Source organism: Xiphias gladius, chromosome 18 (genome assembly GCF_016859285.1).
Source record: "Xiphias gladius isolate SHS-SW01 ecotype Sanya breed wild chromosome 18, ASM1685928v1, whole genome shotgun sequence".
Taxonomy (NCBI): Eukaryota; Metazoa; Chordata; class Actinopteri; order Istiophoriformes; family Xiphiidae; genus Xiphias; species Xiphias gladius.
Window position 1 is genome coordinate 18,600,375 of NC_053417.1, and position 143,106 is coordinate 18,743,480.

The 143,106-nt window shown below is 40.6% G+C and overlaps 7 protein-coding genes across 12 annotated transcripts in view; 4 read left to right on the forward strand and 3 right to left on the reverse strand.

Annotated features, from left to right (window-relative positions):
- Positions 1–2,946: 2,946 nt before the first annotated feature.
- On the reverse strand, positions 2,947–13,606 carry slc17a9b (solute carrier family 17 member 9b). The gene is made up of 13 exons (XM_040153342.1): positions 12,897–13,606; positions 12,023–12,220; positions 11,469–11,608; positions 10,939–11,038; positions 10,443–10,573; positions 10,212–10,308; positions 9,245–9,341; positions 8,204–8,291; positions 8,063–8,097; positions 7,795–7,910; positions 6,282–6,337; positions 6,096–6,125; positions 2,947–5,655 (listed from the first exon to the last, which is right to left on the reverse strand). The coding sequence occupies exons 1-13, from the start codon at positions 13,028–13,030 to the stop codon at positions 5,477–5,479; spliced, it is 1,401 nt and encodes a 466-aa protein (XP_040009276.1). The 5' UTR covers positions 13,031–13,606; the 3' UTR covers positions 2,947–5,476.
- A 1,328-nt stretch (positions 13,607–14,934) lies between these two features.
- LOC120803353 (glucose-induced degradation protein 8-B homolog) lies at positions 14,935–18,328 on the reverse strand. Of its 3 annotated transcripts, none has more exons than XM_040151728.1 (5): positions 18,197–18,328; positions 17,739–17,868; positions 17,426–17,622; positions 17,100–17,294; positions 14,935–16,258 (listed from the first exon to the last, which is right to left on the reverse strand). In XM_040151728.1, the coding sequence occupies exons 2-5, from the start codon at positions 17,854–17,856 to the stop codon at positions 16,085–16,087; spliced, it is 684 nt and encodes a 227-aa protein (XP_040007662.1). In that variant the 5' UTR covers positions 17,857–17,868; positions 18,197–18,328; the 3' UTR covers positions 14,935–16,084. The 3 variants fall into 3 exon arrangements, with proteins under 3 accessions (XP_040007662.1, XP_040007663.1, XP_040007661.1); XM_040151727.1 differs by having other exon boundaries at positions 14,939–16,258; positions 17,100–17,297; XM_040151729.1 differs by lacking the exon at positions 18,197–18,328 and having other exon boundaries at positions 14,937–16,258; positions 17,100–17,297; positions 17,739–17,867.
- Positions 18,329–20,597: 2,269 nt separating this feature from the next.
- On the forward strand, positions 20,598–44,486 carry dnah12 (dynein, axonemal, heavy chain 12). Its single transcript, XM_040152800.1, has 73 exons — positions 20,598–20,809; positions 20,912–20,999; positions 21,098–21,124; positions 21,226–21,415; positions 21,514–21,583; positions 21,669–21,827; positions 21,951–22,146; positions 22,537–22,725; positions 22,836–22,989; positions 23,077–23,168; positions 23,283–23,461; positions 23,564–23,699; positions 23,828–23,953; positions 24,041–24,175; positions 24,747–24,940; positions 25,024–25,267; positions 25,393–25,578; positions 25,683–25,883; positions 26,030–26,224; positions 26,329–26,450; positions 26,539–26,674; positions 26,757–26,903; positions 27,077–27,196; positions 27,538–27,694; positions 27,826–27,998; positions 28,116–28,268; positions 28,375–28,614; positions 28,886–29,131; positions 29,265–29,384; positions 29,492–29,601; positions 29,759–29,939; positions 30,082–30,222; positions 30,337–30,420; positions 30,902–31,090; positions 31,214–31,333; positions 31,518–31,706; positions 31,784–31,935; positions 32,133–32,271; positions 32,449–32,615; positions 32,753–33,008; positions 33,159–33,455; positions 33,755–33,933; positions 34,223–34,415; positions 34,578–34,739; positions 34,840–35,034; positions 35,274–35,407; positions 35,485–35,647; positions 35,759–35,839; positions 35,962–36,138; positions 36,253–36,384; positions 36,501–36,590; positions 36,673–36,813; positions 36,923–37,164; positions 37,257–37,404; positions 37,510–37,655; positions 37,802–38,016; positions 38,113–38,305; positions 38,398–38,590; positions 38,685–38,857; positions 39,559–39,699; positions 39,842–40,000; positions 40,129–40,424; positions 40,514–40,767; positions 40,883–41,023; positions 41,136–41,273; positions 41,352–41,585; positions 41,756–41,944; positions 43,025–43,128; positions 43,222–43,426; positions 43,583–43,720; positions 43,814–43,905; positions 44,034–44,101; positions 44,293–44,486. Exons 1-73 carry the CDS (start codon positions 20,598–20,600, stop codon positions 44,484–44,486), a joined length of 11,922 nt encoding a protein of 3,973 aa, XP_040008734.1.
- Positions 44,487–45,887: 1,401 nt separating this feature from the next.
- On the forward strand, positions 45,888–49,497 carry asb14b (ankyrin repeat and SOCS box containing 14b). 2 transcript variants are annotated; one of them, XM_040153142.1, is made up of 10 exons: positions 45,888–45,956; positions 46,491–46,635; positions 46,735–46,787; positions 46,880–47,011; positions 47,111–47,269; positions 47,383–47,628; positions 47,911–48,079; positions 48,176–48,710; positions 48,836–48,989; positions 49,097–49,497. In XM_040153142.1, the coding sequence occupies exons 2-10, from the start codon at positions 46,511–46,513 to the stop codon at positions 49,273–49,275; spliced, it is 1,752 nt and encodes a 583-aa protein (XP_040009076.1). In that variant the 5' UTR covers positions 45,888–45,956; positions 46,491–46,510; the 3' UTR covers positions 49,276–49,497. The 2 variants fall into 2 exon arrangements, with proteins under 2 accessions (XP_040009076.1, XP_040009075.1); XM_040153141.1 differs by having other exon boundaries at positions 45,893–45,956; positions 46,511–46,635.
- Positions 49,498–50,204: 707 nt separating this feature from the next.
- tasorb (transcription activation suppressor b) lies at positions 50,205–64,243 on the forward strand. 3 transcript variants are annotated; one of them, XM_040152924.1, is made up of 23 exons: positions 50,205–50,269; positions 52,235–52,380; positions 52,700–52,792; positions 52,908–52,980; positions 53,405–53,496; positions 53,580–53,714; positions 53,829–53,953; positions 54,087–54,118; positions 54,577–54,682; positions 54,992–55,095; positions 55,372–55,481; positions 55,993–56,065; positions 56,183–56,257; positions 56,563–57,396; positions 57,933–58,243; positions 58,350–58,452; positions 58,560–59,419; positions 60,769–60,891; positions 61,214–61,373; positions 61,469–61,577; positions 61,703–61,881; positions 62,080–62,214; positions 62,469–64,243. In XM_040152924.1, the coding sequence occupies exons 3-23, from the start codon at positions 52,721–52,723 to the stop codon at positions 63,719–63,721; spliced, it is 5,064 nt and encodes a 1,687-aa protein (XP_040008858.1). In that variant the 5' UTR covers positions 50,205–50,269; positions 52,235–52,380; positions 52,700–52,720; the 3' UTR covers positions 63,722–64,243. The 3 variants fall into 3 exon arrangements, with proteins under 3 accessions (XP_040008858.1, XP_040008856.1, XP_040008857.1); XM_040152922.1 differs by having other exon boundaries at positions 50,233–50,654; XM_040152923.1 differs by having other exon boundaries at positions 50,233–50,654; positions 62,472–64,243.
- A 7,487-nt stretch (positions 64,244–71,730) lies between these two features.
- On the reverse strand, positions 71,731–74,186 carry LOC120803302 (amphoterin-induced protein 3-like). Its single transcript, XM_040151643.1, has 2 exons — positions 74,087–74,186; positions 71,731–73,161 (listed from the first exon to the last, which is right to left on the reverse strand). Exon 2 carries the CDS (start codon positions 73,111–73,113, stop codon positions 71,731–71,733), a length of 1,383 nt encoding a protein of 460 aa, XP_040007577.1. The 5' UTR covers positions 73,114–73,161; positions 74,087–74,186.
- Positions 74,187–100,725: 26,539 nt separating this feature from the next.
- The window catches only part of LOC120803931 (metabotropic glutamate receptor 7-like), a 59,178-nt gene continuing 16,797 nt past the window's right edge, over positions 100,726–143,106 (forward strand). Inside the window, exons 1-7 of the mRNA XM_040152972.1 lie at positions 100,726–101,241; positions 124,850–125,066; positions 130,825–130,960; positions 131,610–131,764; positions 134,027–134,164; positions 136,290–136,490; positions 142,947–143,086. Of these exons, the coding sequence (XP_040008906.1) occupies positions 100,726–101,241; positions 124,850–125,066; positions 130,825–130,960; positions 131,610–131,764; positions 134,027–134,164; positions 136,290–136,490; positions 142,947–143,086 (1,503 nt within the window). The remainder of the gene's footprint in view (positions 101,242–124,849; positions 125,067–130,824; positions 130,961–131,609; positions 131,765–134,026; positions 134,165–136,289; positions 136,491–142,946; positions 143,087–143,106) is intronic.

Here is a 143,106-nt window from a genome sequence, read left to right on the forward strand (position 1 = left end):
CTATTGATTCCTGAAATGATTTTCACCTGATTTATCCTCAATGCAAATATACTTTTAAATGCTCACCCAATCATAATCGATTCAAAACATAACAAGGGATGGACTGTATGTGTTTAATTCAGTTTTGCATGTGTTTGCACGTCGCATGATCCAATAGAAATCTGAGCTGAAACTATTAGTCAATTAATATATTAGTCGATCAACAGCAAATTAATCAGCAACTGTTTTAATAGTCGATAAATTGTTTTGTTATGGATAAATTGGAAAGATATGCCATGTGCCATTTTTACACAGTTAGGAGAGTATTTCATTTGTCCTCTTAAAACAAAGCATCTGATGCTCTCTGCCAAAGGCATAGCACCATGTTTTCTGAAATTATATTTCTACACATTTGTTCAGTTATTTGTCTCAGTTTCTGACTAAGCACCTGTGAACTCTATAACCATTCATTTGGCAAAATAAGGAAGAAAAAAAAAATCTGTATTCTCACTGACTGCAGGGGAGAGTTGATCTGCATTGATGGAGTGTATTTTGGTCTTTGATTTTCTGACTTATATAATCACAAATATTAAAAGCTGAAAACAGCCTGAGCTGCCCCTTTCCTGGCGTGTCACTGGAAACAGAAAACATACAATATAAAGAAGAATTCAAACCAAACATACCTATAGGTTCAGCTAACTGCAATGTTAGCTTGACTAAAAAATTGTCAGTGCTGGATATTACTTTGTTCTGCAAAGACTTCCTATTGCTGGTGGGGCTGATTTAAGATTAAGAAGAACAAATGGCATGTGTATGTACCCACACACACAGCACACACAAATCAACAACATCCTCATCTGGCCAGTGGGTTGAGCATGGTTTAATGTTAGTATTGCGCAGGTGTGGGTCCTGTCCCTCAGGGTTCCATTAAAATGATGCCCCTCTCAATGGCGGCTCCATTTGCTCTTTAGATTTAACAGAGGCCATATGTCTAGCAGGAGGCAAACAGCTGATGGGGTTTAATTGACAGAAATCAACATATTTGGTTGTGTGTGTGTGTGTGTGTGTGTGTGTGTGTGTGTTGGTGGGCTAATGGTGGATGTGCTTTGGCATCACGGGATCCCTTTAAAGGGTCAATTATGTATCAGAATAGATTTAAGAAAGAAAGGAAAAGAAAAAAGAAAGGAGGCAGCAGTGAAGAGACACAGACACAGAGAGGGATGTTCATAGCAAGGAAAGAAGAGGAAATTATAATGGAGAAAAATAAAACTGTTCCAGACTTCAAAGCACCGTTTAGCATTGCAGGACATAACCTCGCACATCAATGTGTGAATATATTTCCTTCATTTCTGGGCTAAAATTCTTGTCCATTCCAGGAACACTGCTGTGTACAGAGAGATAACTTCATGTTTCATCTAGCTTCACAGAGATGCTGCGCGTGACTGCAGTCAAATCATGTAAAATTACCTCTGTCACAGAGCTGATTTAGACTCAGGAGGGGACCCAAAACATATGAGATTGTGTCCACCGCCAGGCCCTCAAACTCAATCAAACCATGCAAGACACTGAAATAATCAGATTTGACATACCAAACCATTTTATGCTCATTTAACAAAAATATTTCTTGGATACATTTGGAAAACTAGAAGAATGGTTAAAAGTAGTTCTAAGTCATAAGGGATAACCCAACATTAGGCTAACGGGCGCAACGCAATTAGCACATAAAACCTGTCAATGGCCCTCAATATCACAGCCCTCTAAGGAATGACAGACTTATAATGCCTCCTGATCTATTACTACAAAGTGATTAATCCTCCCCACACAATGACCAGTCTTAAACTGGGCTTCTATATTATTAGGTAGCCCTATATGACACTTTAGCTTTGCACTAATTAGCATTCAGATCAGGGACCAGAGAGACAGCCCCGCCACCACAGAGGAAGGACACAGGATGAGATGGCGACACAGTGAAATGTCATTAACTTGATGTTAATTACTAATTAATGGGGCTATTTCATTTACATGTATCTCTGGCTCTCTGATGGGGCCTGCCTTTTCTGGGTTACTCCTACCAGCCGACAAGTTGGGGGAGGGTTTATCTCCCCTCTCCTCTACACTCCCCTTACAGTGTTTCATCTCTGCTAATTAAATAGTGGGCCACTCATCATGATTATGTCTGCTTTTACAGCACCATTTTGTGTCACTGAGAGCACTCCAATAAGCGGCTGACCACTTCTTTCACACCATGGCTGTTTTTGTATGAACTGTGCATTAAAAGGCCAAACTCGCTGCCAACTCACTCCACTCCGCTGACTTCTAACTGACTTGTTACTTTCACTCACTCGTGACCCCTCCCTTTCTTTTCATTGCCACGCGGCAGCCACAAGCCACCGGTCTCCATGGCAACCTGAGCCATTCGGTCCCATGAGAAGGAGTGGGTTGGGTTGACTAGCGTCTGGCCATTCACACATGGGCAGTGCCAGCTAGCCAACATGGCACACAGCATCCTGCCATATGGTGCCACCGCGTACATCCTGCTGGCCTGAACCTGGGATCTGGGTCTGTAGTCAGGAGATAGTGTGAACAGGACAGACCTGCGCTAGAACCTGTTCAGCGGCTTATCCACACGGAGAATTGGCTACTGATGTACAGATAAATGGTTCTCAGTTTCATGGTGGAAAACCCCTTTTCCTTCTTGACCTGTACGTAGTGCATATAGGCGTAGGAAAATGCTCGTGTAATTATGGGTAATAGTTGATGTAAGCTGGAAGTCATCTCAATGAAAACTTTAAAAGAGATCATAAGAGAAGGCCTCCAAACTACAGACAGAATATTTTTAAAGTGTGTGGAGGCTAGATGGTACCATGTGCTCTCCTCATTAATGACACTGTGCTGCCTCTCTGTGGCACTGCAGAGAAAATACATGCACATATTGCTGGAGGCTCATCAATGCTGACAAAATATATTTTTATTCAAAGTTAATATATGCTTTTAAATACAACAGATCTCAAAAGCATTAGAATACTGCATTTTCTTGCATTAATGTTTTTTTCTTATCATACATATCTTACACATTATCAAAAACTATTTGTCAGAAGGCTTTCAGGAACCTACAGTGAGATATGTTAGTGAACAAACCTCCAGCTATTAATCGTGAAGATGTTTACATTCTGTAGGACATCAACACAGTAACAGAAAAAAAAAGACAAGCAATGACGGTAGCTGTAAATAATCCACAAATGCTAAGGCTGGCTAAACATCTCAGGAATGTGTTGCATTGGTTTCAAAAAAAAAAAAAAAAAAAAACTGCTGAAAAAAATGTTGAAGGCTGCTTATTTTGTACAGTGGTCTTATGTAAGTAGACTTCATTATGTGTCTGAAAGGTCTAGGCATACACTTTGTGTACAATCACTATAAATCATAGTGTATATGCAGATTAAAAATGACATCAATATCGGATTTCAGATATCGTTTATGCTATATAGTATAGTCAATTTCTTATTCCCATATTGTTGTAACCACTGACCATGACAATGTAAGAAACATAGCGGGCATTTCAGAATTTAGACCTGTGAAACCAAAATGTTCAACCAAAAGATACACATCCAAGTGCCCATAGAAAACATCCAAGAAAACATAAGCTTATGTGCCTTTGTATGTAAATAACAATGACAAGTGACACAAAAGCAATAAAAAAAAAGGAAAGTATTAGCAATGATCAATGACACTGTGTGACCACAATAAGCATATATTGTAGTTCTCTCATTGCTTAAATTAGGCACAAAATAATAAATGCATAGATTTAAGGTACACATGTCAAGTAAGCATCTAGATTGGACATGAAATCTTCTAATTTTGTAAAAATTGAAATTGCAAAACCACCAAAGCTAAATGCTACAATCATTTCAACATTCAGCCAGAACTATGCAGCTAGCTTTATATGGCTACATACTTTGCAGTAATAACATTACACCAAATGTTCTCCAGTTCCTCAACTGAAATGAACCCAAGACATCATTTTTAATCCACCACACTGTCCCACAACATTCGTCATGTCAGTGTGTAACATGGAGACTATGGTATTTAAAACTGCCTTAATGAGACAGAGTGTAAAGACACTTCGTTTGAAACCGCCATGACAAGTGAATGGTAACAATCTCCTTCCCAAATACCGACATCCTTTCCTGTCTAGAGGCTAGTTAACAATGATGTTTAGTGCGATAATAAGGGTGGATCTTTTAATGCAAAAAAGCTGGATATGATTATATGCACAAGTTTCTTTCCACCAATTCTGTCTCCTTAGACAGGAAAGTGCAGGTCAGAAAAGCAACAAAAGTGAGGATACTAGACTTGCAGGTCTATTGGGGTTCTCCATACTGCATCACATTTTTGATAACTTACTAGGATTTTCCATGACCATCATCATGATCAAAGTTATTATTATTATCTAACCTAATATATTTTATTTTTCTGTTATCAAACTAAGTTTTTTTTTCACCAAAAAAAAAAAAAATTGAAGCCATATAAATATATAAGTACACAAAATAATTAAGTGAGGTATTTATATTACATGCAATCACATAAAGAAAAAAAAGTAATTATTATCCTTTGGTCTTCTGAGTCAAGACTTATTCTTCAAGTCAACAATCAGGGAGAATGTACTCAGTCAAAGCCTTGTTGCCCTCTGCTCTGTAACAATAAGATGAGCTTGTAACCATGGAGATGGGGACCGTAGAAGGTAAATCGTACAGATCGTACATTAGAGTGCCTGGCAAGTAATTAGTGGCTGGGTAATGAGGTGTCACTCAGACAGTTCTCTTAGAGATGGGTGAGTGGGGCATACTAATAAAAGACTTGAGCTATGAGAGGCTGGACTCACCCTGCGTCAAACACACTGCCTCCCCCATCCCTGCGGGGTGAGAACACACCACCTTGGTCTGTCACAGCTGTCAGGGAGCTCCTGAGACTAACACGTCCATCACTCTCACAGCTCCTTTGACACGCACACATACACACCAAAAAAGTGAGCTACTGCTTTCGGATTAAAACAGTCTCTGTGACTTTTCTAGTCCTAAGTAACACATTCTGTCACAAGCGTTAACGGTAGCCCAGTAACTGTGTGACCACCACCCGCTGCACAAGCTGGGACCTGGAGGTAGTGTGGACTTTTTCTCTCCTGTTTCCTTTCCCATTCCACCTCATCCAGAGCATCCACTAACACAGCCATGTTCTTTTAGGATTCAACACTTTAGCTCTGTAAGATTTTTCAGTATCATTGTGCGGACTCTGCTGTGTGCTCTTCAGTAACTGATGCAGTATTTCCTCAACCAGACACAGAGCCAATGAAAGTTTCCCAGATGTTATATGCAGGCTTTATCCATGTGTCACTTGTTATCCATTGGCTAGTTCTCCAATGTGGATAATGTCTTAGCTGCTGGTCGCCCAAGGTCACCTATCCTTTGGGAATAGCATTCTTGTCCCTCTGATGACTGATGAATTAGACGTGGATGTTGTGGTGGCGCACCTTACTACAGTCGATGTCGACCCGGCGGGCCTCAGCGAATGCCAGGAAGGTGCAGAGGCCCAGCAGGTTGACTGTGGTGATGAGGGCGAACACTGACGCCCACGAGCCTGTGGCCTCGATGAGATACCCCGAGAAATACACCATTAGGACCCCTGCACAGGAACACAAACACAAACACAAACACACACACACACACACACACACACACACACACACACACACACACACACACACACACACACAGTTACCATTAATAGCATATTATCACAAAGACAGCACACACTAGCTTCCATGTGGTCGTTCAGTTCAGTTTTCCACAGAGAAGGTGTCACAGTCCACTCCGTGCCCTTCACAGGACCACTAACTGTCATCCTCTGTTCCCTGTATAATTCATCTGACAAAAACTCAGTCATGCTTCCTTAATGAAATATATATTGCACACAGGAGCCAGCATGACTGACAGGATCAACTCAAAGTTTGAATTTAGGGATTTCAATGAAATATTCACTTAATATATTATTAGAGGCAAAAACAATAATTTAGCAGTGGCTGGTAAAAGATACATCACAGATATTTGTTCTCAGTGTCTCACCTGAGAAAGCACCGCATGTATTCATAACCCCTGTAAAAGAAATGCAGATACACACGTCAAATTTAAAACTTTATTAAAATTTCACCTGTGGTTAAAAAATATATATAATTTAGGTAAATGCTAAATGGATTTATATTCATGAAAAAAGAGTTTTCAGAAATTTTGGGAACAATTTTTTTAACTTACCAAATAATGCTCCAGCACAGGAAGGAGCAAGGTCTTGAACATTTACAGACACCCCGCTGTAAAAGACATATCATTAACTGTTTTATCTTATAAGGTGCTAAACTGACTCTATGCGCGTCCTGAATTGCCTCAAAGTAAAACCAATAATTAGCCTGACAAATCACAGCCACAAAAAGATAAGAAACACATCCGTAGAGAAAATATATGTGGCAAGGGAAATGTACCATGGACAGTTTACATTCTGTTCCCAGCCTGCTATCATCGAATGTATCTACATTGTTCCTCGTATAAATTGTTAAGTCTGGAACCTGAATGAAAAAAGAAAAACATTTTCTTTTTGAGGAAGTAAGCTCATTAAAAAATAGTGTTACTTTGGCCCAGGAGAGACCCAACAAATGTGAGACAGAATCTATTTTTTATCCTGCCTAGCAGTTGCAGACATATTAGAAATATTGGAGTAATAGTAGTATATCTTTGGGATTTTTTAACATAAGAAAAGTGTTGTTTTTTTTTTGTTTTTGTTTTTACATCATTTTACCACAATAGTATTAATCATGTGTTTAATAAATATTCACTATATAAAACTTAAATAATATCATAACACTACTATTAAAGTATATTGTTAAATGACATTTTAAAGCATTAACTAAGAGACCAACTACTGTGTTTCACAAATATCAAGCATGAGACTTGTATTTCAATACAAAATTAAAAATCGAAATTGGAAAAAAAGAAACTAATGTCCAAACGAAGTATAGAATCAAATACAAAATCATAGGTGAGATTCACAGGAAAAGAGATAAGAAAAACATCACAAACTGTAAGGTCATGCAGTGTTAGAAGGTCTTATAACACCAAACACCTAATATGTCCTTGTTCCCCTGTAGCTTTTCACTCACACGTGTTTACAGACCCTTTCTAAGTATGCAATCATGCAATTATTCTGGCATAAAGTGAAGGAAATACACACACAGTTTAAAGCATATGTCTGGTGATATTATAAATGTTTGCTAAAAACTACAGTGTTTTGTGGAATTATTTAGCTGTATTTAGAGTTAAAGTACATATTAATGACCCATTTTTAGCAGGCATGACCTCTTCCATGACAAATATGTTCTTGGCAATATTCCATAAGTGGTTGAAGCAAGACTGCACAACACAAAGAAATTCAGTGACTAAGAGGCACTGAGTGGGTCAAACAGCAGACCAAACTTTCAAACTGCACGTCTCTATATATATAAACTGAGACTCTGCCAAGTCTTCCCTGGTTAAGCTCACTGGAGCCTGGTGTGCCTTACAGCATAATTGGGACATAAGAGAAGCTGCCATGTGGTGCTGTCTGCATAGCGATGGAAATTAATGTAATGGTTTCAACTGGTACCACATAAAGCTAGCATACAAAACAGAACAGCAATACAAAACATAAAACTGACAAACTGACCCTTGTGGAACACCACATTTAGATCTGAACAAGACCAGAGATAGAGTGTGAGGACACTGTGGGTGCCAGTACCTGTGGCTGAAGGTGGTGAGGCCCATGGTGGCAGACACAAATGCTACAGCCCAGGGGAAGGTGGTGTTACCACACAGAAGAAGGGTAAACACACTGGACACACCCATGGAGAAAAACTAACGGAAGGATGAATGCACACAAAAATACATAAATCAAAATCTTACAGAATTCTTCATGTACAAGTGTAACGAGGAAAAAGGACATTCATACACTCTGTGTGAGTGGAATAATATCCACACAATGAGACTAAACAGGGAACATACCGTACCTGCATCAACTTCCTCACTGAGGCTGTATCAAAGCCTGAGGAGATCGAGAGAGAAGTTAGGAAAGGCAATTATACAGCTGCTTAATCAATATTAAACTACATTTAAAAATAATTCTGATATCATTTCCTCAGTTGCTCAACCTTGACTGATGAGGTGGTCAGACAGGCAGCCACTGAAGAGGGATGAGGGTATGGCCACCAACCAGGGAATGACATTGAACACCCAACCCTGGAGGGACAACACATTTTCTGAGCGTGAATGAACTTGACCAGAAACAGCAGGGAACATCAAATTTTAGGTCATAGTGCTTTAGGTACTTGTCTGGTTGTTGTTTTATAGCCACACTGTCGGCGTGGCCCTATGGATGGCATTGTCGGTCAGGACATCAGTTGGTCAGTCAGTCTACCACTTTGGTCCAGGCTGAAATATCTTGTTATCTCATGGATGGATTGTAATGAAATATTCATAGTGCCCACAGGATGAAACCTACGGGCTTTTTCTGGGATGCGCAACCATCCGGTTGACTTTTTTTTTTTTTTTCAGTGAAATGTCTCGACAACTACTTGGATCAGATATCCATGGTCCCCAGAGGATGAATCCTTACAACTTTGATGATCCCCTGACTTTTCATCTTGTGCCACCAACAGGTCAAAGTTTTCATTTATCCAGTGAAAACTCTACATCTTCCAGGTGGATTGGCACAGACATTCATGTTTTACAGAAGATGTGTCATAATGACTTTGGTGATCACCTGACTTTTCTTCTAGTGCCACCATCAGATCAAAATATAAATTTGTCAAGTACTTTGGTTTATGACCAGATACCTGCAAAATTAATAACATTCCCATAAGCCTCGGCTGTACTTTGTGTTTAGCGCTAATTAGCAAATGTTAGCATGCTAACATGCTAAACTTGGATGGTCAAACTGGTAAATGTTATGGCTGCTTAACATCAGCATGTTAGCTATTAGCTTTTGTGAACATGTTAGCATTCTGGTGTTAGCAGATAGCTCAGAGCACTGCTGTGCCTGTGTATAGCCCTACAGAGCCACAGGAATTACTGTAGACTCATAGTCTTGTTAAATAAAGGTCTAGTCTTTCTTTATTTTAAGCCTCATGGCCCCTTGTAATCTTGAGGTCAAATATATGATCAAGAGGATGATGAAAAGGTACAGTGTTTACCTTGGCATCGGGGAAAGTGTCTTTAAAGAATGTTGGCAGCCACGACAAAAGAGTGAAGAAGGTGCTCGCTGTGCAAAGGTGTGTAACAATCACAGCACTGGCCAGAAATGACGAGAAACAAACAGTCAAAACACATGCATTGCAACTACATTTACACATACCAAAGGTTGTTTGTTCACAAAGACAACGTCCTATTTGTTTGACCATTGTCTCACTGATCTGACAGAAGCTTGTGTCTGTACTACTTGTTTGACATCTGTTGTTTTCATTTTTAAATCATGTCTGTGTTAAGGCAAGTAGCATTTGGTTGAAAGCATCAAGAGTTTGTGAATATTTTAATCCCAGAGCCACCAAACTATCTTCTAATCTGTTACTCTCGAGGTGGATCCGATATATCAAAATAAAACTTCTTCCTGTCATTGAAAATGAAGCATATCAGTTGCATTACAGTATAAAAATATCTAGGCCACAGGGAGAGACTGGAAGGACATGAAATAACTCAATACCAGAGACATGAACACACATCTGAGACAACCAGAGATTTGCTGTCCTCAAATCTGGTACATATAAAAGCTGGATCTGAATCCGCAGAAACAGCTGCATAACAGAAACTTCCTCACTAACTAATGATCTGTCAAGACTGCGATATGTTATTATACATTTCTACATTCTTCCTCTTAAATTATTTTTTTTAATTTCTGATTTTCTAGATCAGAACCTAACTCATATTTCCATGGTTGCAAAACACTTGTAATAAAGTGGAATTTCATAATATTTGATGTTGGATGTAATATAGCCACAGGATTAAGTAGAACTTCCTGACTGAAGCTCTGTAAGATAGGCAAAATTAGATTGCTCATTCATCTGACGATGAGGACAAACAAACAGATGAGAACAAGATACAATCAGGGGCTGGCACATGCAGTCACACCCACACACACGCAGACTTCCTTTATCGTTATCTCACCAGACTGCAGGTTGTTTGAAGAGCCGTAACCAGTGTCTCTTGGAAAGTTTGGACTGGGGCCCACCACTTCCCAAGGACTCGAGGGTGATGATAGGCCCTGCAAAAACAGAGGAAGGCAGGCACATGAGCATACAAGAGGACAATGACTCCAATTATACAAATAAGCAGCTACAAGATCGGAGCACGTAGTGACACTGCAGATACTGTAGACACAGTTAAAGCCTCCCTTGCCTTCTCCTTTTAGTAGATATTTCCACATACAATACGCCCACAGGACTGAGAGGAGACCAGAGACATAAAAAACACTCTCCCAGCCATACAGGTCCAACATGAGGGAGCCAGCCCCTCCAATCACCAGAGTGCTGAAAAAAAAAAAAAAAAAAAAAAAAAAAAAAGGTCACAACAAGACATGACAAGTCACGCAATCACAACTTTGTAGAAAGATATTATTTCATCATAGAAAACTGCTTGATTAGGCACATTCATGGCAGGAGATGAGCTTAAAAAAGTCTCAGTATAAAAAATCTGTCTATACATCTGGATACTGATACAAAATTATTATTTCTAAACACTAACAGGTATAAGAGGAAATTATTGTGGGATCACAATAGACGCAGCTTTTTAAATGAACTCCTCCTATTTGCACTTCAAAACAGTGATTTTTCTCGCAAGAAACACCCGTCCCGTTCCCCCCATTCCCTATTTATTATTAAAACACTTGACTCACCCCAGGTAGGAGCCACTACCCACGGTGCTCATGAGGAAGCCTCTCTCACTTTCCACCACCTTCTGAGAGCACAGACTCGCGAGAGAAGGGTAATGAACTCCTAAGATCATGGCAGAAGACACAAATCGGCCAACGTTTAGGAAGAAGTTCCAAAAAAGAATTAAAGGGGGCCAAAGTAGGATTTTTACCAGCTTGTCACACAAAATAAAACAAATCTGAGGGAAAATGGTAGATATTTTTGAGCAATACAAATAGCATGACAAATGCTTAAGGTGGTGCTGAATGATTTGTAATCCAGAAAAAAGCAGCACCTGCTCTTTGATAACAAGAGCTTGCTCCCAAAAGTAATTTTAAGACACTCCTAAAGCACCCCACCTATGAAGAAGATTAACAGTAGATTCTTGAATAAGTTGATAATTATGTCCTTCCCAACCGTGAAAAAAGGGTAGACCAATCATTTCGAGGTCTTGAAAGCGCAATTATGTTTCATCACTCAAATTGTGATTCATCTAGTACACCACCCATCTCACCTTGCAACAGGCCCATGAGGAAGCGGGCCAGTGTCATGGAGAGGATTGGCTGGGAGCAGAACTGGGCCAGGATGGGGGTGAAGGCTGTCATCGACCCCCAGGCTGCTGCAGACAGCAGGAGGATCTTCTCACCTCCCACCCTACAGACACAGATTACAGACAGTCTGTATTAGCGTTATCTCCTGTCTGCTCAGAGAGCAGCTTGCATCACCTAAAGGTTTTGAGAGGTGGCTGAACGCTGATATCTTGGAGGACTTGTAACACTAGTAATACTAGATAAGCAGCCTATCTTTTTATGACACTGTGAGACTACAAGAGTTAACAACATGATAATACAAAGAAAATATTTATCCACTACATTAGCTATCTAGAGTGAGCAAACACAACTTGTGTCACTGCCGGTCATGTTCTCCTGCAAACTGACACCTAAAACAGGTGCCAACTGAAAACCAGTGTCGATGTCAAGGTTCATACCACAGCAGACATCTGTGTAGACAAGATAATTCAGTATCCTCAGACCACTGTTATCTCACAACACAACAAATGTTTCCCACCGGTCGCTGACGTAGCCTCCGAACACCTGGGTGAAGCAGTAGCCCCAAAAAAAGCTGCCCAGCACCATGCCGGACTCCCTCTTGGTCCAGCCAAACTGCTCCGCCATGCTGACGGCACAGATGGGCATCGCCACACGGGCACAGTAGAGGAGGCATGTCCCGAGCAGCAGCACCACTGTCCATATCCTCGCCACTGGCCTGCACAGGAGGAGAATGGCCTGAATTATTTGAGTTTGGTCGAACAAATGCAACATCTGGGGACAAACTTTGGACTTAAAAAGTCGATAGGGGATCGCTTATATAACAGAGGAAGGGAATGACTTTGCCCAGTTTGGTTGCCCACAATCCAGCATTGGCTAAAATGGCTTCTGATACATACACTATGTGGCAGTTTTAAATCTTGAGGGAATAAGTGCAATGTCCCCAAAACTAAGAAAATGACTTTAGGTGTCATAACAGTAACAATATAAATAATTTAATAATATTTTAAGACAATTCGTTTTTCATAAGGGAGGCGTGACTTACTTCCTTCTTTACAAACCGTTTGGCCTATGTGGCACTGCAACTACATCTTAAGAGCACTGAAACCCTGAGGCGCCATATGTGATACGTGTCATATCACAGCCAGATACAGAGGCACTTCAGTTCGAAAAAGCGCGGACGTCTCTGTATTCCTGGTGCGGGACCTTGAGGGGGTTTTTTATAGGGCAAGCCGTTACCAAAAAAAAAAGTATCCGTGCCGATTCCGGTTCTTATTTGGAGCCTCTGGCGGAATTGTTGGGCTGTCGAGTCGCTAAGACGTGGGGAAACACTCAAACTGTCAACACTGTTGAATTAAGGTTTTTTAAAAAAAGAAAAAAAAAAGATATATTACCTTGACCAGTTGGTGTTGTGTTCAGGCCACTTCCTGTGACATCCAGGGACTCCGATCTTGTCAGACGGATGGTTTTCCTTGTGACAGACCAAATCTGGACTATAGTTCTTGCCATATTTTTGAATAACTGCCATTCAACGCGAGATAACGGCAGCCTCCTTTCAACCGCTTCGGCTAGTTACTTTCGATCTTTTCCGGTCGATCGGTCAGTGAAAAACGCGAAGGTTTAGGAAATAGCAAACATTCTCGCAAAGTACACTGGCAATCATATCTCGGTTATTCCGCATTTGAACCAAAACCTGAACGACCGGACTAACAGGAACCCGGGCGACGGTCGCGTAGCTGAGCTCAGAGGAGGCAGACTGTTTTTCCTGATGCCCTAGGAGGAGTAATCCACGTGTCAGTTTTTCTCCCCAGCCTCCTCCAGCCAGCCAGCCACGCAGTTCTTCTCCTGATCGGTAGGGTTCATCGGGAAGTGATCAAGTCTCTTCTAAACCCGTTTTTTTTTCTCCCCCCCCCCAGCTGCCTAGTCAGCCGTTTCAGCCATCACAGCGTCGCCCGAAACGCCAGAGACACGCCGCTGGCCGCGGTCCCTCTCCGACCATGACGGTGCAGCACAGAAAAAGGTAACAGCGTTGTCGACGGGAGCCCCAGGATGTGCTCTCCCACTGACCTGCCCTTGCCGGATGAAGACGTGACGGTGGCCGTGCCGAGAAGCTGCTGCCGGGCAGGGATCTGCGCAGTGTCTCCAAGGCTGTTTTTAATGCTCCGTCTGTTCGAGTTAGCAGGCAGTCGTTATATAATACTCCGCATTCAACACAACTTTTAGCAGCCCTCTTCCAGTGTGTTTGGTGGCGGCGGCGAAAGAAGCACCGGCACACTTCAGTCAAGTCAAAGGAGCGCCACAATGTCAAATACTGAATTATTTAAGTAATTAATGCAGTAATAAGGGCATAGTCCTGTAAAAGTTCTTAAAGAGACAAGAAATATTAACGATCACTTGAAACTGAGGCTCTGGCCCTGGGGACCCCTGTCCTCTCTGGCCCTTGGGCCTATTCCATCTATTACCAGCAAAATGTACTTTCTAATGTTAAAGTAAAAGTACTAATAAACAATGGTGGAATCCAAGTACATTTACTCAAGTACTAGGTGGAGCTACTTAGTACATATTTGGGATACATGTGCTGAAGTATTTCCATTTCATGCTACTTTACACTTGTACATTTTTTTGAAAGCTTCCGTTACTACTTTACAGATTTTATATACAAAACGTGATAAACTTATAAAATATAATACCCTAAAAAAGGAGAGTATATAAAATAGTTACTATTAGCTCCACCTCCACCAACTGAAACGGTAAACTACTACTTACACTTGAATGCACCTATATAATACTAATATTATATTCAATAGTGTAACAGTAGTTTTCTATATTTAGTATTGCTGCTTTTACTTAAGTACTCTGAGTACTTCTTGCACAACTGCTTTACACTACTACTCCAATATTATTCAGAGAAAATGTAGCTTTTACTTGATACATTTAACTGACAGCTGTAGTCACTAGCTCATTTACAAAAGATTTTACATGAAAAACATATAAGCTCACAAAATATAATGCAATGTTACAGTTGAACTACCCAACAGTATTTAAAGTAATTAAAGCTAGGTTCACCTCCACCAGCTACTACACTAACATACTACATACAAATTAATGCATCAGTATTAATAGTTCAATACTATCATATAAGATAGTGTAAAACACACAGGGGACATTTCTTCGCATTATGAGTACTTTTAGTTTTGATATTTAAATCCATTTTGTTGATAATATACAGAATACGTGTTCAAGTGACTCCACGTGTTTCAGAGGCCATTCTGCATCCAGTAATATACCTATTATTGGATTATTGTTATTGATGCATTAACATATAAACAGCATTTTAGTCTTGTAGGCGGTCAAAGTGGAGCTTATTTTAACTACTTGGGTAATTGCATAGTTTATTCATTAATAATGCATCATATATCATGAACCGATCAAAGTGTCTAGTAACTGTATCTGTTAGATAATTTAATGGAGTTAAAAGAACAATATTATCTCTCAGTAGTGAAGCAGAAGTATAGAGTACCATAAAATGGAAAGTAAGTAACTCAAGTGAAGTAAAAGTACTTCAAAATTGTACATAGGTGCAGCACTTGAGTAAATGTAAGTTACTTTCCACATCTGCACCACCACACCAAGCTTTCAAGTCCTTGATGACTTACCCAGTTTAAAAATTCACTTTTATTGCAAAATAATATACCAGCAAAAAAAGCACATCAAATTTTGCAAAAGAGCTACTTATTCCATACATGTAAATAATCCATCTGTAAAAGTGTCTCCATGTCTGTGGACATAGATTTATTTATTCACATCTTTTAATATCATCTGTGATATTTTAAAACAATATGAAAATGAGGCTGCCTTTAAGCTTGCACACTCACAATACGCTGCAAATTTTATAGCATTCCAGGAATCTCGCCTTGTTCTACCTGTTAATTGCTACCGTGATGTATAGTTGAAGGTTTATCTCTTTGTTCATGTTGTTGTCAGGATCTTTTTGTAATATAATTAAGCAATAATGCAATAAGAATCTAAAGATGAATTTAACTTTCAAAGTCACAGTAGTTTGACACATCCCAAGTATTCTATGCTTTGGCTATTGCCATCACATAGAGTTCTAGCTAAGAGACTACTAGCTGAAATGTGTAAGGTTTTTGTAAGGAATAAGTATGTTTATTTGAGGCAGTGCACACTGAGTCAACCATTTTCCCTGAACATCAAACCCCTTCAAAGTGGTCACACACAGAACGTGACAGCCTAATTTAGGCTTTATTCACACCCTCCTATGCCAACAACTTTCCCTGCCAACAGACAGAAAAACTAGTGTAACTGAAATATACTGATTTTACGTGAACAAATATGTAAATTATAATACCAAGTAAAATAATGGTATGCATGTAATTTTAGTGAGAAGTCATTTTAAAATGCCATCAATCCAGCTTGCACATTCTACATCACTAAAGTATCAAAAAGCAACCTTTACAATAAGAAAAGGTTGTACTCTATATGAGTCAGTTTGTTGGGGTATAAATAGATAAAGGAAATGTGTCCATTTTATAATGCTGTGGTATGTTTTCACTGTGGGTCCTTATTTTGGGTCTTCAATGGTTCCCTTGCTGAGGTCTGTCATTTTGGGATACTTCACTTTCTTTTGGTCAAGTTCATTTTGAGCCCACAGGAGTAGTTTCAGGAGCTTGGCCAGCTTGGGTGTTGACTCTCTGTTTTCATAGTCTAGCACACATTGATTCACTTCACTCCACACCTGGAAGACAAAGGCACATACCTGTTATTGCTTTGTGTACTTTCACTACTGAAGATTGGATCATAGTTAATATGTTGCACCTTCATTACGTTAGGGTACTCACAAGAGAGAGTTTTCTAAAAAAGGAGACCAGGCTGTGACATTCTGACGTTTAGTCCCCTATACTGGTCATGAACAGTGGATCCTACAATTCCCATAATCAAACACAATAACGTATTTCATTTTATCCTTCTGATCTTGTAAATGCCTACATATTTCAAACCCCAAGTCCCAAGTTCATAACACAAGCATTCTGTTAAAAATTGAAAGCCTCGAGCCCAATCCAAGATAACCTTGATGATATCGTCAGGGTTATTTTCTCCAACTATAGAAAGCTCCCTTCAGAACCATAGAAGACTATATACAACTGTTTTCATAAGCTGAGTAGTAGTCCTTGTGAAAAGTAAACTGATCAAAATTGGTCCCTTTAAGTAGGTAAAGGGGCAAAATAAATAAATAAATAAATAATAAAAAAATCAGGGAATTCATATGTTATAGATTAAATTATTAAAAAAAGGAAAATCGGATGAGAAAAAAATGTTAAAACATGGCTGAAAAACCATATTAAAAACTGCAGCACTAACAGTGAGTAGTGTCCTCATTCTACAGAAAACATAACACAGCCAGTAACACAAAAACACATACAAACAGCATCAGTTTAAACTAATCTATTCCATGTGAGATGTGAATATATACAGCACTTGGCCCTTCTTTTGCACTAATATGCTATATATTAGTGCAAAAGAAGGGCCAAGTGCAAGACAAAAGTAGTAAGAACTTTAATAATAGGCTTTGACTCTACCTTTTGTCTCTGCATCATATTGAGCAGATCTCCAAAAGGTGACTCCTCAGGGTTGTCGAATGCCAGCAGGGCCAATGTCCTCTCCATCTCGGTCAGACATTCCCGGCTCTCCTCCCCCTGCTCTGCTAACTGAGACTGGGCAAATTCAAGGGCAGCTTCGGTCTCCCTCAAACGAATTAGCTCGATCAGATGCTGCTGCTGCCAACACACACACAAAAAATATGGCTTCAATAGTGAGTGAAAATAACAGAAGTAGTAAGACATGCAATAGAAATGATATATCCAAAAGCATAAAGCCGAGATGTCTTCACTGTGCTATATTTTACCTGTAGGTGAAAGTAGAGGTAACGGTTGGTATCCAGCAGTTCTGGGTGCAGACTGTTAATCAGAGCAATAGCATCCTGGATCTGTCCCTTCAGGATCATCTCTCTGATTTTAATTCTTTCATCTAAGGAATCCAAATCCACACTGGGCTCTATTCCAGACTCCATCCTGAACTTCTCCGCTGCCTCCTTGAAGCCCTCTGTTGAAAAGAAACCATGGTGAAATCCTGCACGTTCGACATTGAAGCACAACATACAATTGATCTTTATAGACAACTAAGAGCAAACTTTGATTAACAAAAAATTGGTCCTTTACCGGTCACCAAGTAGTTCATAATGAGCCTGTTCATATCAGCTCTCTGAATGTGGACATTGTTGAGTTTATCCATCCACTCTTCCCTTGTGATATCCTCCGGCTTCTCTGCATAACTCATTATGATAATAACCTAAAGGAGAAGAGAATGGTTATCTTGTCAATTAAGAGAATGACATTTTAATGTAATGGCAGGAACAATTACATAACGTTATAACTGTTCAGTTTGACAGCAACACAGCACCGGAAATCCTAAATCACAACATTTGGGGCCTTCGAGGTAAAACACAACATTGAAGCCTGACTTTCGTCAACACGAATGAAAACAAAGACAAGTTCGCACTTTCTGTGCATTTATATCGAACACACACATCAAGAAAGAGTACTCTTCTATTTTATTGTCTTCTATTGATATGCATCTATAACCCACTGCAAATATAATGGTTACTTTATCGCAATACCTGAAAATTTGTCGCTACTTCCCAGCAGTAGCTAGCTAGCTAGCGGAGGGGACCCTCTTTTGCTTCTTCTTCTTCTTCTTCTTCTTCTTCTTCTTCCTCTGCCTATTTCCGGTACGGTAAACTACACGCTACGTGCACACTGCTGCCCCCTACATTAAATTAAAAGAATTGTGTGACTATTGGAGATTGGCTCGACTGTCTACGTGTGTATTAATTTTATGTTATTTTATTATTTCAACATTTCAATCCTGTTTGTGTTTTTTTTCTTTTCAACAATAACCATTTAGACGTTATTATTTCGTCGTTATATTTCGTTGTTATTTCCAATAAGTAATTGCTGTTTAATTGTACCCTATGGATACATTGAAAACATTCTTCGTAGGAGGTGTGATTCTGTTTTGGACAGGAAACCTTACTTGAATTATAAAGCACTGATTTTGTCACTGTACTTGTCTTCTATGTGTTGTAAATAAAGCTGGTATAAATTAAAACAAAAAAACATTGCACTGCATCACTGTACACAAAACACTTCTACTTAAATAAGACACTTAACACTTAAATAAGAGAGACTAGAGGGAACTCTAATGACAAAGTCATGCAATAGACCAAACTGTAGATTGCCTGAAGTAGCAGAGGGACTCGAGGGACACAACTAGAACCATTGCTTCCCAAAATTAAGATAGAGAGAGGACCAAAAAAATTATATCATTAGTGTGTTTCACATCAATATAACAATTTTATGCACAGAAGGAATGCTTCAAAATGTTAATTATCTGCTTGACAAAAAAGAGGAATGCAAAACCACCCATAACCACCTAAGGATAGAGATTAAATGTATGCGTTTTCATTGTTTGGATTTTTACAGTGAACCTAGCACAACCACATGTTGTAAGCAAAAATGGCATTAAGTTCTACATATGTTTGTTTAAACTTTACAGAATATGATTTGTGGAAAAGAAGTTTGGCAAGTATAGTTATACATTTTAAAATATCTTGTATGTAATCTTTTTTTTTTTTTGAATTAGGGTAAAATTTCTCGAAGGTAACTCTCCCAGATTGTGTGCAATGTATGTGACTACTGTCTAAACATAATTTATGCCCCTACACTTATGTTTTGACTTTTTTCATGCAGTTTGTTTCTATTGTAAGAAGAAATAAACAATGTATTATTTATACAATTAATCAGTAAAATTATGTGTGATGACTCTATGTTATATTTCTGGTGAGTGTGTCCCATGGCTACATTTCATGCATATTTTGCCCAGTTTTATTTTAAATTTGATAAAAGTTATGCATACTAAAATGGGATTGTAATGATTAAAAAAGATTCTTTAAGGTACTGCAAGGAGTCATATTATATAAAACAGATAATAAAAATTTTATTAATAAATTTGTTTGTCTCTGGCGGTGGAAAGTAACTAAGTACTTTTACTCTAGTGCTGTACTTAAGTACAAATATGAACATTTCAGAGAAATGCTTTTATTTTTCAGCTATACTACTAGTTGCTTTACAAATACAGATTTTTCATACAAAACATACGAAGAGTTTATAAAATATGATGCCTTCTTATGAATTAAACAACCTGAACTGCCAGAAAATTCATCGGAAACTATTATGGTAATCATTTAAGTGATTTTCATGTAAGAATGCCAAACAGTTCATGTTCCCAGATTTGCTGCTTTTCCTTTTAATTATTTGAATAATTTTAATTTATTTTTAATAATCTTGAGGTGTGGACTGTTGGTTGGACGAAACAAACACTGTGAAGGTTTCGCTTTGGGCTCTGGGTAATTTGTACAAAATAATCAACTGATTTAATCTATAATAATAATCTAAAATAAAGACATAAGACATAATAGTATGACGGTCAGTCACAACTATAATATTTTCATTTCTATATTACATTATGTTATCATTTTATGTGTGTTTACTATTGTATGTATTTCTTTATTTCTTGTTTATTTAATTTCTTTTTCAAGTTTTTGTATTTCAGACAATAAGCCTGCAGGTTTCCGCAGCAGGCATGAACATGACAAGCCCCGCCTCCCTCCCATGGCCACCCTGTTTACGGTTTCTATGGTAACGATGTGGTTGACTTCAGTCTTAGCAGTCCTTTCAGAGGCTAAACTCAGTAAATTGACATTCACTATTAACTTTTTAACCAAGACGAGAAGATACTGAATGAACGTACAGGTAAAACGATAGCTACCCTGTTGTTATTCACTGCAATTAACTTTTGAGATGACTACTGCGACATAGCTTGTACAGGGTCAAATGTAAATGGAAGCAACTGGAAAAGAGGCTAGCGTTAACTTACAACCACTGTGACTTAGCCTCAAACTTTTTTCTCCCCCCCCCCCTTTTTTTTTTTTGCTTCTTTTCAGTGGCTTTTTCTCAGAGATGGCTACCTCTCCCGGAGTTTTCAAAACCATGGCAGTGAAGGGCATGTCACAGTTTCCAGTGCTGCCACCGATTGAAGGCACGCAGCAGCGGGAAGAGGTCCGGCAGACCATAGCATCAAAGGAGGCGATAGCGGAGAGGATAACGGTTCACAAGAAGCTGCTCAGGCACAGAAGGAGTAAAGCGAAGCAAGAGCAACTACATATGATATTGTATGTTTTTTGTCAGTACCTCACTGATAGCCGGCTATTTACTCATGATGTTGGCTACTGGGTTTTATGCAGTGTAACGCTTTGCTGACTGAATTATTACAGGGTGTCCAGAGCAATGGAAACTTACAGACAGAGCAAAGAGAGGAGAGCAGTGCGCAGCCAGTCACCAGAGCCACAGTTTCCGCCCTCTGTATGAAAGTTATCCAACTACCTATGCAAACATTTTAAAAATCGATTTTTATCCAAATATTGCAGAAATATAATGTGGTATATCTCAATACTTTACAGATGCTTAGTGAGGAGCGGAAGCGTAGGGTGAGTTTTCTTTTTAGTTTTAGATGTCACCTGTCAAGAGACTAAAAAACTATTTATATATATGTCACGTGTCTCCTATTTCATTTTGGGCCCATCTGCAGCTGAACTATGTGTTCCTGAAGCAGTGTGTGGAGAGCCGCCCCTTCTCTCCAATCCAGCAGCAGTGGTTGGACTCTATTGTTTCCCGAGTCCCGCCAAAACTTAAAAAGAGCCCGGAGACAAGTAAATGGCTACAGGAACTCTGCATGGAAGTCAGCAACGACTTCCGCGATGTTATTGTCAAGCACACAGGTATTGCCACATTTTGTATTTATGTATGTCTATGCTTGCGGAAGACATGTAGACTTCAGGTGAACAATGTCTCATTATGCCATATTCATTCCCATCAGTGGACACAGTTCTAAAGAATCCACAGATAGAGGGAGATATCTCAGAAAAACAAACAGCAACCCAAACAAAGTGAGTGTCTAATGTACGCAGTAACCAAATTGTAGTTGATCTATTTTTAATACCCTTTTGTAAAATCATTTCCATTCTTTTGCAGAATTCTTGACTTCTCCCAGCCTTGGCATGATAACTTTATCAGACGCCGCAAGATGATAAAAACAAATTTGTACATTCTTCATCCAGTAATGCAAACTATCTTGGATATTGGTTACATGACATTTTCTCCACTGGTCCTGATTGATCTTTCAGAATGCAGGTAAGAAAAGACAACATGAATGCAACATGGTACTGCTAAAAGAAGCACATAACTAAGACATTTCACGTGAAGATTTACTTTAGTGTTTCCTTTTTGATTTAATTTTGGCTTCTGTTGGTTCAGGGCTTCAGGGCCTGTGGACTATAAGAGCCTACAGAACAAAATGGCTGTGGAGTGTAAGAGGACAGAAGATCGTATCATGAATACCTGGTTTCCTAAAGTCATCCACTTACTAACTAATAAAGAAACTCTGAAAGGGGTTAAAGAGGAGAAATTGGACTCCTTCTACAACTGTGCATCCATGCTCATCTCCAATCAGGTGAGTTAATGCTGATTTTAGACTTGATTTTCACTTGAGAAGAGTCAGATTTAAAATGATTTAAGGTATGGTTATTTCAGTCATTATTGACATCAAAAACAGTACTCACTGTAGATATAGCAATTATTTGATACTGATCTACGTTGTATTTTTTGCAAGCCAACTGTCAGACATTAAAACACAGTTAAAGACACCTTGAACTGAAACTTGTGAAGGTTTGTGTCTTTACTGCTGCCTATTGCAAATACATAGCCTCCTGTATTGAGGTCTGTTATTATGATTATCTGTTTGTTTTTTTATTGAATGTATGTGTACTGTAGGGCTCTTTGTATGTATGTTTGTTGATTACACATTTAGACTCATAGACATTTTTATTTTGTAAATTCCTAGTTGAAATCCCTGCTTCAGACAAGTGTGGAGGAGTTTGTCAATCTGTTTGATCCAAGAAATCACCACTACTTGCCCCTCTTCCGTATGGCCTTGACATTTGATGATGGAAAGATGGAAATTTACCCCACCTTACAAGATCTGGAAGCTGCTGTTTTTGAGATTCTTAATGCCATCACAAATACACTGCAGGTGGAGTTGTGTGTAATAGCCACTCAAAGGCAAATGATCACTTTCTGGCAAATTTTTCATGTAAAATTGTAATTTGAGCTGGTATTGATATCTATGAAATTGTTCCACAGAAAGTACAGACGATCCAGTCATGGTTGACACAAGCCACATCTTCATTTGTGGATGCTAAGGTGGCTGATCACATCCTTGCTTGGGCTCAGGGCGCTTTAAAGACCGCTGTGTGCAGGAATCTAAAGGGACCTGACAAACATTTCCAGAGTTATGGTGATGTTCCGTAATGCAGTCATTTCCTATCATCATGCCATTGATCTTAATTCACTTCACTGCTAACTTTTTTGCTTTATTTTGTAGTTGACAACTACGACTGGCTAGTCAATGGAACTGCAAAGGCTCGAGTGGAGATGTTCATGGAAGAGGAGCACTCTTTTGATGAGTACACTAAGGTTACAAATAATGAAGTTTAATTCATTTTGAATATGTTATATAGCCTACCTATACTTGCTTTGTTACCAGTTTTCATGATGACAATCGTTGTATAATTTCACTGCTTTTCAAAGCAAGTGGAGGAGTTTCGTACACTGTCAAAGGAGATTATCAGCCTCCCATCTAAAGCCTACTTCACAATGGTCCATCTGGACTGTGAAGAGCTGAAACAAGGGCTGGCCGACAAAGCCAAAACCTATGCTGAAATACTTCTGAAGAAACTGATTACCAGCCACCGCGAGCATAATCTACAGTGAGTCACTTCTTGTAACATCCATGAACAAAAAATGTCCCTCTGTGTTTTTAAATGTTCAAATTTTGATATACATTTAAAACTTTTTGTGTCTCTTCAAAGGATCTGCTCTGAATTTGAAACCATCACAGAGAAAGCTCTGAAAGTTCCAGAGAATACAGAAGACATGACTCAGATGGTTGATTACATACATTTCACTAAGACAAAGGGTATCACAGAACTGAATGAAAAAATAAAGGTAAATAACCTAATGATGGGTTCTACCTGTTGTATCTTACAAAATATACATGTATTACAAAAATATATTGATTTCAGTTATCTTATAACATTTCTATTATCATTCACTACCACATTGTGTTCTGACAGGAAACCTACTGCAGACTGATCTACCTCTTGGATGTCCATATCATTGAGCCAGAAGATCTGGAGCTTAATTCGACTGTCTTTCTCTGGCCCAAAAACATCCTCCATGTCTTTGAACTCAATGAAGAGGTAATGCTCCCATGTCTGCCTATAACAATATATCATGGATGTTTTTTTAGGGATGACCTGATTCTGGGCAGCTTTGTCATTTTCTAGGTGATGCAGACAGCCAAGCAGAAAGGGGAGCAGGAGCTGCTGGCTAAAAGAGAAAGATTAATGGTACAGCTGGAGAAGTTAAGACGCAGAATAGAGGAGTTCCCATATTGCTCTGAGCTGGACATGATACAGCAGGTTTGTCAAGTGTGTTCCCTTCGCACCATCATATTGAGTGGACAGGTACAAGAGCGGTACTGTTTTACTCATTTAACTCTTGGCAAGAAAGAGAAAAAGCATATTTTTAAAATGTCAAACCCTTACTTTTAACGAACTGCACCTTAAATTCCCAGGAGGGCTATATATTCATATTTAAAATATGCCTTTGAATGCTTGACAGGTTTACTACAATGTTAATAGTGATCACAATTTTACAAAAGCATGATGAAATATTTTCTTTATCTTTAGCTTGAATTCCATTTAATTCTGACACATTTATTATACCTCAATAACAAGATTGTGTTACTTAGTTTTCTGTCAAACAGCCACTGATCTGGGTCATTGGTATAACAAGTTTTAAAAATAATTGTTGTCGAAAATTGTTCCACATAAATCAGTTCCATTGATGCAGTTAGGAGCTTTTCGTTTTTGCTACTTTATTTATTTATTTATTTATTTTTAATCCGAACACCTTTTCAGAGCACCTGTGATCCATTTATTCTGGGATTATGCTGCAGATAAAATTGTCTTGTTATAATTTTCTGGGCAGTATGTTACAGATGTCAGAACAGTTCAGAAACTTCTCCAGGAGGCTGAGGAGGCAATTGCCTTCATTAACAAAGAAGAGGCCTTCTACAAATGGGACCTAACATGTTACCCAGAAGTTGAAGTCATCAGAGAGAGTACTGAACCATACCAGAAGCTGTTTGGACTTGTACTGAAATGGCAGCGCGCAGAGAACAGGTCTAGTTTCAGTTTGATGCATATTGGGTTTTAATTTAAAAAAAAACAAAACCCAGATAACCTTTGTTCTTCTTTGTGTATAGATGGATGGATGGTTCCTTCCAAGACCTAGATGGTGAGAGCATGGAGGTAAAGGTGGATGAGTTCTTTAGGGAGATGTTCAAGATGCTGAAGTTTTTCCAACAGAAACAGAATAAGGCCGAGCAAGAGATGGAGAAGATTGCTGGAAAGACTAGGCGACGACCTAGTAAAGACAATCCAATGAAGCAAGAGAAGCCCACAATACACTTGTGCTCCACTGTAATGGAGCAGATCAAAGAGTTCAAGGTATTATATGTAACTATTATTTCAAAGGGGCTCATTAATGAAGTTTTGTAGTTAGTGGAGTCTTATGTGCTGAAGGTTAATGATGAGACTGATGATAATTATGCAGAATGTGCTTGTGTCAACAGGACCATATCCCTATAGTGTCCATCTTGTGTAATCCAGGCATCAGATCCCGGCACTGGGACCAGATGTCAGAGTTAGTAGGGTATGAACTCACTCCCGACTCTGGTACTACACTACGCAAAGTTCTAAAACAAAACCTGGCTCCTCACCTGGAAGAGTTTGAGTCTATCAGCGCTGCTGCTAGTAAAGTGAGAACTCCTGAAATTTTGTATTTTATTTCATAGCATTTGATAAAAACCTCAATACTGAATCTATATGTTAAATGCTATACATCTACACTGTGTCTCTACAGGAATTTTCCTTGGAGAAGGCATTGCAAACCATGGTGCATATTTGGGACGGTATTTTTTTCCACCACCAACCTTACAGGGAGACAGGAGTGTCTATCCTGACTGCCTTGGATGAGATTCAGACGATGCTAGATGACCAGATTGTGAAGACTCAAACTATGAGGGGCTCACCATTCATCAAACCCTTTGAAAATGAGATCAAGGTTAGCTTCAAGTTTTGGGGAATCTATTTAGCTATTGTTAATATATAAGTGCGCAATTTGCATCAGAGCTCTACCAGGTGGATGTATTTTTATCTCTGCCTATACCCAGTCCTGCAGAGCTTTAACCTTTTGTTGTTTGACTTCAGCAATGGGAGGAGCGTCTGCTTCGTATTCAGGAAACCACAGATGAGTGGCTGAAGGTTCAGGCCCAGTGGCTTTACCTGGAGCCCATCTTCTCTTCTCAGGACATAATGCAGCAGATTCCAGAAGAGGGACGACTTTTCCAAACTGTTGACAAAAACTGGAAAGAGGTCATGAGGCACTGCGTTAAGGACCCCAAGGTACTTTTAAAAACTGTTTTTAGTGACCACCAAAAGAACAAATCTGGTAAAAGATAGGTAAAAAAGATATATGGTTTGAGTTATCCAATGATTTGCAATCGTAGATTCTCCCAGCAACCTCAATGCCTGGTTTGCTAGAAAAACTGCAAGATTCCAACACCCTCCTGGATAGCATCATGAAAGGACTAAATGCCTACCTGGAGAAGAAACGTCTCTTTTTTCCAAGGTAAACAAAAAGATTTTTCAGTATTTCTTTTGTCCAATTCTTTGTTAATATCACAAATTTTGATACTTGTTATCAATGCTGTGTCCAGGTTCTTCTTTCTGTCCAATGATGAAATGCTGGAGATTCTTTCGGAGACCAAGGACCCACTGCGAGTGCAGCCCCATCTGAAGAAATGCTTTGAGGGCATTTCCAAACTGGACTTCCTACCCAATCTGGATATCCAGGCAAGGCAGTCACACATATTGTCATTTTTACATGACACCATGGTTGATGAACTTTTATAAAATGTGTACTGTTTTTGCCCAGGCCATATATAGCAGTGAAGGTGAGTGTGTTCAGCTAATCCAGCACATCTCCACATCTGAAGCCAAAGGAGCTGTGGAGAAGTGGTTGGTGCAGGTGGAAGATGTGATGCTTCGCAGTGTCAGAGATGTAGTGGCCCGGTCCAGGGTGGTGAGATCACTGTTCCACATACCTTACATAATACACAATACCCTGATTTTAACTCTAGTACTATCATGTTGTGTGTGGCTCATATGCTGCATCTGCCCAATCTGAAGTTTGTCTTAATGAATATAAATGTGAGTCAGTGACAGCTGAGTGGTTGAGTATGGTTGTATTGACAGGCCTACGCTGAGACTGCACGGAGCCAGTGGGTCAAGGAGTGGCCTGGGCAAGTGGTGCTTTGCACCTCCCAGATTTTCTGGACCTCGGAGGTGCATGAAGCCATCACAGCAGGGTCTGATGTAAGTTTTTAAACCTCTTTTTCTGAAATTTTTTTTTTTTTTTTAAACTTTTTTACTTCTTTCTTACTTCATGTAAATGATGCATGTTTTTCTGAATATGAGAAGATTTTGTTGTAAAGATTACTAGTTAAAATCAAAATTTCATTTTCCAATTAAAAAAACCTTAATAGGGCAACAGTAATGAAATTTGATAGTGTAGAGGTACAAAGCAGTGTAGAGGTACAAAGCAGCAGTCTTACTCCTGACCGACTGACCGAAAATTTTCTCTAGACTATTATAGCAGCTTAACAGTATCACCTCTGGAAAAATTAAAATAGTAAGTGAGATTTTTTTCTCTGTAGGGTTTAAAGAACTACTATCAGCAACTCCAGAATCAGCTGAATGACATTGTGGAGCTGGTGAGAGGGAAACTGCCCAAACAAACAAGGATGACTTTGGGAGCGCTGGTCACAATTGATGTCCATGCCAGGGATGTGGTCATGGAGCTTATTGAAAAAGGTACCTCATGGCACAAAATACAGAGTTAATAACTGTAACAGAGCTTTGCTTCAGCACTCAAATGGGCACCCAAAAACAGCACCCAGAAAAAAATGTTTGCGAAATAAAGTAATTGTGTCCATTTTTAACAGGTGTGTCACATGAAACAGACTTCCAATGGCTAGCCCAGCTGCGTTATTACTGGAGCAATAATAATGTTCGTGTTCGCATAATCAACTGTGATGTTAAATACGCCTATGAGTACTTGGGGAACTCACCGCGTCTGGTCATCACTCCACTGACTGACAGATGCTACCGGACCCTGGTAAAATAACTGACAAATAGCCTACTTAAACATGAATGCGTGCCACTTTTCTATTGGAATACTGCTGAGTGATCAGATATTTTAACAGTAAATTCAAAAGCTCTACCTTTGTTTTAGATTGGAGCCTTCTACCTGAATTTGGGTGGTGCGCCTGAGGGTCCAGCTGGAACAGGAAAGACCGAAACCACAAAAGATCTAGCCAAAGCTCTGGCTGTGCAGTGTGTGGTCTTCAACTGTTCTGACGGACTGGATTACATTGCTATGGGCAAAGTAACACCAGCAGGAAGTTTTGGATTCATATTTATAATTCTAATGCCACAGTTAAAAATTCAAAAACATCGTGTTTTAACATGGATTTTTGTGCAATGTCTCATAGTTTTTTAAAGGTCTGGCTTCATCTGGTGCATGGGCATGCTTTGATGAGTTCAACCGTATTGAGCTGGAGGTGCTGTCAGTAGTGGCCCAGCAGGTACTCTGCATCCAGAGGGCCATCGAGCAGAAGCTGGAGTACTTTGACTTTGAAGGGACTATGCTCAAACTCAATCCCAACTGCTTTGTGTCCATAACGATGAACCCTGGCTATGCAGGACGCTCAGAACTCCCGGACAACCTCAAGGTCTTTTACCAGTGAAATCCTTTATCAGACATTGTAGGTTTGCATTGTCAGTTATGAATACATTAGCTCTTATATAATCTGCATTATTTATGATATTGATAAACTTCTCAAATAATTTCAGTTGGCTTTCCAACATCAAATTATGCACTGTGGTGCACTGATGGGGCTTTTGAATGCCTTCAACATAATGAAAAATAATATTGGAAATTCGGCTACCGTCCAACATTGTCGGTAACAGATTTAGTTAATTTTCCGTCTCTTCTCTGTTCAGGTGTTGTTCCGAACAGTGGCCATGATGGTCCCCAACTACGCACTGATAGCAGAGATCTCTCTGTATTCGTATGGCTTCCTCAACGCCAAACCACTGTCCATAAAGATTGTGATGACCTACAGGCTCTGTTCTGAGCAGCTCTCATCCCAGTTCCATTATGACTACGGCATGAGGGCTGTCAAAGCTGTACTTGTGGCTGCAGGCAACCTCAAGCTCAAATTTCCTGATGAGAATGAGGACATACTGGTATTTGTACTGAATGAATGCATTTGCTTAAAATCTGTCCATACAGAGTGTCCTAGTTGTGAACTTTTTTGGTTTGTCAATTGGTTTGCTGTTTCTGACCTTTACACTTTTTTCCACATGATGTAACGCTCAGCTCCTTAGGTCCATAAAGGATGTTAATGAGCCCAAGTTTCTCTCCCATGATATTCCGTTATTCAATGGGATCACCAGTGATTTGTTCCCAGGAATCTCCCTCCCTGAGGCTGACTATCAGGTTAGATATGTTGATTTCATTACTTTTTCTTTTGTATTAAATCACCTATGTATTTTTTAAATATTGTGTTGTATAATATAATCAGCGTTTTTTCATGTCTTTGGCAGCTGTTTCTGGAGGCTGCTGCACAGTGCTGTGAAAATCACAATGTACAGCCAACAGAAGTCTTCGTACAGAAGATGATTCAGACATATGAGATGATGATAGTCAGGCATGGGTATGTTATACAGTATTTTGATTTCCCATGTTACCATATTTGGATATCCTGCTTTCTATGTTTCCAGTTACAGAGTTATTTCACATGATTGAGACACGCCTTGAAGGGAATATTAGAAACACAATATTGTATGAAAATGTTCATTTTTTAATATCAGGTTCATGCTGGTGGGAGAGTCCTTTGCTGGAAAGACCAAAGTGCTACACGTGCTAGCTGACACTCTGACTATCATGAATGAGAGGGGGTATGGTGAGGAGAAGGTCATCTTCAGGACATTAAACCCAAAGTCAATTACCATGGGACAACTCTTTGGACAGTTTGATCTAGTTTCCCATGAGGTAGGCCTGTGCCATGGAATCATCTTGTATATATCCTGTATCACAGATCCTTTGGATTTCACAGTATTGATGTAGACCTGGGACAGCAGGTCTCCCTTTCTTGCTCTTGGTCTTTTCACTTTTTGTTTTTCCTTACTTTTAGTGGACAGATGGGATTGTGGCCAACACATTTCGTGAATTTGCATCAGCTGAAACACCAGACCGTAAATGGGTGGTGTTTGATGGTCCCATAGATACACTGTGGATTGAGAGCATGAACACTGTACTGGATGACAACAAAAAGGTAAATAATACACAGTAAAACCATTTGATATTGTAGTATTTCTTTGTTTTTTACAATATTTTTTTGTTTTTATATTATGAATAAGATCCTTATTTCTTTACTATTGCTCAACAGTTGTGCCTGATGAGTGGTGAGATCATACAGATGTCCAGTCAGATGAGTTTGATTTTTGAAGCAATGGATCTATCACAGGCCTCTGTAAGTTAGTTGTTGGGAGTGAAATATATTTTTTTGTATTTTAGTTCTGATTTGATTATCCCATCTTAAAGTTTAAAAGTTGGTGTTGCATTGCTAGAGGGTCACCAACATGTTTGATAGAATTGTGAAGAACATTTGATTCAAACTAGGTTTGACATAATTCAGAGAAAAATGTCACCATTATATACTTTGTCCAGCAGAGAGCAGTGACAAGTTGATTTATCAAGTTAAACCTGTAAAGCCCAGTATATACCATATCTTGGTCAAATTTTTTTAACATGTCATGCTACATGTTATGTTTTTAAGTTGAAAAAAATATTATCGGCCAATATGTTGTTATTTGATATTTTTTATGAACTCCAAAATATCAATCACTGTCATGCTCAAAAACCCAGTACTGGTTGGGCTGTAGTACCTAGATTGACTAACAGGATCTGATTGGATGTTAAAAAATTTATGTTTGGTTGTTTTCTCACTGCAGCCAGCCACAGTCAGTCGATGTGGTATGATCTACATGGAACCATCTCAGTTGGGCTGGGAACCCTTAGTGATCTCCTGGATGAACTCTCTTCCTGATGCTCTGCAGAGCCCGGACAACCGCTACCTGCTGCTGGAGCTCTTCCACTGGCTCTTGCCACCTACCCTCAGGACACTGCGTAAACACTGCAGAGTGAGTGACCCCAGGCCCCAGAACAAATCAGATACAAATATCTGCAGAATATTTATAAGTTTACATTTATTTATATATAAAATACAGAAGTTTTGTCATGCCTGATTATGGTTTTGTTTACAGGAAGTTGTTTCCACCAGCAACAGTAACACTGTGGTGTCCTTGTGTCGACTGTTTGAGATGTTGCTCACTGAACCTGTAAAGACGGATCCTGGGGATAAAAATATTCGCACCTGGATCATGGTAAGGGATGAATCATTTATCCTTTCGAATAATATTATAACCTTATTCATTTAAAACCCTTGCTTTGTAACTGCACCTTTCAAACATACATTCAAACATTTCATTGTTTTTGAATTTGTACTTTCTATTCCAGGTAATTATATTTTTGTGTGACACCTTTGCTTCTCATTCTTCATGATTACAGGCAGCTTTTGCCTTCTCCCTGGTGTGGTCCGTGGGTGGCAGCTGTGATGCAGACAGCAGAGAGAAGTTTAGTGAGTTCTTCAGGGTGACTGTTTCAGGAAAAACAGAAGAATATCCTGTCCCTGAGACTGTTGGGAAATGGGAGTGTCCCATGGAGGAGAAAGGCCTGGTGTATGACTATTTTTATGAGGTATTGAGTAATTACATCACTCAGATGTGTTTCACTTGTGTTTAAATCAGGAAATCAGACTTTAATTTCTTATACAGTTTAAAGGAAAAGGCCGCTGGGTTCAATGGAAAGATGCCATCAAGAATGTCAGCCTGGGGAACAGAAACACCAAAGTGCAAGAGATCATTGTACCCACCATAGACACAGTTCGCTACACCTACCTCTTGGACCTCTGCATCAGCTACGGAGTGTTAGTATTTTCAGGGGTCACTGGGGCAATGATCAACACAAATGTCAAAAATGCTTTATTACCATGAATTATTGTGAATTATACCTTTGCCATATACACTGTTTTTTCTTATTATCACTGAGTTTACTTTAACCGGAATTTATTTACATTTAATCTAACAAAATAGATTTTTTTGCATTTTTTATTACTCTTCACAGGCCTCTCCTTTTTGTTGGTTCTACTGGCACTGGGAAGTCAGTATATGTGAAGGAGAAACTGATGAACAATCTGGACAAAGACCGCTATTTACCCTTCTTCATCAATTTTTCAGCCCGCACTAGTGCCAACCAAACCCAGGTGAGCATTTAGGAACCATGGTCGAAATGGAATTTTTTTGATTACTAAGAAAAAAAATATATAGATAGAGTACTTTATTAATCATGCATATTATGTGAGGCGATAATCTGGGAAGAAAACAAGAAGGATTATTTTTTAATTTTCTGTTCTTTATTCTGTATGTATGTCATCCTCCAGAATATCATCATGTCCAGGTTAGATAAAAGAAGGAAGGGAGTGTTTGGGCCCCCCATGGGAAAGAAGTGTGTCATCTTTGTGGATGACATGAACATGCCTGCACTGGAACAGTTTGGAGCACAGCCTCCTGTGGAGCTTCTTCGACAGTACATAGACCATGGAAACTGGTATGAACCATCCACTATTAGACTCCAATTTCATATTAAATCAAGCGCAAGATATAACAGAAAAAATAAACAGTAAATCTGCTGCAGCAAAGCACTGTTCATTTACCAGACAGACCTTATCTGTTATGCTCTGTTAGGTATGATCTGAAGGATACCTCCAGGATCACTCTTGTCGACCTCCAGCTGATCTCAGCTATGGGCCCTCCTGGTGGTGGAAGGAATGCAGTGACGTCTCGCTTCCTGCGGCACTTCAACATTTTTAGCATTAATGACTTCAGTGATGATACCATGGTGCGCATCTTCTCCACTGTGGTGGCCTTCTATCTCAAAAACAACGAGTTCCCACCTGAATATTTCACTGTTGGCAACCAAATAGTGACAGCTACTATGGAAGTGAGTGTCCTAAACACACACCTTGATATCACATGAACTGTTGATATGCGATGGTGAAATACGTTTTTCATATGTTAAAGTCTCTTAGCAATCATATCTTGTCTAATCCAATGGTTTTGTTCTCTGGTCATATATTTTTAATTCCCAAAGGTGTATAAAAAAGCCATGGAGAACCTGCTTCCAACTCCAGCTAAGTCTCACTACACATTCAACCTACGGGACTTCTCACGCGTTATCCAAGGCTGCCTGTTACTAAAGAAGGAGTCTCTAGAGAACAAACGCACTATGATACGCTTGTTTGTCCATGAGGTCTTCCGGGTCTACTATGACCGTCTGGTGGATGATAAAGATCGGGAATGGCTCTTCCAGCTGATGAACAGCATCCTCAAAGATCATTTCAAAGAGTCCTTTGATCAGGTGTTTGATCACCTGAAACAAGGCAGAAAAGTAAGTTGCGATTGAGTTATATTTTCTGTAGCGTCATGTGCTTTACTATTACTATGTTTCTCAGCATGTTAGTGTGTAGGAAAATGCAGGAAAGAAGAGGAGGTGATTTGGACTGTTGTCACTCCTTGCTGCCCCAAATTTAAAAAAGATTTGATATTTTTTTGGATATATTTCATAGTAGCATATATGAAAACTCAATAAATGTATTTGTGCTTTACTACTACAAAATACGTACTAATGAATCAAATACAAAAATCTAAATGCATTAATTTGTGCCGACTATTGTATTCCTTTCTCAGCTGGTTGAGGAAGACATGCGGAATCTTCTGTTCGGCGACTACATGCACCCTGACCTGGAGGATGATGAGCGCCTGTATGCCGAGGTGCCCTCAATGGAAAGCTTTGCTCAGGTGGTGGAGTCGTTTCTTGATGAATACAACCAGATGCACAAGAATCACATGAACCTCGTCATCTTCTGGTAAACAGCTTTGATACTATAGACTCAATTCAACTACATTCCCTGCAAAAATATTGTTCTTGAGCGGTTCATCAAGTTAAGCATTATGTGAAACAGCATTTAAAATGTGGAGGTATTTCACCTAATTAGAAGAATTTTTCTTGTTGTAAGAAAGTCAATCTTTCTAAACTGACAATACAACCAAATAACTTCAACTTCTATGAAGTAAGTCAATGAAAATATTTATTTATGTTCAAGTCAGTTTTTGCATGCAAAGTTTAACTGAGAAAAAAATGTCTGCATTATATAGCTATGTCCTGGAGCACCTGTCCCGTATCAGCCGTGTGTTGAAGCAGCCGGGAGGCAATGCCCTGCTTGTGGGAGTGGGAGGCAGTGGACGCCAGTCCATCACCCGTCTGGCTACGTCCATGGCCCACATGACCATGTTCCAGCCTGAGATCTCTAAGAGCTATGGCATGAACGATTGGAGAGATGATCTCAAGGTTAGCTTTATGGTTTAGGGAAGACTTCTGTATCCTTTTATGCTGATGCATTACATGGTTTTTTCACACTATTTTGATCTCTGCTTGTGATTTCTTTTCCATTTTCAAACAGCTGTGAAAGTTTTTAATATACATCTTAACCTAAGTTTACTTATACCACAGATGCTACTGAAAAATGCTGGGGTGAAAGGTCAGAAGACTGTGTTCTTGCTAACTGATGCTCAGATCAAAGATGAGGCTTTTCTAGAAGATGTGGACAGTGTCCTGAACACAGGAGAGGTGCCCAATCTGTTTGCCCTAGATGAGAAGCAAGAGATTATGGAGGTACGCTGTTATTAGCCCTGATATTAGCAATTTATACCTTGTGTAAAGGCCCTATTAATTTAGATTTAATATAATTCTTACTTCTTCTCTTTTTCTCCAGGCAGTACGTCCCATTGCCCAAGCTGGTAATAAGAATTTGGAGCTGAGTCCTTTGACTCTGTTTGCATTCTTCGTGGCACGCTGTAGAGAGAACCTGCATATTGTTGTGGCCTTTAGTCCCATTGGGGATGCCTTTCGAAATCGCCTGCGCCAGTTTCCATCTCTTATCAACTGCTGTACCATTGACTGGTTCCAGGTACTATATAGGCATTAGAAGGCATTCATTTGTATTTTATCTGCAGTGAAATATACTGAATATACAGTACAAGTATGTGTCTGCGCATCAGTCAGTCAGATAGTTTGTCATCTGTACTCCTTGGACCAGAGATAACATCAAAAGAAAGAAAAAGGAAGAAAGTATGAGATATAGTGTCTGTACATGTTCTTGTCTTTGTTCCTATCCTCACTATCCTTTTCCTCTCTCTGCCCTGACAGCCATGGCCAGACGAGGCTCTTGAGCGTGTGGCCAACTCCTTCCTGGAGTCACTGGAGATGACTGAAAATGAGAGGCAGGAGGTCATACCCATCTGCAAAACATTCCATACCTCTGCCAAAAAGCTCTCACAGAGGTATGGCATGCGGTTATTTATAACTTGTGTATTCAAAGGTAAAGTACATTTATATTACACTGTTGTTTTCATTGCAGTTTCCTCTCTGAGCTTGGACGCCATAATTATGTGACGCCCACATCCTACCTGGAGCTGATTGCAGCTTTCCGTCTGCTACTCACTCAGAAAAGAGACACTGTCATGAAGGCAAAAAAGAGATATACCAATGGTCTGGATAAACTAGCCTTCGCTGAATCTCAGGTATATGCAGCACCATTTTTACCTGAGTTGTCTTGTTTTTTGTCTGTTTTTTTAATTTAAGATGTTGAGCATACTTTAGCCATAATTAATATTAACAATATCTTTCTGTAGGTGGGTGAGATGAAGAGGGAACTGGTAGACCTACAGCCCAAGCTGGAGCAGGCAAAGACAGACAACACCAAAATGATGAAGGTGAATAATTCACATCTTTATTCAGCCCCAACAATGACTTAGATTATATATTGAATATAAATACTATAAATAGTGTGTGTGTGTGTGTGTGTGTATACATTGTATAATGTGATGACTTTAAGGTGATTGAAGTGGAGTCTGTGGAAGTGGAAGCCAAAAGTAAAGTTGTGCGCATTGATGAAGAGGCAGCAACTATAAAAGCCAATGAGGCTCAGGCTCTGAAGAATGAGTGTGAGAGTGACTTGGCTGAGGCTATCCCTGCCCTGGAAGCTGCTCTTTCTGCCTTGGACACTTTGAAGGTGAGTATTCTTCAACCGCACTGCTTCTTTGTACCAGGCTTAGCCATTGCACTTAGCCCTCAGACCACTGCAGTTTAGACAGCTGAGTAAGTTGAGCTGCTTGTTTCGTTTCAGCCCGCTGATGTCACAATTGTGAAGTCGATGAAAAATCCACCTTCAGGGGTGAAGCTGGTGATGTCAGCTGTGTGTGTGATGAAGGACATAAAACCAGATAAGATAGCTGACCCAGCTGGGACTGGAAAAAAGGTTAGACTAAGGAAAAATATATCTTATTTCAAAAGCTCATTAGAATGAAAACATTTTAACATTCCAACTTCTACTAATATCCCAATGAGTAACATGTCTTTTTTTTTATTGTCTAGGTTTTTGACTACTGGGGTCCAAGCAAGAAGCTACTGGGGGATATGAACTTCTTACGAGATCTTAAAGAATATGACAAGGACAATATTCCTGTGAGTTTCAAGAAAACAACATTCCTATTAAAGGAAACACTTTTATTTTGTTCTGACTAAGTTCACTATCTCTATTTTGCAGGTCTCCGTGATGCAAAAAATCCGTAGTGAGTACATGACTAACCCTGACTTTGAAGCCAGTATAGTGGCAAAGGCCTCCTCTGCAGCAGAGGGCCTGTGCAAGTGGATCAAAGCAATGGAGGTGTATGACAGGGTGGCACAGGTGCAGTGTTTCTGGATTTGCATAGACTTTTTTCTCATGACCTGTCCCGATAACATATGCATGGTTGCATAAACACCCTCTTTGTTTTCAACCACTCTGGTGATTTTAGGTTGTGGCTCCTAAGAAGGCCAATCTGGCAGAGGCCCAGGAGTCCCTGGCTGCTACCATGGCCCTGCTGGACCAGAAGAGAGCCGAGTTAAAGGAGGTTGAGGACCGTTTAGCTGCTCTTCAAAAAACTTTTGAGGAGAAAACAGAGGAGAAGGCTCAGCTGGAGTTCCAAGTGGACTTGTGTGCCAGGAAGTTAGAAAGGGCTGAGAAACTCATTGGTGGTCTGGGAGGAGAGAAGACCAGGTGATGATGCACAAAAATTTTGTATGGTTAATTATTTTCTGCAATTAAAACAATGACAATAGTACACTGACTGAAATCATTTATGTCTATAGATGGTCTAAGGCAGCAGATGACCTGCAGAACACATATGACAACCTGACTGGAGATGTTCTCATTTCCGCTGGTGTAATCGCTTACCTTGGGGCTTTCACTGCTGGCTTCAGAGAGGAATGCACCATGTTATGGACCAAACTCTGTCAAGTAACAGTCCTCCTGTTTTTTTTCCGACTGTTTTAGTTACTCTCTTTGAATTCATACACATTCAATTACATATTATCTATTTTTCACCTGTCTCAAAATCTCTAGTCTAAGAACATTCCATCGTCAAATGACTTCTCTCTCAGTAAAACCTTGGGAGATCCCATTAAGATCAGAGCTTGGAACATTGCAGGCCTTCCCAGCGACTCTTTCTCAATCGACAATGGTGTCATTGTCAGTAATTCACGTAGATGGTGAGTCAGTATTGCTGAAATGTTTTGGTGAAATGTTAAATCTACTTAATACTGAAACATTTGTCACAAATATTCAGTTTTTGGGTAAATATAAGGAAAACTGGCTGTAAAGATTCATCTCATCCATAATTTTTATGTTATTCTAGGCCTTTAATGATTGACCCTCAGGGCCAGGCCAACAAGTGGGTGAAGAATTCAGAGAAGGACAACAACCTGAGTGTAATCAAAATGACAGATGCGGACTACATGAGAACTTTGGAAAACTGTATTCAATTTGGAACACCGTTGCTGCTTGAAAATGTAGGAGAGGAGCTGGACCCTTCACTTGAACCACTGCTGCTCAAACAAACCTTCAAACAAGGTGCTGAGAATGTGATGTGGCTGCCAAAGGGCCATCTGAGATTTGAGTTTAAAAACTGGAAAAAAATTTAAGTTCAATCATTTTTGTTTGACCCAGGCGGTGTGGATTGCATCAGGATGGGGGAGAGTGTGATTGAGTATTCCTGCGATTTCCGTTTCTACATCACCACTAAGCTGAGGAACCCCCACTACCTACCAGAACTGGCCACCAAGGTTTCCCTGCTCAATTTCATGATCACTCCAGAGGGCTTGGAGGACCAGCTGCTGGGGATTGTGGTTGCCAAGGAGAGGTTAGTGCTCATAAAATAGTCACTTTGGTATTCCAATGAAATACTACTTGCCACCTCAGGAGAGCATTGTTTCTGCTTCATCTGCTCTACAGACCAGAACTGGAGGAGGACAGAAATGCACTAATCCTGCAGTCAGCTGCCAATAAGAGGCAGCTAAAGGAAATTGAGGATAAGATCCTAGAGACACTGCAGTCTTCTGAGGGAAATATCCTGGAGGATGAGAGTGCCATTCAGATTCTAGATTCTGCTAAGGTCATGTCCAACGAGATTACCAAGAAACAGCAGGTGTGGACGGCACACAGAAAAATGAGATCTGCATTGGTAATGTGACAAGTCTGATATTTGGTAATCTACTACCTACTGTTTATGTATTTCCCAGATTGCAGAAAAGACAGAGATCAAGATTGCAGAGTCCAGAGAGGGTTACAGAGCCATTGCCAAGCACTCCGCCATCCTGTTCTTCAGCATTGCTGATCTGACCAACATAGACCCAATGTACCAGTACTCTCTGAGCTGGTTTGTCAACCTCTACATTAACTCTATACAAGACAGGTGAGTGATGCACATCATGTATATTCTGCAGTGTCCTAAAAGAAATAATGCATTGAGACAAATCTGCTGGGACTTTATGACTGTACCAGCAGTTTAGAGAACATTGATCTCCGTCTGTTCTACATACTGTAAAGACAAGCTTGAATATCACACAGGAATCACACATGTGACAAAGAGGATTATTACAGCAACTTACTTGATTCTATTTGGATGTGAGGCTCAGTTCTTATCTCAGTCAGAGTTGCAGTCAGATTTAGATATTTGTTCCATTGCTCATGGTAAACACTAATGTCTTTTAAGTTTAACCATTTTCAGAATAATTAGGTGCAATCAGTAAAGCCCACTGAAGACATGCAACGCTATTTATGATTAATGACAGAGCAAAAGTGAAGCTGCACATGAAAAGGATCAAATGTAACTTCTTTCATTTGTGGAGTTGGAGATTTGCCCTGTACACACAGAAAATATACATTTCTGTAGTATAACATCACAAGTAGCAATTGTAGATATCTTAGAATAGAATATGTTTCATTTTACTGTAAGCATATTTGACTTAGGTGGGACTATCTAGTGGCTAGTGGAGACTGAGCCCTTTACACTTTACACCAATATCTGATGTAAACTTTTAACATAGGTTTATATAACTTTTAGTTGATCTATGTTCATCTCCAGTTTCCTGTGTTTTGTCTTTTATTCATCAGTAATAAGTCCAAGATCCTAGAAAGGAGGCTTCGATACCTGATCGATCACTTCACCTATAACCTCTACTGCAACATCTGTCGATCTCTGTTTGAGAATGACAAACTCCTCTTTTCCTTCCTCCTCTGCTGCAATCTACTTTTGTAAGTGTTACAGCTACTGTGGGACATTGGTTGAATGAATTAGGTTAGTAGGATTTGATTTCAGCTTTTAACCAAGTTCTCATATGAAAATACAATATGTGAATTTTACATTATAATATCTTCTATTGATATTTATATTCAGAGCAAAAAAGGAAATCGAATACTCTGAGTTCATGTTCTTGCTGACTGGAGGAGTGGGCCTGCAGAACACCATTGCTAACCCTGACCCCAGCTGGCTACAGGACAAGAGCTGGGATGAGATCTGTCGAGCCAGTGAGCTGCCTGGCTTACAAGGAATAAAGTAAAAAGCATCACTCATTCAATGAAAGATTTTCTTTTTTTCATTATTTATGGCTGTCCTGTTTTTCATTATGAATTTCGTTTGACTAATGTGTGTGTGAGTGAATATGGGTGTTATTTTTTCCACAGAGAAGCTTTCATCAAGAGTCCAGGAGACTTCAAAGCTATTTATGACAGCAAAGAGCCGTGCAACACTCCTCTGCCCACGCCATGGTGTGGACAACTGAATGACCTGCAGAGAATGATCGTTGTTCGTTGTCTCAGGCCTGATAAGATAGTGCCAGCTGTGACTAAATATGTGACTGGCAAACTTGGGAAGAAATTTGTACAGCCCCCTCCCTTTGACCTGAGTAAGAGCTACCTGGACTCCAACTCCACCATCCCTCTTGTGTTTGTGCTGTCTCCAGGAGCTGATCCCATGGCTAGTAAGTCCTACTTAACCACTGATTGACTGTCAAGGTTTCACATAATGCTATCCCTGAAAATCATTAGAAATAACAATATCCCTCCACAGGCTTACTGAAGTTTGCCAGTGACAAGAATATGGGTGGTCTCAAGTTTCAGTCCATCTCTCTGGGTCAGGGCCAGGGCCCCATTGCTGCTAAAATGATATCCAAGGCCATGCAGGATGGGACATGGGTGTGTTTACAGAATTGTCACCTGGCCGTTTCCTGGATGTCCACCCTAGAGAAAATCTGTGAGGAATTAAGTCCAATAACATGCCACCCCGACTTTCGCCTTTGGCTCACAAGCTACCCTTCACCCAAGGTAAAACATAGCGCATTCCATTCTGAATATGCAAATGCATTAAGAACTTCATGTAGCAATATAGACATTTTGTCAGACTATAGTCCTAAAGAAATAACTTCCTTTTTAATATCAGTTTCCAGTGACCATCCTGCAGAATGGGGTGAAAATGACAAATGAGCCTCCTACAGGACTCAGACTCAACCTACTTCAGTCTTATTTGTCAGATCCTGTTTCTGACCCTAACTTCTTCAATTTCTGCCCCAACAAGGAGCTGGTGAGCTGGGGGTAGCTCATTTTCATTTTGTATACAACAGGAATTTGCATTTCTTTATTTAATAGGTCTATCACACAGATGACATTCTCTGACTCTTGGATATCTCTTGTAGATTTGGGAAAAGCTCCTGTATGGGCTGTGCTTCTTCCATGCTCTTGTTCAGGAGAGAAAGAAGTTTGGTCCATTGGGCTGGAATATTCCCTATGGCTTCAATGAGTCTGACCTCCGTATAAGCATCAGGCAGCTACAGGTATTCATTCAGAGATTCAGTGGCTGAGTTTCTTCATCACCACAATCTAAAATGCATTTATTTTATTTTCCTCTTTAGCTGTTTGTGAACGAATATGATGAGGTGCCCTTCGAGGCCATAATGTATCTGACCGGGGAGTGTAACTATGGTGGCCGTGTGACAGACGACTGGGATAGGCGGCTCCTGATGACCATCTTGGCGGACTTCTACAACAAGGATGTCATTGAGAAACCTCGCTACCCTTTCTCACCTAGTGGTGAATACTTTGCCCCACCTAAATCTATCTATGAGGACTACATTGAATTTATCAAGGTAAAAACACTTGAGATACCACACATAAAGAGGATAAATATCTATTTGTTCATTTTCTTTCTCTCTCTCTCTCCATATATAGATATACATATATATATATATATATATATATATGTATGTACATATGTAATGACTTGCAACTGAGTAACAATACCTTTGTTTTGTTCTAGGAACTTCCATTCAGCCAGCATCCAGAGGTGTTTGGGATGCATGAAAATGTAGACATTTCTAAAGATCTCCAGCAGACGAAGTTGCTGTTTGATTCTCTGCTACTCACCCAGGGTGGTGGAGCTAAGGGAGGGGGTAGCTCTGGGAGTGACAACATGCTATACGACATAGCAAATGACGTCCTTACCAAGGTATAAACTAGTAACATTGTCTCTTCAGTTAGCAATTTTTAGCCATGTTAGTGGCCCGTGCTATTGGCAGTGTCTATTGTCCACCACTTTGGTCCAGACTAAAATATCTCAGATTGACATGGAATTTTATGTAGATCTTCATGGTCCCTAGGGGATGAATCCTACTTACTTTGGTGATCTCCTCACTTTTCCTGTGGTGTCACCAGCAGGTCAGTTTTCACTTATCCCATGAAATATCTGAACCGATGAATTGAGACAAAATTTTGTACAGACATTAATAGTTCAGTTAATAGACAGTGACTGCTAGTGACTTTGGTAAGCCCCTGACTTTCCCTCCAGTGCCACCATGAGGTTTATGGTTTTGGGTGAAATGTCTCAACAAATACAAAAAAAAATTCATATTACCCTCTGGATGAACCATAATAACTTTGGTGATCGCTAAACTTTTTATCTAGCACCATCATCAGGTCAAACTTTTACTTCGTTCAATGTTTGTTTTATGACTGAATATCAGCAAACGTAATGATATTCAACCTGTGCTGTACTTTGTGTTTATTGCTAATTTGTAAATGTAAGCATCCTTTCACACTAAATTAAGGTGGCGAACATGGTAAACGTTATTCCTGTTTTGCATCAGCATGTTTTGTCATTGTGAAAATATTAGAATGCTGGCGTTAACATTTGACTCAAAGCACCACTGAGCCTAGTATAGCCTCACAGAGGCTAGCATGGCTGTAGACCCTTGTTATTACAGATACAGAAAGGCTTTTTTTGAACTTGTGTGAGATGTTTAAAAAGCGTATTATTATAGTCTTGATGTGAGATGAGGAACTTTTATATGTGATTTTTCCATCCTTTTAATTTTTTAATGTTAGATTTAACCAAAAAGATTTTTTAAAGATTTGGTTTAAATTTTTAAAAGAAAATACACAGGGCACCAGTGCTTTCCGGTAAAGAATTTAAGTTGGTGTTTCCTATAGCGTGATTATGAGCCTAAGTATAGCCTCAAAGAGGACTGAACTGAATATTTGTATGCACTGCACTAAAAATTTGTAATATTTGCTTGCTTTTTTCCTATAGCTTCCAGCTAATTTTGACACAGAAGCAGTTCTCTTGAAGTTCCCAGTGCTCTATGAGGAGAGTATGAACACTGTGCTCGTCCAAGAGATGGAGCGCTACAACACGTATGGACAAACAGCTCAGTGCAGATCTTTAAGAGGTGTAGCACATCACCACTTATTTTATATGACTTAGCTGCTGTTTTTGCTCTCTTTCAGGCTGTGTAGTACAATCCGTGTGAGTCTACAGAACCTGCTAAAAGCCATTAAGGGTTTGGTGGTGATGGATGCAGAGCTGGAGGCAGTTGCAGGCAGTCTGATAGTGGGCAAGGTCCCAGAGAAATGGGGCAAGCGCTCTTACCCTAGCCTCAAACCCTTGGGCAGCTATGTTACTGACTTTCTCTCAAGATTGAAGTTTTTGCAGGTGAGACTGCTTAACAAAGATCATTTCGTTGAGAGGGACGCTATCATTTTTGATTGGAGATAGGAAAATGCATTTTATTCTTGAATATGATTAAATGGGACATTGTTAAGTTTTTTACTCCTCCTATATTTTCACTTTTACTTTGTGTGTCCGTAGGATTGGTACAACACCTGCAAGCCCAATGTGTTCTGGCTGTCTGGCTTCTTTTTCACCCAGGCCTTCCTAACTGGGGCTATGCAGAACTACGCCAGGAAATACCATGTCCCCATTGACCTGCTAGGGTTTGATTTTGAGGTCAAATGATACACACTTTATAATCCCTTTGTGTCCATCTCAAAGAGCTTCTCACAGCCCAAAGTATACACTGATATGTGGTTTTGTTTTCAGGTTCTTCCTATCGATGAGTCAGATACATCACCGGACGATGGTGTTTACATTAATGGATTGTTTCTGGATGGAGCTCGATGGGACAGAGGGAGGTAGATATTCATACTACATATATTTTTACATATTTTAAGAATAATAGTTATATCATTATAATTTTGTGTAAGGAGAAATGTAAGGAGACTGGATAAACCTTCACTATTGTTTGTCTCTCTATCATCAGTGCAGTTCTGGCTGAGCAGCACCCCAAAGTCCTGTTTGACTTTATGCCCATCATTTGGATAAAACCCAGTAAGTATTAAGTTTCTTCTTATTCTGCCAATATATTACAAATGAAATGCAGGCCATTCTTGTTTTCGGGTTTCTGTTTCAAACCCAGTATTGTAAGTTGTTGCTTTTTTCTTTAATTACTATTTCCTCTCCAAGTTCCTGTCTCTCTGCTTTGTGTTTTTTTGTTCATTTGCTCCCTTCTCTCCACGCAGCTCAAAAGAAGAGCATTGATCAGCCTCAGAAACTGTATGTTTGCCCTCTCTACAAGACCAGTGAGAGGAAGGGCACCCTCTCTACCACAGGTCACTCCACCAATTTTGTCATTTCCATGATGTTGACCACCAGCAGGCCCCCTCAACATTGGATCAAGCGTGGTGTGGCCATGCTCTGCCAGCTTGATGACTGAAATTCGACGACACACTGTTGAAGGCTGAAGCACTTTACTGTGGCACATTAAACACTTTGATGCCTTTTTGAACTCTGAGTTCCTTAACAATGTAAAATTAAGTATAATCTCTTTCTGACCAACAAGCATGTGTTTCAAAACTATGAATATAGCATGGATGTGGATAGCTATGGAGAGGTAAATGATTAAATAAATATTTTTCTCCAAAAAAAAGGTGAAACTTAAAGACACTTAAATTCACGTGGAAGTCGCAAAACTTGCATCAGACGCACTGTGACTTTTCAATAGAAGAGGATGACAACATGCACCTCTCAGTCCTCAGTAGGTCCTAGGTCAAAAAAAAAACCCAAACAAAACAAAACAAAAAACACTGCACTGATTTCAATTAATTTAACATACAGAAATGTATCGCATGCAGAGTCCCAGGTATTTATTTCTGATGTAGGCCTACAGAACATAGTAATCAGTGCAGTGTACAGCAATTGTTCAGTTACTAATTTAAAAGTATGAAACTTTCTTATAATCAAACAATAAAAGCAGCACTGCAAAGAAGTTAACAAGATTCCTTTCCCAGCATCAAGTCAGGAAACTTTGACATTGCTTTTGGAACACATTTGCACTCAAGTACCATAACAATAATGTGGCCAAATGGAAACAAAATGGCTTTCTAAAATTGAAAACATATGGCTTGTAATGAGAACCAGGGCAACAAGTAACAGGAAACTTTGACATTACCAAACTGGTGCTGGTTGGAAAAGCTTGCTGATCTTGCTTTTGTAAACTGCTACTTGTCAGCTTAAATATTCTATACTTACTGTACCTTTCTTACCTGTCAGTTCCTGTGTTCCTTTTCCCAATACCCACATCCCTCCAGTTGTCAAGTACTTGTCTTTTGGTTTGGCACTGTTTTTAATATAGTAAGACTAGAAGTGTTCTAGCACAGAAAACAATACAGCAATAATATTGGTTTAAAAAAAAATTCTTATGGATGATCACTGAATAAACATTGCTTACCTGACAAACTGAACTTGATGTACACCATATGGGAATTTATACTTACACTAACTTATGCGTATGTAAATAAGGGCAGTCTCAGGATCAGTATTTAAAGTTATAAAACAATTTGAGGCATCAAATTGGTTAAAAACTAAAATTAAATTAGTCTGAAATTAAATCTAAAAAGTTCCATTTTGCACATTTTTTTATGATAGGAGTCACAGCAAAAGAGATCCAGTTGTGTATTTTTAATAATAGCCATGTCTGTGTTATGAGGGCATGTGCATATGAACTGAATGGTGGCAGTTGTTTCCGTGTTCAGTGGGTCAAAGCTAGGTGCTGGCTGCAAAGACCCCGTGATCTGATATTTATAGTAGAAGAGATATAAATAGCTCCAGTTTGTGTCGGTACTGAGAACCCCACTGGCTATACTGTTGTAAAAACTACCAAGGGAGCACTGCCATTTGAATGAAGGTAACCAGCAGACAAGGAATAAATTATGCATTTAGGGGAAAACTAGACTGATAAGTGTGGAGCTTAAAGGCCATTGCTGTTGTAGAGATTAACCTGTTGAACTTGACTTGTAGCTATTGAATTTCCAGGTTATTTAATAGCACTTGTAATCCCGTGAAAATGTGTCTCTTTTCTGTACAACATTTCTGCTGCCGCTTAAGCACAGCTGTGAAATGATCAGTCGTTTCTATGATCAGTCATTTATAATCTGCGCAGTAGGAATCTCCATACTTTTGTTTTGGCCATGCTGAAAGGGAAATACTGCAAATTCTCTGCAGGAGGACTGCTCATTGGAATCATTAGATTTAATAAAACTAAACTCATGCTGACGTCTTAGTCAACAACAGGAACGCGATTGACTGCAACTATTCCCTGCTTAGCTGTTGTGCTGTTGCTCACTTTTTCCTGTTGGTATTCAGGGCTGTAAGTGGTGTCTGAGTTCCCAAGTACCAAATTTAATGGTCTTGTTTACTTAACGGCTGTGTCTCCTCGGAGCAACTCCTTGTGCATTTAAGATGAACACAGAGACAGAAGCTGACTTTTATCAGTCGGAGGATGACTTGGATGAAGATGAGGCAACGCAATATATAATTGAACAAAGTCTGATTCAATATAGAAAACTCAAAGGATTGAATCCGAGGTAAACCTCCAACCACCGAATATTAAATGTCTCTCTCTGTACACTGTGAATCTCATGTTCATTGTTTAAATTCCTGTTCTGTGCCATACCTTTTGATAGTGATCTGAAACCCAGCGGAGATCCTGATGAGATTTTCAAAGCAATCAGAGAGGGTAAAATGATGTTTTTGAATCTGACAGAGATGATTGGGAGAGTCCATAAACTTGCTAGTAGTTATGATATGATAGCCTGTCTTCATATACAGGTGATGAGGATGCTCTGAACAGACTGGCAGTGCAACCAGAGATTCTGTCCAGAGTTGATGAACGCGGATGGATCCCTCTGCACGAGGCTGCAGTGGTGCAGAAAAAGAGGATACTAGAGATTATATTCTCAGGTAGTAAAGTTGTTACAACTGTGACTGTAATATTTCAACATACAGATTCTTCTTTTTAAATTCCGCATGTGGATTAGTTGTTTGGGGTTTGGGTTCCAGCTTCACCCCCCGGTGCAGCCCATTGTCGCACTCTTAAGGGTGAGACGCCACTGTTTCTAGCTGTGGTCCATGGACTCCGAGAGAACGCTACATTCCTGTTGCAGAACGGCTGTAGCCCAGATCTCCAGAATGACGAGCAGGATTCTCCATTAGTAGCAGGTATCTGACATTAAATTCTTCTGAATGCAAAATGCACCTCATTTTACAGAGACATACACATATTTGCTAATTTTGAATAATTTTTTTTCTCTCTCCTACTCCATATTTCTTAGCTGTTCTGAATGACCAGTATGACCTGGCGACACTACTACTTCGCTACAATGCCAACGTAGACCAAACTGGACCACTGAACAGGACAGCTCTGCATGAGTGCGCCTTTTTAGGCTTGGAGAACTTTGTCTATCTGCTCCTAGAGTCCGGTGCCAACCCGAATGCATGTGACATCAAAAAGAAAACTCCACTGGCTCTGGCTGCACAGAATGGACATTTGAATGTGGTGGAGTGCCTTATACAGAAAGGTATATGAAATAAAGTGAATTAATCTCTGCCATGGATTTCAAAAGTATCTTTGTTCCATTAGTTCACTTATGGAGTTGCTCTGACAAGTTATGGTGCAATAGTAAAGCATAAAAAACTATTTGCATATTGGCTTTTTAGAAAAGTTGTCAAAAACTCCTACAAGACTGTGTAGATAAAACTCTTAGTTCTATAATGGATTCCCTTTCCATACTCTTTTCAGGTCTGGAAATACAGTCAATAAAAAAATGTATATTCTTATACTATCTGTATTCATTTTGTAGGAGCACATGTGTGTTGTGAATCGGAGTCAGGCACTGTTTTATTTGATGCAGCAGCATCAGGAAACCCTGACATAATCTCCTTGCTGCTGGAACATGGGGCAGATCCCAACTTACCTCTTTACAGTGGGCACCTGCCGATTCACCGTGTGGCATACCATGGACACAGACTGTGAGGAGTATCTCTGTTACAACATCTAGCTTTCCCACTTTTCAGATAGAGTTTGAACCACTGTCATGTTACTAAATGAGGACTCCTCTTTGACAGGGCACTGGAGCAGCTCATCCCAGTGACTAAACTGGACGCTGTAAAGGAAAGTGGGATGAGCCCTCTCCATTCTGCAGCTGCTGGGGGACATGCCCACTGTGTGGAGATGCTGCTCAAAGCTGGCTATGATCCAAACTTCATGCTGCACCCAAGGGTGCGCCGCAACTATGATGATGAGCGCAGGTCTGCCCTCTTCTTTGCTGTGTCCAACAGTGATCTTCAGTGCACCCGCTTGCTGTTAGAAGCTGGGGCAATGGTGAACCAGGATCCTGTCAGCTGTTTGCAGGTGGCTCTTAGACAGGGCAACTATGAACTGATCAACACACTGCTGAAGTTTGGGGCAAATGTAAACTACTACTCCCGTGTCAACACCACTCACTTCCCCTCAGCACTGCAGTATGCCTTGAAAGACGAGGTCATGCTGAGAATGATTTTGAACCATGGATATGATGTTAAGCGTTGCTTTGACTGTCCGTATGGTGACAGTTCCCACGACTATGCTCCTTGGACGACCTCAGTCGTCAAAGACATGGCGGTGAGACAAAGCTTGTGTGAGAGAAAAATGGTATAAAGAACGGAATACACGGGGACCAGTGGAGTAACACTGTCTCTCAAGGTTTCTCTTTGACTGCCACATGTGTCTCTGTTTGTGTCTTTTAGTTCTGTGAGGTGATAACAGTGTCCTGGCTTAAGCACTTACCTGCTCAGGTGGTGCGCATCATGCTCGACTACACCGACCATGTCTCTTTCTGCACCAAACTTAGGGACACCTTGGAGGAGCAGAAACAGTGGCCAGAGATCTGTCACATTCAAAGTAGGAACCGTCACGATCCCTCATTAGTTCATTTTTGACCCGTCAGCAAAAGTGTATTGATGATTTTATGTGTAGTCATTGACTTTTCTGACTTTATTTACACTCAGGAAATGCACGGAGCCTGAAGCACCTGTGTCGGTTGCGGATAAGGGAGCATCTCAGGTGCCTGCGCTTGAGAGCCCCGGCTTTCATCAATTTCCTTCCTCTTCCTCCCAGGTTGAAAGATTACCTACGCTACAAGGAGTTTGATGTTTACAGCAGGGGCAGCATGGTTAACCCTGTGTGAAAACACCTTAAAATTTGTCACAGATAGAGAAACAAAGACAGTCACTTGTTTGCCTTGTTATTGTGCGTTTATGTACATGTTTATGTACTTTATGCCTTTGTTGTTATTTGTTCAAAACTGTATGTACTTTGGAGTTCTTTAAATAGCTACCTTGACATGTGAATGCCTTGTGTAAAGATTTACTTTCTTATAGTGACTCCTCTGGTCAAATGGTTCCTGAAGAAATATTTTGAAAAAAATATATATAAATAATGTATTATTATTATTGTCATTATTATTATTATTGTTATTATTATTATTATTTTACACTCGGGGTCTTATTGTATTTACTGAGTTTTAGAATGTGAATACAGAAAATTGAAAAAAACAATAACATTGATTGATTGTGATTATATATGAAAGCAGAACACCAGCATCCAATCAAAACTTTTAAAGTATAATCAAAACATCTAAAACTACATAATTAGTGTAGTAGTAGCCTTTTTCATGAGATGGAAGAAAAGAAGAATCTCTGCCTCTTTGTCTTCACCTAGTGGTAAAATGAAGTATTACAAGAGTGGGGGTTGCATCAACCTACAAGGTTTTACAGTTTACAGTGTGTATATAACTTGTCAGCTACTAGCCACATCAGTGTGCGGAGTAAACGTGTGGTAGGATAGGACTTAAATAGGTGTTATGAATATAAAAGTAATGCATAGTGGTATAAAAAATAAGTTTTTAAAATGTAGAGAAATTATGTACAATCAGGGCATTCGGAGCAGGATTTAACGTACTTGGCTGCATCCTACATCTTATTCTTGTGTGTTGTTAAATGCGAGCCCTGTTTTCACTTTCACTACCATGTCCACTCGCATCCCATCACTACATCACTTCTGGCAGTACCTGTCTCCGCCGCTGGGTGGCGCGGATTCTCTCGTATGTAAACATAGTGACGGCAGCGTTTTGCAGTGGTGGAGAAGAACGTGTACGTCATTTTCACAATGGCGGAGGCTGGGTAAGGAGGAGAGAGTGTGTGTAAAGCGGCGCCGTAATCGTTAGAGCTACATTGCCCGTAATACGTGCACGGTGCCCGAAAATGGCCCTGAACCCCAGCGCGGTGGGGAAAAAGGACTCAGAATGTACCGAGACGGGCGAACTCCACCTCGACGGTGGCGAACCCCAGAAGAATTCAGCCGCCACCTCGGCCACAGCCAACCAAAATGGCGATCAGGCTGGATGTGGAGACAGTGTAATGCCTGAACAAGAAACCCCTGAGCGGCGGAGGAGCACGCAGACGGACCCCCGGAGCTTTAGCAGTTCACCTTTGCCGGGCCAGAGACCGAGCGAAGAGCTGCCACGGAGAAATTTCCAAATTCCGAGGAAGATAAGAGAACGGAAAGGTGGTGCCATATCGCTGCTATTTTGCACAGAGCCCGTACTGTCTTTCATAATTCTGCTGCTGCATGTTGCTAGCCTACTAGCTAGCTGGCTGGTCTCGCTAGTTTAATAGAGTTTCGACAAAATGTCCACCGATATTTGGGGTTTGAATTAGATCAGCGTCGTACAGTTTAAGCACACGGATTGTCTTGATTGATGTAGCGTGATGTGTTTTAGCAGACATAGCTTTGGTAGCCGGGCTCAGGTATCCCAAGTTCTCAGTGAGCAGCAGGCGGCTACGTTGCTGTGAAGGCGCCTGAAAGCGGCACTTTGAAGACTGCCCATCTGAAAGCCCACCTTGTTTGGTTTCTTCACCTTTTCATGGGACCCTAGTCTGGTTGAATAATGCTGCTGGAGTTATGAGTGTCATCAGCCATCACCTGACAACATGTGGGTGTATCATTGACCTCAGTGAAGGGCATGGATTTACCCACCCCACCCGTCTATATAAATCGTTTTCACTGTACCATGACATTTGTAATGAAATCTTAGTAGAGCTGCCCACCCCTTGTCCAAGCTTGATGTCACTAGTATTACAGGACACCTCACCCCAATATCCCACAGTGCATTACTCCGTGCAGCCTCCTGCACTGCCCCTGTCTTTCAGAAAGGTGGAAGTACCCTCAGCAAAGTGCCAGATGGACAGTGGTTGTCACAAATGTTGCTGTGAAACATCAGTTGTGTGTGTGTGTGTATATGCAAAGTTGTGAGGAAGAGGTTGGACTATCATTATGAGCCTCTTTTAAGCAGCTGTGCATGCAGTATGTGGTCAGCAGTTCCACTAGTAGGTTGCAAATGTAATTTATAAAATGGCTTATTCCCCAAGTTTGAAACTAAACAACTGTGAGACATACTTCTCTCCCTGTGCAGTCCATTGCCCTGTCTCCAGTCTTCATTCTTTTGCCTCACATGAGAGAATGTTTACCATTTATTTCCCCATAGCTTTAGGCTGGTAATGCCTCATTCAGGTAGCCCGAGTGGCGCTTTCACGTCTTTGCATGATAAACCTGATGTAAATAAGGGCAGATACAAGGCTTGGTCACCTGTACAGTGGTGTGTTGTTGTAAGGGATTCCTGGTTACCGTTGTCGATCAGTGTTTTTCCAATCCTAATAACTCTGTCTTTCCCAAAGAATATTTCAGTAACCTGTTGTGAAGAGCTGGCTTTAGCAGATGAGAAATAAGTTTGGCAAAGGATGCTGCTGATTCAGTGCAACTCCACTGAGCTGTAAACACTCTGTAAATTCTTGCCTGGAAGCACTCAGTTCACATCACCTCCTACTGTACCTGATGTCTATTGTACAAGAGCCTGTGACTCAAATATTGAGCTAAATTCCAAACACAGGACATGTGTAACCTCTTTCTGTGTAAGAAGGAACCATATATTGCAGACTTATCTTCACGCTGCATTACCTTATAAATTAGGGAGGAGTTTGATGATCAGTCTGACGTGGCTGTCTCCCGCATGTTAACTTTGCACATGCACACATGTCTATGCTACAGATGCTATATGCTAATCCACTGATTCACCTCTGTGTGTGCAGGCTTGTATCAGTTTCTGCCCCCTGACAGCCGGGAGTTTGAGGACCTTGTGAAGATTGTCTCCTCGTTTTACCTAGACTCATCATCACGAGGAACCTTCTCCTACTGCAAGGCCAGGCTCATTCACAATGAACTGCTGGAGAAGGAGGTTGGTCATTGTCAACATGAGCATTTCAGTTGCTCCCTTTTTATAAATGGAACCTTTTTCTAGGTTGAAAAAGAATATAGCAATCATAATTAGATGTCTTCACAGCTAAGATGTTAAACTAACTCAGCAGTGTTTTAATTCCACAAATCCTCTTGTAGCTCATGAAAGACCACATGCTGAGGGCAGGCTGTAATAAAAATGTTTTGAGCATGTGATGTTCAAGTTACATATGCTACCAGAGCAATGTATGTAAGTGCTAAGACACTGTGAAGTTCAGACTGCTCTATCTTATTTACTGTCTGCTCCCTTCGCGTGCCAGTTCATCGAGAAGCGGAGAGAGATGAAGCAGGAGGGGCGGACCGAACAAGAACTGACTGAGTCCTACTGCTTCCTTTACCCAGACAAATCTAAGGTTTGCTTTTCTGCAAAGCCTTACTCAGGCATATAAAATATGATGGCCAAGCTGTAAAGCATAATGGTTTTTTGAAACATGATTCTGAGCTTTGTTTGTTCTCTTACATGTCTAGCTCCAGTGGATCTGCGAGAAGGGTCTGTCTGTTGGACACTCCAGGATTACTACACTAGGAAATCCATCAGTGGGTAAGATGGTCTCTTGCGTGTTGCTGTTGCCTTAAAAGTAGACTCTGAATAGAAGTAGATGGAAAGATGTTTCTCTCATGATAAAACTTTTTGAGTTTTGCCAGCCTATTTAGTTTTTTTTTTTTTTTTTTTTTTTTTTTTTGGATTGAATTCAATTTGAAATGTAACATATTTGTTATTTATCTGCATCTGAGGATGTTTGCACCAATATATGAATTAAATGTGTTTTTCACAACTGAATACCCATTCAAGCCATAAACACTTTATCTGGATTGTTTCTCAGAAATCTCCTCAATCGTTATCGAGTAATTTATGTAATGTTTCCTGATTTGAGTTTTTGAGTGTAAATATTACACTAAAAATGCACTTTGATGGAGTATGATCATGGTGCTTTTCCTCTAATTCAGTTATTTTGTCATTGTAGGTGTTTATCTCTCCAAATATTCTGATTTGTTACAAATCAATCCTTTTGAAGTGGGCTCATCTGGAGACATGATCATTTTTAAAGTTATGAGGGTATGGCTACCATTCTGTTTTCATTATGAAATTTTGACAGATATCTAACTCTCAAGAGTCAGCTCATATGTTTTGTCTCTTAGGGTCGAATAAAGCACATCCATGAGAACATGCCTAAGAATGCAATGGAGCCCACACCTAAGTTTGACTGTCACTTATCCAAAAGTGCCAATAGGGTTACGTCTTTGCTGTCTTACAGGGCTTTTGAGCTCACACAGGTAAGCACTGGTTCTATTTCATTCACATATTGTGTGTATTTTATGAAAGTAATGTTTTTAAGTTCTTTGATTTATTTTTTAAATCTCTCTTGTGTCTCTCTTGTTGTCTTCTAGCAATATTTTTATGAGTTTGCATTCGATGAGATCAAGGCACGGCCCAGGCACGTGTGCCCCTACGCTGTGGTTTCCTTTAAGTACAAAGGCAAAGAGGCTGCTGCAGCTCCTATGACTGCACACAGGTACACATTCCTGCAGGAAATGGTGAAACCCAGCAAACATATTCCGGTTGGTTGAGGAGGTTGGCGAGACATACACAACATCTCCACTGTGTTCTTTGTTTATAAACAGACTTTTTGTTTCTCTCCTTAATAGGTTTAACACTATGTCCCCTGAAGGAAGTAGAGGTAAAACATTTTCTAATCTTACATATTTGATAATATGATTTAAAAAAAAAAAAAAAACAACAACAACAAATTACCCCCTAATGTGTGTCTTAAATTAGTGTCATGTATGTGAAAAGGGATATGTATAAAGGCCATTTCACACCAGGAGTGGAAAACACTCTGCTGCTGGTCTGCAACAGGATCATCAATAACTGCTCCCATTTAAATCAGTATCACAGTATTACTTCTTTAACTAAACACTTCAACTAGCATGCTCGCAGCTAGTCAGTTAAAGAAGAGTATATTGAAAGTGCTGCAGCCCCAGAATTATCCAAATTAGATTCAAAAGCCAGTGCAAAAAATTGTAAAGAAGAGAATGTGTCAAAAACTGTGCCTTTCCAGTGACAAACCAGCAGTTTTGAAAAGGTATGAGCCATGCTTTCTCTGACCTTTGACCTGTGCTGTTGATATGGTTGTAGGTAAGAACTGCTACACTGTGTGGAGTGGTCCACTAGTGAACAAGGGCCAGGAGTTATTCCCAATCTGTTTACGATCCTCCTTGCGACCCTACCTTCCTTTCAAACTGTGAGTAAACCTTTAGTCTCTCATATAATTCTGTGTATCTGTAGAAAACATCCACAGTGCTACTAGAATTTGCTCTGTTAATCATTAAAGACGCTTTTTGCCACAAAAGATTTTTATGTGCTGAACTTTACCACTACACATATCTTGTAGGTAAGAAGAGGAGATTAGAATCCACTTGTGCAATATACAGACAAAAGTTTTGGCTTTTTTTCCGTTTTTTTTTTTTTTTTTCTTTCTTTCTTTCTTTATTTTCTCCCTGGAATTTGTTATGATTTGCTCTCTGATAAATCTACATGTGCTCCCCTGCAGGCCTGAGAGGCTGGAGGTGAATCGGGGCATGCAGCTAGACCAGGTGAAGCGAAAGATTCCCTCTGTGCTCTTTTCTTGGGACACCTACAGAGTATCACGGGAAGGTCAGTCCAGACTGCACGTGTATATCTCATAATAAAATGGTAGAAAAAGGCCCTGGGCATGTGGGCGATAATGCATTATTGAAATTCAATTTTTACAGCTATTCTAAATGCATACACTGCATTGTGCATTACAGCTAACAGCTATCTCACTAAATCCATTGAAGTTATGAACAAAGTGTTTTACATTACTTCAGATAAAACAAAGCATAGAAAAAATTAACATAGATGAGTTATGTGTCCACTTTGTATTCCAATTTACTGTTTTTCTGTCCACAGTGATGAAATGTGGGATGTCCTGTAGCCTGTTTGAGGTGGTGGATGGAAAAGGCAAACCGACCAGTGGAAGCCTGGCAGCGCTGGTCAACAAACTGGAGAGAGATAGGATGGTGAGTCACCCTGTAGCTGTTACCTTCCAGGTTATCATGCATGGAATTCAAAAAAAGATACAGAATCAGTACACTGAGTACATTACACAGTTTTTCAACAAAATAAGCTCAGTGCTGAATTGAATTCAAAGATTCAGGATGTCCAGTATTCAAGAAAAAAGCTTTTCTTTGGATACTTCTTGTTGCAAAATCAGAGAAAGCTCTCAAAGAAGGACAAGAATAAAAGTCAAATTTGTAACAGTGTTGCATAATATGGTGTCATTAAAGTAGATTCTGTTCCATACACAGTTATTTTTCCTCTTTAACGAAAAATGATGTAGGGAAAAACATCAAAGTCAAACTTTCATACTGTTTCTTTTTATATGTTTTAGTAGCTATAAACAAATAAAATTAACCTGGTAATGTAGTACATGTGTACACATGGAGTAAGTGCAAACAGGTCTAGCAATATACAGATATTTTGATTACTCACATGGTCTGATAATGATACACCCTGGTGTTTCTTATTCAGGTGCTGGTGAAGTCCCTGTTTGACAGGGGCTTTCTCTTCCTGCTGTCCTCAGCTCAGATGGTTGAGTCCAAAGGTACCAAAATGCCTTTCCTTTACTTCCCTCTAATAAATCTCTGTTGTATCAGTTGAACACCTACCTGTTGCCTCCAGTGAGGGCTCAGCTTTTAAAAAGTTGCTGTTTTTTCTCTAGAGCGGCGGGGGCGGGCAGAGAAGAACCTGCAAGCATTGTTCATCTTTCAGGAGTCAAGGATGGTTGTCAAGTATTGTAAGTATTATTCACTATCTATCCACTCTTTTTCTGACCAAGCCTCATTGTCAGCATCTGCATGAAACTTGCAACTAGATCATTTGATCAGAAAACAGTTAATTTTTGAATATGTCAAATATCTTCCTCACATCTACCTACTGAAACATCAGTTTCTCTTTTTAGAAAATCAAAAGCAGAGTTGAGAATCTTCCATGTCATAACTGTGACTCCTGTTTAGGCTTTCATTAAGCACCTGTCTCTAAACACTTATGACTTATTGTACTGATAGACATCTTGACACTGACATGTGTCCTCCATTTCAGCATCCAGACTATTCGAGCCAGAGCCGCTGACGGTGGAGCCCCAGCCCACTATCCTGTCCTCCTTGGAGCCCTTTATCCCTGCTCTGCACTATGCCCTGTTCAAGCTGCGCCCCAACCCAGGCAAGGACCTGAGCTCTGGAGTGGAGCGGCAGGCCAATGATTACCTAACGCGTATGGATTCAGGCACGGTCCGGCCGTTCATCCTTCCCGACTACAAATATAACGTGGACGATTGGACCAACCCGCTCCCAGTGCCCAGACCCAAATATAACATGGACGCCGTGCTGCGTTCTTACGTCCACAACCCTGCCAACTATATGTTACCTCTGAACAAGGCAAAGGACATCATTGAAAGAATACGGAACCCCGTACCCGTTCCCATACCCATACCCATACCCACACCTGCTCCAGCCCCAGTGGAATACAGCCCTGTTTCTGACTGGGGCGGCTCGGACAGGGGCTCAGACAGGGCAGAGAGACCCCCAGAGAGGCCAGCCCAGGAAAAACCTCCACCAGCAGACAGCAGCAGGCGGAGGCTTGGGTTGGCCCATTCAAACGGAGCCCAGTTGCAGCACAAGTCCCACATTGAGTCCCAGCCTCAGCCCCAGAGGTTACGGCTGTCCCAGAATGAGTACGATAAAGACAAGATGAAACAGCTGCTGAAGCTGATTCAGCTCCATAAGAAAGCACTAATAAAGGATCCTGGGAAGGAACGGGGAGAGGATGGGGCCTGGGATGCCAACAGTCTGAAGAGGAAGTTTGAGGGAGATGAGAGGGGAGGCATGAACAAACATCAACGAACAGATCCGCTGAGCAATGGGGAACCCAGTCGAGGTGAGGAGGGCTGCAGCTGTCTGTGTAGATTGATTTTAAATAGTGTAAATTAATTTGTTTTCTAGAGAATTTCCACCTACTGCTTCGGAAGTCAGTTCCTCCGAAAGAATGAGTATTACATTAGTTGTACAACACAGTCTGATTAGTTCTCAGTAATTCAGTTGCAAATGAAAAAAAAAACCCATTCCTGCCCATTTGCACTATATTAACAAAGCCTAGTGCATTGGTTTACACCAAAATTAAATTACTATATGATTGTTTACATTTTTAAACACTTCAATGTCAAGATGCTTGCATTTTTATTGCTATAACAGGTAGCTGTTCATATTCCTGTGTGGCAGTACACTAGAAGTTGAAAAAACCTATATCTGCAATTAAGGTAGTTTCAGTCTGCACCTTAAACAGTATTTTAACTTGTAAAAGTTGTCAAATTTGCAATAGTACATATCCTTCACAATCCCTGTATAATACACAGAATCTTAGCCTTACCCTCTAAAGAGCTAAATTTATCAAATTAATTGTGTGTGTCCTGGTAGGCACGCAAGCAGGTGAGATGGGAGATGAAGGTGGACAGAGCGACAATCTGACAGCAGTAATGGAAAGCATGGGCATCTATGACACTGATCTGAGGGCCCGTGGCAATACCAACACCTCAGCGGTCAACGAGACTCAGCGGCTCCTCAAGATCCTCCTGGCTACTCTCAACAAAGCCGTGGCTCAGGGTTCAATGCCTGTGCAGTCAAACCACGGTGAACCATCGACGGGTTCAGGCAGGGGGGAGCCTTCCTTCCCTGACCCAGATCTTAGGAAACAAAATGAGCCAGCATCACAAACAAACTACACAGAGGTGAGAAGTAAACAGCCGATTCAAGGGTCGTTATTTTGGACTATTTTACCATGCATTAAATTTGTTCATAGATCAAAAAATAACTACTGGTGTTTTCACTCCTCAGGAGGACATGGACTGTAGCCCTGGTAGTCCATTCAGCGCGGGCTCCCCACCAGAGCAAGCACACACCTCAGATAACCCAACCTGGGTTATCCCCAACAGTGAAGGTATCCCAAAGCAGAAGTTGGTTCACACAGATCTCTCCCTTGCAGGCATATTTAGATCTGGTTTACAAGGCATCACTCTGACAAGTTTCCTGTCTGCTTTTCTCCAGAAAAAGCGCAACCTTTGCCTGAGCCGAAGCCCGAGCCGGAGCCGGAGGATGCGATAGTGGCAGACAGTCACCCAGAGCCGAAGACGCCTGTAGACGTGGAAGTAAAAAAGGCTGCAACACCCACAACCACATTACCAGTCGTAGAGGAGGTTCCCTTTAGGCCCTCCATCAGCCTGGATACCATACTCAACCAGGAAATTCATAGCCTCACTTCTGACATTAAAAACATCATGCAGACCCACCACATCTGCTATACCTCGCAGCTACCACCGCGGTTGCCTCCACGCCACTGCTGGCTGCCCAACAGCTGCTTCTCAGACTTTGTTGTACCCTACGTCTCCCCTGTCCCTATCCAGGGGCATGTAAAAGCACTGTGTGAGAAGATGGACAAGTTGATCCCAGACCCACCTGCTCCCTCTGAGGTCACTTCTCCACCTCCCCCCATGACAACTAATCTTACAACACCAGCCCCTGCCCCCAACCCCATCCAGACTTCCAAAACTAAAGCAGAGCCCCCTGTGTCAAAGAGTACCAACTCCTCACAGAGTGGTAAAATGGGCTCTGTCAAAGAGACTGCAGCCACAAAGGCCAAAACAGAAGTTGCATTAACAGAGCTGGGGGTAGATGTTTATTCTCCCTCTCAAGTCACACCAGGCTCTCCAGACCCCAGCTCCCAAAACCCAGGCTCTACTTCTGGTAGTGGGTCCGGTCTGCTGGCTGGCAGCCTCATTGGTCAGCTGAAGCCTGAGGTTTTCAGCAGTCTGGTGGAGATCTTTAAGGACGTCACCAAGAATACAGTGAAATTCTACATCTACTCTGGAGACGAGGGGGAGGAGAGCACTGTCTGCAAGGAGATAAAGGTACAACGCAAGGTTACATTGTGGGCTTGAAAGTAAATTATCAAATAATCTATGTACTCTTGTTACAATTCATTGTTTAGTTTATAAAATGTCAGAAATGGCAAAAAAATGTCCCTTGTAAGTTCCCTGAAACTTAAATGTTGTCTTAAAATTGCTTGTTTTATCCAGTCATAAGCCACAGCCAAAAGCCAGAGATATTAATATTTATATAAAATAAAAAAAAATCCTCACATTTGAGAAACTGGATCTGGCGATTTTATTTGATAATGGACCTAAACTTTTATTAGATTATCAAAATTACTGTCTAATAATTTTCTGTGGCTCACATTGTTTGAAAACTACTTCAAGGTGTTGTTATTGCTGCTCATTTTACAAAATTTTGCATCCATTTTCTTTCATATTCTTCATCTATAGACTTACTCTTTTTTTTTTTTTTTTTTTTTTTTAATTATTATTATTTTTTTTTATTGGTGCCAAAGAGCTTTCACAGTGTTCTACAGTAGTACATTGCACAGGCATACACAAGTGAACATACAGATCAAGAGTGGGAAATGTTAAAGGTTAAAGTAGGTCCTCTTTGTCACTATGGCCCTTTTCAGAACTGGCATTAACATGCGTCTTGGGTGATCTGATCACAAGTTGACAGTTAAAAGTACAGGTGTGGATGCACCCAAGATGCATTGAGGACACATTTGAGATCCGATCACTCAGAACACATTTGGAGGTGGTCTGGGCCGGATATGGCCACATTCTTTTAAGATTGTGAATGCAAATGTGTCCTAGGCCACACCGAAGGACTGCCTACTCAACTGACATCCTTGTCCCGCCACAGTTTCATAATGAACCGAAAATATTATTACACTTCTCACAGAGTTTCCCGTACTTTGATTTATTTGTGATGCCCTGCTACAATATCACCATTGACTGCCACATATTGATTTTCTCCTTTTTTTTTTTTTTTTTTTTTTTTACTATTTTAAATGGGTAAAATTGTATTCAACGGTAGAGCTGTGCGCTGCACGTTATTCACTCAACCCCTCCTCTTTCTCACACACAAACACATTGACAACTGACTGTCTGTCATAGTCGGACTGGCTAAAAACAACACATTTGATGCAAACAGAAATAATGTACGTGTTTATTTGCATATAGAGGAGCGAAGTGAGATCCGATGACAAGTGGTCACGCGAGACGCATGTTAATGCTAACTCTGAACAGGGCCTGCGTGTTCCATGTCTCAGTGCTCAGTGCTTTCTGAATCTCTCAGTAAGCACTCGTATGTGTGAGAGGAGGACGACACATTGATCTGTCTGTCTCTAACAATTATGTCTCTCCTGTCTGGCACAAAGGAGTACTTGAAAAGTCTTGGGAACAGTGAGTGCAGCCCGCAGACATTTCTGGAAAACAGCGGCAGTTTAGATAAGCTCCTCATCATCATTCAGAACGAGGATATCGCTGCACACGTGCACAAGGTAGGATCACCTCCTGACCCCCCTTTTTTTTGCCACAGTCGTGATCTCACCTCCAATCTGTAATTCAGATGACTCGGCACCAGCTGAGCCAGGCAGTGATCAAATAAAAGAAATGCCATTTTAATTTAATCTTTACATTTCCTGCGAGGAGGTGTTTTTTTTTTAATCTGGTTGCTTAGTTTAATTATTTTAATTGACAGTGCTATTTGAATGTTGTGTCAGAATATATATATTACATCAAAACACTATTTTCTGATATGACCAAAGTTTCAATGCAAAAAGTAATGAAAGTTTGTAAAAATTTCATCTTTTCACCCTGCAGATCCCAGCTCTGGTGTCTTTGAAGAAGTTGCCTTCAGTGAGTTTCGCTGGAGTGGACAGTCTGGATGATGTTAAGAATCACACTTATAATGAGCTCTTTGTGTCTGGAGGCTTCATGGTGTCTGACGAGTTTGTCTTAAACCCTGACCTTATCACACAGGGTAAGTTTTACTTTTCTTTGTAGGAGTTGTGAGTGTTCATATATATAAAATTTCAGTGGATGATACTTAGAGATGGTGTTGCTCGTTTTATCCAGATCGTTTGCAGGGGTTGCTGAAGTTCTTGGAGGAGCAGAGCACCCCTGAACACCCCTGGCAGTGGAAGGTGCACTGTAAGTCACAGAAGAAGCTTAAAGAGCTGGGGAGGTCAGTATCTCAGCAGGGGCTTTCCCAAAATAGGAATAATCAAATCAAAATTATCTTTAGCCATATTGGGGGTGTGGAGAAACATCTCAGCACTGTATGGATCTGCTTTTGCTGGTCTCTTAAAGGTTAAACACCAACGCCATGGGGCTGCTTAACCTTCTGACAGCCTATCAGAAGAAGCACCTAGTGGAGTTCCTCCCTTACCACGAGTGTGACACCCAGTCACGTCAGGCTCCAGATCTGGAATGCCTGATCAAACTCCAAGCTCAGCACACACAGCAGCGGCACCTTATCTTCCTCACAGGTATCTTCATCCTCATCATTGTTAACTTCACCTCCTCGCCAGTCATCTGACACAAGCAAAAAAAAAAAAAAAATGCATCTTTGTCAGTGTTCAGATGTTTGTGTGTGATGCATTTTCCTCTATACATTCTAGTTGAATAAATTATATACATGATTAGAATGATATACAAGTATTTATTGTTGTGATGTGTTTTTACAGAGAGGCCATTTGAGATGTTCCTACAGTACTCCAGAAATGGAATAGTGATAGCGAGCATTGATGATGTTATGAGCGGTTTCCACAGTCTGATTGGCTCCATTAATCAGAATGAGCTTCCAACACCGCCCTCTACTGGTGGGTAGCATCAACAGCAGCACTAAACACTAAAACAATCAGGATTTCATATCATTTTGCTGTAGTGCAATTTTCTTTGCTAAATTGCCTTTTGTTCTATACAGTTATCTTGCCAGTTAAGATGTCTGTACTATCAGTAGAGTTTTTCTAAACACATTTAATGCTGTTTACTGCCTCTGTAACACGTCTGCTGATAATATCTTCCTCAATACTTTTTCATTTCTCTCATTGTCTGCCCCCTCCTGCTCTCCCAGTAGTGAATGATGAGTGTGTGGAAGAGGAGGACATGTCATTAGACTCTGATGATGGTGAGCCATCCACTATAGCAGATGCCTCACAGCAGAATCAGGAAGTCGAGAAGAAGAAGCCTCCACAGCCGCCTCCGCCAGATATGGAGGAGTTTCGTCCTCCGCTCCCAGACCAGCAGGTGACCCCTGAGAGAACTCCGACGTTATCGGACTACAGTGCTCTCAAAACAGCCATCTCTCAGTTCAAAGCCACCAACCAGATAGGCATGGGCCCCTCAGACATTGGCAGCTTGTCACCGGGAGGTTTTCCTGTGAATCCCCACCAGAGCTTCCTGTGTCCTTCAGCCTCCTGGTCATCCTACACTGGCTCTTCTAGCTATGCGGCCTCCCCAGCCTATCCAGCCTCACCCTGCAGCAGCACCCAGGAACCGGACTATCGCCCCCCATCTACAGCTTCTGCCACAGTCCCAACCCCCCCCGTCATGGCCACACCAGGACCTCTAGCCAACCTGGCGTCCCTCCCCTTGGAGGTCAAACCTCCCCCTCCACCTCACCTCATGATGCTGGGTCACACGTATGGCTCGGACACAGGCGGAGCTGGGGCTACTGGGAACTCTCCACTGACCACCTCCCTCCCTTACACAGACCATAGTGACACAGCCCAGCCAGGTTATATGGCTGGCATTCCTAAAAATGCTAGTGGGACTCCCACGCAGCACGACAGGACACTCAGTGGACCTCGGGAGGGTATATGGGGCACTGCAGGGACGAGCACTTGTGAGACTGGCAGTGGCCAGGGTGTGGCCAAATCCGGCCTATTGGATCCCAGTGGGCTCCCTAAGACTGGAGAAACCCTTGGAGGCAGCACCCCTGGTAGTCAAGGGGGCAGGACTCAGGTTAATTGTGCTAACAACCTTGGACCATCTGTGGGCATTCCCACAGTGGCCACCAGGGGGGGCTCAGTACTCAGACCTAAGCTGCCTCCACATCCAATATGTGGTGTTGGCTATGGTAGTATAGGTTGTATCCCTGGACAGATGGACCATGGGCCTATGCGGATTGCTATGGGTCCTGGTTCTTTAGGGATTTATCGAGGGAGAGGGATCCCACCGGGACTTTGGCCTCGGCTAGGACGAGGACATGATCGGGGGGATGGGACTGGAGGTGGACCCTGCTCTTGGGGTTACCCAGCAGGCAGGGGTGGGGCACAGAATTACTACTCGGACTACACATTTTCTCACAATTATGCCCCAGAATAGACAATCAACATGATCAAAGGGGCAAGACAAACGCCATACTCCAGAGACTATTAGAGCTGGCTGAATGTATATATTTCCTTGTCATAAACACATTGATTTAAATCGGTAAATAAGGATCCTGGTTTTCTACATTAATAAAAATTGATACAGGCAGTGCCGAGTGTCCTACTGTCGTGTAAACTGTATGTACACTCTTTCCATGTGAGCTATTTGAGACCCTGTTCAAACCACTATATTTATATTTGCCAAGAAATGTTAATGGCCTTCCAGCTTCTCGGAATTTATCATGTTATTTCTGTTTGTCCCGGTTTTGAAATGGTTTGTGAACAAGGGGAAAGGCTGATATTTTTTTAAGGAAAAAAAAAAAAACTAGTGAATGAAATTTCACTTTTGCTGTTGGTTTTCTTTTTTATTTTACATATTTGGTTGTCCTAAATTCTATTAAAATAAAACATTTCAAATCTTGTTTGTGTGACAGGTTTGATGACAGTGTCAAGCAAACCATTAAAATTATAAATCACAGCTGTCTTACTGTCCTTTTACTCAAACTCCACATTTTATTCAGTCTGTAGTTCCGGTATGAAGATGGAGAATTTCAAATAGCAGTAAAGTGGGTAACATGGAAAACACAAAACATGCCTAAAATAAAATGATGAAATTAAGATATTTACATATGAATCAACAGGTCGTATTTTTAAGAGAAACTCCAGGTGTTTTGGTGCACACTATTAAAAACTGTATGTCTTAAGTATATTAAAATCAAGCCATTTAGTACTTAGGGAAAGATTATTTTCTGACCATGACAGAAGGCACAGGGGGCTGCAGTGGAAATCAGTTAAATCTATTTTCTCCAGCAGTGTAAGCTGTGTGTAGAGAGCAATTCGGAGGGAATGCAGCACTCAAAACCCTTTGAGACTCCATGCTGAGAGCCACTGGCGCTCCAACTGTACCACCATTGAAGGAATCATTAGGAGGGGTCCTGTCCTCTCTGTGTGGGTTTTGTCGTATTGTTTCTTTAACTCAGTGGAGGTTCTGATGGAGAGAAACACCGGAGGGCGCCGTTTCCTCTTGATTTGGAAAATAGGTTAACACTTTATCTCCAGAGCCCCATTCCAGTTGTGCAGCCGTTATGCCATGGCGACTATGGCAACTGTGAAAATGTTTTTTTTCCCCGTGAAATCAATTGTAGCTAAAACCCATCACACAAAAACCCATATTTATTCGGGAGAGGCTTACTGAGCAAGAATGTTTTGTTCCAGCAACAGCCTACTCTGCACAGTTACATTTACTCCTGGAAGCTGCCCACCACAAATACTGTCTTGGCAGCTCCAAGGGATTTGTTGGTTAGCTACATTGTGTAAGGGACCCTCAGAGGTGTTAATATAATGCAAAGAAAAATATAAAAAATACAGAGTATATATAAACATGCCAAGATTCAGGTATGTTGTGTACATTCTTTGTATGTTTTGTAAAAACAGGAATAGTTACCATTTGGATCTTTCTGTCCACTGAATGCAGTGGTGGAATGTAACTAAGTACATTTACTCAAGTACTGTACTTAGGTACTAATTTAAAATACTCCTACTCTACTTAAGTGTTTTCTATTCATTCCATTTTATGCTTTTACTCCACTACAATTATTTCACAGTTTAGTTACTTTCCAAATTAAGATATCACATACGAAACATGTGAGGAGCTTATACAATTGGGTGCTTTGCTTTGCACTGCTTGTATACTGCACATACAAGTGGAGCCGAAACAATTAGTTGTTTACTGCTATTACCCCGACCAGGTGCAACATTAAAATGCACCAATCATAATAATCTAATGATATATAAGAGTATATCGGTCACAGGGGGCATGTTTCTGCATTGTCTACTTTTACTTTTTTTTTTTACTAAATTTTCCTGATTATACACATAAATTTACTAAAGTAACATTTTCAATACAGTACTCTAATTTGTAATGGAGTATTTTTTTTTTTTTTTTGTACGTGAGTAGTATACAATTGTCGCTTTAAACTGAACCTTTATGAACTGATGTTGTGGTCCCTTTGTGAAGGAGCGGAAACAAGCTGCAAACGGAACATGGACTTTTCACCTTACAAGTTGAGGAGGCTAACTCGTTAGCACAACAGGTGTTTACACACTCAGCAGATACGGAGCAACGCTGATGACTGTAAGTACAATGTTCACTCTCTTTTTAGCTCTGTTTTGTTCTCAACCCACTCGTTAGGGAAATATCAATCTCTTTAGGGGCTGAATGCTCCACTATGTTCACAACGCTAGCTTAAGTGCTAAGTTTGTCGGTAGCCCTGTAGCAGGCAGAGCGTTTTTTTCTTTTTTTTCTTGGCACTTTCACATTTTAACTTGAGGGCCGTTAAACGAAAGCAATGTACTGAATGGTTAAAATCCTCTGTACAGCTGAGGACAACCACGGAAGTGGTGATACTCATCTGTGGATTCGTCGCTATGAGCAGTGGTGGAAACTGCATTTACACGAGTACAGTTTTGACTTGTGACCCCTTAGCTCCACCAGAGAAATGGTTTCATTTAAATCGTGTTTTCGAGGCGCGAAGACGTCAAATTATTCATTATGTCTCAAAAAAAGCAAAATTAGATCAAGTTTAAACCCTTAATAGTAAAAATATTGTTAAAAAGATAAATCTGCAAAATATAATTAAATTAGCAGAAGTAGAAGTCTTTAATGCGGAAATACTCCTTTCATAGTGTTATATTATCAATAATACATTGTATTATTTGAAAATATTGTAATTTGTTAATGTGTAGCCGATTTTAGGTACTTTACACACTTTATATGCTCATGGTATGTTTTGCATGTCAAACCTTAATTTGAAAAGTAACTAGTAACTAAAGCTACAAAATAAATGTTGTGGAGTAAAAAGTACAATATTTCCCTCTGAAATGTAGTGAAATGTAGTGAGAGGTATAAAGCAACATAAAATGAAAATACTCAAGTAAAGTACAAGCACCTTAAAATTGTACTTAAATACTCTACTTGAGTAAATGTACTCAGGTACATTCCAAGACTGTTGTTATCTTTTTCTTAAACAAAGGATGTGCATACTCCTTCCCCCACTGAATACAAGCAACGCTGTCCACAAACACACACATTGTCATCTGATTCCGTCTAAATGAAAAACAAATTTCATTGGATGAGGGCCTACAGGGGACGTAATAACCAGGTCAAGAAAAACATGCTCTCTTTGTGCACAGTTCCAGAGTTGGTCTAATTGGATCAGTGAGCTGTGGAGTTCCCTGGGTTGAGGTGTTACCTGAAGAGGCACCTTTGCAGGATGTCGGGCTTTAGGCCGGAATGAAAATGTAGCTCTGCTCTGGTTTGAGTGAATCTGAGCATCATTTCTCTTCTTACATGCCTCAACGCCTCCTATTATGGAAATCCTCCAGTTTCCACTGTTATTTTTCTTGTGTGCAGTTTGCAGGCTATGAGCTAACATTGCCTCTGAATGTGACTTGACCAGTGAAAAGTAATGTAGCTAATATAAAGCTCCTACAGAGGCAGAGCTTTGTTGTGTGGTTAGAACACAAAACAATGGAAGTGACTGTATTTGCACAGGGAAAGGACGTAATCCAAATACAAGAAACATAGTGATACTATAAGCAGAGTCTACAGACATGACGGAGGTTCTGTGACGCTGTACTTAGACACAGCAGTGCTTTGAGCTAAATGCTAACATCGGCATAATAATGTGCTCATAATGATAGCGCTAAGTTGCTGATGTTAAGCAGTTATAATGCTCGCCTTGTTCACCATCTCAGTTTAGTCTTAAAGTAAATAATAAAACCACATTTTGTCAAAGTTCATCGTTGTCTTTTTAGTGGACACGTGACAGATCATAACAAGGGAAGCACCATTACAACATAATACAATAAAGCTGGTGGAAGAAATGTTACAAGCTGAACACTAAGGAAGAATAAAAAAAAGACAAGAGGATATTGTTGAAATGTGCTCATGAGCAACAGTATAAAACCTAAAACACTTTGAGTCATTGTGCTTGCCAAATCTTATAATATCCAACTAAATTTTACTTACTGAGGCACAAAACAGCCCCAGAGAGACACAGAGAGAGGCATGGGACTGGTCCCTGATCTAATGGCTTTGATCAGGGTGTAGAACTGCATATGCTCATTTCTCTGTTTGCAATGAAATGTGATAGATCTATACATTTGATTAATGAAGAATTCATGTGCAATGCTCCCCCCGGTGATCTGACCACGAGCGGAATCCTGCTAGACACTCAGCTGCTTTGAAAACAAAGAACATGGCCTGCATTCATATTCAGTGGAGAGGTATGACAAACAGCCTGTTGTCTGGCGTGCAGCAGTCCACATTTGTTGTAATCTTTTTTGGAAAGAAACCAGCCTACCTCCTTAAAAAATATATACAGTATATTTCAGACACTTGGTGGACTGTTCTGAAACATATGCTATGTGTGTTTCTCAAGCACATATTCCAAGTTAAGTGTCCAATTAGAATGAAATAAGGGTTTTAGTCTATTTGTGGGCCTCCACTGAGCTTGTGTATGCGGGTACCACAGTATCTGAAAGACTTGTATGTATTTGCCACAGCTGGATGCCTCCACTCCTGCCTGATGACTGTTTAGACAGTTCAGTAATTGCCCCTGTTGACAGTCAAGGCAGTCCTCCATGATTGAAAAAAATTCAGCTTGTGCTATTCAGAGTAAAACTCCCCTTTCACAGTAATTAGAATCTTGAATAAGATGATTTTGAATCCCTGGGGGCCCAGCTGAACTAGGGAAAACAATTAATCTGGAAAGGCAAGTGCATGCTTTAATTGAATCCTGATGGAGTGTTTTGCTTCAGAGAAGAGTATCTCTTCAAGCATCAAGGGGTCCTTCCTTTACATCTGGGTATTTTGTTGGAGCGGTCTAGGAAAATTTGCAGAAAGAGTGAACTATAAAGCCTTGCACCTTTCTGTGTAGCCTGGGAATTCTGACGTTATTTTAAAATGCAATTAGTAGGATTATCCGTAAATTTCACATGTAACTTGCTTTGTTTCAACCAATACGAATGCAACCCAAATAGTGTATTGCTATATAGCTAATTGCATATTGCTAGCTGCCACGCATGCTTCAGTTTTATGATAATCCAAATAGTACAGCTTTATTGACTGGTGCGCTTCTCCATTTTTATTTTTATTTAAATTTATTATCTTAGTTTACAGATCGGTCAATAGGGTATACAGTGGTTTGTTGTGCTTATAGACTGTAAATTTTGAAATTGAACAGGTCCTTAAAGTTCGAACACTCTATTTCACACAAGATTTTTTTTCACACATTTGAACAAAACTGAATTTTCGAATAAAAAGTGACAGCCCTAACTTGTACATATGAAATAGGGAATATTGTAATGCTCCTGATTTCAGCAAGCTAAATCTGTTTTGTGTTTCAAATGAGCAGGACTGTGTCACAATATGATGGAGCAAAAAGATGATTTATGTTGTTTTATACCTCTATTTTTTATTTATTTATTTATTTTTGCACTGCTGTCAGTAAAGTAGGTGCTGTCACAAGGTTAAAATAAAATGCTGGATACCAAATGGCATCAGGATCCTAACTTCACTCATCCTAACTGACACGCTGCCTACACTGAGGTTGATTCCCAAATCAGCAGTGTGCTTACATAACCAGGGTCACCTGTGGACCCTCTGTGAAATAGAAAGCCCTTCATGAAATGCTCACATCATGTCCTCTATGTTTTGACCCATCTGCTAATCATATTAGAAACAATAAATCCCAACCCAGCTGGTTGTGCTGTGTCAGGGAGCAGAACCAGATTAGAGGGATTTAAAAGCACTGAAATTGACAAAGCACCTGTTTTTTATCCTTGCGGTAATCTCCTAAAACCTAGCCCCAACTCATCACACCATGTAATGTCTCTAGTACACTGTCTCTGAAAAACAACAGGTCATCACAGACTCTGATACAAGATGTTACATCACATGGGCACATAGCGGCATGTTACATAATCTTTGTTCAGGAATTTAAATGTTGTTACTGTAGTGAAAACATTATAAACTTTGCTAAATATAAGAACTCAGTTGTAGTGTGATTAAACAGAGTGGTGCATTACAATATAGTGCTCTCTTAGTTTAAAGGATTTTGCTTAATCCCTGAGAGTTTAATAGTGATGAAAGTCAGTGTTGTCAAAGAGTTCGTCTGTCGCAGTCTCGTGCATGGTTGCCCATTTGATTTTAAACTTCTACCTTTTTTGACTCTGAATTTACATTCAAGTTGCACAACAATATTATTCTCCACAGGGTTGAATGCAGTCAAGTTTTAATTAAGGATTTAGAAATAATCAAAGGCCCCTCCTCTAATGACATGCTTTCCTTTTGTGAGATGTGCGGTTACTGACAACTTCTCTTTGACATTATATGAAGGATTACATGTAATCCTATTCAATCTCAATGCAATCCTTAGTGCCCCCCCCCCCCCCAGTGTGTGCATTAAGATTAAACTACAATCTCAACACATTATGGATGCTTGGACTTTGAGAAATTGATTTGTTTCTTTTGAGGCAACTGTTTGTCTCATCAGGTTTTGAATATCCCTTCATCCCCAACCACCCATATGCTCTCTTTGGTCTTTCCTGTCATCGACTTAATGTTCTCATCCCACACACTTATGTTCTGTCATGGCAGTGCATGCAAGTCATTCTTCAGCATTTTTCATCTCTGTTGTTGCAGTTTGTAATTCTGTCACTCGAAGCATGTTACACTGAATTTAAAAAAAAAAAACAAAGCCATACAAAGTGATGCCCCCACCTTGGGGTTTTCGAGCTGCTTGAAGTATTTGTCACTTCAGTTCAAATTCTGTGGTTGTGTTTGTTCCGCAGTGTTCAAAGAGCTCTGCTGTGTTTGATCAAAGAGATGCTGTCTTTGAAGAGCAGTCCAGTTGCTGTTTGTTTTTGGTTTGTTGACACTCCTGATTTCTACACTCCACTATTTGCCAGATAAGCAGAGTGCAGATAGAGAGTTATTGTTTTTCGCTGCCAGATTAATGCAACAGGTTTGTATGAGATATGTATATGTATGATGGATCACTGGATGATGCACCTCTGTTTTCGCTAGATAAGATTTTTAAATGTTTACTGAAAACTATAGCTTCTGCACAGAAATATTCATTGCTTTTATGGCTGTATCATAATTCCTCTATTTTTTTTACATGATCATAATGGGTTTGCTGAAATAGTTGCCTTTAAAACCAAAACTACATCAGCAGATCAGGCAATTGATCTAAAGGGACTGAATCCTTTTATTAGGAAAACAGGGAACAGAAGTTTTCAGGAGTTAGATAGAGTTTAAGGTTCTTCGTGTCGAAGCATATCATAAGATATACTCTCTGTATATGTAAAATTATCCTCATCTGATGCAGTTGTAGTGCCACTGTAATTATGGAGCACCTATCCTCAACTAAGATAAATAGGCTGAATTTAAGTCCCCAGGGTCCTTAAAGTCATAAACATACAGCATTTTGTGGGGCTTTTAATCCTTGTTAAACACTTTTATGTGAAAAGTGAGCCAGATTCATTCTCTGATCCTGCCCCCCCCCCCCGGATTGCTGTACCTGAGCACACAGGGAAGTTATTAGCTGATTTTTAGGGCTGATATTGGCTCTACTCTGATTTAGCAGTGTCAGTACACTGAGGGTAATAAACCAAGGTTGAAACTTTAATTTCAACTACCGGGGCAGATGACAGAGAAGAGGAGAATTGGAACAGGAGATATTGCTTTTTTTGTTTGGTTTTTTTTTCCTTCAGGAGGCCTTTTAACTGCAGCTGGCAGTCAGGAAAGAGAAAAAACATTCTTTTTTCCTTTATGGCGTTAACACTCACTTCTAATAACATCTCAACGCTAATTCCTGAGTAAAGAGTTTTGATTTGTCCCAAGGTCTTCTCTTTCCACCTCCAAAAAATAAAGGAAAAGAATAGCTGCCCTGTTTAGCATCAGCTTTCGGGTGTCCATTCTGTTCCGTCTTCACTTATCATCGGCTCCATGAATGCTACACGCCTATTAGTCTGGATTTTGGGCCGGTCTCTTGTGGAGGGGGAGAAAACAGAAGTTAGGGTGCTGGGGTCATAGGTCGCAATGGGGATAACTGGAGGTTTGGGCTGTTTACAGCAGTTGCAGCGACATGGAGTCAGGTAGAGGTATATGAGGATGAAGACCATGGTCACCACACAGCCCAGTAATGTCGTGTAGCCCGTGTTGAATGACTGTCCTACAGGCAGCAGCACCGTCACATTCACCTCACGGGTTGCATTCAGTGCCTGTTCAATGTCCACAGCTGTGCACACGTACAGACCCGAGTCATTGACTTTGGTCGCTTGGATCTCCAAGGTGCCATTAGGAAACAGGTTAATAAAGGTCTCGTTAATGCTAGCCTGGGTGATGTACCCCTTGCTGGGGGATAGCCATGTAAATGAGAGGTCTGTGCTACTCAGGGATGTTTGGCAGTCTAGACGCACTCTATCTCCCTCTGAAACTAATACGTTGGAGAGGAGCACAGTCACAGGCTGCGAGTCGGTTTTTTCCACAGTGCAGTTGTGGAAGAAGCGGGTGTGTCGCAGGAACCGGATAGACGCTCGTGGGTCCCCATAGATGGAGCAGGTGTAGTCATCTGTAAAGTCCTTCAGTGAGTCATAACCCCTCAGATCCCAGTGCCAGAACACACTGTACATGGAGCAGTCACATATCAGAGAGTTGTTGTGGAGATACAGCCCCCGCTGCACCAACCCGGGCAAAGCTTTCACATCCTCCCAGGGCAGACGACTCATTCGGTTGGACGAGAGGTCCAACATAGTCAGGAAGGGATGACTGTGGTCTTGGATGGAGAAAAATGGGAAGTGTGTGATCTGGTTTAAGCTGAAGTAGGCCTTTTTTAAGCTGCTCAGACCACTCAGTGTGCTTGCCTCCACCTGGGTGATCTTATTATTGAAGAGAAGGAGCTCCTCCAGCCTCCACAGCCCCTGGAAGTAGTGCTGCTCCACCACATGGAGCTTGTTGGAAGATAGGTCGAGGTGCCTGAGGCCAGAGGCATTGTGAAACACCCCATGGCCCAGGGCACTTAGCTGATTGTGGGCCATACGGAGGTTCTCCAGTCTGGGCATTTTGCTGAAGCTGCCCGGACCGAGCCAGGACAGATGGTTGTGGCTGAGGTCGAGGGTGACGGAGAAGGAGGGCAGGGACAGAGGTAGCTTGGCCAGACCACTGGAGCTACAGCTCACTGTGTCAGATATACAAAGGCACGTGGACGGGCAGGTCTCCTCAGAGACGTGGAGGAGACAGAGCAGCACCAGAAGAGGGCCCGAATACAGTCCAGAGGTCATGTTTCAGGAAGTTGGATCCTTCAAGGTTTCTAATCCATGCAGCTCTCCCTGGTTAGATAACAATCAAATGAGAAATAGTATGATTTATTAAAAAGCTAAACTTTTTCAACCCACATGCTGCTTTGACTTGTTCAACAGACATATTATATAACTGCAAGGTTAATGCCATACAGGAAGCTTCAGTATCTATGACAGAAGATGAAAAATGGTTCAGTGTAGTAGCCACAAATCTTCTTTGCCTCAGAGAAATCTTTATAATTCAGCTTTTCAGTCACAAATACTCACCTCAGACTATTTAGGGATGTTTGTATATACACAGAAATAATACACATTTTTTTGGTGCAGTAATCATTAAAGGGTTGCAGAGTTTATTTTCAATGTCTATTAATTTGTTGATTATTTTTCTCAGTTAATCAATGAATCATTTAGACTTTATAATGTAGTGAAAAATGCTCCATTTTCCCAAAGCCTTGAAATCACTTCTGTTGTCTTAAGAAGAGTCCAAAACCCTTCCCTTCCTGACAGTCAACTAACTGAGTAATCAACACTGTTGCAGAGATCATTAGGTCGTTGTCCACTAAACAGCAAACTTTGAAACACATTATGAGAGCTGGGTGTTTAAAGGTCATACGCACAGATGGAAATACTTCACCGTAAAAAGATGTTTTTTTTTTTATCAGTTGATATCAGGTGACTTGATGTTAAACATTATCAGAGATCAGTTTAAACAGATTTCCTGCTACTGACTTGTAAAGTCTGTATAAATTTGAAAGCAGAAAGGGGAAATTACCAGTTCCAGACAGGTGAGCAATTTGGCTCACTTAGTTAATCCCATAATTCCCTCAAAAAAAGGAAAAAAGGAAAAAGAAAACTCTTCCAAAGCACAAATCCAAAGTAAACTGCCTAGCAACAACATGAGACTCCAACTTTTCTGTGCTTTTACTCTTTCGAAGTTGCGTCAATGAATACTCACAACATTGCTGCCTAATCCTTATCTGCTTCTCAGATCCTCCTCATGAAGCGCCCGAGGATGCAATGCTCTCGCCTTTCTCCTCAGCCAAGTTTAAGGTCCCCCTACCAGCTCTTTCCTCATCCCAAATGAGAGTGCTGCTCAACAAACATCCTGCAGTGCTTTGCAGTGTATAACAAATAGCACAGAGCTCACTTAATCTCCCACAATCCCCTCCTCCTTCTCTGTGTCATTTAGAGACCAGCCTTGTGTCTCCCTCTCTCATCATTAAGTAATGATGCTGATGGCAATCCTTCTCTTTCTCTTTCTCTCTCTCTCTCTCTCTCTCTCTCTCTCTCTCAGTAATATCAGTTTCCCACAATAATCTATTAATATTCTATTCCATTAAACTTTTAGTATTTTTGTTAGTAACAGATTAGTAGAACCTAGAAGCTTTCCTCATGAAAATTACATGTGTTATCCAGTAACCTTTCACCAATAATCCCAGAAGACTGAAATTTAGCTATGCCTACTGTGTTTTTTTTCTTGTTTTTTTTGTTTTTGTTTTGTTTTGTGTGTGTGTGTGTGTGTGTATTTGAGACTCTGTCTGGATGTCTGTTTACTTATCGTTGTAAATACATCTGTTCTTGAATTTGGCACATCCTGTCCATCCCTCTACATCCCCCTGTGTAGTTTGAAGGCTTCTGTGTTGAAAGTCTTTCTCACTCTCAACGTCTCCTCTTACCTGTGTGTCCCCTTACAATGTTGTTTCAAATTTACTGGATAGATGTTGCCTGCCCCCTGCCCCCCCTCCTCCACAAACACACACACACATGCACATGTTCACACACACTCTTTCACTCTAAGTGCCTTATGCAGCACATCCTCTCCTTTCTTTCTGAGCCCCCGACATCCCTCCTTCCTCTCGGCTGTGGGTTTGACTGGATATATGCTGTCCATGCTGCTTGGTCATGGTGGTCCTGACAGCTCTGATTTCTGTCACAGTGAATTAGCTTTGCCTCCCGGCAGCCACCTCCTCACTGCCACCCCACCCCCCACCCCCCCACCCCCACCCCCCTCCCTATAAGTGCTTGGGGCTTTGACTGACTCCCACTCCCTCACTCATTCACTCTGCAAAGGCACATAGCTGATTCCCCGTGGATTCGGGCTCGCTGGATGGGGTTCACTTCTCAAAAGGTGGGCTGATGGGAGCAGATGTGTAGTCCACGGGAAGGTTGGTGCAGGAAACTGAAGCTGAATGTTGGGTGTAAGGCTTCAGTCTAAAATCAGTTCAAAGTATTCCTCCTCAGTGTTTAAGTATAGGATTAAGGGTAAGAAAACACCATTTGGATATATTTATGTTGAAAGCTATCACCATCTTTGGCGTTGTGGCATTACACACAATCTTGTCCCAAGGCTAGTCATCAGCTTGGCTAGAACATGTAAGAAATATATACACCCACACATGTACATTTGAAATATGTTAGAAAAGGATTCTAAACAGGCCCTTCTTGTAGGTGTTATGTTTATGTGGGCTTATATCATGGCTCAAAGGGCCTCAAAGTAATTTGTCTGTTTTCCTGCAAATTGAACTTTGTCCTACTATAAAGAAGATCTCTATCCGGGCAGCTTTTTAAATATGTATGTTTCATTGATTGTTTTACGGTATTATGTAACACTCCTGTTCGGTGAATGGGCTGCTCCAATCATGTTTGTAGTCCTTAATTGCAAATGGATCACATAAGCCCCAAAAACCAGTATGTTCATCTGCATAAGCTGGTGATGATTCATGGTTTGGTGCGCTCAGAAGAGTATGAGAGTATGAGGCATCTAAATAAGGCATATCATCATGCCGGCATGATGTCAGTTGCTTCATTTGTTTTTAGCCACAGTGTAAATGTGTGGGGAACCTGTTCTTGTTCTTCTTAAGCACCCCTTCTGTTGACACAACTTGAGGATTTCAGTGGCTCATTATTTTCAGTATTGACTTCCAGTCTGTATAGGATCTGTCATTTTCGAGTGCAGTCAATTGCCATTGTCCTCGGAGATCAGTTCAATCAATACTTGAACAGGTAAACAAGATGAAGAGATAGTTGGGTTACTGTGCAGACTTTTTCACTTAAATTGTAAGAAAATAGTTTTCACCTCTTTCTTATGATTGCTTCTCATCATACAGTAATAGTCTGTGTAGTTTCAGCAGAATGAGGTGCTCTGGAATGTCAATATAAATACTTCCCTCATCTCTTCCACCCTTCTACAACTCAGTGTGGTCAACAAATCTTTCTGTGAGTCTCTGTTTGTTTGTGCATGTTCCTCTCTGTGTCTGTTGTCAGACTGGACGGTGTGGCTCCAGCCTGCTGTTCTGTAAAATCCCTAATCTAATGAGTATCTTTGTATCAAGCTGCTTTGCAAATCCTGCCTTCTTTCGCATATATTTGATTAGACTCAGCGTATGCAAAATAGTCCTGTCGAATCAGCCAGGTTCAGAGTGGACCTCAAAGCTTAAACCCTGACCCTGATGCATCCTGCCCCTTGTAGAAAGTGATTTTCTCTTTACCATCTGCTTCAGAGAAGAAGGGAAAGACAAGAAAAAAGAAACACAGCACCACGGGGAAACGTCTGTTATTATCTTGCCCTTGAGAAGCAATGATGCTCAGTAAGAGTTGATAATATAAAGCTTTATATTCTCAGCTGCAAGATTGCAGTATGCGGTATTTTTGTTGAACATGAAAGCACTGAAATGCAGTAATTCAGAAATGTATGTAAGACTTCTTCTGTTATTATTCTTCCTTTGTTCTCAACAAGACTAGGTCAAGGTATGTGGCTGGAACGCCCTTTATCTGTTTCCTTCTCCTATTCTCTTTGCTCACATATACAGTAATTTAATACGGTTGAATTCCCAATACAGCCGTTCTCATTTTTCTGTTTCTGTTGTCAGACAATGGAAAAAGTATGAAATAGTGACTGATACGTGGCCCATTAAGAATACATGTTAACCAGCAGTGACTTCCAAGCCATTTCTGGGATGTTGCTCTGCTTGGCTAAAATCCTGATTTTATAACCGACACGTCGATTGACAAAATCACCATGAAGAACAAGTGTTAAAATTCTATTAACAATATCCATAATAGCTGAATACCAAGTAGCTGCGTTAATCCTTCAAGAACATGCTGTAATGGGATTTGAATGATAAAGATTTGAAACTGAAGACAGGGAAATTGACAATGTCAAGCTGTATGTTTGTTATTGAATAAATATTTGACAAAGTGACAGGGCAGGACAAGACACATGAGCAGGCCTGTCTGCCACATTAATGCACTGAAATATCTAGCAGGAACTCTGTAAACTCTGCAGCTGAAGGGTTTCCATGGCCTCTGTCTGCCAATTATGAACCCTTGAACCTGAACATACACACCCTTGTTCAGTATATTCTGCCTTTCAACAGCTTTTTGTAAGCATGGCTGGCAGCCAGATCTCAAATATGAGTGAGTCAGTGCCTAGATAAAGATTCGGAAGATTGAGTTTTATTTCTTTTCTCTCCGTGGGTGAATTTGCAGTCTGGATGAGCTCTTTGTTGAAAAGGAGTTTCAGACAGTGCAAGATTGTTTGCCTGTCAGGAGGAGCTGCTCAGTTGTTCCATATGCTCTGTATTCATAGTGACTGCAGTGCATTATTTGAGAATGTATTACTCAAAAAAAAAAAACCTAAACCTGGTGAAATAGTGGTTTTATATGTTGCATAATGGGAGTCACACACACAGTATGCTCAAAGACATTATGACTCCATCTTCTCCAGTTAGAGCACTCCTCCACTCGACCCATCTGGTGGATGTATAAGGGTGAAGAGACAAGCACACCATCTAGTGGTTTAAGACTCGACTGGAATGATTAAGCATCCAATGCACTCTTCCCTTTCCCCTATTACTATTACTAGTGCTAGATAAAAGAATGAGAACAAATAGAATACAAATCATTTTAAAGAAATACTAAACCATATTCAGCACATAAATAGCATTAAAAATAATGGGTAAATAACTAAAAATAAAACATACTAGTAGACACATACTACTTGAACGGCTGGCCTGGCTCTGTCCAAAGTGACCAGTACTGGATTTTTGAGGCCAATACTGATATCTGTATTTGTGAGAAGTCAAATAACGATATATCGGTCCATAGCAATTTCTTTTAAACATAAATACATAACCTGAACAGAAAATCTTGATTTTTTTTTTTTTCCTTTTTAAATTGTGACTAAAATACATATGTCCCATACTGAGTGAATATTTTACATTGGAAAAAATCTACGTGTCTGTGTTACCAGGTAGACAAACTATGTTAATGGAGATGCTGTTTCTTATCCCAAACCTAATCTGGCATTTTTGTTCTGCAATTTTTGTTACTCGTCAGCCTTCATATAAACCAATACAGGTATATCTACAATAAGTTAATAGCAGCCGATATATTGGCCTTGCCGATTTATCAGTCTAGCTCTAGTCCAAAGGTATCATATGTGAGAGGTATTGATCTTTTCGTCAAAATCTTGGCAAAAAGGTGAATAAAAGTATTTCCCAAAATGTTGTGTAATTCGTTCAAGATTCATTTTAAACTATTTTGCTAATTGCAATCATGATAACATCAGATCCACCTAGTTTACAGTGTGTAAGGTGCGCAGAAACCATAACTGTTTTTAATTAAAAAAAAAAAAAATCCGACTGAGGTAAAATCTCACCCATATGCTCACATGTGCATATGATTGGCTTCTGTGTTTATGCGAAGAGAGTTATGAACAGGAATCAAGCATAACTCTCGATTATAATGCAAACCCACGTTTTTAGGTGTGTCAATACACAGAGAGAAGCGTGCGGGAAAGAGGGCTCGGGGTATGAACAGCCCCACATTTTCTCACCCTCTGTCATCTGGGCTGATTGTTAACAGATTTCAATTAGGACTCACAGGAGTTAATATGATTGCTTGCTGTTTACCCTTTCTTGCTTCGTTCCATAGAAGCCAATTATGCATGAGTAGCACTAGATGAGTACTGGACGCTGCTAATGGCTCTGCTTCTCCCTTTGTGTTCGCATTACTGAAGGATATGGGTTGTGAAATGAGATCACTACTGACTACTGTGCTATCAGTGATTGTGCTATAAAACATTATGGGCCAGAACATAGTAAATTGTGCGACGTGACTGTGGGGTGGCAGGCTGTCTGCTCTTCTCCTGCTCTTTTATCTGTTATCCTCTCATCTCCTTCCTCATCTTTTCCCTTTTTTGTCATCTCTTGTTTCTCTCCTCTGCTCACATATCTTCTCTTCTCTCCGTCCTCCGTGCTTATCCACTAAACCTTCCTCCAGCTCCCTTCTCCTGCTTCTTTCCCCTTCTCCTCACACCTTTTTACTCGTCTGGTTTCGTTTAGCCTCTCAACTCTTATCTCTCCACATCACTTCTTTACACCTCTCCTCTCCGATTTTCATCTCCTGCCCTGTGGTTATCAACAGAGACAGACAGGACATGAGCCAAGCCTCTAGCCTCTTCCCCTTCCATATCACTTATGGTAGATTGACATATCTTAGAAAATTCATTATATCCTAATCAAAGAGGGTTAGCGTACATAATATAGAAATTTCATATAAATCGCAGCCATAAAATTAATCATTATCTTATTACTCAGGGAATTTATTGCCCATATATCATATGAAATGCCTGACTGCATGACTGCGCGTACTCATGCATGGCCATGAATGCAGACAATTGGTTTTACCTCTGCTGTGTGGCTTCGTACAGACTGAACGAAGTTGAGAGAAGCAAGAAATATGTCAGGAAGTAGCTTGTGTTAGTTTATGATCTATACAGGTATTGAAAAAAGAAATGGCAAGTAGAGAAACACAGTGTAGTTTCACGAAGGTGAAAGACAGAAACAGCAATATCTTATGTGGAGCAGGTTTATCTGACTGCACTCCACAGTTGAGATAGTGTGATGGATCCTGTAGCCAGCTGCCTGTGCCACCTGAGCCACGTCACTGCTGCAGTGACGCCACGCTCCGCTCAAACAGACACTGGGGGACATGAGGGGCGATGAGCAGTTAGCAGTTCCATCAAGGATCTCCGGAGCCATCCGTGGAAAATGAAACCATCTCTGAACAGGTAACTCAATTTAACTCGTGGCCGCCTTCTCTGGAGCTACAAGCACAAATACTTTCCCAGCTGATGAGATGAGGTAACAGAGCATGGCCGAAGTCACTGAGTGCAACAGAAGAGGCCCGCTCCACCCAAATTGCCTGGACATGGTCAGGGGAGACTTTTCACCACTTCACCACTTTTACTGATGGAGAAGCGGAGACAGAAGTGTAGAAAGGTTCAGGTTTTTCTCCCCTTCCTTTTCAATCAATAAAATAGACTGGCTTTAATCATGGAGCTATTGAATGCTGAAGCTAGCAAAATGGAGAGTTGGTCTTCTGGAACCATTCCCAACTTAGCCCGATGCATCAAAGGCATTTTCCTGCAATTGAGAAAAAAATACTGTATTTGGACTGAATTTGTAGTGAAGCTGATGAAGTGCTAGAACTTTCAAAATGTATTTTTCAATTCCAGTGTTTTCCACAACAGTGTTTAGTGCTCATCTCCTTTCTGTCAATGTAGCAATACAGCAACGTAAAAATACTCCATTATAAGTAAAAGTCTTTTAAAATCCTACTAAAGTAAAAGTATTACCAACAAAATATGCTTACAAAAACAAAAGTAAATGTACTCAGTATGGAGAAAAATGGCTTCCGTGATTGATATATAATTATGTATTATATTATTAGTTTGTTTACACCAATGCATCAATCTCCAAATATCATTTTACAGTTCTAGCCAGTCGAGCTGGAGCTAGTTTTTTAATTACGTTATATACAGTTATGTAGTTTAATCCAGCGGTTCTCTCTAAAGGGTCACAAGATAAATATGGGGAGGTTGTGAGATGATTAATGGGGTGTTTTTTGGACTTTTTTCTGATCTTTGCTTTTTTGTGAAATATTGGATAATTTTGCCTCGTTAGGCCTAAAACATCTGAGACGTTTGGAGGGGAAATGTCTCTCTGGTGGAAGTGTTTAAAAACTCATGGACATCTGAAATGTGACAAGGGGCACTGACTAAACACAGCCTTTTTGTAAGGGGTCACAAGCCAAAAATATTGGGAACCACTGGTTAAAGCTTTAACAATGCATTGTATTTTACACCCTTACCAAATGCTTTTTTACACTTAAAAATACTAATTTATAAAGAAACTAATAACTATAGCTGTCAGCTGTAGTAGAGTAAAAGTGCAATATTTCCTTCTGACGTGTAGTGTAATAGAAGCATAAAATAGCTAAAAATTAGTACTTTAAAATTGTACTTCAGTATAGAAGCAGCATTGCATTTGGGAACCAGAAATGGGTTAGGTTACGTTTGGTTCGCATCAAAGCTCTGAAATGGATCGTCACAGTTTGGCAATTAGATAGATTAGCTCCACAGAGAAGGAGGTGTCACTCTCACACCACTCATTAGAAATAACTCTTATTAGACCACTTCATAATTGTTCTCCAGCTAAATTATATAATGATCACAATGACCTTTCCATGGTCCTGTTTAGTAGTCTGAGTTGATGCTTTTAGGAAAGTTAATTCAATGAGTGCAATTTAATGTGTGGCTCAATAATGCTATCTTCTACTCCATTATTAATCACAAAAAAATTGTTAGCTCTGTTAATTATTGTAAATGTGTTACAATGAAAATGCCAGGGTGGTCTGAAAACCTCTAGGTACGTCTAAGAAATTGATGTATTGTTCGCACTTCTGGGAGGAACTCCTAATAAAATGTCTCCTGTTAAAGTCAGCCACACCAGCAAATAGATATAGCTTTAGATGTAGTACACGGTCAGTCAGTGAAGTCTGTATGACTCCAACACATTACATTAAACTTTAATGTACCCTGTGGGCAAATACGGTCATTATAGTTTCATGTTAGAGGGAAGCTCTGAACATATAGCATGCAATGACATCCAATATTTACTGTAAAATAGCGGGGGTTGTAATGAGGAAGAAGACTTTCCTTTAATGATGAAGTACAGGTTCAAGCCCGTGTCACATTAGCATCTTTCTTGCAGAAGTGTCCTTGAGCAGGACATTGAATCTCTACCAGCGCAAGACCTGCTGTTCTGCAGCTGAATCTGAGGATAACGGAGTCACAGAGTAAACACAACAAGTGGACATGCTCATGCTAATCACCTGTAGTGATCCTCATTGATTATTCACTAACGCAGACACTAATTTTACTTGAAAACAAAATGCAAAGGAAAAATGTTGTGGTTCCAGGGGTTTTAAAACTGAGAGAAGCAGCCGTATATCATGCCTCTCTGTCAGGTGCACGCTGTGAATGTCAGGCAGAAGATGAAAAAGAGATGCGGGGATGGGGAGCACTGGGTACGAAAACAGGATTAAGTGAGACTGATTGTAGCCTGCAGAGGGCAACCATTAAGCTCACCAAATATCATTATCAGATTTTCATTAAGGTTGCAGCCATCAGACAGTGAATGTAGACAGTGTTGCTGCTTCTCCTTCTCGTTGTTGCCGCACCAGGTGGAGCATGTTTTTGCAATTCAATCTGGCTCCAAGGCTACGAGGAGGCTTTACTTGCTTAGATCCCAGAACAGATCCAGCAGATATCAGGGGCTGGGCTGCAGTGTGAGTGGCGAGAGGCTCGGGGGTTTAGATGTGTGTTGTTTGAGTGATTACACAATGATTACCACCCGCGGTGTGCTGTTGTGCTGTGCGTACTTGGGAGATTTACAGTATTCTTCATTATCAAAATTCAAATAGCTTTGCTGATAAAGTCTATCCAAAATGAAACCACAACTTAATAGAATACCCCCCCCCCCCCCCCAAGCCCCCAACACTCATCACAGGCCAAAGCTAATGAGAGATAAGAAACTGCTGACTCGTGATAAGGGAGTTTGGGCTTGAGGGGTGTTCTTTTGCTTTATTGTATACTAAGCGCTAACATAGCAGCTGGGTTATAAAAGACTACATTGTTTTCATAAGACAGCATCAACAGAGACAGCATTGCTTAGTTGGGATAAAATAAGAGAGGAGGGGTACCAAAGAATTAAAATGGAAACCCATCTGTCAGTGCAGTCTGGCTGAAGTTGGCCCTTGCCTCTCTGTTCTGATTATTTCGTTATCTCTCTGTTACTGGCTGAGGGTGAGTAACAGTGACCCACTGGATCGCTTCCTAGACCATATTTCCCGGTCTGACTCCGGCATCGCAAACCATTCCAAACGTCAGTGGATGTATTCTGAGGCTTAAAATCACAAAAGCAGCAAAAAAAAATGACTTACCAATAGAGAACTTGATCAAATAAACTGCAATGTTGAGCATGTAGATAACATGCACCCATGAGAAGGCTGAATGTGATTGGCTGTAATGGTTAATAACTTCAAATGTGCTGTAATTAATTACTTTTACCCCATTACCAAAATTGAAATGGAAGGTAAAACCACTCACAACACAACACTTGACACCTATATCTCAGTTGTCAAGTGTTGTGTGTGTGTGTGTTTGTGTGTGTGTGTGTGTGTGTGTGTGTGTGTGTGTGTGTGTGTGTGTGTGTGTGTGTGTGTGTGTGTATGTGTATGTGTATATATATATATATTTCTTTATATATATACATAATATATATAAGTGACTACAGACAGACTTTTACTGTCTGGATCTCACTAATGGTCAAACTTCAGACAGACGTCTAAATTCATTTGTTGCACAAAGCTGTTTAGTTCTTGAGTGACTTAAGTAGAAGTAATTATTTGAATTTTGGGTAAGTTAATACTTTTCAAATCACAGACATCGTTCGGCTACGTTCACTCTAGTAGAAAATGGAAGAATTGAACAGTTACCATGTTAATGTGGCAGGGCTCAGTACTTCCGCTAACTCATCAGTCAGACTCAGGATTTTTTTTTTTTTTTAATGAATTGTCTTACTTACATTTGACCAATCTATGAGAAAAATGAGGAATGGCCTAACGCTACAGAACAGTCTTTAGATATCTTTGTGAAAGCGTCCACTGAACTTGAAAGCGACTGTGTTTAGAATTTCTGATTTTTGGGTCCCCCCAGTGATACTAAAAAGACCGCATTTCCCCGACCCAGTATTAAACAAATAGCTTTATATGGAGAGAATCATTTTTCTACAAACAAAATATAATACCATGAGAATAATGTATAAGATGTTACAGTCACAAACAAATCTGCAAAATAGAACATTTAAAGGCATTATGAAAGATATTTTTTTTGCAAGAGAACGTCTATAATCTGACAGGTTTAAACAAATCCCACTCTTATGAGATTTTCTAGTTATCAGTTAGAGCTGCCACTAACGATTATTTTCATTCAGGATTAACCTGCCCAATTTTTTCTCAATGAATACTTTTGCAAGTCCGGGGTGAGATATTCATATTGCTTTTTCACAAGTCCAAAACTCAAATATATTCAGTTTACTGTTGTATACAAAACGAAAAGCAAGAAACAATTGTCACATTTTTGAGACCGGAAACAGTGAAATTTTGGCAATTTTGATTGAAAAATTACTTTAACTATTCATTGAGTATCAAAATACTTGCTGATTAATCAATTAATTGATATGTAAAGATGAAGTGATGTGGTTTGTTAGAAAATAAAAATGAAACTTCATAACTTTCTTTATCTTTTCAAAATGCAGTTTGTTTGGATACATGTGGAGAATACTGCATATGTGCAGCCTGCATGACTTTCAAAGATTGTACAGGCAGTTCTGAAACACATTGCAAACACATACACAACACTTTCACCATTTGCCAAACAATCCCTCTTTGCCTTGTTACTCTGCTGCTGTGATTTTTCTTCACCCGGATTGTGTCCTGTCCAAGTAAACAGTGTCTTTGAAGTATTCCCCCAATTTTGATAGCCATGGCACCTTTTAATGACGAGGCAACAGACAAGGCCTGGTAGAAATATTAGCCTAGCAAGGTCATAGCAGACAAAGTCCCATCTGTCTCTGTGCAGCCTCGGTGGATCCCAGGCCCTCACATTACTGTGGCCCCGGGGCAGGGAAAATGGATCATCAATCTGATTTAGAGAGACTCTGGCCAGTGCTGTCATTTCCAAGCTGAATAACGCTAGTTTCTTCTCCCGTCACCTTTTGCAGGTAAATTCATAACGAGTGATGATGTTAAACTGTCTCATGTATGGCGTCGCTGAGCCTAGACCTTCAGAGAGCTTCGCTTCACATTACATCACACCAACATTCCTCACTGCAGCTCGCTGCAGCCGATGTGCTCATCTAAGGTTAGCACAACACTGCAGTCAAGGGAGTAAAAAGAAATATAGGGCAGAAAAAGTAGTAATAGCCATTCGTTCTTATATATTGGTGAATATACTGCCACTATGTGCTGGAGGGTAATTCCCTGCAACGGTCATGAAGTTTAAGTCTGTTGGTAAACTGAGGGACCAATCACTTTTCTCCAACTTCAGAAATGAGACACCATGTAAAACCGGATAAGCCATGCCTTTAGTACAGCCACTTCTCTCTCTTCACTGGGTTTTTCACACACACACACACACACACACACACACACACACACACACACACACACACACACACACACACACACACACACACACACAGACACACACACACACACACACACACACACACACACACACACACACACACACACACACACACACACACACACACACACACACACACACCACCACACAATCTCCTGCCATGGAATTTGGTGTTGTGGCTGACTCAGTAGAAATGTGATTTTAACAACAGGCCTCTATGGCCACACTGACTGACTGTTGATAATGAGTCTGTAATCCATTTGATAGCCTATAATCAGGGTGAGATTCTCATGAGCTTCAGCCAGGAAAGGCAGCCAAATGACACCCTGGGGTAGACGTTGCAATAAAGAAATGAGCATGAAGAAGAGCACCAGTCTGGTGAAGGTGGGTCAGCACTGTACAAATCTCCCCCTGTTGGTGTAGGGATGTTTGCATAAGGGATGTTTGAAAATGAAAGGGTGGGAAAAATCCCACTCTTGCTGATTTCTGTCATCTTCTTTTCACGCTGGTTTTCCAGTCCCTCCAATCCCTGCTGTCGACTTATCTGCCTTGCCCACCTATGAAGCCTCCTCTTAAGCAGCTCCTGCACCAGGAAAATGTCACGTTTGTCTGCTAGTGTAAATTTGCTTATCTTATAAAGAAAGGGGCCTGTTAGAGGGAAGGGGTTGTCTCCACAACACAGGGCCTTAAGGGATCTTTTGAAACCCAGTTCTTTTCTGCTCAGCATCCCTCTAACGTGACACAAATCCCTCCAACAGAAGAATGGCTTCTCCGTCCTCAGGTTTGCTTCAGGTACATTAGTTGTGTTGCGTGCACGTGCAGCAGAGAAACAGCAGGAGAACCTCGGCTGTTACCCCTGGCTGGGTGTTTAAGAACCTTGGCTGCAGCCCAAGAAGCAAGCGGGTGGCTAGGCCAAGCTTGCTGTGCTCCCTGAGACTTTGAACCAGATTCCTGCAAATCCACACATTGTTATTCACCTGGAACTTGCTGTTTGGTTGACTTCCAGACCCAAACAGCATTTCAGCACGTCCGCCCTGTGCTCTCCCCAGCATTCAGCTCAGCCTAGCCGAGGTCTTTATTCTCTGCATCACATCACACTTTCATACTGAGTCCAAACATCCCTCTAGAATTCCCTCCCTTTGCACACAGTGTGATAGCGTGCTTTGTTCTCTCTGGCAAGGTGAATATCGTCAAGGGATCACTTAATAAGAGAAGGATTGCTTGGAAAGGACAAGAATGGGCCTCAGGTGGAGAACCTCCCTCTGATGAGGATTAGTTTCATTCTGCATATGCAAATGACATTGATTAAACCATAGACAGCACTTTCCCTGCATCAGTGTGGCATTCCTCTCCTGCAGGTAATCTCTTGAGCAAGTACTGCAATAAGGCCTTGGGAGACAGTGTTAATAGCCCAAGATGAACTGCCCATATCATGATCATCATTTGTGGCTCACAGACAGAGGGATAGTGGCAAATTAGATAGACACGTCATTGAACAACTGGTGTTTGTTTTTGCTGATCTGCATGCTGATTAGCGTGATAAGCAATATACTTCTCTATTCCTAAGATTTACTGGATGTGCAGTCCGTGACTATACAGTGTTCCCATGCTGGGACTTTTAACGTCTTAATCCCTCAGCATATTGTAGAAGATTATCTTTCTAAAATTAACTAGCCCCTTGAGACTGGAGAGATAGCAGCTGCTTTTTTGCCACTTGGCGAGTTTTCAACAAACAAAGTGGCTTATTGCATACAGGAGAGCACGCTTACATTAGCTTTTTTAAAGCTGTAAGATTATAGAACTACCGTGCAGTGTCCACTGCCGCGTGGTGCATTCAAGTAGAGGAAATGTTTGAATGCAGGTTGTAGGATTCATAAGATTTTTTTGTTTTTGTTGCGAGGGCTGCATGTGTGCTCTGCAATATGTGACTCTTCTGGGAAATAAAAATGGAGAAATTTCTATGGGCTACCGGTCCTACTTCAATCCCGGTGTGTCTGACATTTATGAAAGGTAGTCAATCTGAATGACTCAGACGTAAACTTTAGCTGACATATCCTGTGGGAAAAAAACACGCTGGAACACTTTGAAACAAAATATAATTTAATCATGCCTATGGTCGCAACTAAACACGATTTAATTAAGTCACACTGATTATAATTCTGTTTCTTATTTTGTCAAAGAGCACCACCATATATCTTGGGTGAGGGTTAGTTTTAGGGTTAGGGAAAAAACACGTGATTGGACTCTCAGCAGGTTTTTATTTATTTATTTATTTATTTTTTATAAACCTCCTCTGACATTTTGTCATGTAGAGCGATACCTCTGCAGTCATGATGGTTGCTTGGAAAAGGAACAAGTCGATAATACCGTTCATGGTCATGACTTTCTTATTTTATAAGTCATCATATGTCTGCAGCTAAATGTCCATATTACAATACCTCAAGTCTGGAGATGTAAATGGGAACAAATTGTTAATAAATTAATTTAGGACTATGCTCCTCTTTTTCCAGAAGGTAAGTGGTCAAATGGTCCATTGGACAGGTCTTGCTAATTAATTTAAAAGCAAGCTAAAATGATAAAGCAAGTAGGATGTGCCTCACCCAAAGGGACTTTTTATAGCCTGGTAAGATAGAAAGCATGGCTTATTACTGATGTTATTGATCTTGGCTCATTAATGATCTATAAAACACTAATTAATAGACAATTAATAAAGCTAAAAGTGTATAGGCCCTCCTAAAATACGCCTTACTAGAAAATAGCATTGTTTATTACTACTAGTGCTTTAGTTCATACAAAGTCTTTTAAAGGTATAGGATCATTTTGATGACATCTAGCTCTTGTTTCTTTTGAGTTTGAACACACCTACTGTATCTTCTAAATAATTATTAACTAATGTAATATAAAGGCTTAAAGTATACTAAAAGCACAAAATCAATTCATTGTCTTCAATGAGTCTTTCACAGCCTAAAAGCAGGTAAACGACCTGGACAGACAGCTAGTTTATCACAGAGCGATCACTCATCCTCGTAATAAATCACACTTAAGCCTATGGTTAATTTAGAGTCATTAATTCCCCGGATTTGCATGTGTTTACACTGTGGGAGGAAAGCTTCATGAACACGTACGGAACAAATGTATAGTTAAAACTGATATATCAGTTATCAAGAGCAACAGGTGACAAGCTCATATAAGGCTATGGATAGACATTTGTAAAAGCACTTTTTGTGAAATTATAAACTATTTACTTGAGCTTACCTACTATTTCTAAGCTTATCTAACCAAAATGATCCTTTTAGTCTGTTACTAGCCTGCAAAATTTACCTTAACCTTATCTTCCTTCTGTGGTTTTGAAACACATTGGTGGTACGTAAAAAGGTGCATTTATTCCAGAACTGCACATAATACAAATTTTAGGCCCTTGTATTTTAAGTGTTTATATGTCTACTCCACAATTCAGAGGGAAATATTGTACTTTTTACACCACTGCATTTATTTGATATCTTTAGTTACTAGTTACTCACCAGATTAAGATTTTACATACAAAACATACGATGAGTTTCTAAAATATTATGCACTGTTAAAGGTTAAACTGACCAACAGTACGTAAAATAGTTCAAATTAGCTAAATGTTGACCAACTACAATAGTAATATGCTACCTTTACTTTAATTAGTTATTCTGCATTATGACTACTTTTACCTTTGGTACCTAAAGTATTTTTCACTAAAAAATACTACATTATTCTTCCTTACTATAAGTGACATTTTCAATGCAATGGAGTATTTCTGTATTGAAATATATATATTCTATATATATTTCTAATCCTCCTCCAGTGCTAAAATGCTGTGGCAGTGTAACATAACCACTTGCCTCAAAGAAAATATAATGTCTCTGTGAATATGGTTTTCTATAGAATCATTTCAGGTCCAGTTTCCTGCATCTGCTCTGCAGGACTGACACCCTCCACCTCCTTCACTGCAAACCAAAAACCTCACCTGAACTGACTGACAGGCGGGCCCGGTGGTAACTGCCGGTCTGGAGAGGCCACTTAGAAGACAAGCAACTGAAGCCTACATAGAACGACATGAATGGGCCATCCATTCCTGGAGTAATGACGGCTTGTATGGCTTTTTACCGATATCAATGCTTGTGTGTGCTTTTGTAAAATTATGCTCATTATTCACTATTTGATGCTGAACTGTGTTCCGCTTCAACTCACTCTCTGGTAATATAAGCTATTTTATAGAGTGCATCTATTATCTGTAATCTGATAAAGGTTTCGCAGCAGTGTATGGTTGCTTTGCTCTAGCCTCCTTTGTGTGCAGCAAAGCTGAGACTCAGACAAGTGAGTCATGTTGGAAGTGACAGCAGATATTTATCACTGCCACTGTTTATGGCGCAGCCTGCATGAACACTTTTTTTTTTCTTTTTTTTTTTCCTGTCAATCTTGAGGCCTAAGCAGGAGAGTTAAGCACTAATAAGAAGGCTTCAGTGTTCATCTCGCACACTCCCCTCCTCTCCTCTGTCAGATGAAGGAAGAGATCTGAGCGCATTCCCAGAGAGCCTCCCCAGTGATCACTGCGTGGAAATAAAGCCGGTTGCTAAAATAAGTAGGAACAACCACAACTGACTGACTGGCTAGATGTGTTGTAGCGGTATATTTTGCCCCAAGCAGTGTTTTAATGTGTGAATATCAAAAGCAGTTACAGGTTTTGCATCATGTGCAGAGTAGAGGCAATTAGGTTGCTGCTATATGCTGGCACCCCCTTTTCAAAATTAGGACTTGCTCCCGTATAGGCATGCCTTTTTTTTCCCCCCACAGAAAGCATGATGAATAATTAAATAATAAATAGTGGAAGTGAGGAAAATGTCATTAGAGCCTCAACATGATTTAGACAGTTTTCCTAAAGTGAAAAAGGAGAAAAATATCTTCCAGTGTTCAGGTTGTACAAATTGTTCTTTTCAAAGTTTAAACATCCTTCACTGACCTGTTTCCTTTTATGTACGTTCCCTGCATGTGTGATTTAATTTTGTAAGTGAAATAGATAAGAGATACTGATGTTTACCTAATTTCTCCTCACAACAGCCTACATGTTAAGAGGGTTTTTAAGATGTTTTGCTTACAGTGTACTGCATACTGTGTGAGTGTCTTGAACAGGTTAATAAAAAAGCTGAAAAGCATTTACTGCAAAATGAACTGAGCAGGAAATTACTGACCCTGAAGGGTCTGAATTTCTATTTGCTTTTGGTGTCAGCCTATGATCATGATATACCCACATCCCTGCAGCTACGTTGTGATTGCTGAGGCCATTTCCTAATGTTTTACTGTTTGCTTTCAGTCTACTTTCAAATCTCTTGTATCACCTTGTGATCTTCGACACGTGTTTTCTAAAAGCATCCTGAGAGCGGACATGGGATGGTGCCGCTTTTTCTGGACTCCTTGTCTCTGAGGCCTTCATAAATTATGTCCTCGAGGCTCAATCTACCAGCATATTTCCACTCTGAAATGAATGGAATTCTCTATTATTTAGCTGCTAATATGGCTCCTGATGGCCCCTGAAGTCTTGGAAAGCTTGATGCTTCTCTGCACTCTAGGCCAGCTCCGACGTAAAAAGGGGCCGACTCCGGCCACAGGTCATTTTATCTGTTCTCCTTGTTTCCTGCTAGTTACATTAGCTTGCCCACTGGGGTTTCTTTTGGCACATTAAAACAGATTTGGTTTAATAATTGATGCTGCAATTTATGGACTCTAATGCCTGAGGTTCGATTGTAAGCCTCCACTTAAAAGGAAAGCACGCCTTTCATTCCTGCCTTTGCCTCAGAGTGTGATAATTTATAACTTCAGTTTGATGGTGTGCAATTTATTGTATAGGAGATTTTTGAGGGAAAGAGCCAGACGTTTCATTTTTCATACAACAGTCATTTTGATGTAATTATGTTTGAGTTTCAGATTTCTCGTTCTCACATCAACTCAAAATAATGAAGAAAAAATATTGATCTATATGCTAAGGGCAAGTAGATCTATTTGTATTTGTGCAAGGCTGAGCTCCTGGCTTTTCTTTGAATAACAAATGTTGCCTGAAATTAATGTTCAATATGAACACCAGTTCTGACATTACTTGAAAAGATCTATAGGATGTTAATCAATAGTATTACTTAGGTGATCATAGAGGGTGTGATCTTTGTGTAAGCATTAGGCTTGGCTTTAATTAAAATTCTACAAAGAGGCTGTGAAGAATTACATGACTCATAATGATTCCCTGTTATTGCATCTCCTTCTCTGCACAGATGTAGGAGTGAGAGTCATGTATTTCATCTGAATTTTGTCATTGTCAGCTTTCAAATAAGTGTCTCAGTGTATTCTTTTGAATTTCCCTTCTGAGAGGAAAAACATAGTTATTTTTCTCTGATTTGTCTACAAAGTTTAATGGGATCCATATTTTTGGGTAGGAGTGTAAAGCCTGAAGACATTTTGACTTTTTTTCCTTTTTTTCTTCCTTTTTTTTTGATTGAGCTCCATGTTTCCTAACTATTAATGTGCTTTAAGGGAGGTCCCTTCCTTTTTTTTTGCCACACTAGCAGCAGCTGTAGGGTTGGCAGTGTCTGTCTGCTGGTTAGTCGGTCTGCCACTTTGGTCCAAACTGAAATTTCTTATATTCTTTTTGATGGAAATGCCCATGATCCCCAGAGGATTTAGCCTACTGATTTAGGTGATCCCCTGACTTTACCTCTAGCACCTCCATGAGGTTGACTTTTGTGGTTTTGAGTGAGCTTTCTCGACAACCACTCGATGGGTTTCCATAAAATTTTGTTCTTGCATTCATGTACCCCTTAGGATGATTCGTAATAACTTAGATCCCTTTTAACTTTTCATCTAGTGCCATCATCGGGTCAAAATTTGTCTAATACTGTGGTGCTAGTTTAGTGCGATTAGCTAATGTTAGTTAATGTTAGCATGATAATGCACTGAATTAAGATGGTTGACATAAACTAAACATCAGCATGTTAGCATTGTCATTGTGACTTTGTTAGCAGGCTGATGTGACCATTTAGCTCAAAACAGCGCTGCGTCTCAGTCCAGCCTCTCAGAGCCTCTAACATGGCTGCACACTCTCTTTTATGCAAATTGAGTTCAATCTGAAGGTCACCCAACAAATTTGTTCAGCAGCGACATATCTGTAAAACAAGCAGCCAGGTGAGCAGACACAGTTGCAGGCTATGTTCGACCTTATGAAAGACTGAGCCCATATGGCATACAGTTTAAGAACACCTTGGCACTGGAAGGTTTTTTGCATGTTGGGCATGACAGCTTCTTTTGCTGACTCAGAATACAAAAAAATCTCACAATTTAACAAAAAGAAATTTCACAGACTGTAATTCTTTTCCATTTTCGAGGAAATTAATAAGGGAGAGGAGAATCCATTCCCATCAGAACAGAATATAAAGCAGGTGGAAGCGTTAAGAAATGCACCTGGTTTCAATCCCCTGAAAAGAAGGATTGCTACCATTTCCAGCTCCATTTTAATTTCCTGTTTATTTCGCTCTCTGAAGCTTTGGGAACTCTGAAAGGATTTAAATGTCCTTCAGTCCCGTGTCTTTCTCCCATAGCCTTTGATTTATAGATTTGATTTTCAGCTTGAAAGCAAAAAGGGAGAAATTCCAAAAGGAGAAAAATAACACCATCATGACATGGAAGAGCTTAAAGCAAGCTGAAAGGTGGAGGAAATAGGAAGGATATAAAACACCCATTGCCAGCTCCGCAGATGAAATATGAGGAATTGTCGGGAACCATGTAACAAAACGTGATATGTAGCAAATGAACTGGGCTTTATTCAATCCCCGTGCAACCATAAGAAGTCCCATTCTGCTCTGTCTGTATTGTGCTGTGCCCTGTGTCGACAGGGCTCACTTTCATTTGACACTGTCGGGCACCCATTAAATGCTACAATACACAATCTTTCCCCCGTCCAAACTCTGTAAACACAGTGTGCTCCCTGTTACTTTCTTTCACTTTGAGCCATGATTCCTCAGCCGGAGATGTCACTTGGGGAATAGACACCCTGACTTGACCATGACACTTTCCGTCTCCATAGGAACATCCTATCCTAACAAGCCACGATTTATGTAACCCAGTAGGAAGATTTGTATGAATATATGCATTTCTTCTCCTTGACTCTATATGCAAGAGATAAGCTGGGATGACTCCAAATGGCACCCAGTGTGCTGAGAGCGGAGAAGCCTCGGGGAAAAGGAAGCTTTTGTGACCCACAGTTCCAGCCACAGTGCTCTTCTGGGACCACTGGGCCATGGGGAGTCTAAAGGGAGACAGACAGAAGCTGAGAGACAGGGGGGATACTGGGGGACCGTGGATGCACTGAGCTCACTGAACAGATAAACCCAGGGGATTACTGTCAGACTGCACAGTCCTCGAGCTAGCACATGGTCAAAATGGGGAGCGGTTTAACTTGAACCTCTTTTAATTGTGTACAGCCTCCAGCTACGGGAGGTGATGAAGGGTGTAGGAGGCAGCAACCTAGGTGTCAATTCAAGTGGATGGTTTTTACACGTGAAGGTAGTGATTCATTGTTCAACCTTATGTGATAGCTATGTGCAGTAATTTGTAACAGAGTTAATTTCCACCTAATGAGTGAGAGAGATTAATTCATGTGCATGATGAATTGCACAGCAGCAAGAACTCAGGCTAAGCAAATTCTTGTTCAAAATGTGTGTGCCCTCCACTGCAGTCCTTGCTAGCAGCTCCGTATGGTAATGAGCTGTGTAAGATGAAGAAAATATGTTATTTGCAACACAAACAGCATTGCAGTTAATTCAAGAAGCATAGTAATCCACTCACACAGTTGCAACGACAACAACATTTTTCTATGTGTAAAGTTCAGCTGAAAAATGAACGAGCTCATTTGTGTTGCAATAATACAATGAGCATTTTAGAAAAAAATGAAGTAGTTTGAAGTGTGAGGCTTGTGCAATGCAGATACATCAGACAACTAACTCACTGTGGTTGGTGGTATGTGACCAGCTGCCAAAGCATAAATTGAAATGAATAACAAACTAGGAGGCATGCCTTCCAAAGAGAGAGGGATGATGAGGTTATGATGACCATCTGCACTATAGTATGTGCAGTGTCTCAGTGTTAGTGTCTTCATTAACATGAAGATTGCTTTAATCTGCCCATATTGGTCCATTTAAGCTTGCGGACATTTGGCACTGGCTCCCCTATTTTCGAGTTCAGAAAAGTCTCATCTGACGGAGGAGGAGAGACAAGGCTCGTAGGTGTTGAGATTGGAAGTGTAGCTCTTCTTTATATCACATCACAAGTAAAGAGCTACAGTATATCTGGAACCACAGTCTGTACTTTTCCAAAATGCCTTTATTGCTGGGCAATCTTTACCTAGGAGGCAGAAATCAATTCAAAACAAGAACAAGCCATTTTATGAATAAAAATGGTAATGATAGATCTAAGCAGTTCACCTGCACACATTGTATTGAGAAAATGTCATGATGTTTATTATAGTGCAGGTTTTATCTTTCCAGTATTCTGTCTCTGGCTTGTTGTAAAAGAATTAACTAGGAATTCCCAGTCAAAATGATGATATTTAACATTACGTACTTCATTCATTAGGAAAGCCGTTGATTTACAGATATCAAGGAGGTAATCATTACTTACAATTTCATCAAAGGAATAGTTCAAGATTTTGGGAAATGTACTTATTTGCTTTCTCTCTGAAAGTTAGATGAGAAGATCAATGTTAAATGTCAATGCTTAACACTGAAAACTAAATTAAAGCTTTTTATGTCCCTGTCAGCGAGGATACCACAGACCATGCATACCAATTGACAACAATTTGCGACTGGAAATTTTTTTCACTTTTAAAGGAATATTTCAACATTTTGGTAACTTTGCTTACTTGCTTTCTTTCCAAGAGTTTGATGAGAAGATTGACACCAATAACCAAAGCATTCTGGAGTCTCTGCTGGCTTCAAGGAAGTTTTACTGCACCCAGCCAAAAAATAGTCAGGCACATAACCCCCCATAAAACCACAAAAAGTCATTTTTACACTTTTGTTTTTGTATGGACTAGGTATAACGTGTTAATTAATCAGCTTTTTGGAGGTGCTGGTAGTCGGATATTTAACAAACCAAGGCTAGCTGTTTCCCCCAGTTTCCAGTCTTTATGCTAAGCTAAGCTAACCGGCTCCTGGTTGTAGTTTCGTACAGTATGTAGTGTGCAAACATGAGAGTATTATTGATCTTCTCATCTAACTATCTGTAAGAAAAGGAATAATCATTTTCCCAAAATGTCAAACTATTCCTTCAACATAGAATCTTGAAGTTTACCCAAAAGTAATTTATCATTATCTTACATGTAGTCCCGGAATTATTCAGGGACTACTTGTTATTGATTTTTAAATCATCATTTAGTAGCGGATTTGTTGCTCACTCGTTTCCCGGTAACTACTATTGTATCCGATTATAAAATGTTACCAACAAAACAATTATTTGCAATGGAAATATAATTTGTTTATTAGGGAAAATACTTTTTTCTTTTGACGGATAAACAATTATGAAAGGTAGACTGGTCATCTGCACCCTTCTCTCCATCTTCACACAGGCATGTCACATCACCCCCACCCACACATAAACATACACACACACGGAGAGGGATTGTTATGAGTCATTTGCAAAGACTGTGGATAAAATCCCATCATTCACAGTGTACCATAAAGACACTTACGATAGAATAAATCACAGAGGTCCAGAGCTGCTTAGAATGTCAGCTAATTAACAGACACAAGGCGAGAGGCAGTAGCTATTACAATCAAATTTGTGGCTTAAGTCCTCCTGGCTAACTAACACAGCTGCACCAACTTATCACGTAAAGCCAGTGGACCATGTGGTTAGCCATCAAAACAAAGGCCCAGTCACCCACTAATAGGGACCATGGAAGATTCGAGGGACTGTGTGGTTGGGAGGCCAGTGCCTTTGTGTCCATCAATGCCACATATAATCCCTCTGATCATAATTGGTACCAGGCTGGCCCCCAATCAGGAGAAGGTAGTTGTCACATCCGTAAGAAAGGCAAACAGCAGCGGTCATGGGTTAATATTCTTGTGGCTCTCCTTTTTCCTACTTAAACGTTTTGCTTGTCTCAAAGGTCACATCTCTGTATAACCATCTAAGCAGATCCGCCTTCATATAAACCATGAGTTTCAAAGATAGTCTGTGGATAAAAACCCCTTGTTACCAAGCTACCCACTGCCGTTATGTATTCCAGTGGTCACTTGAACATTATCTGTCTATGTTTCACATTTTGGAGTGTGAATGGGTACTGAGCTCACGGCAGCAGCTTTACAGAGACATAATTAGAAGGTAGCAGGTATGACAGATGGATTACAGTTATAATTGAGAGCATGGAGAGTCTATCGTCCTAGCTGCGGTGCACCTGCTTTGTCTTTGGCATAAACAGCAGAAGAGGTAAGAATTTGTCTTCTCTTACTGCATGCCTGTAGAATTACAATACATTTTTTTTTCTCCTCACAGGCACTGATTCTGCTTACAATGCTAAAGAAAAGCATAGATAGCCTTATTTTCTTATTCCAAAGCAGATGGTACAAAGCGAGACACGGGGGCCTAGCAGCTCAGTGACCTTCATGTTGCTAACCTAACATTGTCTCTACATTGATCCAACATTAACACCTCACCCCTCAAATATTATGCATGACTCCAAACGGCCTGGTGGCCTATGTGCTTTCGAACAAATCACTACGACATGCAATTACCTCCTCCTCTAGAGTTATTTCTTTCCTGTGGATGAGACAGCCCTTTCATTTGAGTCTGGGAATTAAACAGGTTTCCAGGTTAATTAATTGGACAGACAGACCCCATTGTGCCTATTGTCAGCCCAAAAGGAAACCTTATTGCCTCTTGTCCTGAAGGTTGACTTTTTATTGTCCTTTTGATTTGTCGTTCTTTTAAGGGGCACACAGCGCCAGCATTGTAATTGACTTGAAGAAGACTGCATCGAGCAAACATGTTATTGAACATCTGAAAACAAAAGCTCTGGTTTCTCATAGGAGCCCGTAATTTATCTAGAGGGATGCTTTGAAATTTAGTGCACCCCGAGCATATGGAAACCATGGCTGTATTTGTTTGTTTGGTCAGTTATGTATTGAGCATAAACCTCTTCCAGGATACATTCTCACTCCTCCTTGCTTGTTACTTCTTACTTCATCCCATGATGAAATTGAAATGGAATTTACCTGAGTGTGTGTGTGTGTGTGTATGTGTGTGTGCGCGCGTATGCACTGTGTTTGTGTGAAAGTGAGGAAGGAGAAAGAGAAAAGATCCAAACCGAAGTGTAATCTCAGTCTAAATCACACAACCTCCCCCGGGGAAAGGCCCCTCTTCCTGGGGTTAGTCAGTGAATTAAATCACGGTGAGGGCCCCATTTTTCAAAAGTAACCTTTCCGTTGACAGTGTAAGTGGGAGTCAGGCTCTCACTGCAGAGTCCGGCAGTGGAATTAGTGTTGTGCGTTGCCACACCAGTCTCTCAGGGTGTCATTTGTAAGGGCTATTGCTGAATTTTTCCGAGTCTCACTGTGCTCATGGTTGAGGAGGCCATCTGCCTCTCTCTCCTTTCTCATCTCTCATTTCTCTCCTCAGTCTCTTCCCAGCAGTTCCCACGCATTTTTTTTAATATGTATTGTGGGTGCATCTCGTGAATTTTGGCCCCAGTGTACAATATTTGCCCCCAGAACCACATAATCATCCTTGGAGTTGGACATGCACGATTTGCCTATTGAAAGATATTCATGCCATCAGTTCGGCTAATGGACATAAACACACTACATGGAAGGATTAGGGCTAAATTAATCTCTGTTCAACTTAATTAATTGGAAATTTTGTCCATCCAAGCCTTTAATGTCAATAGGACATGTTTCATAAAAGCTACATTGCGCCGTCTAATCTTTTAATTGAACAGACAGGAATGGAACGAACATCTTCATAAAATGGGATTCTATGCCTCATAATCATTTTCTCGATAAAGCAACTCTCAGAGGCTGTTTATTAGTCAGTGATCAAGCTACTAAACTGACCTATCCTATAATCCATTTACTCTTTCCTGTGTAACTGTTTCCCAGAGGGCTGCCATAATTTTTCAACAGCCCTGTGGATCCTAGCGTTGGATGTGTGGCGGCTGGTCTAGAAGTGGTCAATTTCTAAAGTCACTTGAAAATGGAGGCTCATATGTGAATCGTGTATCTACAAAGTGCCGAATGGGCATCTTTTCTCACATTGTAACCCACCAGATGAATGCAGCACTCAGTAGAGCCTACAAATGATTGTTTTTTAATATGAGATTTACTTTGAACTACACACAGAAACTCACCCTTTTTTTTTTTTTTTCCCAAGCAATGCCACAAATTGCTAAGTGAGTCCCCGGCTAATGTTTACCCAGGAAAGCAAATTATCATAATCAGCTTGTTTGTAAAAGAACCATCTGTGCAGTTAAATAGTTTGGTGATAATAATGTTCTGTTAAGAAGATGTGAGGGCTCCTTGCTCCTAAAGGTGTGAGTAATTCTCGCTTGTCCTTGTGCCAGTTTGTGTGCCTGTGTCTGTGTGTATTGTGTGTGTGCGTGTGTGTGTGCGTGTGTGTGTGGGTGTGTGTGAGGGGTGCACATGATGAATCAGGAGTGGCTTCTGAAGGAAGCGTTGCCTGGGAGACCAGTCTGGACCCCTCCAAACGTGCCCCCCCCCCCCCTTCTGTTTTAAAGGTGCATCAGTAATGAATCCAAAACTATTTCAGGTAAGGCACTTTTGAGTCTGCGGGTGAAGCCCTTTACACCAGCAGCTCTGCTTTCATAATGCCACAGATCTCCGTTTCATGCCTGCCACCCTCAGCATCAAAAGAAAAGGGGGGCGACAAAAAAAAAAACACTCAGACTTTTTTGTGTGTGTGTTTGGGGGGGGGCTCAAAAGGAGGGAGGGGAAGTAGCGAGAGAAAGAGATTATGAATGCTGAGGTGCAGCGCACTGGGAGGCACTCAGTATGTCTTACTATTCAAGTCAGCAAGTGCATTTGTTCGTCTTGTTTGCCTTCTCGTTGAACTGATGTTTGAGGACACTGTGCACCAACTTCCTGAAAATCCTGCCATGAAGTGATGCTTTTTTTTTTTTTTTTTTTTTCTTCCCCAGCCAGCTGAATGACGTCTCGCAAGGAAAGGGGGCTGAAAACTCGGCGCACACAGTGAATCCCTCGCTGTGACTCATTCATTTTGTATAAATGCGACCGGTTGCGGAGACAGAAAGAGCCGGCTGGCTTTAATTAGCCGGATTTTCTTGGTCCTCTGCTCAGTGAACGCACGTTAGAGCTCAAACTAGACGATTTTCTTCCTCCTTCCTTCCTTCCATTCTTTCTGTCTTTCTTTCTTTCTTTCTTTCTTTCTTTCTATTTTTCTCTGGGAGGCTGAGGAGATGATATGCGCCCCTGGGAGACGAAACACCGACCGAGCCGTCCTTGCGCTCCCGTGGAGTTGGTCTGAGCCAGAAGAATGTCTCCGACTTCTGCCGGTCCTAACGTTTAAGTCTGGGCTTTGAGAGATAATTTCCTGAAATTCCTTATATGCTCCTCTGCGCTAGGATCGCCGCTTCGGCTCCGCCGTGTTTCCATTTCGCGCTTTTGGATTCAGCATAAACGGAGAAAATCGGGCCACTTCATCTGCGGCGGGTCTGTGTGTTCTTTTACCGGCATTTTTCGGACTAATGGATGTAGCCTTGCTTCTCCGAGGGGACTGAATTGCCGTCAGGGGTTTCACTATTCAACAAGCTGCAGCGCTCACTCCTGGCAGCAAAGCGATGGGCGCAGTTTGCCCGAGCCATCTACAACGTCTTGTTTCTTCAGCCCAGCTTGTTGAATCTCCTCCCTGGTGACAAGAATGGGTCCGTATTGACGAACTTCCCTGCCTCTCTGGTTCCATCGTCGGCGGATTGCAGACCCCATCCTTCCTAAAAGTTGATCACCATGGCTCGTCCCGGGGTGTGCGCGAGGCTGAGCTCTCTATGGCTGAGCTCTATGAGAGCGTTGTGGCTTCTGTGGACTGTGGTCGATTTCGCGCTGCCTCAGGAGACTTATGCCCCCCATTCAATACGGACTGAGGGGCACCTGACCCTCGGTGGACTCTTCCCGGTGCACGCCAGAGGGGCCGACGGCACGCCGTGCGGGGACCTCAAGAAGGAGAACGGCATCCAGCGGCTTGAGGCCATGATGTACGCTTTGGACCAGATCAACCAGGACGAGCAACTCTTACCCAACATCACCTTGGGCGCCCGGGTGCTGGACACTTGTTCGAGGGATACCTACGCGCTGGAGCAATCTTTAACTTTCGTCCAAGCGCTGATCACGAAGGACACCTCCGACGTGAGGTGCACTAATGGGGAGCCACCGGTGTTTGTCAAGCCTGAAAAAGTGGTGGGAGTCATCGGAGCCTCGGCGAGTTCAGTATCGATCATGGTCGCCAACATCCTACGCCTCTTTCAGGCAAGTCTTTGAGCGTGTGCGATAGTTTTGTGGGAATAGCGAAAATATTCGTGTCACCGGGAGGCTATAGCTGCAGTGTGTACAAGCTTCTTCTCCTTTTTTTTTTTTTTGGTTGTTGTAATAATCAGCTCTTTAGGGAAGAGTGAAAGTGATGCGCCTCCTCGCTGATACCCACCCAGTAACGGGAAGCAGATGAAGGGGGATGCCAACGTAAATTAAAAGAGCTATCTCATGGGTTAAAGGATTTTTGTTACTAACAGAAATCTGCCATTTCGAGGTGGTAATATACATTTATTTATTTTTTGCCTTTTCTCAATTTTTAATTTCATGAACGATATGACCAATTCTCATTTAGACTTCTCTCCATCTTAAAATGTGGACGAAGTGAGTTTGGCTGGTTTTCCCCTCCACCACACTGTGCGAATGAGACAGATGAGTGTGCTGTTGCTTGTCTCCGGTGGTGCTGAAAGAACAGCTCCCGTCTGTTCCAGTCTCGCTCCGGAGTCTGGATGAGTGGGCACTGACAGCCTGACACAATCACACCCAAACTCAACAACCCCCTCCTGAGAATAACAGGCCTGCTTCATGTGATTGCACATGATTATATGAGCCTCTTGTACAGAAACACTGCGGGCGTTCTTATGAATTGTTTTGAACCTAAAAGCCTTAATTTATGGTTGAGTTGGCCTGCTTTTATCTACAGGGGGGCCCCCTCAACAATATGAGCTTGTTTCAAACTCCCCGCACCCTAATTGAGCTCGATGGCTGCAAGTAAAAGAAATGAATTTACACCACTAATTCTGAAATGAGTGAGCTGGGGTTTATGGGAACCTATCTCTATTCCTGTTGGCTGAGAGTCAACTGATAAGAGTTGGCCCAGTGCTGGTGCTGCAGTGGAACGGGAAACGCAGCAGGGGCACCAATACAGCAGATTAATTATTTAAAATTCATCTCCATAGCAAAATATCTAGTGCTTGAACCACCATGTGGATGCCTGTGCAAATGTTCAGGCCTCTATACGGTTTTTCCGATGTGAGGCGAGCGGTGATAAAGCCGAGGAGGATCACCTGAGCTGCGGTGTTGGTGGTAGTGATTTGTGGATGCAGACAAGACTCCCTGCCTTGTCATGTTGTGTTTTGTCTCAGTTCGATTAGACAAATCATGGGCCTGGCTGTAAGTAGCTGTTTAACTGCAACTGTAAGGCCATCAAAATAGCTTGCATTTTCTTTTCTCACACACACTTACACATGCAGCACTCTTGTCTTTTTTTTCCACAACAGCCATCTTCTGGAGTTTTGTGGCACCACTGGCCGGACGGTTAGACCGCTGGCCCTCACCGCAAGCATCAGCCTGGCTGTCGTTCCTATTCATTCCTACTCAGTCTCAGGCTGAGATAAAAAATTTTTTTTTTGTGATTCCAAGTTAGTAAAACCCTCCAGTTATGCTTTGAAGCGTCCTCACTACACTTGTTATTTTGTTGCGGAGTGCATTTGTGATATTTAGAGGGTTTGAGGGAAGTAAGATGATATCATAATTCCCTCTCCTATTTCCTCCTCACAACTGGTGTACCAGCATGTCTCTAAGTGTCAAACTGTGGGAGTGTAGGTGTCGTCCATGTGTGATGTTGCACCGGAGCTCAGGCGTTGTATTTAAGCTTGAGGAATCTGTGGATTGATAGCAGTTGTCATGCAGCGCCGTTCGTCACTCTGTGTTTCTTCTCATGTCCCCAAAGTGATGCCAGAAAAGTGGATTTAATAACCACAGCCAAGTCTGCGCACCCGAGGGAAAATAAATTGAGCCTTCCCCTGAACCATCTGAACTTCAGCACACTTATTTTTTCCTCTGGTACCAGTGGTTATGATAGGATTTATAATGACGATGATCAATTAAATGTGAAGCCACATGATACTGTATAATCAATACATACCAGAAGTGAGAGCTCCCAGCCCATTTACTCTCATTAGTCTTACAGCATTTGATTAATTTGTGGTAGCAATTACAAGTGGCTGAGATTGTTTTCAACTGCAATCCATCAAGTATGAAATCATTCCCGTCAAAAGTGTCAAAAGCTTGAGAGAGCACCTGTTCAGATATAATTAAAGAACCAAAGCTGATTTCTTTTTTTTTTCTCAAATCAAATGGGCCCCCGTACAAAGTGTTCAATTTCTTGCCTTAGTTGATTTAAATTGCATTTGATTATTGGATATGCTCCGTAACCAAGCAAGCTAATGGACTTTGAAGTTAAATCCCTGCACACGAAGCCTGCGGACAATGACCTCGTCTGAGCTGTCCTCCTCACCCACTTCATGCTTTGTTCTCTGCGAATCTCATCAGGTCACTTTGTGTTTCACCCCTGTGATAAATGAATCATCAGGGAAGCTAAATAGTGATTGTAGATTTTATTGCCAGACACTAAATATCATGGCTGTCTATTCAGGACATGAGTAGCTGCTGAACTGTTAATGCTGGGAAATTGACATGAGGGATAGATTTTTTCTGAGGACCCAGGAGGGTTGATCAATACTGTTGCCATGGTGATGCCGATTTGCTGCTAAGATGTTTTTATTTCACTGCCTTTCATGCTGTGTTGAAAATGAGAAGCAACAATGCCACAGGAGGAAAAAAAATCAATCATCCAAACTTTTGGATTGTTACCAGGACCTATGATGTTGTGCACCTTTGAAAAATGGTCCAGTCCTTACACTCTGCACCCAGTCGTTCCCGGAGAGGATGACACTGTAGTTGAAAAGTCAGGGCAACTTTGTCCATCTGTAAATCTTGGCCTCGTGAATGAATCGTGAAATTGATTTTTATCTAGATGACATTTACATCAGGGAGTGTAGCTCGCTATTCTCTGTCGCATCTCTTCTCCCAAAGACCAAGGCAAAACTTTGTATTAAATGCAGGTGAACTCCGTCTTGTCCTCCTGTCTGGGGAAGCGGCCCCTTAAGACTAGCTGTCTAAGTGAGGCATTGACGTCCTCCGCGCTCATTGCCCTGACAGGCTCCGGTCGGCTTTTTATCTCTCCTTTCTCACGGAATCATCACTGTGATTGATCTGAAGGAGATTGAAGCCTTGCAGTGTGATATATTCCGTTGACAGACGGACACCCAAGGAATATGAAGGCTGTGTGTGTGTTACATAACACACTCTGAAAGTGACACCAAATGTCAGAGGCTAAATATGTCTGTTTATCTAAACATGGTTGCCATTTGCACATAGATGCATGAAGCAGCACAGGTCAGTTAGTCACAGCTCTAGTACTGTATTCAGCCCTATCGCAAGAGACATGGTTGATATGTCAAGTATGCAGCATATGAGTAGATGCAAACACACACATATGCAGTGTGCAGTATGCAGATAAAGAACTCCATTACCATTGCCGAAGGAATGAAAACACAACTGTCTCAGAGATATTTCACGATCCACACCAGTGGTTTTGGCTCTTGTATTTTCTCTCCATCACTTGCTAATTGGCTTTTATTCAGAGTGTGACACAATGGCCCCACTCAGTACATTATAACTTTATGACAAGAATCTGAAATATGGATAACAGAGAAAGTAATTCCAGTTTCTCAACCAACTTGCCACTTCTCTCCAAACTAAAGTTCAAGTTCTTTGTTACCACATAACTAAACTAATTTAAAAGACCAAAATTGAAATGGAATTTTTATTATATGCATAGAATTTAACTGTTATGATGATTCTGTTTATTATCAGAAGAATATTTTGATTTCGGAACCTTACGTTTATGTTTGGGAACTTGTGTTTATTAAGAAGATAATCTTTACAAAAAGAACAAAAAATACCCTCACACTACTATCTAGTTCCCAATTCTTCTTGTTTTCTAAATGGTTATGACATTTTGACCGTAACTGGTCTTCCTCTAGCTAAAGTGGGGATGTGAGCACACCTGACTTTGTAGATTAGCTGGGATGACACGTGACACATCAGCCGGGAATTTGGTCATTCATAATATACTGTATATGTGAGGACAATATGCCCAATTAGTGAATGAGTGGGAATGATCACACAATACCCATGTGAATATTACATCAGCAGTACGGTACATGAGTAACTGAGCGAGACAATTTGTTGGTGAAATGTTGCCCTGTCGTTGTAGAATAAAAGAAGAAATGTCAATAAAACAGTTTTTAAATTTTTTGTCATGCAGAACACAAAATATGCAAATGCATTTTTTTTTTTCCCGAAGCATATAACACAACATTTTCGGAAAGAAGGTTGGCTCTCATAATAGTTGACACATGTAGGTGTTTGAAAATTGGTCATGGTCTAATAACAGCCTTTTCACAAATAACAAGATTGCCTGACAGACTTGAAAGGTTTATTGAGTCATCAGTTACACTAACACATTCATGCAGATTCTGTTGTGAATCTAGTGGTTATCATTCCTAGTCTGTGGGGATGAGAGCCCTGCTTCATTCCAGCCATTTAATCAGACGGCGACTTATGGGCCTGGTCAGAGCAGAATCGGCAAGGTGGGATTTTCTCACACACTGTGGCAAAAAGCAGTTGGGAAGGGAAATAATGTGGGCAGGGTTACAAGCACTAGCAGCAGGTGTTAGCATGGCTAACAGGCTAACAATAGCGTTCCACAAGATGAGACTTTTACACCTCTTTTTTTTTTTTTTTTAATAAATTACTTTATACTGTAGTCTTTATTTTCTATATCCCTGTCCTTGCACTCATTAACAGCCACACAGCGTGAAGCTTCTACTGCTACTTGTGGTCCTTGAGCATACAGTTATACAAACGATCAATACTTACTTAGGGAGAGGTCAATCCCACCTGCTCTTTTAAATTGCCTGGACATCGGTGAATTGCATTATTTCACAGGTCACAGTTCAATGTTGCCTCACAGCCCGATTCTCCAAATTTGCATCCTTGGAAGAAATAGTGTTATGAAGGAGGGCTGTTTCGCTCATATGCAGCTGAGCAGGTATGCATTCACACACACAAACACAATGCAGTGTGAGCAACTGATGCAATATTAATAAAATGAATAAAATATCCCTGTGTCAGATAAGCTGTCATTGGTGCTGACATGAGGTCATTAGGTCAGTAGCCTGCCACAGGGAGAATATGAGAAACCATGCACGCTTGATATTAAGGTCTAGGCTATTCCCACAGGCCTGGGGGGATGGAGCACTTTATTATTCAGCTACATAATAGTGTGCTATATGAATAAATGTTTCTCAATGAAAACAGGGGTAGTACATTCTTATTCCATTCCTCATTTGTTTTCAGACATATTCTAGTTTGTTTCTGTGTAATAATTCCACTTATAGCTGGTAAATATTCATCTAGTATCTTTAATGCAGTGCCATCCTCCATGTGTACATGGGGTTTGGGTTTTTTGCTTGATGATTGTGGCAGCCTGACTGTAAAATGTGACAAGATTAGGAATCTTAGACTGTACTGGAAGTTTTCTGCAGTTTACCAGGTGTGCAGATGGAGCCAGAGAAGAGCAAACCCCATTACGTCCGATCCTCTTACAGGGATGAGTGGAGAATCGTGAGGAGGTATCTGCTGGCTGCTGGTCGGCCTTTCACTCATACTTCCAAGAGGAAAAATGTCTCTGTTGCTTCAGCAGAAGACGATCCAGTTAAAAGGCATTATCACAGGGCTCCTGTAGTGATCTGTGATCTATGCAACATTATGGGCAGAGCCTGAATTACAAAGTTTCTCAACCATAGTAGACTTCTGTGCTATGTGACTAAATAACATCTAAGCCTGTTTCTGCTGTGGAAAACCTCATACAAGCACACAATGTTTTTATAGATCGATAGGAAATTTGCCTTTTAAATAAGATGTTTTTTCTTGGCAAATTGCTCTCTTCTCACAGTTTCTCAGTTCCTGGTAAATGAGTTAAATGAATTTGTTAAAAGGCTGCTTTTAGAGCTGTATCTGAGAGTGTCTTCAGCTTCAAAAGGAGGCCTGTGTTATGCTTTGTCTTAGGCCTGGATTCGGTGCTTTGTTCTCTTTTTTATCGCTTTCTCACCGCTTTCCCCATCCAGCTCTGAAATCACATGGCACCTCAGAAATAATACTGCACTTAAAACTAATCCTGTGGATCTACTTGTCAGGGTGAATTCCCTCTTAACACATAAAAGATGTTGCATTTTAAGGAAAAGGGGGACAAACGGGGAAACAAGGGCAACACTTTAACTCCCCCTATTTAGCATTAATAATCAGTATATAAACATTTAATAAATGGTTTATAACACACTAAAATGTAGGTACTCAGCTATGTTTATCAATGTATTTATCAACAATTATAACTGCTCCTGTGGACACCCATCAGCAGAGGCAGGTGTATAAACAGATAATGAATGACAATATAGTAAAATGCAGTTGCAATTTTCATAGAAGTTATAAGTGATAAATACTGTACAATAATAAAGACTTAAATTGTCCTTATATCTGCTTACAACTACATTATACAGTATACTGTGTATTACCTCTTATACCACGATTAACCACTTATCAAATGTTTATATAGCACACTGCCAAATCAGGGGACTTAAAATGTAGAGTCTACAGTTCTGCTAGTGGTTCTGACAGGTTGTACTCAGGCACAGAAGGTACAATGTTAGTGCTCATCATTATAGTTTAGCGTGTTAGCATGCTGAGTGTAAAATCTTTATAGATAAAGTAATTGGTAACTATAGCTGTCAAATAAATGTAGTGAAGTAAAAAGTAAAATATTTCCCTCGGAAATGTTGACCGGTAAATTAGCATAAAATGGAAGAGTGGTTCAAAATTGTATACTTTAATAAAAAAAAAAAAAACAACTGGTAATAATAATCAAAGTCATAGTTAATGTGTTACGTTACCTTCTTCCACTGGTGGTGGATCTTTAAATACCGGGCCAAATTAGACCAAAATTATGTTCATGCCGACATTTGCTAATCAACACTAAACAGAAAGTACATTTGAGGCTGCTGGGATTGTTATTAGTTTTTCAGATATTTGGTCATAAAATAAAGAAATGAACAAGTACATTTTTTTGACCTGATGTTGGCATTAAATGAAAAGTTGATTACCAGAGTTATTACATAAATCTTGAGGGGGACAAATTTTTGTACCTAATTTCTTGCAAATCCGTCTTGAGCCACTGTTGAGACATTTCCCTAAAAACCACAAATGTCGGCCTCATGGTGACGCTAGAGGTTATGAAATGTCAGAGAATCACCAAAGTCGTTAGGATTAATCCTCTGGGGATAATGCATGTCTGAACAAATTCCAGTTTCATGGCAATCCATCCAATAGTTGTTGAGATACGTTAGTCTGGACCAAAGAGGTGGTATCAACCAACTAACAGTCAGACCAACATTTCAATCATGTTCGCGTTCAGCACGTTTTCGGTTAAGGCCAATAGCCACATATGTTCAAAAGGCCAATTCAACAATACATAATCAACTTTATGCAGTGTGCAGCCAACTTAAAAAGGGACAGGAGGTGCACTGCTCACATGGTTGTCTAGCTGTCCCTGGAGGCGGGTTGCACGGGGCTGTGTTTAGACTGCATGCCCGTGTGAGGGCTCTAATGTAGATTGGCATGCTACTGAAGAGCAGCAAGAAATAGACAGAGTCACCACACGCCAGCTTGAGCTGCAAGAGAGGGAAGAGAAAACACAATTGTCCTTCTGCTGCAGTGTTTGTATTTTCTCCTTTACCTCAAGTGGTATAGAGTCACGCAGATCCAGTCTTAGTTTTATTTGCCCCGGTTTTCACATTGTTTCTGAAAGCGTTTTTGCAGTTGATTTAATGGAAAGCGATTTCTTCCCTTCACCTTCACTGTAGTAGGGTAAAGGAAAGAAATCCCAGTGGCAGACAGTGCCTGAAGTACCAATACGACAATACAAAAAAAACAAAACAGACTCCACTACATTAAAAATCTTACTTAAGTAAAATTATTATTAGCAAAACGTACCTGAAGTATAAAACATTTTCATACTAGTAGTACTCATAAAGCATAAAAACTAATGAAAAAGTTGTGAATGTCATTTTATTACGTGTAATATGATTGAATTATTATTACTGATGCATTAACGTGTAAATAATTATAGTATTTTACTGGTTTAGCTGGTCAAGCTGGAACTAGTTTTAACGACTTCATATTTTGCTGGATAGTTTAATCTATAACAATAAATCATATTTTATACGCTTAAATGTTTTGTTGTGCAAAATCTTTATGAGTAAAGTAACTGGTTACTTTAGCTAACAAATAAATGTAGTGAAGAAAAAAGTAAGAAATTTCCCTCTGAAATGCTGAGCTACAAAGTAGCGTGAAATGGAAGATTAGCTCAAAATAGTATACTTTAAAACAATGCTAGTAGTAGTAATAATCATGATAATAATCATAGTCAAAATGAATGTGTTGTGTTACTTTCCACTGGTGTCTGTAATTTCAAAAACAAATTAGACCCAAACTATGTTCATGGCTTCATATTGTCCATGTAAAATGATGTCAAATTCAGCATCTGTGCTCATGTCTGCTTGCGTGTGTTTTGAGTATATTTGTATGTGTGTTCTCTTTGTATCTCAGAGATGTCAGGGCCGAGTGTGCTCTCTCGCAGTATACATAATAAACTGTCATCAGGATTCATTTCTTGTCCTTCAGTTGTGTTATTACAGGGCCTGAGGGTGCATCCGAACGGTTGCTAACAACGGATAGTAATATATAACCATTATAACAGCCCACGCAAAGTAGACCTTTATAGGGAGACTAAATTTTTACAGTTGAGCATGGGCCTCGGGTAGTTATCCTAAAATACCTGTTGATTTTACACATGAATATGAAAGAGGGGAACTTTGCAGTTTCATTAGATGCGATTTTATTTTGTCCGTATTTCCCATTGTTGTTCTTTTATTTTTCTCTCTTGCTGGAGTGGTGTATGAGTGCTGACTGAACGTATTTCTATGTCGCTGTTCTTTTGAGCTCAAAACGTATACTGTGCCATGCCAGCCAGAGCATACATAAAAAATCAGTTGACACGATTAATGTTTCAGATGCAAATCCTGTAGGATTTCAAGTGCTCTCTGAAACGCCTGCAAGTGACATGTACATCGATTTTGGGGGAAGACCTCAATCACCATCGACATTTTGCAAATTAGGGAAGTTCTTTCCTTTCAAATAAGATTGCTTAAACAACTATTGACTACAGGACAGGAGCTATTGATGACAGAATATAGTGTTTTTTAACCACCTCAACAGTGTTGAAGCACTCATACGTGGCCCACAGTGAGGCTAGGCGGATCAATAGCTTGTCATTTATCTGCAGATTATGCATAGCACTGTCATTCACTCTTTACCTTCAGGTTGAAGGCCAATCAGATGTGATATTTTGGAAAACAAAACCATCTGTGTGTTGCAGCAGCTAGTCAAACCTCAATTCAGGAGGACCAAACAAGTTCTTTTATTTAATATTATTTTTGTACAATAAAGAGGAAATATCTCCATCGGTGGGACTGAGCCCCAAAATTGCTCCCAGTGTATCATCTGTGTGTGTGTGTGTGTGTGTGTGTGTGTGTGTGTGTGTGTGTGTGTGTGTGTGTGTGTGTGTGTGTGTGTGTGTGTGTGTGTAAAGCACAGTATGTATAGAAAAGAGCACTGTATGAATGTATGTGTGAATGGGTGAATGTGGCAGTAGTGTAAAGCACTTTGAGTGGTCGATAAGACTAGAAAAGCGCTATATAAGCGCAGCTCATTTACCATTTACCATCAGTTTGGTTCAGTTTTTTTTACTATGGCTGATGGTTTTCCCGTCAAAGCCTGTAAGTGCGTACATGTGTTGATCACATTGTTGAGACAGAAATATGTTCAAATATTAACGTTATGGAAATTTGCCTCCCACCTGGTGAAAAAAAGTTGTAACCCCACAAGGTTAACCAATAAATTTCAGGGTTAAGACTTCAGGCTAAGGGTTAGGGTTAAACAGGTAGTGGTTAAGGTTAGGATAAGTAAAGGCTGTCCTCCCAAGAAACAGGAAAGTATCATTTGTTTCAACAAATGCCCTAAAACAACAATTGTTTGCATTTAAGTTAAAAAGCCGCTGCTGCAGTAATTGTGACTCTTGTCCTTCGGGAGCAAAGGAGTAGTGTGATGTTATTACAGAGCAATAACGTCCACGGAAGAAGGGGGTCGGTGTGGATGGATGAAAACTGTGGCTTCAGATCTCAAAACACTTTCAGTGTGTGTGTTGTTGTGGAGTTACAAACATGTATTTTGTCGATTAATTTGGAGAATTTGACAACTTGTCCAATTGGACAGGTGGGGTTAGAGTAGGTTAGGGTTGGGGTTAGGCAAGTAGTGGTAGTGGTTATGGTTATGTTAAGGGTAAGTCTTCAGCAAATGATTGCAAGTCTATGTAATATCCCCAAAAGCGACCTAGGTCAACATGTGTTTGTGTGTGTGTGTGTGTGTGTGTGTGTGTGTGTGTGTGTGTGTGTGTGTGTGTGTGTGTGTGTGTGTGTGTGTGCGCGTGTGTGTTACAGGGTGGCAATAATCCTGCGCTCTCAGTGCTCAAGCAATTTTCCAGTTCCTGTGCACAACTGGAAACACATCACACTTTTTTATTTGCAGAAACCATCCACAGAGAGGTTATGGTTTTGAATGTGTTGTAATGAACATAAAGTCAAGTACTAAATAAACACAAGGCACTTAAAACCACTCACTCTGCTGGTCATAGCACAAGTGGCTTGGAACAGCCTAGTTTAACACAAGACTGATGTGTCTTTATGTACCCATTCACCCTACAGTGATTTCATTAAGATTTGTGTGTAGGACATCCTCAGTTCACATAATACTATCTTGCCTCAGTACTGTATTCATGGGTTTAGTTTCAGTAATTCTACTATAGAGGAATTTTCCTTCTCTAAACTCTGTAAACATTTTTAAAAAATGTTTTATGTATTTTGGATTACTGCCTGAAACACTTCTGACGCTGAAGGCTAGAAGTTCTTGAAATCACAAACTGTGGATTTAAAACCTCCACGAAATACTAAAATCGATCAGTACGTTCGATACATTTTTTTATTTTGGATTATCGATGAACCAACAAGTTTAAAAGCCTTAGATCTTCTAAATATATATTTAAGGTGTTGTGTTTGTGTTACCTCATCTTTCAAAGACACATGTTAGACACTTTGTCTCACTGCGAGCGGAGGTTATATGAAATATGCGTGCCACAAAAGCACATTCCACATAAATCTTCTCGGCCCATTAGTCGAGACACTTGCTCTGATGAATCATGATCTCAGTGAAAATGAGAGTCTGTTTACACAGAATAGCTCGATCCGAAATACTGTGTCCAGTTCTTCCAGAGTTGGCAGGTTATTCAGTACAGCACTGGAAAAAGCTTCTTGTGGTCACTGAGTGGACAATAACCCATTGTTTTGGCTGTGCACTGGAGCCAGTGTGTTACTGACAGGACTGCCAGGTCAGATGCCCTCAGTGATGCACCGCACCAGCAGCACAGAGCAGAACAGAGAGCCCATGGCTGGCTGGGTCATGACTAGACAGAGGATCATTCTCATCAGTGTGAGCTGCAGGGTGGGAACATAGCAGATGTACAGACTCTTTAATTAGCATTACCTCAAGGTTCCACAATTCTGCAACAGCTAACCTTATCTGTAAGGTGGAGCGCAAAGGGAAAAATGGGAATTGATCTGAACTAGTGTTATATGAATATGAATATATATATATATATACATGTATGAATATGAATATTAGGAGTTGGTTTGTCGAGATAAACAGTTGGTTGCACCATTTTTCCAGTGGAGTGCCATTACACTATTGCAGAAGAAGAAGGGCCATTAAGATAATGTAATTAAAGCAGCACCAGTCAAGACTCAAACGGTGAAAATAATGTAGAAAACCTAATAGAAATGTGCCATTTCTGTTTGTTGTTATTTTTTGTTGTTTATTGTTAAATTAAATGCACATAAAAACATCTTGTGCCTCACCGCTCAAGAAAACAACAGTATATTAGTGACTATTACTATTTCTTTTATTATTCCTACTTATGCTACTTTAGTGATAGTATAACTGTCTAATTTCTTTCAAAGGTTAAAGGACCATACCAGTGTGTTTACCAGTTTTCACTAATGTTACATTATCATTGTGTAGCAATGCAGTTAAAGAGCAGATTGATTTGGCGAATCAAGCGTTTCCTAATATATTCTTATATTGTAAAGAAATTAATGGAAGACAATGGATATCTGTAATGGTAAAAAAAAAAAAAAAGCTTTAAAATTGAAAAACACGGATGTACGGTATGCATCATGGTTAGCTGTGAAGTGTTAGCTGTAAAGTGCCCACTATCTGGAGTAAATTGGCTAAAACCTGCCAAACCCCCTGGCAGTATAGCCTTCCATTAGCTATACTGCTTTTTCCTTTTGAGGGTCACGGGGGGCTGGAGCCAATCCCAGCTGACACTATGTGAGTGGCAGGGTACACCCTGGACAGGTCGCCAGTCTATCACAGGTTAGACATATAGAAACCAAGAACCAGTCACGCTCACATTCACACATACGGACAATTTAGAGTCGCCAATTAACCGTCATGTCTTTGAACTGTGAAAGGAACCCAGAGTACCCAGAGGAAACCCACGCAGACACGGAGAGAACATGCAAACTCCACACAGAAAAGCCCCGGTCAAACCAGGGTTCCTTTAAAGTGCAGTAAAGAGAGTAATGAGCTTAAATCTAATTAGTCATCTGCAGTTGCTAAAGTTAAACTTAGATGAAGCATAAAAGCCCATACCAATGTCTAACAAGATTATTACTCTACAGCCATGGTAGAAGCTCTGTGAGGCTGGACTTTGGCATCATGGTGCTCTGAGCTAAATTCTAATTTCATCATGCTAACATGCTTACAGTGAAAATGCTAACATGCTGACGCTTGCCAGCTATAATGTTTACTATGTTCACCATCTTAGTTTAGTGTGTTAGCATGCTAACATTTGCTAATTATCCCCAAACACAAAGTACAGCTGAGGCTGATGAGATTGTCATTCGCATTGGACAAATGACAGTTTATTTAGACCTCATGTTGGTCCTGGAGGAAAAGTCAATGGATCACCAAGGGGACATGAATGTTTGTACCACTTTTCATGGTAGTCTAACCCCTAAATGTTGAGAGTTGTCAAACCCCTTGGTGCACCTATTGGAAAAGTCAGGGGATCACCAAAATATTTAGGATTGTCATCTGCAAGCCATGAATGTCTGTACAAAATTTCATGGCAATCCATCAAATAGTTGTTGAGATATTTGGGTCTTGACCAAAGAGGTGGACTGACAGACCAACATTGCCATTCACAGAGCCATGTTAGCTAGCATGGCTAAAAAGCAGATTAAAAAAAACACAATTTGCAAAACTAATAAGGACCATCAAATATCACATGTTTTGCTCGTACATTTAGAGAATTTTTCACTTTCTATTCTGTTGCCTCAAGCATCCAAGTCATTAAAAAAATGCAGCAGTCAGAACTTTAAATATTAAGAGATGATACATCCTTAATTTCAGCATAAGATCATTGGCTACAAGATTTAACGTTAATCTTTTGATCACAGAACTTTTATTTCCTCGTGAATCACACTGTGATCCTCAGGCTAGTCTGACTGTTCCCTGTCTAGACAGAAGAAGAAAGGTGACTTTGCCATTAGGGCCCAGAGGCAGACAAAAGGGGCTTTATTGCCCTGAACTGAGGATCCCAGGCTGGCACTATGTACTTCCACCAACAAGCTCTACCAATCAAATGCTTCAGGCTGTAGATGGTTAATGTCAGTTAGAGTTTGCTGGTCCCAGGTCTGTCTGTGCAGCTAAACTCAGGGCAATAAAGTACCATACTAGACTGTCAAATGGCCTTCCTTAAAGACTTTTTTTTAACCAAACTCACTGTTGTCTTTTAAATTACTCTTTTTTATCAGCTTTATTCTTGGATGTTTCTGGTTTTGTCTGCTTTCAGTTTTTGCTGCTATATTTTAAATTTGTTATCTGTGTCTGTTTTTGTTTATTGCTTTGTTTGCATTTCCATTTAATTTTAACTACTTGTATAGTGAATGTGTTTCTGGGTTTTTATTTCCTTTTTATACATTTTAATGTCGTGTTATGTCAGTTTTATAAAGCCCTGGTCTGTGAGTATGAATATCTGAATGGCAGTTTAAGCAGCTAATTCTGCTTATCTCCTCTAATATAAGAATATCAGTTTTGCATAAACTACGCTACAACTGCATACATTCATCTTCCCGTGAAAATAACTACAGTTACCATGATGCACAGTGTAATCTTTGAAAACAACATGGCATCAAATTAGTTTTAACTATTTACGTGTGCCAGACTTTTGCAGGAAAGTATATCCATTTGCGACATTCTTGTTCACATTTGGAACTTCTCTGACAAACAACGCCATAGAGGCTGACAGTGGATTTGGTGTGTGTTGTGAATTCAGGTGTTGCCAGCATGATAATCTCAACTCTGGGTGAGTTTCAAGGCAGCACTGCAGGTAAGGCCAAACGAGCATGTAACTGTCTATTAAAACATTCTGTTCTCCTCTAAACTGGTACATACATCTGAAGTTCATGGCATTAAGTAGGGGCTCAGACACATTAACAGAAGGAATAGGATAGCTGTGATATTTTCCACTGCTGTGTTTAGTGCGTAATTACATAGCCTTACTAAAGAATTCTTTGTGAGGAGCAGACAGAGTGGAAAGATAAGACAGAGGAGGCTCAACCACATTTGTCTGCGCCATTAGGGGAGAAATGGGCCTGGATATGATGCTCTGTCGAGTCTGAAGAGAGAGCTATACAGGAAGAGATGGGGGGATAGTTCAGAGGGAATCATTGGGATGCAGGTCAGAGTGGTACAGGTGCAAGACTGACAATGAATGTGTCAGACCCTGAATGCTCCAGGTGTAGGTGGGGAAAAAACATGCACCTATGCTCGCTCTTTGGTGAATAATATGTCAGAGTCATACTGAGACTAGACAGAGCAATGAGGCAGAGGAGAAATGTAAGGTGTTGCACACACCGACAGTTCCCACAATACACACATGTATATTTATATTCAGATGTCTCTCATGAAAGAACATTCTTGGTTTTCTCTTACCTAGGTACGGCATAATGGAATGCACATTTCAGTATGGGTTTATTGATATTTCATATTTCTCAGAGAAAAAATAAAGTTAACATCCAGGCACTAAAGAACACAGTAAATCTGTGTCCAGTGCACTTTGCAGTCAGGAAAAATCAATAGAGCCATCTGTAATGTGAGACCCTGTGGACTGGAGGAATACATTTGATAACACTTAGTCATAAACCTGCAGGCTATGTTTTATTCTTACCGTGAGTTGAGTTTCTGTCTCACCTGGAGAGAGCAAACAGCAAAGCCACGATGATCAAGACTGTTCTGTTGAACTGCACTGTTCTCTGCATGGTCTCGCTTTGCGTGAAGCCTAAATCAAAAGAAGCTTTATGAAATTACTTGGAGTGATACTGTATCTGTACATAATAATTCTCACAAGTGACAACATAAAATCTCGACTGTCATTCCAGCTTGAAAGGCAAGATCCTTAAGTCAGTAGGCTCCATTTTTGACATGTATTTGTAACAGCAAGACTACAACTTTATACCACACTACACAGATGTTGAGCCTCTCCTCAGTACAGACCAGTCTCCAGTGAAGTTTTGAGACCTATTTGGTGTGGGGAAACAATTATTTCTTTGAAATACCAATAGAGTTGGAATAGCAGTGTGTTTACCAGATGGAAAGATGGAGGTCGGTCAGGTTCCCTTTGTGAGCCATCCACACTTTCCTCCCACGCCTCGGCTCTACTCTACTGTGTGGCTCTCCTGGTCAAATATCTGATTTGTGAGTCATACCTAGCCTCTATACCCATGGAGAAACATGCTGGTTGTCTTAAAATATACTCTGGCAGGGCAGCCATGCAAAAGCTCAGGCCTAGCACAGAGCACTGGAGCTTCCCAGGGGACTGGCATGGAGTGAGCGGGAGAGACGGAGGGTGAGGGAATCGACTGGGGAAAAAAGAGAAGTGGGCGGAAAGAAGGAGACTGTGGAAGGTTGTGTTAGATAAAGGGTTATGAAAGCCTAACTTTCTGTCATGTAACACTGAGGCGATTTCAGCGGTGTGGGCAAGTCTAAAAGGGTGGTGTTTGTGATTCCTGTAGCGAAAAGCTGCAAAACACAGCTCACATCCAGACTGGGTTAAACTCTACTCAGGTAAGATCCCTGTAGAATAACTGGCTAAAAACATGGTGGAGAATTCTAGTAGGAGTATGATGTTAGGCTGACCTTGGTAAGGAGGAAGGGAGAAAGTAGGCGCTTGGTGAAGGGGGAATTAACTAGTCTCTTACAAAATACATCTATTAACGTCTACTTATCCAAATACAATGTGGAGGAAACAAAACTGCTGCCTGGGTTATATTCTCTAGCACTGCTTTGGGAGACTCCTATATGGCAGACAAGTCTTAGGGAGGAAGTTGTGGCGGATGGTTGAGTGTACAAAGGACAGGTCTTCGACATTGGAGACTGGAGCTCATATCCTGCACCTTACATGTTGTTACATTTAGGCAGTTAATTCACTTAGTGAATCTTGATAAACTCAATTTGTCTCATCTGTTACTTCAAGTCAGCAATGAGTTTCCTCAATATTCAACAGTGACCATTATGTTTCCCTAAAGCTGCTCTAATCAATATTTTTTATATTAACAATGGATCAAATGAAGAAACAGAGAATTATGACTCAACAGTGGCGCATTTAGCAGCTAAAGAACCAGATATTTTCTCAGGATGTGGTGGAAAACCAAATCAGAGCTAAAATGAATGCTAATGCAACTGTTTGCTAACACAATTGACATTACAAACTTTATGAGGTGGTATAAGGCGGTGAGTGTTGTGTTTACAGCTTGGTGTGCTGCTCTCACATGTGGCCAGAAAAATCAGTTAATGCAAGTTCAGCCAAATGCCTTGAGTTCCCTAAACATAACCATGAAAATAATATAAAGTAATATCATGCTTTATTTATCACAAATGGATATTGTAGGGAAATTTACTGACAACGTTTTCCAGATAGATTCAGTAAGAACATTTTGCATTGGCCATAAACACTTTGCAGATACACCGTCACTTAAAAACATTGTTGACTTTTAAGAGCAAGGGTTGCAGTGAAAAATAGGGAGAAAATGGGGTGCAAAAGAGAAAGACTAAGGACAGCGAGGAGGGGAAAGTTGGCTGGCGTTCGAGCAAATGACTGAGGGCAGATTGTCTCTACTTGGGGGGAAACTGGCAGCCCGAGGACCTCTGTGGGCAGGAAGTGACTGCTGATCATCTGTGTGGGCGTGTCTGCATGCAGACAGATGACAGGGAGGGAGGGAGAGACACACAGGAAGATGAGACTCACTTGTCTCTCTCCTATGGGGCTGAAACACACAGAAGGGCGGAGAACAAGGGAGCGAGGCTGAAAGTCACAGGTTGTGTGAAGACACAATGATGAAACACAGCCTACACAAAAGGAGAGTTTAAGTGAGAGTGAGAGACACAGATGGGCAGGAAGAAAGGGGGAGAGAGTGACAGAAAGAGGGAGGGAAAGCTGTCGGTTTCCCCCGCCCTTCCTCCCTGCATCCTCGGCTGTGCTGGCAGTGCCAGGCCCTGGTGAGGAGAGATTACCAAATCTCAGCCCGAGGTTGCATGTATGGACACAGTCATTACCTCTGCCCTGCTAACAAATGGCGCTGCTGTCTGAATACAAACCGATGGCTGTCTGACCCCCATCCCCCTGCCACAGAGTTGCAGAGCCTTGATTTAGAAGGAAAGATGTAAAACTTGATAACTGCTCGATATCTTTATAGGCCTGTTTATTGTACTGTATTATTGTGTTTGTAGGATATCGACCGCTGCTGTTTTACAACACCGGGCAGCAGAGCTACAAATAAATCTTCAGATGAGGGGTGCTTTTTTGTGGGAAAATATTTATTCCATTGTGGGTGGGTTGTGTAGTTTTTGAATTGCTTTCAAAATGGCTCCTCGGCCAGTTCATAGGATCATATTTACAGTTAGAGTGTGCGTGTCATTGTGCTGGTGTCACGAGGACAATCTGTGCATTGGCGTCTGGCCAGGGACAGCATGGGGTTAGAGTCGGGTCTGTCAGAACCCGCTGTCATTTCCGCCGTCACTGTGGAGATTGTTGCAAACAGCCGAGTGGAGCTGCCTGATGTCAAGATATACTTAGAAGCTAATCATGCAGCAAATAGAGGCACAGGGATTCCTGCAACAGGAACTGCCTGGCCGCCCTCGCTCCAGTTAAAGCCATTCATGGGAAACAGTTCAGCACTGCCACTCACAGCTCGTTTGCAGCTAGGTTTTTGAGGACTGTTTTGGATGAATTGATACCAAAGCCAGTCTGAATAACACTCTAGTTTTCTGTGCCTAATTTTTGACACTGATGGTGTCTACTCAGTGCTGCCTTTTGTAGAGAAGAGCTCTGTGTTTGATAGATGGCTTTTGTTTTTTATCTAAGTTTTTGTTGAAGAACCCGTGGACTGTCATTCGCCTCTGTTTTCCGTGGAAACGGCGTGTCTTTTCATATCTGCAGACTTCCCTCTTCTCAGATGGCAAGGATAGATGGTTGCCATTACCCCGACCGAGAGTCGTGTTGTGCCATATGCTGCCTACTTTTCTTCAGAAAACGTTTCTTTTTGCATTGTATGAGAGAGAAGCGAGCAGAGCAGCACAGCAAGCTGCATCTGCAAGAACTGCTCTCAACTCGTCAGAATCGTTACCTTCAAATCAGCAGAGCAGGACAGTTAAAGCACAAACACTACAGTCTCTTACCTTTCTTTAGAGCTGCCCCTTGTGCTTGTGGGCTGTTGTATGTGAAAATGCAATGGAAAGGCCAAGGCACACTAATTGACTTCACCTGGCATTCCCACTTACTGTGAGCGTGTCTAACCTTTACACAACCTCGCTTAGTCACCTCTCCTCTTAACCACCCAGGTTGAATTTCTCATTTAATGCCAGTAAGCAGATTACCACCATCCCCCAACCACCACCTCCCACCCCGTCTTCTTTTTTTTAACCTTCTTTGGACCTCAGCAACAGATTTTTATTCAGGGAGGCCGCAGCACTTTGTGGTGGTAAATCAATAAAACAGTGTCCCCTATAACAGACCTCTGTGTTTTCCTTCCATCGATCCTGTCAGCCCAGATACATTCAAGAGCAAGCCAGGCGATTACCCTCAACAATCCTTACTTTGATCTATACTGCAGACGGCAGGTGCCAGATATCAGCTTTGGGTAATTGTAATACTGAAAGGGGGCATCATTAATCATTCTTTCTTGGCCTGAATTCAGTTCCCCCTGATCGGTTGGTGGTTATTGTAGTCGTTATCAATGCAGACTGCTTGCAGGCATCGCCATCACCCTTTCACCTTGCTGCCACTAGAGCATAAATCATGTTTTCATGTTTGATGCCACATGCTTCACGTGTAATAGCTTTAGGATTCTTAATGAAATGAGAGCTGCAAGCAGAATCAAGTGCAAGTGAGAAAACTGAGAAAAGGGCAAATTCCCTATATGGAAGGATTAAGAGGAAATAATCCCTTACTCATTCCAATGTAATTATTTACACAAAATAATTCAAAAATGTTGATAAAATATCCATCTTCCCTGCCTTATTATCTCTGTATTATCAGATTCACTAAAGACATTTAAATCTGCTGCAATTTTTTCGAGAGCTTATTTAATTGATACAGTGCTGGGCATCAATCATGCAACTGTGACCAAAGTGGAAAAGTTAAACTTTGTTGATTGTAATCTACAGAGAAAGACATTATCAAGTTCAGAAGAATTTAATTTAATTCCCTAATTTTATATGGAAGGTTAAATTACTAACTTGCACTAATTTATTGGCCATTAGCTGCCACAGAGAAATAAAAAAACAAAGATTGTAATCAGTATCAGTCAGCAACTCCTTGTATTGCAATTCCAGCAGGTTTAATCCTCGCACCTCTGCATTTTCTTAATCAATGTTTTGATCAAGCACTTTTATTACCTGGAGGTCAAAGTGGTAATTAAAAAAGCCAGGCTGAAAATGTGGATGTTTGTACTGAAAGGAGGTGTTGATTCCTGGGGAATAAGGACTGGAGAAATTATATCAACAGGGTACAGGCCTGGGACAAAATAAAAAGACTTTTGCCATCTTAAATGGTTCCCTGCAGCAAAAAGCTCCAGAGAGACAAATGTTCAAGTAGCTTTCTGTCCCAGCTGGGGCGAAGATAGGATGTGATTTAACAAACCTATAACACCTTTTGACTTCATAGTATTACTACAGCAGCTCTGTGAAGATAGATCCCCTATCAAATGTTCCAAATGCATGTTTAACTTTTTGGAAAGAGGAGTCTTTTTAAATGCAAATGACTGTAGCTTTTGCTTCTCCATTACTTTGCTGTACTCCCTCTTTGACCCAGTACACTCAATCTAGACAGCGCTGAAGTGATTTAGCTCATGACGTCGCTGCAGCATTGCCACCTCTGAATTTGTTTAATTGTATCACTGATTTTGTAGTTGTTGGGGATGGGATTTTTTTTTTTGGGGGGGGTTGTGTGACTTGAAACATTGAGTTGTCATGAGCTCGACCTTCTACTTTGCTCCTCAATTTGTCAGCTTTATGCAGTTGACCCCCTTTGAGTTGTGGGTCAAAGCTATATATCACACTCTGTGACTTGAAGCAGTCCCATCAGCAGGCTGCTGTGTCCTCATTCCTGTTTCCCCAGTGTCCAGCCGTTTTTGATCACTCTAACAGAAATGGATGGCATTCACACAGTGCTTAGATTAGACTGTTTGATGAGGTACTGCACTGGGTTCAAGAGAAGATGATGTATGTCCCTGTTTGTGCATCCACCTGTCTAATGGGAGGTAGGAATTTTGACCCCTGACATGCCACCAGGTGTGATTGCAGTTTCAAAACCTCAAACACAGATGCTGATGAGATGTCTAGGGCTTTATCAGGCAGCAATGTGAACCGCCTAATATTTGGTCTCTTTATCAATTGATATACTTCATACTGGGTTTCTGATGATTCATTAGTTCATAGAGCTCATGTGATAAATATGAATGCAGAAAGACAGACATTACGTCCTACTTTTGCTTTCCTGAGATTTTGTGACTGTATGAAACAAGACGGAAGGTGTTCAGACAGAATATGAAGCGAATCTTCACCTTGCATCATTTTCGCAAATGTGATCGCTGAACCACCCCCAGCAGCCAATGTACCAACATTACGTATGTTAGCTATGAGTTAGTTAGCTAGCAGCAGGCACAGCGACCGTGTCTGCAGGACTGTGTCTGCTCAGCGTCTAACTGAACTCAGTATTCACCAGAGACTGCTGTTCTTTCTGTTATTTCCCTCCGGACTCTCTCGTTTTTTTCCTCTCATCTCTGTGTGTTTATGAAACAGATTCATAAATCTGTGGGAGACGTGCAGATTTTTCAGTAAAGCTGAAACATTTTCAGCTCGTGCAGATGCAATTTCGCAGCCGTGTGCGCAATCCTGGGTGAATTTGTGTCTAATCGTATCTTTCTTTTGACTTTGTAAGCAATTGCACCGCCTCTAAAATTCATGTCATGCTCTGTCTGAACGAACAGTAGAATTACGGCCATTTGCTCAGTTGTCGCGTAGGTAGCTCAGTCTTTATTCAGAGACTTGAAAGTTGATGATTGTGAGATGCAGTTGAAAGCTCCATAAAGGCCAATAAGTTGACTCCGAGTTAAGTGTTTTTTTGTAAAGTAAATCATGTATAGATACAGAGGTTAACATTACAAGCAAAGTTCCTTACTTAGGTCATATAAGGATAACGGAGCTATTTCCATGACAGCTAAGCAATCTGCTGAGGCAAACCTTGTGATGTGGTTGAAAGGTTCAGGAAAGGCTAGTGGAACTCATTCTTTCTTTTTGTCAGATCTCCCAAGTGCTTTCTCTCTTTCTGCTGACTTATGTTAAAAATGTGTTATTGTTATATTTTCTGTTTTTTCATATAATATTTTGCAAACCAATATTACATGTTAGACCTACATGGACTAGGCATTAGAGTCTGTTTCATGAACCATACTAGCTTATCGTTGCTGCTAGCCTAGGTCAAATACAGGCTGAATTATAAGAGACAAAAGTAACACAGGCATAACACTGAATTCCTCAAATTTTATATTTGAAAAGGCTGTAGAGTGATGGAGACAGACCAAGGTCTCTTCAGGAGGGAAGTATAAGAGAAAGCTTACGAACCTGTTCTCCAAGGTCACAAAAACTGCTGCAGAGACAGGTTTTGCAATAAGTCTTCACTGATATGTTAAGAGAAGAAAGTGACTGTGCACTGGACGGTATCAGTCCCAATATAAGCAACGTAACATATTGCATTACATAATGTGAATTTATTCTTAGATGATCAACTGACAAGATAATGTGAAATATATGAAAAATGTAATGCTCATTTGTTTTGCAAGCCATTTTGTCAACCCCGGCCGTTCCATGCATTTGTAATATGCAGCTCCTGCTTGTGTATTCAGACTTTCAATTTATGAATGGGACAAAATTATTCTTTGTTTTGGTAAAGTCCATGTGAAAGTTGTCAAATATTATGTATGACAATGTATATTACATACAAAGTATTACAATTATACCTATTTTATACCTAATGTTTTGTCTCGTATGTTCTCTCTCCCATATCCTATACAGTTACTTTACCTTCTATAACAATGCATTTGAAAGTTGTAAATCTAAATTATAGCAAATTATGCAAATGTCAGCAAGTGAAACTGTGACGTAACACACATTAATGTTGGCATTAAAGGAACAGTTTGACACTTTGGGAAGTTTGCTTATTCGCGTTCTTGCTGAGAATTAGATGGGAAGATTGATACCACTCTCATGTTTGTATGTTCAATGCAAAGTTACAGCCAGCAGCTGGTTATCTTAGCTTAGCTTAGCACATAGGCTGGAAGCAGGGGGAAACAGCTAGCCTGGCTCTGTCCAAAGGGAAAAGAATCAGCCTACCAGCAACTCATACAAAAACCAAAGTCTAAAAATGACAAGTTGTGGTTTTACAAGGGGGTTGTATGCTATGAGACTATTTTTTGGCCTCCAGAGATTCACTGCTCCTGGCCAAGAAGTAGTCCGGCATATAATATTATGTCGGTTGCGACATGAGAGTGTTATCCATCTTCTCATCTTGCTCATGGCAAGAAAGTGTAGAAAGTGTCGCACTATTCCTTAAGCCTCCAAATATAGCTGACCCTGGCAAGCGATATGATTTTCGCATCTATCATAAGTGACACATTGAGGGCATATAGTGCGTAACTTTAACACCCTGAGTTTAGATACTCAGATAAAATGGCAGACAGAAAATATAGTGGACTGTATAGTAAATAGGGAGTGATTTTTGGACATGGCCACTAAAAAATGTGATTTGTCAAAACAGTCACCATAGCAACCAAATATGATGCTGCACCAGAATAACACCAACACATGAGTAAACATTCCCTTCGTTTCTCCAACCCTACCTCTTCTCTTCCAGATCCCGCAGATTAGCTATGCGTCTACAGCCCCGGAGTTGAGCGACGACAGGCGCTATGACTTCTTCTCGCGGGTGGTTCCTCCAGACTCATTCCAGGCCCAGGCTATGGTGGACATTATCCGAGCCTTGGGCTGGTCTTATGTCTCCACCGTTGCCTCAGAGGGCAGCTACGGAGAGAAAGGAGTGGAGGCCTTCACACAACTCTCCAAAGAAGCAGGTAAGGAAAGGTGATCAGCCATGGATACTGTAATCATTTTTTTTTTAAATGTATTTGTCTGATTTAAAACATGCACTTGCATTTTTGACCCAGAGAAAGTTCAGTGTTCCTGTTTCCGGTAGATGAATTATTATCTGTTTAGCAGCTTCTGCTTTAGTTCCTCCGTATGCTGTGGAGTGTTACTGGAAATATAGACTGACAAACAGCTTGAGGAGAAGATGCCACGTCACATTAATAAGCATTGCCTGTACCCATGTCACTGTTATAAAATCACTGCTAAATATAACCATTTCAGTTACGTGCAAATTCAGGAAGAATTGCCTGAAATTTTCAAATGTTGTCTCTGTGGCCAACAGAGAGGAGAGAAAATGGTCTGGCAAATGGTCATTTTGGGGGAGGTTTGTTTTACACTCTGCCTTTTCTGTTTCACTCAACCTCGTTTTTATCCCTGCTAGGGAGAGTGCAGGGATCTGAGGATGTTAATGACGGTCAGTCGGCTTTATGGTCAGTCAGTTCAATCCACTCTGGTCCAGTTGTGTGTATGAAGCAGCAGAGTTTTAGATATTTAGTCTTTTTAGAAAAGAAGTGCGGCTTCTTTGTTGAACATCTCTGGACATTTCTCTAAGAAACCATATGATAAAACAGAGAGAGCCGAACCACTGAATGGTCCAGACAGTAATCTATTAGTATCAGCCTTTCTTGTTGGGTCCTGTAATGTAAGATCAATAGCGATTGCTTAAAGTGGCAATGATCCTTTTTCAGGCTTAACGTTGATGTAAACGTTGTTACGTTTAGATTTGGGTTTGGAGAGGTTAGAATAAGGATCGTGAAGAGTACTTACAGTACAACAGAGGTTTGCATTCAGACAAGGTGCTGTGGTTTTATCTGTAAATGGGCTGAAAATTGTGCACGCACTTGACTACCTTGCTTTTTCCACATTGATGCTGTTGTTGGCATGTGGTGATAAATGTGAATCAGCAGTCATTGCTGTAGCCAAGAGACACTCAGTTGCTACACAGTACAATGGGTCGTCTATCTTTGTCGAATCATGTGGTTTACTGTGCTTTGCTTTAGGAAGTCTGTAGAGACTTTTAACAGTTGCTGCTGCAGTATTTCTGCCAGATCAGGACAAGGATTCATTTCTACAATCATGTTGGATGATTGCAAGAAGGTTGTTAATGCACAAGAGTTGGAGATAGCTCTGTGTTCAAAACTCCAATTCCTTTTCCATCTTTTTGAGAGAATCACTTTAAGAGGAATGTTTCCTGGGCTGGAAAAATTACCTTCCATTATCCATGATAGCACATCAATGCAACTCATGACAACAGGACCAAGTATTTTGCTGTTTCTCACATTCACTTCCATGGATCCCAATCCATTTCCCGTAGATCTGCAGGGAGTGATCCCAGTCTCTTCTAATAGACTAATGTGTGGAGACCTCTAAAATGAGGAAAGCTAATGATATCCCACAGGCATCAATCAGAAGTCCAGCATGCATGAATATTTTATTTGTGTGCATTCATGTCCAGTGTTATCTCCCTTTAAAACTTAAGAAGCTGTTTGCGGCTGTGTAATTTGCATAGAGAGAGAGAGAGAGAAAGTAGCCTGTGTAGGAACAAATAAGGAAAAGTGCAGCTTTAAGGCTTATTTTGGAAGTTACAATTCATCTTATATCCTGTGATAAACACAGTTTCTTCCAGTTGTTTTTTTCAGATACATTTTCCACTTTTTCCTTTTGCAAAAAGCAGTAAACGAGCCGGTATTATTATGACACTTGAACAGCTACACAAGGAGTATGAAATCATAAGCCATTTTTGTTGTTGACTCATCCTGTTGCTTCTGAGCTGCAGTCACTTTGAAATATTTTGTATTCATACGCAAATGGGAATTATTTCCTCTAAAGAAAAGCTTCCAGTACCCAAGACATCTTATCTTTAATAAACATATTAATTAATAGCACAACTATACATTCACAGGATTCACGAAAGGGCAGCAGTTCCGCACCATTGCATTGAAGAAGTAAACATAGTGAATATGGAGAGAGACTATCTGGAAAATACTCAAAGTTTGTTATGAGTAAATGTATTAAGCATAAGTCATTTCCAAGAAATTGATAAACTGCAGAGCAACAACAACATTGTTGGGTGGATGTTGTTTCAGCACCCCTGCAAGTTGATCAGTGAGATCTTGAGATGGCTTTTGTGGCTGCCATGTTTGGTTGCAGTGAAATGTCAGATGCATTAGTAGGATTCTCGCTTCACCACTTCAAGGAGAACCATCTAGCAGACTAATGCAATATGGCTGCCCATTACCCCAAGCTGAGACTGGAGTGATGGTCACTCTGTATCGATCTCCTCTGTTTTCTTTTTTTTTTTGCTCTGCTTTCTCTCTCCTGTTTAGGCACTGTTCCATTGTGCACCTTCATCCTGGCTGCAGGTGTAGCTGGCAGAGATTAATCTTGTTTGTATTTTTCTTCGTCTTTCCGGAGTCAAGCCAGAATGATGGACTTTAGTTGTTCCATTTGATAAAAAGACTTGCATTTGAGCGAAAACTCCCACAAAATATCACTGTAGAATTGATTGCAGCAAGTTGCCAACACAATGCATTCTTAGATCAAGTCTGAGCTGTGAGGGGGGAACAAAATCTGCCACTGAATTATAGCACTCATATTTAACAGTAGGAATGGACTGGGGAAGAAGCCGGGTGAATTTGCAAACACCATAAAATAGACCACAATACTTCTGAATGATGCCTTGACATTGCCAAGTCCCATAATGGCAGTGGAAAGGCATGCAGGATATGGAACGGCACACAGATGCTGAATATGAATGTCAGCTGTATGTCAGCCCATTTTGATGTGCTCCCACGTGTTCAGGCGGGGAGACTGGAGGGAGCATGTCTGCCTTTTGACTGTCGAGGTGATAAATATAATTGCAGCATTATGGATCCCCTGGAGGTTTGGGTTTGGAGGGTGTTGAGTAGGCAGGCGGGGGGTCGAATCCATCAAGGGCCTCTAATTTAAAGGGATTTGTATTTCACTAAGCAACACGGCCGGGCTGGATTCCTTGCCCTGAAGTGCGTTTTCAGAACTGAGGCCATTTAGGATGAATAATTGAAGCAGTTAATGCAGTGCATGACCTATGGCACTCAGAGAGATAAGTGGAGAACTTCCAAGACCTGATGAGTTTAGCCATCATGATCATTAAACTGTCTTTGATATATTAATCAAATGCGGAGCAGAGGTAAGGGGTTTACGGTGCATATACTTTTAATATTATGATGTAGGATCATAGGTAAATGAATAAGGTTCAGCAAAAAAATGTCAGAGTCACAAACCAGCGCATCTCACTTCTGTTGTAAGCAGAAATTTTATATTTTTTAGTCTTTAGATGTATTAGATCCTCACTCCCCCCACTGACTGTAAGTGACATCTAGACAGTACAGTATTACTATACAATCCTATTTCTTGGAAAAGACTTCAACAAGCTGGAATAAAACACTCTTCTCCCAGAGGCTGACATTTATCTGTCTCACATCACACATCTCCAGCCAAGACTGACATGCGGCTCTTCTTTAAACCCACAGTTTGATTTGAGAAGTCTTTCAAGTCCACACAACGCCTTCCAGTGACAGGTGAAGGCACTCCGACCCAGAGCGCAGTGCTCTGGATACAGCGATACACCACTTGCATTTCCATCATGCCTGCCTCCTCAACTAAAAGACTGACTGACCATCTAACTGACTGACAGATGAGGTTTTCTGCAGGCATTCAATAATTTAGCCACCACTGCACAGCTGCCAGTCCACAGCCTTTAGGCCAGTCTTAAGACCACAGCTTATTCAGCTCTGGTGCTCTCTCTCTCTCTCTGAAGATGGGATCCGTTCCAAATGCTTCTTATCTTCATCAGTGGCTCCTGTGGTCTCTGTCTGTATTATTGACTGTTGTGACCTATAATATATCTCTGTTCAAGACCGTTATACCATTATAAATCTTCACACAAGCCCACAGGGTTTTTGTCATTATGGAGTTAATGCAATTTCATGAGACTTAAGTTCTCGGAATATTATGAGTTTTTCTTTTCCTGTCTGGAATGAATGTGTGTGTGTGTGTGTGTGTGTGTGATACCCACCTGCAGACATTCCGCCCCTCTGGAGCTGAAAGCTGCTGCTAATATGCCAGAGTTTCCTAAAACCGAAACGTGGAAGTGCAGTGTCATGTTGTGGGATTTCTGGATGAAATAAACTGAAATCTCTGTTCTGAAACAGAGTGTCGTCCCATGGAGACCTCCAACGCTGGCTGCTCTGCACAAATGACAACAAGCGCCCTTCACTTTAACAGTATACCACAAACCCCTGAGCAACATCAAGGCCATTGGTGGGATCTCCATTTTTATGTGTAGTTTAGTTAGGGAGGGTTATCCTGTTATAGCAGCCATCCCAGAATGTTTTCCCACATGAAGAAATATCCCTAATTCTGCCTGCTGATACTAAAAAAAATGGATAGTTTAGAGGAGGTTCAGCAGTTGTCATTTCGCTATCTTCTGCCTTTAGAAATGCCACAGTAAACCGTGACTGGAGATGTGTGATCTGCCAGCTAAAAGCTGCTTATATCAAAGTAATGAGCCTGAGGAGACTGGCAATTAGGCGAATCCTTCCATTTCTCTGTCTACTCAGGGAAACTCAAACTGAAAGGTTATTGGGTAGTCTATTAAAACGCTTGAGTGGGAGAAATTTTAATTGGTTTGTGTAGAGCTCTGCTTTTGTCTAAGGACTCAGTCTGCTGCCTAATTCTAGGCCTTCAGTAGTTAGGATGTTCTCTCACACAGGTGATCATATTATCTGTTTATCCAAAGTGCTTCAAAGGTTAGCTTGTCCTTTGCACGTATAATTACCACACCAGAGTGGAACAAAACTTTTTTTTTTTTTTTTTTTGGTGAAAGATATCGTTTTGCCTCTCTACTTGATAATGAGCTGTTGAAGTAACCCTGAAGACAACATATCTAGCAAACTGCTAAAAACCTATTGCGATAATATACTGTGCCAAATAGAGTATCTGGCAACTATTTAGCAACACACAGAAGCAATCGGTACCACTCATCCTGTAAAATCTCATTAGTGGTGACCTGTCTGAGAATGATTTATTGTCAGTATTAATATCCTCTTTGTTTGTTATTGCCGGCTGTGCTATCTGGTTCAGGGTCCAACAAGAGATGTTTGATAATGACTTTAAATGAAAAGTCAATGGAAAGCTGTTGGATTTTCACAAATCCATACTATGAAATCTGTAGCTTTATGTCCCTGTTGGTGTGGATTATTGGCTTTGTTATAACAGATATGTTTATAACTCTCTCACTCTGTGAAATTATGCTGGTGCTCAGTCGGAAGGCGCAGTTTGAGTGTTATATTGCATGCTGCTGTGGTTTGCAGATCATTGCCAAAATGTAAATGTAAACACTGTAAGAATATAATTTAGTCTCTATAGCAAGCATGACAGCATCATAAAAATCTCACTATTGTGTTCAAATGTGTTTTCCCTTTCCATATGGGTGAGATTTACATAGGAAAAAAGAAGCACTTATTGTGCCCTCAGGCTTTGTGTTTGTGTGTGTGCGTCTGTGTGTGTGTGTGTGTGTGTGTGTGTGTGTGTGTGTGTGTGTGTGTGTGTGTGTGTGTGTGTGTACATCTGTGTGTGAGAGTGAGGGAATGGGTGATATCATCCCAGGGGCCTTATCATTTCTTACTACTTTCCCATTAAAAGGTGGAATCTGCATCGCCCAGTCTTTGAAAATACCCCACAACCCCAAACTGGAGGATTATGACAAAGCCATCCAACAACTGCTGGAAACGCAGCACTCGCGGGCAGTCATCATCTTTGCCAGCGAAGAAGACATACGGTGAGGCGCGCGGCACATTCTGGCTTCATCCATGTCGCTCAGGCGTGCTGATGACTTCCCATGTTTAGGTCTCTAATCTCTGAGTAGCAGCTCCCGAAGACAGGCTAGAGGCACAGATTTACCGTGCACACATGATTGTGTGCTACACAAACATACCTCCAACACCACAAACACAAGCATGCCTCAGAGGAGAAGTGGGAATACAGATCGCAACAAAGCAGCAGAGATATTGTTTCATTTACAATACCCCACAGGGAGTGTTTATGTAAAGAAACACAGTATCAAACATTTAGTACCTGTAAATTCAGAAGGAATAATCCAGAAGTGGATGTGCTAGTGAAATGTAAAAGAAAAGAGAAGATGAGTGAGACATGGATTAATGACTGTAAATCCCTATCCCTATTATCTTTAAATAAGAAATAAAAAATAAAATTTTTGCTCTACACAAAACATGAACCAGTTAACACAAGATAACAATAGTCCCCCCCCGTTCCTCACCTTTTAATGAGAAGAACGACGAAGAATTGTACATGACAGGACTGTAATGTCCAAACAGCTCCTCAGAGCCAGCTGTGCCTTTGTGTATTAGATATTAGATTGCACACACCTATTGTGCTCTCTCCTAATTCATACATGGATGTCCTTGCAGGGGAGTTCTCAATGCCACCAAGAGGGCCAATCAGGTGGGCCATTTCCTGTGGATTGGATCTGACAGCTGGGGGGCCAAGAGCAGTCCGATCCACCAGCTTGAAGATGCAGCGGTGGGAGCAGTCACCATACTACCCAAGCGCTCCTCCATTAAAGGTGCAGACACACTGGTGCACACACAGAGACTCACGCTGCATATATTTTTGTTCTACTGTACAATTTTTTTTGCGACGAATTGACTTTTTTTGTTTGTTTGGTTTGTTTTTCTGTTTTTGCCTTGTTTTTTTGTTTTTATGTTTGTGTAATTATTTACAGACCAAACTAGATTTCATAAATTTCCCAAATTTTTTTTTTAAAAGTTTATGAAATCTGTGAAAAACTTGCAATAAAGCTAATTGGGGGCAGCAAAACAAGCTTTAAACACAACACTGACATATTTTCATCTTATAAAATTGATATGGTGAACTTGTTAGCAAACAGTTCCCATTTACACATCCAGCCAAAACACCTCCTAAAACTAAAGCAGTCTAATACAGCAGCCCTGCAATAAATGCTCCCTTCATGAACGCTATAATGTTCAGTTTTTATTGAGACTGCAGAACTGCATTTATTATATAGAGAGGTTTTTCTGTTATTTAGCCTACCCTCACTGATATAAACGGGGTGGACAAAATACTAAAAACACTTGTCCATATAATGCAATACAATTCAATTGCAGTAGAAACTACATCCTCCCAGTTGCTTTTTACATTCCAGCAGATACAAAGGAACTTTAGCACTAGTTTAAAATCAAGGTTCTGGCCTCCTGGCAAATGCTTGTTCAAATGCTTCACTATGTTCACCAACTAGTTGCTATGTGTGTCTGTCTGGCATTTGGTGCAGAGCAGGTAGTTTACAGTGGGTTTTTAGACCTTTTTTTATTTTTATTTTTTTTATTATTATTTTATTATTGTTATTATTATTTATTTTTATTTATTTATTTTTTTTATTTTTTTTAATCTGCCTGATGCACCTGGAAACAATGCTGATGAGAGAGGTGAGAGTGAATCAAAACAGTAAAGTTGCAGGCCATAGAACCAAAACAATGAGAGACATCAAATATATATTGATCAGTGTTGTTTTACTTGCCTTAAAAGTCGAAAATATCCAGTCTCAGATGATGGAGAAATTGATCTCACTGGTCTCTGCATCATTATTGAAAGGAAAGCAAAATGATAGGTCTGAGAAAAAGCTTTAATTTATTTTTTTAACATCAAGCATTTATGCTTTTTTGATCATTTTAACATTTTCTGTCAATAAACTCCAAAAGAATACCATTACCACCTGTTTTTATGTGCTTAGGGGTGGATTTCTCTCTAAAACTGCAGCTTAAAAAATTCCACCCACGAGAAAAAGAAAGCAAGTGAGGAAATTATACTGCTGCATTTGCCAGGACATGTACAAATTCACCATAGAAATAGAACGTTCTCAGCATTTACCATCTATTTAAAGTTCTGTCCAGTCAGTGTCACAATCCTAATAACCAGTCGTCATTACAATGGAGGAAATTTGAAAGTCTGAGTTTTATGAAGCTGTCCTTAATTAGGAGAGGTCTAGCCAGGACAAATGTACACTCTGGAGGAAGCCAGAATATTATTAATCCACCATGCATCATTGATGGTCTTTTGAAAAGAAAATCAGCTGAGTCATTCAGCTCTGATTAGCCATTATCACCTCTACCCATGACTCAGCTGATATGACTGGATAAAAGAGAGTTGAGACATAGACAGAGAGACTTTAGAAAGGGAAATTCATTATTCTGAAGACAGAAAATTGAGTGTTTAAAAAAAACCCACTGCACCGTGAGTTTACAGTGAAGTTTTGTTCCACCTCAGTTTCCTGACCGACATTGGGTGGTTAAATTGCACAAACAAGAGAGCAAAATTCAGCATACAGGCTTTCTTTCTGCTTTGTGGCGGCAAGTTATCTCTCCTCAAGCTAATGATTCATACAGGCACCTAAACCCTGCCGAATTTAGTATAAGGCAAATACATCGTTCATTCAATTCACTTCTGTTGTAATGGATTTTATGAAGTGAAGAAAAGCTGTTCAGCACCTACAGGACTTCGCAGCCTGAGGCAACAGGCACCACTTACAATCCCTGCGTTATTTATTATGCATCCTGTTTTTTAATTAATGCAATTTCCTAGATGAAAGAAGTGATTAAAGTTCCATGGGGCTTGAGAGGAAGAGGAACCACCGTGGTCAAATTTTGATGAAGTAGTGCTTGCTGGTGTGCTTCCAGCACCTAGCGGCCAGCACCACACCACCATTGCTGCCACCACACTGCCGCACAAGTTTCGCTTCATTTCCTCCAGGTTTGAATAGGTTGATAATTGGTCCGGAACTGAGCCATTCTCCCCCCTCCTCTGTTCCCAGGATTTGATGAGTACTTTACTGCACTCACCCTCGAGAACAATCGCAGGAACGTGTGGTTTGCTGAGTTTTGGGAAGAAAACTTTGACTGCAGGCTCCTCAGTGCCTCAAAGAGAGAAGATACCAGCCGTAAATGCACAGGTACATGAGTTTTGACCTGTAAAACACTAAAAGATGATGCATAATTTGAACGATGATGTGAACTTAACCTTTTGTTTGTATTAGAAGCTGCAGATAGTCTCCTGGGGTTTTAATTCAACCCTTCTTGTCTGCGGCACAGCCAGGAAGTCTAACACCAGGTGTTTCTACCCAGCGGGTGCAGGACAGGCAGAGTTTATTATTAGAATAATAATGCACCACGTGGTCTTAGTCATACTACAGCTACAGACAGTCTACTCCTGTGGCGAATGTCCTGTAACTCTTAAATCCCATATTCCTTCTATTCCCCCTCAACCCAGTCACCTTGACAGCTCAGCACAGCACAGTGACGTGTGTACTAACTGCACTGAGCCAGAGCACACTATATTTTGGTTGGAAATTACAGGAGAAAATGGTAAAAAAAAAAAAAAAAAAGCTAAGCAAACACTGTTCATGTGCATTCTGCTTTATTGTAATCTTAGTGGTAGCATTAATGATTGTGTTTTTGCTATCAGTGATGCATGATCCTATTATCTAAACTCTGTCTGCTTGCATTTTGACAGGCATTGCACTGTATTAATTATCTATGTGGATGATGCCTGTGTTGCGAAATGCTGTATTAATCTCGCTTGTATACCTGATGAGGGCAATGGCCGTTTGACACGAATTACTGTTTGCTGTTTCCTTTATAATGTCCTGTTTGGCATCTTTTGTCATGTGTCACAGACATAAGATGCTCGTCCACTTGGTGAGCCCCACAAAGCCTCTGTAAAATGACTATAAATGTCTTTTATGTTTTCTCAGATTCCTCTGAAAATGGCTGTACGACTGGCTGTACTACAAGCCAAGCTGATATTTATGAATGTTAAATACTAACGGGAGGCTTTTGCATGGAGAGGCTGTCCATTGAGCATCCTATGCAGGGCTCAGAAAAGCAAAAAGCTTGTGTGTGGGCTGAAATGTATGTTAAGTTCTGAGAAATGAGCTGAAATGTCAGCAAAGATTGCTCTTGACCCCCTTCAGTTTATGCAGTCTCCCACATCCTTATATGTGTCCTATTAACATCATCTGCTCTTCCGCTGAGCTCTCCATGTGAACCATGAACAGCTATCACAAAGAGAAAATTGTCTCTTATTATTCACCGTTATTTTCTTGATGAAGCATTTTTGTTATCTGGGTAATTGAGTATTATAATTATGATGATAATGATGATGATCATGATGATTAACATTATGATTATTATTGTTATTAAAAGTAACAGTAGTAGTTTTCTTGTTATAATTTCCTGTCACTCTTTGAAATGCAGCCTTTATCTACCAGAAGTATAAAATAGCTAATTCAGTTTGTGACAAAATACAAAATCCAGCAGAGGTTGTACATTATGTATTCAAGCAGTGTATCAGCAGCATGAGGCAGAACCTTTACAGCAGCCCGTAGTGAAAGGGCAGTACACTGGGAGGAGGATATAAAGAGCAGGAAGCCAGTGCAGAAGACTATGTTACTGATGTCCATGGTGATCTTCATCACCATGCAGATGGGACAAATGGCATCTATTCTTAGCAGTCTATTACTTTGTCATACACCACAGTAATTACCGCCGCCCAGGAGGGAATGATTTTGCCTGTGTCTGTTTGTCTGGTTGTCTGTTTGTTTGTTTGTTTGTTTGTTTGTTTGTTTGTCAGCAGCATTACGCAAAACGTACTGAACCGATTTGCACCGAACTTGGTGAAGGGAACGGGGCATGGGCCAGGGAAGAGCCCATTAAACGTTGGGACAGATCCGAGTCATTTACTATGAATTCAATTTTTTTTTTTTTTTCTCTGAAGTCTGGTTTATGTTGTTTGACAGTGGCCTTGGCAGAGTACTGTGTGCCATTCTAGTTGGGTCCGAATCTGCTGCTTGATATTTTCCACTTGGTTTTAATTAAATGTATCTTCTTATTTCCTATGCCACATTGTCCCTTTAGGTGTAATGCCTTCAATATCAAAACTGAACTAACTTGCAGCAATCGGTAAATGGAGCCACAATATTGGAGCAAGAGATGATAGGGATTGTTGAGAGAATGATAATGTCTAATGGCTCATGGTGTATTTGGCTGTTAGTCCTCCTCTTCCTTGTCTTCCGTCAGGCCAGGAGCGCATCGGGATCAACTCCAAGTACGAGCAGGAAGGGAAGGTACAGTTTGTGATTGACGCGGTGTACGCCATGGCCCACGCTCTCCACAGCATGCAGAGGGACTTATGTCCTGATCATCTTGGCGTTTGTCCACAAATGGAGTCTGCAGAAGGAAAGACACTGCTGAAGTACATACGTAACACCAGCTTCAACGGTGAGTGACACATTGTAGAAGTCTACACAACAGATGCCTACAGAGTGTGTGGATAAGAAAAGCCTACTGACGTGAGTACACTAGGTGAAGGAACAGTTTTGTGTTCTTGCCAAGAGTCACATGAAAAGATGGATGCTACTTTCACATCTGTACAGTAAATATGCTGCGGGAGCCAGCAGCCGATTAACTGATCTTAGCACAAAGACTGAAAACACCTCTAAAGCTCGTTAATTAACACATTTCATTTTGTTTGTTTAATCTGTACGAAAAGCAAAGTGTTAAAATGACAGGTTATGGTTTTATTGACTGTTACTAGGGCATTAGCAGCAGCTTTCCTCTGGTTGCCTGGGATAGCTGCTCCTGCAAATGACCCTCAGGTAAAATGGCAAATTGTTGTTTTTACAATTCAGTTTTTGAACGGATTGAACAAACATGATATAATGTGTTTATTAGTTAGCTTTAGATGTGCTGGTAAGCACTTTTTTTTAACCCTTGGACAGAACCAGGCTAGCTGTTTCTCCCTGTTTCCAGTCTTTATGGTAAGTTGAGCTAATTATTTTCTTGCTTCAACTAATTATGTATGAGACAGTCTTGACGGTGGTATCGATCTTCTCATCCAACTCTTGGCAAGAAAGCAAATAAGTGTATTTTTACAATATCAGACTATTCCTTCAACTGCTGCTTTGACTTGGAGTATTTTACTCAAGGGTGATGTGTGTCCACATTAATCTCCAGTGTCAAGATAAAATATGATTTAGAGCAAAACAAAATGATGAACATAACAGCTAGAGTCATGTCAGTTTCAGACTATAAAAAGCCGGCTAATAGGTAATAAATGCACACTGTACCACCTCCACTGTTTTATGCATCATATGCAGTTGCTTGTGGGCTGGCTACAATTTAAATTTGCATTTACTTTCATTCACAGTTAAAAGCACCACAACTTTTTTTGGATCTATGGAATATTTTAAGCCAGTATGATATATTATGGGTCTGCTGGTCCTTGAACCTCTACATAATTCAGCCCTGTGCAGAAAGGGATGTGGAAGATACTAAACAATTAATGGCAAATAGCTATTAATGACAAATGTTCTGAAATGCAGGAGTGAGCGGAAGAAGACGGCCGAATGGGAGATGAGTTTAAAACAAGAGAAACCTTTGTCAGTACAAATGTGCCGGCATGTCCTGTATGGCAGCCAGTGATCATTAGAGGCTCTTCTTAAGTGCACTGTGTCTTCACAAAAAGTTCGAGATAAGATTCAGCTGTTTAAAACAAGGAATCAGGAGTGATCATCTCAGAAAACTGGCCTACTTTTAGATGTGGACCCGACTCATTGTGTTTCCTTTCTTAAGCATTAAAACAACACTCTACTGTGATGCGTTTTGATGGCATATGTGGGAAATGTATACTTGTATGTACTTTACTGGGATAGACGGGTTGTATGAATGAGTCACTTAATATCCTGGTCTTTTATTCCGTTTTAGGGTTTATTTTTTGGCTTTAAGAGTATATTTCCAACACAGAATTTAACACTTCATTTAAACTGCAGACTAATAAACCTACATGAATCCCATTACTGAAAAGGATCAGGGAGAAGAAAAATCTTGGTTCATTGACTGGTGAAATGAATGAATGAAAACAGACATAGACAGTCTGCTAATATTTTCAAAAAAGCTTTTGCCACGAAAAATTTTGAACACCTTTTAAAGGATTTTTTTGTAATTAAATGCATCCAGTATTCAAAAAGAGCAAACTCTAGGCAGCAGAGATCAAGTCATGCTGTTTTTTCTTGAATCTGCAGTACATCTCTAGTGTTGTTGTTAATTCACAGGGGTGGAACTTGCGATTTGACCAATTAAATTTCTAGTCTGATAATAACTAAATTCCTATTTCATTTCACTTCATCATTCAGTCGGAGATCTTTTTATTCATGTTAGCCAATTTGTATTTGGGAGGCGGAGGTTTTTTGTTTTGTTTTGTTTTGCCCAAACCAATCAGTACTGAGTCCCCTCAGCATCATTTTCAGGCAAAACAGAAACTTTGATGACGGTTGCACAATGATTGAATTTTCATTTTATTTATTGGATGCCAGTTACATTTGTAGTTCTCCGCTTTCAATAGTAATAGGGATACATATATTCCGCATCATGTTTGGATTTGTCTCTACCTCGTCGTTAATATCAATATTAGGAGTTTAGAGGGAAAGTCTAGGGTTCAGTTCAGCCTTTCTTCTTGATGAGAATAGACTTTTTCTCTCTCTATTGTTTTGTCTTTATTAGTTAAAGTTCTCTTAGTTTTACATGCCCTAAGCTATGATCTTTTTTTCTTTTTCTTTTCTTTTGTCATTAAATGCTAAGTGTGTGTATTATGCATTTATGTGTTTGTGTCCCCCTTTCCAATGCCTAGAGTTGAAGATTATGTATTTCAGAACCCACCGTGTGTAAGATGGAAATACGAAGTAAACACCAAAGTCATTCTTGAGGGTATGATATGGAGGTTGTATTACTATGAGTTCAATCAGAATTACTTCACTTAATGTTCAGCGGTTGAATCGCCCTATAAAGTGTAAAAAAGGTTCTTACGTGGCTGAAAAAGGAGGACACTCAAATTGCCCTACTTCAAGAGACATACTTGAATGATTTGAAACATATGAAGCTAAAGAATGGATGGACTGGCCGTGTGTGAGGTATTGCAATACTGGTACACAAAATTCTGCCTTTCCCAATGGGTAATAGAAGATGAAAATGGCTGATTTGTATGTATTTCTGTTTTTTATTCAGGGAAAACCTGTTGCTTTGCAGTGATTGTCTACTTACCATTTTGAATCACAATTTTTATTCTGCGCTTCATCCCTTCATCCCCTTTCTTAATCCTGTTTACACAGCTCTGATTGTTTTTTTTGTTTTTGTTTTTTGTTTTCCAAACAACACCAGACACACTTGAACTGCTGAAAAAGTCAAAGATATGGGCAGTGATTCAGAGGTCTGGAACCAGCCTTGGAAATTTCTACCAGCATTACATACAGGATAAGGGTCAAATCCCGTGAAAAGACCAAATGTATTAGTTCATCTCTCAATACTTCCTGGCTTCCCTACCCTGGCTGTGGCTTCTATTTGTTCTCACTGAAGACATGACTCTACAAATGAGTCACAAATACCTTATTTCATTTTTTTAAAAGGCCAAGTAATGTACTTAAACAAGCTAATGTGACTTAAACAGGAGTTAACAGTGCAGTTGTAGGCGACTATTTTGAGTTGCAGATTAATACACATTTGGTGCTAGAGTGAGTATTTACGTCAGCAGGGCAGTGTATATGGGATTGACTCAAAATAAACTACAGTGCCCATGTTCATCATAATAAAGGAACATGTCATCCAGTGCAACTGTGTGGCTCACTGATGTGTTTTAATATAGTTTTTGGAAAACATTAGCGGTCTCTAGCCCAGAGGAATAATATGTACTCTCAGGCTTTGGCTACACAGATGATACTTGTTGGTATTATCAATTCATTGCTTTTGTTTTTTTCATGGGATTTGTTGACCAAAAACATTAAAAAATATCACTAGACTTGTGCTTTTGCATTTTTAAAGTATAACAAGGGACATCATGCTCTAAAATCATGTTGATCCATTAAAAGCTTGTGTTCTAATAATGAACATTTCGTATTTTGTCTTTACTAATTCAGTCTAAGAACTGCAACAATTGCTCTTTACAATTATTTATGTACAAAATGTGTGAAAGCAAACTTCTGTCAGTGAACTAAAGGCTACATAGCTGCCTGCCTTTGTCTAACACTGTCGCTATGGCAGCAGTGCAGAGTTCCAGCGGGCGAGAAGCCCTCAGATTTTAAGGTGGAACTAAAGACACAGTATATGCGATTGTCTGAGCAGTGCTAAAAATTCAAGGAGACCTTAACCAAGTGCAGATTCATGCATGGGATTGAGAATCTGCCGTTCAATCTCAATGACCATCTGGGTTTGTGCTGACTTTTCTGGATTTTCAGCTTTCGAAAAAACGTTTATCTCAGTGTGGCTCTGACAACGAAGGAGGTTCATTTCAACTGAGTCGAAAATAAGATCTCTACATTCTCTATCTCCTCTACCTCTTCCTGTCTCGCTATTATATTCTGAAACCTTTTTACTGGCGAGTAAAGGTTGTTCAGTTGCAGCCCCGTCAGGCATATCTCACTGCCCCTTATTGCATTTAGACTAGAACCACGCACATTATCCTGTGTATGCGCAACTGCTAATGCACTGTATGTTTGAGAGTGAAGGAGTGTGAGCCTCCTTTGTTGATCTCCCTACTGTGCTGGAGTCACAGAGCTGAGGAATGAGAGGCAGAAAAGGAGGAGAGAATAATGATGTGAGAGAAACACAGCAGTGGATCCCCAGTCCACCCACACTGCTCGGCACAGCACAGCAGCAGTACACTTTTGTCATGTCTTAATTCAGAGCCACATGCAAATGCATAAATCTTTCATCTTAGACAGCGCTCTCGCTAAGGATTCCACACAGACCATTTTGTTCCCTTGAAAATATCAGCCAATAGAAAATAGGACGGAACTTGTAATGCCTTTTTATCTGCACACACATTAACACATTATGTGCTCTAAAGCTGTAGAGCGCCAAGTGCCCAATCACTCTTATCACTTTTCTGAATTGCTTTTCTGTGTTTGTGTATTTGCTGTATAAGCTGTATATTTTTGCTGTGGCGTGGCGTAAGAATGGTACCCCTGTCACGGCTACTGCTCACAGGAGTCCACACCATGTCAACATTTTTATACGCTGTGACGCCAGGTCTGCCGTCTGTTTGGTGGAAGGAGACGTGACAGGACGGTGACAGCCACCCACCGAGATTTTGTTTGGTTTTCATATTTAGAGAGATTTTTCTCTACGGGCTTCACAAGTACAGTTGAATTAATTCTGAACACCCATCCAGCTTCATTTTCTGGGCCGACGCATGGATACTGATGAATTAGTGTTTTACTTTTAAACGGAAGGACAGATGGTTCAAATGACTCCGGTGGTGCCATTTCCATATTTTTAATGTGGAATATGTGTGCTGTCACTTTGCATAACAGGAGACGGTGTGGGATTTGTGGCTCTGCATCACCATGGAAAGGGACACTTTAAGTCTAATAAACTTATATTTGTAATGCACAATAGTGTCACAAAGTCCAAGAGGAAAATGACGGTGCTTGTTCACAGTATTTTATTAAAATGGCCCCGTATTCATTGGCCTGAAGTGGAATTTTTTTTCCTCTGCCTTTCTTGTTTTACAAGAGTCTTTTGCCCTGAAACTTTTGTAGAATGTTCAATGACAAATGTTCTTGTTCTGGCCTTCCATCCGAAAGCCACGAGCTCTGTTCTAGATACAAAAGACAACATGTTCCCAAAAGTGTTTTGGACATATGCTCCTGGTCCTTTCTCTTCACTTTTTATAGCCAGAGCTATTAAAGTACTTAATTCCCATGCCAAGTGTCATCAGACTCCCCCTGTCCCATTTCAAAAATGGTATCTCCATTCGTGCTGATGAACTACTGCATGCGGTGCCAAGGTGAATAGACTTGTAAAATGCAGCAGTTTTTCATTCTCTCCCAGCATCGTGGGATGGTAGAAATGACCTCATCAACAATGCAGACCTCATGTATAAAATAAAGTGCAACCATTTTTCCCACTAATGCCATTCACCATTCTCTGCTGTGAGGGAGATCTCATGTTGAATGACATCTGCATTAACATGCCACCTTGCACACGCTCTGCAGTCGTGGCTCATATTACTGAGTGACGTGCACGCATCCACACATGTACTAGTGTAGACGCTGACAACTGGCAGGCTCGCGAGCTCGCATAATCACACCTTTTAAAAAACTCCTTTCCTCATGTATAATGTGTCAGTGTCCGCTTTCCTCTCTAAGCTAATTAGTGAAGTCTTCAGGGCTCTGCTTGAGACAGGCTGCTCCACACTGAGAGCAGATGGGTACCGTATGATGCTTTGGCTGACCTGTTTATCCTCCCTACATCTTCTGTTGATGTCCACTGTGTGACTGAAATGCATTACTTTGAACCCGAGGAGGTGTGCGCTCATTTGAAACAGCAGTCAATTTCTGATATTGGAGCGCAGCTCAGAGTCCACATATCTGTGTGTTTTGATGAGAAAAAACTATATTCCTCCAGTGGCCACTGTGCAGCCATAATGATGCATAGGAAGCAGGTGAGGAAGTTCTTCCCTGTTCGTGATTATCACGAAGGTTCAAGATATAGGTCATGGTGTTTGGAGGAACAGACACGCACTCTTTGGTCCTTTGTGTAGTCCACCACACAGTAAGAAACAAGGGGTTAAAAGTTCATGTTTCTCTCTTATTAGAGAAGGTGCTGTGCCCTGTCACACCAGTGTCTAACACTTTTCTATTCTGCTGTCCTTTTGCCCCATTTCCTCTCTCTTGCTCTGTACAGGCAGCGCTGGCACTTCTGTTGTGTTTAACAAGAATGGCGATGCTCCAGGACGCTATGACCTGTTCCAGTTCCAGATGAACAATTCCTCCGCCCCAGAGTATAAGGTGGTAGGACAGTGGGTGGAGACCCTCCAGCTCAGGGTATGACAGTTTTCTGATAC

Coding starts and splice junctions, on each gene's coding strand:
- slc17a9b (XM_040153342.1), bottom strand. CDS start 13,030: ATGGCAGTTATTCAAAAATATGGCAAGAACTATAGTCCAGATTTGGTC. Junction 10,309..10,442: donor ATATCTACTAAAAGGAGAAG/GCAAGGGAGGCT, acceptor CTGTTTTTGCAG/GGCCTATCATCACCCTCGAG. Junction 8,098..8,203: donor TGACCACCTCATCAGTCAAG/GTTGAGCAACTG, acceptor CGATCTCCTCAG/GCTTTGATACAGCCTCAGTG.
- LOC120803353 (XM_040151729.1), bottom strand. CDS start 17,856: ATGAGTTATGCAGAGAAGCCGGAGGATATCACAAGGGAAGAGTGGATG. Junction 17,298..17,425: donor ACCTCTACTTTCACCTACAG/GTAAAATATAGC, acceptor GTGTGTTGGCAG/CAGCAGCATCTGATCGAGCT. Junction 16,259..17,099: donor ATATGATGCAGAGACAAAAG/GTAGAGTCAAAG, acceptor TTTGTCTTCCAG/GTGTGGAGTGAAGTGAATCA.
- dnah12 (XM_040152800.1), top strand. CDS start 20,598: ATGGCTACCTCTCCCGGAGTTTTCAAAACCATGGCAGTGAAGGGCATG. Junction 21,416..21,513: donor TGTTATTGTCAAGCACACAG/GTATTGCCACAT, acceptor CATTCCCATCAG/TGGACACAGTTCTAAAGAAT. Junction 35,035..35,273: donor GTACCATTGACTGGTTCCAG/GTACTATATAGG, acceptor CTGCCCTGACAG/CCATGGCCAGACGAGGCTCT.
- asb14b (XM_040153141.1), top strand. Junction 46,788..46,879: donor TTTCAAAGCAATCAGAGAGG/GTAAAATGATGT, acceptor CTTCATATACAG/GTGATGAGGATGCTCTGAAC. Junction 48,080..48,175: donor GCATACCATGGACACAGACT/GTGAGGAGTATC, acceptor CCTCTTTGACAG/GGCACTGGAGCAGCTCATCC.
- tasorb (XM_040152922.1), top strand. CDS start 50,351: ATGGCCCTGAACCCCAGCGCGGTGGGGAAAAAGGACTCAGAATGTACC. Junction 52,981..53,404: donor ACTAGGAAATCCATCAGTGG/GTAAGATGGTCT, acceptor TTGTCATTGTAG/GTGTTTATCTCTCCAAATAT. Junction 54,119..54,576: donor GTCCCCTGAAGGAAGTAGAG/GTAAAACATTTT, acceptor ATATGGTTGTAG/GTAAGAACTGCTACACTGTG.
- LOC120803302 (XM_040151643.1), bottom strand. CDS start 73,113: ATGACCTCTGGACTGTATTCGGGCCCTCTTCTGGTGCTGCTCTGTCTC.